This window comes from Rana temporaria, chromosome 11 (assembly GCF_905171775.1).
Source record: "Rana temporaria chromosome 11, aRanTem1.1, whole genome shotgun sequence".
Classification (NCBI taxonomy): Eukaryota; Metazoa; Chordata; class Amphibia; order Anura; family Ranidae; genus Rana; species Rana temporaria.
In genome coordinates this window covers 12,179,452-12,323,630 of record NC_053499.1, presented here as the reverse complement: position 1 = coordinate 12,323,630, position 144,179 = coordinate 12,179,452, and the positions used below count along the sequence as shown (strand labels likewise).

Sequence of the window (144,179 nt, the reverse complement as noted above, 5' to 3'; positions counted from 1 at the left end):
AGTTCCGACGGCGTATCTACTGATACGCCGGCGTAACTCTACCTGAATCTGGCTAATTGTTTTCATTGTTTTCTTTGAGTCATCCAAGTTTTATTCTGTGCTGAGCCTGATGAAGGTGGAGCGGTGTAGCCCCAAAATGCGTTGGGTGTTTTATGACTTTTTTTTATCAACAATTAAAATTATTTTGGACTCTTTTATCCGATCTTGGTCTGGCACTCCTTTCTCCATTTCTATGGTTTGAGCTACTGTTGGGTAGCCATCGAGAGAAGCCATTGATGTGTGGGAGCCGCCTCGCCAGAGTTATTGAGCTTGTTTAAAGTCTTCCTTCATGATCTGACTACATCTGCAAGTCTAAATATCGCCATACTAACAGGAGCGTGTTGTGCTCCTGATCCTTGATAGATGCTGGTCTCCTTCCAGCATCCTGGTTTTGGCTATGATGCATTCTCCTTGTCTGTCTGTCCACCTACAAGGTGATTGATGTGGCCAGTCTCTGGGTGGAGACCAAACATGATTTAATCCAGCCAAGCCTGCATTCTCAGACTTGTGATATTGTGTTTGTAACACGTGCTCCAAGCTCCCTGTTTGTCTGCTCTGCTGATTGGATTTCCTTGCTCATGACCTCGGATCGAATATTGACTACTCTCTGAACTCTGCCTGACTTTTGATGGCTGTTTTGATCCTGAAATTAACCACTTGCCGCCCGCCAATGACATATTGACATCGGCAAAGTGGTTGTAGAATCCTGACTGGACGTCATATGATGTCCTCAGGATTCTGAGCCGCTGCGCGCCCCCGGGGGCGCGCATCGCGGCGATCGTTGTTGCAGGGTGTCAGTCTGACACCCCGCAACACCGATCAAGGTAAAGAGTCTCTCACGGTGGCTTTTTACCGCGTGATCAGCCGGGAATCACGTTGAATATACTCCCTAAGATACGACAGCTCAATGCCTACGACGTGAACGTAACCGACGCCCAGCCCCATTCACGTACGACTTACGTAAACGACGTAAAATACGACGGCTGTTCCGACGTCCATACCTTTGCATGGGATGCGCCTCCTATTTGGTGGTTTATCTTTACGCCGGACGTACGCCTTACGTAAACAGCGTCGATTACAGCGACGGGCGTAAGTACGTTTGTGAATCGGCGGATCTCGCTCATTTACATATTCGACGCGGAAATCAATGGAAGCGCCCCTTGCGGCCAGCGTAAATATGCGCCCAAGATACGACGACGTAGGAGACTTACGTCGGTCGGATGGAGCCAAAATTCAGGCGTATCTCATTTCAAGAATCAGGCGCAGGCATACGACGGCACATCCGTGAACTTACGAGGCCTATCAGAAGATACGTCAGCGTAAGTCTTTATGAATCCGGCTATATGTCTCTAATTAGGTGCTTAAAAAAACACCCCCTCTGCTGGAATTCATGCGCCCGGCATCCTGAATAAGGCCAGATGCATGGATAGGGGGTGGCCGGGGATAGTTTGGAGGTATGCTCTATGAACCATTGCTAATTGGATGCGAGTTTCACTGCATCCAATTCGCATAGCAGGAGACTGTGACCGGCTCGCTATGGAGCCAGGTTCACACGTCTCCGCAGCGGCTCTGGTGCGAATTGGACAGGAGTCCTGGGCATCTTTTGGTCTGTTTCAGGTCTGAATTCAGCCCAAAATGATGGCTGAAATCGGACATGAAACGGTGAATGGAGATGGACTCCTGCTGTGAGCCGCTCCGTATTCCAGTGTGAATCCAGCCTTAAAGGGGTTTTCCACCTTTTTTTTTAAGTTTATTAAAAGTCAGCAGCTACAAAAAGTGTAGCTGCTGGCTTTTAATAAACAGACACTTACCTGCTACACGGCTCCAGCGACGCGCCGGCCGGGGCTCCGCTCCTCGCCCCCCAGTGTCTTCATTCTTAGTGTGGGCACCCGGCAGTGACAGCTTTCGGCTTCACGGCCGGGCACCCACTGCGCATGCGCGAGCGGCAGTGCTCATGCGTGAGCGGCGTGGCACCGTCCGATTGGACAGGCGCTCGCCTACAGGGAGGGGCTGTGAAAAGGCGATTAAGCTAATCGCCTTTCCAGCCCCTCGGCGGAAGGAGGAAGTGGGACAGGAAGTCCCCTTCTCCTGAAGCCCCCACTCCCCCCCCCCCCAAAAAAAATTACATGCCAAATGTGACATGTAAGGGGGCGAGGAGTGGGTTAAGTGGAAGTTCCATTTTTAGGTGGAACTCCGCTTTAAGGTTGCTATGGGCTGCACTCTGCATGGCTGGCAGTCAAAGTAGAACTATAGGCAAAACTTTTCATTTTGGATAGAGCAAGGGAGGTTTATAATCCCTATCAGATTTTTTTTCACCATCTGTGCCCCATTGGGGAGATTTCCCTTCACTTCCTGTCCCATAGCCAAAACAGGAAGTGAGAGGAAATCTCTGTAAATCAAGGGAATTCCTTGGGGACTCCCTAGGTCACCAGAACTAGTGTCCTCGTTGGAAGATTTCCCCTCTATTACTTTTCTGGGGATAACTCTAAATTTGGGTAATTTCTTTTACTTTCTATCCAAAACCCCCAAAAATGTTTTGCCTTTAGTTATACTTTAAAGTAATTTTGGGCAGATTTAGTTCTGGAAAAATGAGAAAAATGATGACGAAACATCAACGTCTTTACTGACTTCTCTTCGTTCTGTGCATGCTGTATTCCCCCCTCCCCCATTCCCCCTCTCCCCCCCCCCCCCATGTAGACCATGGGGGGTTGCATTGCGGAAGGCCGCAGGAAATTAAAGATGTAATGAAAACAAGCAGAAGTTATCTCAGCCTGGGATGTTTTCCCAGGATAGGGTTCTGTCGGTGAGCTCTGAGCCTGGACTGGGGTGTCATCTGGAATATTAGCATTAGATAAATATCACAGTTTAAATCCTGTGATTATCAGCCTATGATTGCTCCAAGGACAGGGTGTACACACGGGACCCTGGCCCTGATCAACCGGGGTGCAAGACTCCTGATGGGGACTGGGGTACTCTTATGCTACCCAACCGAAACCAGACGGACCTCATTCTTCATATTACCTGCCGAAGCAAGCTCCACTCAAGTATTTGGTGGGGCTCCCCCAAAGGGAGACCCATGGGAGGGGGAGAACCCAACCATAAAGCCTCATTCACACAAGGTGGATCCGTCGGTACGGAGTCCGTCAGCTCCAGCCGGCAGACGCCGGACCTTGCCGGAAAGAAGTCTCCCGAGCGCATGATGACGACATCGTGGCTCCAGCCACTCACAGCGCTGGAGCCGCGATCGCCGGAAAACACGCCGAGGGAAAATGTCATCTCCCTCGGCGTGGACCAGCAGAGATACAGACGCCTCGTTCTAAGGTAAGTATTTCCTTACAGGTGGCACAAAAAAAAGTTCTTTTTGACTATACAACCACTTTAACTTCTTGCCGACCAGTCGCGGCAGTTATACGGCGGCAGGTCGGCTCCCCTGCGCGAGAGCCCGTAGCTATACATCGGGCTCTCGAAGCGGCCACTAGGGGCGCGTGCGCACCCCCGGCTCGTCCCTGACTCCCGTGCGTGTGCCCGGAGGGCGTGATGGCCGCCGGGCACCCGCGATTGCTCGTTACAGAGCGAGGATCGGGAGCTGTGTGTGTAAACACACAGCTCCCGGTCCTGTCAGGGGAGAAATGCCTGACCGTCTGTCCATACAATGTATGAACAGCGATCTGTCATTTCCCCTAGTGAGGCCACCCCCCCTACAGTTAAAACACACCCAGGGAACATACTTAACCCCTTCCCCGCCCCCTAGTGTTAAACCCCTTCCCTGCCAGTGGCATTTTTGTAGTAATCCAATGCATTTTTATAGCACTGATCGCTATAAAAATGCCAATGGTCCCAAAAATTTGTCAAAAGTGTCCGAAGTGTCCGCCATAATGTCGCAGTACCGAAAAAAAAATCGCTGATCGCCGCCATTACTAGTAAAAAAATATATTAATAAAAATGCCATAAAACGACCCCCTATTTTGTAGACGCTATAACTTTTGCACAAACCAATCAATAAACGTTTATTGCGATTTTTCTTTTTTGCGAAAAATATGTAGAAGAATACGTATCAGTCTAAACTGAGGAAAAAAATGTTTTTTTTTGTATTTTTGTGGGATATTTATTATGGTAAAAAATAAATTCATTTTTTTCAAAATTGTCGCTCTATTTTTGTTTAGGTGATCAAATACCACCAAAAGAAAGCTCTATTTGTGGGGAAAAAAGACGCCAATTTTGTTTGGGAGCCACGTCGCACGACCGCGCAATTGTCAGTTAAAGCGACGCAGTGCCGAATCGCAAAAAGTGCTCTGGTCTTTGGTCCGGGGGTTAAGTGGTTAAGCAAGAAGTGTTGATACTACTGTGTGCCTGGCTGCCATTTCATTGGTGGTAAAAAGAAACTGGGACAAGATAGCGGGACCAGCCAGAGGGTCTGCGCTACATTTGATACAAATATTCTGAAGACAGCTAAAGACTTACATTCCCTCGTTGACTTCTCAAGCGTGGATTGGAATTTGGTGTCAGGCATGTCTTCCTCCGTGATGCAGAAAATTAATTAGCAACAGGGATTTGGTGGCTGATGGATTCAGCGAGGGTCCCTCAGAACCCACCAATGCTCTCCATCACCTGTTAAGCTGTGGGTGTGATGGTGGTCACTGAGCTGACATTGGTGGCCTCTGCTAATCACCATTCATCCTCCATGTCAAATGGAAAGCAGAGACTGTGGGGGCCTCTTTGTCTACCTGGCATGGAGGGCTCCCTCGTGCACAGGGTGTGATGGATGGCTTTCCCTGTGATATGGTGAATGGGTCATACAAGTGCCCTCTCACCTCCTACAGATTTCTCCATGAACGTGCTTCTGCACTGGAATCCTGAAGACTGCAATAGGTGATAAATGAACCACTGCAGCGCCTGAAAATACTCTCCACATCCGAGGTCTTTCACTGTTTTTGTTGGGTCTGAAATATCAGTAGACTTTTTTTTTCCAAGACTGTGATATGGCATGTTTGCTATTTCATTTAGGTTTAAGATCTAAGATCTAAGCTGCCAGCTTTATTTCTACCCATACAGTATCAATCCAAACATGTAATTGCAGCTTGATGGTACCATCTACATCAGGGGTGGGTAACCTCGGCACTCCAGCTGTGGTGAAACTACAAATCCCATCATGCCTCTGCCTCGAGGAGTCATGCCTGTGATTGTCAGGGTCTTGCAATGTCTCATGGGAACAGAACAACAAACAAGGCGCCTCTAAGTGCAGAAATATAAAACTTTTAATATCCCCTAAAGGGGTTAAAAACACTTACAAGATAGTGGATGAAGCAGTCCCAGTCTGATGATAAAGCTTCCAGGGAAGTCCACAGGATAACAGCTAATTTGTGCTGTGAGTGTTTAGAGAACACAATGGTGATGGAGCCTGGGGATGATGTCAGAGGAAGCGAGACAAAAACCAGCAAGCTTTATCACCATTGTGTTCTCTAAACACTCACAGCACAAATTGGCTGTTATCCTGTGGACTTCCCTGGAAGATTTATCATCAGACTGGGACTGCCCTGCCACTGGAACATCTTCTGGACACACTTACCTGCTACATGCCTGCTTCATCCACCATCTTGTAAGTGTTTTTAACCCCTTTAGGGGATATTAAAAGTTTTATATTTCTGCACTTAGAGGCGCCTTGTTTGTTTTTCTGTTCCCATTAGAGATCTCTTGTCTCCCTGAGTGCTGCCTAAAGTGTGCGAAGATCTGCTACCCTCTCCAACACAGACTTTATCTGTCAGGATTCAAATTCTTGGAGCGCCCTGGATATACACATTTTTCTCAATGTCTCATGGGACTTGTAGTTTCAAAACAGCAGGAGGGCCGAGGTTGCCTACCCCTGATCTACATTAACCATTCTCAACCAGAATTTCTTCAGATCCTGCTAGGGTTTCTTTGATCTGGGGTTGATTGACCTCCAATTTCATGGTGCCTGCAATAGTTGCAGAGCCAAAGTCACCTGGCAAAGCCAGCAACATGGCACCAATTATCCTTTTAGCTGTCTGTAAGGTTAGCATTTTGACCACCTTTGTAGGGGCATTTTTACCCATGAGCCCTAATAAATTGTTGTTATTAAGTTTCCCCCAAGATCTGAAAATTATTTTAGCAGGTTGAGAAAGGCTGGTCTACAAAACCTGTGTCAACTTTGCCTACTGAAGCCATCCCTTAAACCAGCCTTTCTCAACCTTTTTTCTCTCCAAAGGAAACCTTGACTATTTTCAGATGTCTGGGGAACCCCTGTTAACACCAGTTTATTGGGGGTTAGTGGGAAAATGCCCTCACCATCCCACCTTACAATGATGGGCAGATTCCACTCTAACAGACAGCTAAAAAGATCATTGGTGCCATGCTACTGGCTCTGCCAAGTGGTCTTGGCCTTGGAACTTTGCAAAGACCATCAAATGGTAGGTCACTCAGTCACTGCTCAGGAAACCCTTTAGCAACCCATGTAGCAACTAATGGCTGCCTTAAACGAAAAGTTCACCATAAACAAAGTTTACTTTTCTTTTTTGCCCCTTCTCTGAACTAACCTAACCCACCCCTCCCATTCCAGAGATGCATACTTACCTCCATCTAATGACCCTTCAGTCTCTTCTGTTTTTTTATATTAAGTGGTGTAAGTCTTCACTGTCTTGCATGTGACTGGGCATTACAGCTCCGTAGAGTTCTTTGGGATAGTCACCGGGCTCGGGATACATCTTCATAGGCATCAATGGGATCATCTTCAGCCTTGGGTCCCACAAATTCTCATTTATATCCAGCCCCAAGACCCAGCCTTATAAAAGTCTATGGTGCTTTAAGATTTTAAAGTCTCAACATCCGTGCCCACACAAAACCTAAGTTCTTGGTGGAAGGCATCTGCAACAGTCATAGAACTGACCTATGTGTCGTCGTTGTGTCTCCTAGGTGTGGTTCCAGAATCGAAGGGCAAAGTGGAGGAAAAGAGAGAGGTTTGGGCAAATGCAACAAGTACGAACTCACTTCTCTTCTGCCTACGAGCTGCCACTACTGACCCGAGCTGAAAACTATGCCCAGGTAATTCATGTTTCCTTCTATTCTTCCGTGTGTTGTTCATGAAAACAACATTTACCAACAGAGGTAGTCAACGCCTAGATCAGGGTTTCTCAACCATGGTTCCATGGGACCTTAGGGTTCTTCCACAAATTAATAGAGGTTCCAGAGCAATGAGCAATTTCCGATTTTAAGATAAGTTTCCACTGACACCATTGATCTTTTTAGCTATCTGTAATGTCTTGTACACACGATCGGAATTTCCGATGGATAAAGTCAGACAGACTTTTTTCATCAGATATTCCGATTGTGTGTAGCCCCATCTGAGTTTTTTCATCGAAAATTCAGATGAATTCCATCGGAGTTTAGATATAGAACGTGTTCTATTTTACGCCGATGGAATTCCGTCGGAATTCCGATGTGATTTGGCCGGGCAAAAGCCTGATCGTGTGTAGGGGGCATAAGGGGTAATTCTTCCCAAATTCCAGAGTAAGGACCATCCTTCACAATGACCATCACACTAACATATCATGAGTTGTAGATTATTAGCAGGGGTTCCCTGGGATTGAAAAGTTATTTTAAGGGTTATTCTGTGTTGAGAAAGGTTGACCTAGGTAGTAAGCTGGAAAAAGGTGTAACTTCTAACCAGTACTTAGCTACTAAGCCAGATAAAGAGGCAGCATGTAAATAACTCCCATGTTGTAACCAGCTCCTGTCTCCCGAACAAGGTATGAAGGCAACATGTATCCAACAGGAAACAGCGGGTAATTAGGTCCTATCTAGTGAGCCATGTAGGAATGCAACAAGAAAGTGGCACCCATCTACTGGGCCCAGTACCAGGGCTGGACTGGGACAGAAATTTGGCCCTGGACTTCATCCAGACTGGCCCACTTTGACAGGTCTCTCCCATGGTGGCCGGACAACTCCCGCACCCCCCCCCCCTCAGCCACCCACACCCCCTCTCCCCCTTCACTACTTTATTAGAGTAGAACGGTTGGTACTGGTACTCTTATAGGCAGTACCAGTGGGGAAGCTAGACATTATTTCACCCAGGGCAAAGAATCAGTTCAGTGCCCTCCCTTATGGGACAAGATTAGGCAGAAGGGAGAAACTCCCAGGTCATAGGTGTTGAGTGAGCTGTCTGACCCCTCCCCTATGCTCCTCTGTCGACATCCCTGCTCCTCTAGTCCTCCCCATGCTTCTTTGTTCCCCACCAGGTGAGCGCTGTGGGAAGGGAGAGACAGAGGAGCGGAGGGGGGGTGGCGGTCCACTGTCACTGAAGCCGGCCCACTGAGCCATCGGCCCACCGGGAAACTCACTGTAGTCCCAATGGCCAGTCCATCCCTGCCCAGTACCAGTACCCGTAACCTGGACCAACATACTGATCCAGATACATAGACAGCATGTAACTAAGATGTGTCTAATGAGCAACATACCAGACAGAGAGTCAGCAGGTATGTCTAATGAGCCAGACAGAGATGCAACGAGTAACTGGCACCCATATACTGAGTCAGATCTAGAGGCAGCATTTATCTAGTGCGCCAGATAGAGAGGTGGCATGTATCAGGACCAGGAGCGGACTGACCATTCGGGCACTCGGCACTGCCCGAGGGCCCCATGCCACTAGGGGGCCCCATCAGGGTTGCCAGCCTCAGTAAAACCAGGGACAGTATGTAAAAATCTGTGTTTTTTTACATCTGTCCCTGAAATGTTCCTTATCGACATCCTTTTGGTCTAAAAATCCCAAGATTATAGCTGCCCCGCCTCTCCGGTACCTTCTCAGTGTGTGTATGTATACTGTGTGTGTGTGTATGTATACTGTGTGTGTATACTGTAAGTGTGTGTGTATATACAGTACTGTGTTGCCCCATAATCTCCTGTTGCCCGGGGGCCCCATAATCTCCTATTGCCCCGGGTGCCCCATAATCTCCTACTTCCCGGGGGCCCCATAATCTCCTATTGCCCGAGGGCCCCTATGAGTTGTCAGTCTGCCCCTGATCAGGACCTATTCTACTGAGCCAGATAGACAAGCAACATGTCAGATAGAGAGTCAGCATGTGACCAGAACCACTCTACCGAGGTAGATACAGGGACAGCAGGCAACCAGGATCTTGTGAGCCATATAGGGATTCAAAAAGAAAGTTTCACCTATCTACTGGGCCACCTAGAGAGACAACTTGAACCCATGGCCAATCTATTGAGCCAGATTCAGAGACAGAGAGCCAAATAGAGATACAAGAAACTGGCATCCATCTACTGGGTCAGATGTAGAGGCGGCATGTAACCAGTACCCACTGATAATCTCACTCCCACCAACCTGTAACATAGGAAAGTTAATGCCAAACTTTAGGAAATGTCACAAAGTCTAACTTGGCACAACCGACATGTGACCTATGCCAAAACCCCAGTCATGTGATTGTAGGCAGATCCATAAAATAAATAATATATTGACATAATACAAGAAAAAGCTGTAAATAAATCACAAATAACTGTATGTAACAGATGGCCGGATTAGGAAACAAATGATGGAAGCCTCCACTTTGATGTAGGTGTGCTTTATGAAGGGCTGGCATCACCGAGAGCGGCTGGTGAGTCAGGATGACATTTCCCCAACTCCTGACATCCCGACCATTTCTTCATTTCATCACCAGGCAGTCAGAGAGGAGTCAGGGGAGAAGAATGAGCTGGAGCAGCGGGAGGAGGAGGAGGAGAGGTCAGATGCTTGATGAGCAGGAGAGCTCTGTTCTTCCATCCACATCTGGAGCCTGGTCCTCCTGCATTCCGCAAACTCCCCTCCACTCCCTCCTCCAGGATGGGGGGGCCATCTGTGAAATATGAACCCCAGACAGACAGACGGGGAGATGGTGGGCAAAGACAGGACCCACCAGGGGAAGGGGGCACACCTACCTTCCAGAGAGGATCACATACACATTCATCTCATCTATTAATTACACATTTATCTCTTAGTTCTATTGGTCTATTGTATCTATCTATCTATCTATCTATCTATCTATCTATCTATCTGTCTATCTATCTATCTATCTATCTATTCATCCACCCATCCTTTACTCCCTCCATTATCTATCTATCTATCTATCTATCTATCTATCTATCTATCTATCTATCTATCTATCTATCTATCTATCCCTCCATCATCTATCTATTTATCTTGTTCTATGTCTATCCATCTATCTATTCTTCCCTCTATCTATTTATCTATTAATCTATCTATTTATCTATTGATCCACCGATACTTTACTGCCTCCATTATCTATCTATCTATCTATCTATCTATCTATCTATCTATCTATCTATCTATCTATCTATCTATGATCTATCTATCTATATATCTATCTATCTATCTATCTATCTATCTATCTATCTATCTATCTATCTATCTATCTATCTATCTATCTATCTATCTATCTATCTATCTATCTATCTATCTATCTATCTATCAGTATTAGATGTGTCTCTTTTTGGTAGTCCCCGTTCCCCCCACTAGACTTGTTGTTTCTCTTGGGAACATTGGCCCAGATTCAAAGATATTTGCTCTTTTTTTGCGGAGGCACAGGGCAACGATTTTGCCCTGCGCCCCCGCAAATTTGCGCCGCTGCCCTCGATTCACGGAGCAGTAGCTCCGTAAATTGCGAGGGCGCGCTGGCAAAATTGCCCGGCGTAAGCGCACGCAATGTAAATGATCCCGCCGGGGGCGGGAATCATTTAAATTAGGCGCGTTCCCGCGGCGATCGTAAAGCGCATGCTCCATCAGGAAACTTTCCCGACGTGCATTGCGGCAAATGACGTCGCAAGGACGTCATTTGCTTCAAAGTGAACGTGAATGGTGTCCAGCGCCATTCACGATTCACTTACGCAAACGACGTAAAATTCGAACGTCGCGACGCGGGAACGACGGGTATCCATAGCATTGGCTGCGCCTGCTATTAGCAGGAGCAGCCTTACGCTAAGCACGACGTACGGAAACGACGTAACTTGCGTACGCAGGGCCCGCGCAACAATTGTGAATCGGTGTTAGTATGCAATTTGCATACTATACGCTGATCACAATGGGAGCGCCCCCTAGCGGTCATCGCAAGAATGCAGCCTAAAATCTGCGTGGCATAAGAGCCTTATGCCACGCAGATTTTAGGCTGCAGTCGGCGTTACGATGTTCCTGAATCAGGAGCATTCGTAACGCCGGAGCAAGTAAGCAATTGCGCTGCGTAACCTATGGTTACACAGGCGCAATTGCTTCTTGAATCTGGGCCATTGATAATTGGATCTTTACATCCCAATATTCGGGGATACCCCTCCGTCATTGTCAGTAGGTTGGGGGCTCCCATTATGTAGAATGTAATAACTGGATGGGAAGGTGAGCATCAGCCCCCCCCCCCCCCCAAAGTGAAAAAAGAGAGGTGAGCACTATGGAGCCAATAAAATTGGCTCCATAGTGCTCACCTCACTCAAAGTCCCAAGGGCGAATTTTTATTTTTTGACGCTATAGGCAGGGACGGAGGTGTGTCTCTGGTGACACCAGACCTATATTTATTTTATTTTCCCCCAAAGTGAAAAATCACTTTTTGGTAGACCGGCCCTTTTTATTGTCCTTTCCCTGGCTTTGTTATATTATAAAGTAAAACGTTTTTCTTTTGTATTGTTTCCCTGCAACCCCCACAAAGTGCATTAAACGTTTTCTGTGGTCTCGCTGTCCGCGAGGTGCCTTGGGGGTCATTCCAGGCCGTATTATTATAATGGAGCGGATTTCAGGGAAATTCATGGTTTCCAGTTACACTCCTTAATGTATTCTACCAATCAGACGAAGATGTGAATTCCGGGGACACTGAGTGGCAGAGAACGCCGAGAAGAAAGGCCAACGCGGACTTAATAGGCTCTCATTAATTTACATCGCCAGTCGCTCGGATCCTGTAAATATTAAAGAAGAAATCCTGAGTACAAAGAGGAGGTTGTTCTGTAATGAGGAGGGGACGTTATCATAAAAGTCAACCAGTTAAAGTGGAACTCCGGACACATTTTCTTTTTAGATTTGGAGAGATGAGGAAAGATTAGACTCGCTGGCCCGGATTCAGAAAGATGAGCGCATCTTTCTGCGGGCGTAACGTATCTCCGATACGTTACGCCGCTGTAACTTTGGGCGCAAGTTCCGTATGCAGAAAGAAATTTCGCCCTTAGTTACGGCGGCGTAACGTATGTGTTGCGGCGTAAGCCCGCCAAATTAAAATGGGGATGTTGGGGGCGTGTTTTATTTCAATTTTACTTGACCCCGCGTTTTTGAAGTTTTTTTTTTGAACGGCGCATGCGCCGTCCGTAAAAAACATCCCAGTGTGCATTGCTCCAAAGTACGCCGCAAGGACGTATTGGATTCGACGTGAACGTAAATGACGTTCAGCCCCATTCGCGAACGACTTACGTAAACGGCGTAAAATTTTCAAAACTCGGCGCGGGAACGACGGCCATACTTAACATTAGCTACGCCTCATATAGCAGGGGTAACTATACGCCGAAAAAAGCCTAACGTAAACGACGTAAAAAAATGCGCGGGCGGGCCGTACGTTTCTGAATCGGCGTAAATACCTCAATTGCATATTCCTCGCGTAACTATAGGGAAGCGCCACCTAGCGGCCAGCGTAAATATGCAGCCTGAGATACGACGGTGTAAGACACTTACACCAGTCGGATCTTAGGGATATCTATGCGTAACTGATTCTCTGAATCAGGCGCATAGATACGACGGCCCGCACTCAGAGATATGACGGCGTATCAGGAGATACGTCGTCGTATCTTGTTTGTGAATCCGGGCCGCTGTTTTTCTTGTCTCTGTCTCTGTTCAGAAGATTTCCTGTATTTCCTGTCCTGGTGACACCAAAATAGCCCGTCCAGCAACTGAGAAGATTAAATAGTAGGTGCAAAAATAGAGGAAAACTTGGACAGCCGCACTCCAAAAAACGTTCCTTTTATTAAAACTGGTCACAAAAAATATATGCCACAGCAAAAATTAGAACAGAAGCTGACGCGTTTCACAATGTCTCACAGTGCTTAATCTGACCTCTGCAAATCTTGGGAACAAAGTCTTTCTGAGGTTTGCCGAGGTCAGCCGAGGTGTCCTCGGGCCTTTTCGGACGTTTCCAAGGCTCTCCGGCGCCTCCCCCGCCTCTGGCCGTATGCGGTATTGCATCTCATTGAAGTAATTATTTTCGTTTCCATTGACTTCAATGGGGAAACTCGCTTTGATATGCGAGTGCTTTGGATTACGAGCATTCTCCTGGAACGGATTATACTCGTAATCCGAGGTTCCACTGTACCTTGTTTTGCCTGCATGGGCCACCCATCCGAAGTCCTTGAGGGGAATCATTTTGATACACTTTTTTCACTCTGGAAAGGCGTATTTTTTAGCGCACCAGTGTGAAAGGGCCCCTAAATCTGACCACCTCCTTGTATCGGCTCCTCCCCCGGACTGAAATGGCTTACTCTGATTTCATTGCACACTGTGAGCTTCTCACATTAGAAGTCATTGAGAGCCTTCCTCATTTCCTAGATGGAGGGCGTCCAGCATCATTTAGCTGCTTTCCTCCATATCTGGGTGGAGTTCCTCCTTACGGAGATGAGCAGAAGAGGAGGGGCTAGATTCAGCAAAGAATTATGCCGGCGTATCCATAGATACGCCGCGTAAATTCAAAGCTGCACCGGCGTTTCTACTTTCTGTATTCAGAAAGCTAGATATGCCGACATTAGCATAAGATCCGACTGGCGTAATTCTATTACGCTGTCGTATCTTAGGGTGCATTCTCACGCTGGCCGCTAGTTGGCGCTTCCGTTGTTTTCGGCTTAGAATATGCAAATCACCTAGTTACGTCGATTCACAAACGTACGTGCGCCCGGCGTTCGTTTCTTACGTAGTTTGCGTAAGGCTTTTTCGGCGTAACGTTGTGCCTGCTTCTATGAGGCGCACTCAATGTTCAGTATGGACGTCGTTCCCGCTTCGATTTTTGAATTTTTTACGTTGTTTGCGTAAGTCGTTCGCGAATAGGGCTGGACGTAATTTACGTTCAAGTTGAAACCAATGACGTCCTTGCAACGTCATTTGGAGCAATGCACACTGGGATATGTACACGGACGGCGCATGCGCCGTTCGTACAAAACGTCAATCACGTCAGGTCAACACACATTAACATAAAACACCCTTACACATTTGAATTTCGCGCGCTTACGCCGGCCCCATTTACGCTACGCCGCCGCAACTTACGGAGCAAGTGCTTTGTGAATACTGCACTTGCTCCTGTAAGTTGCGGCGGCGTAGCGTAAATACGATACGCTGCGCCGCCGTAAGATCAGGCGCAGATACCTGAATCTAGCCCATGGTGTTTTGTAGTGCTAATCAGGAGCAAGCAGCCTAGGACAAGAAGTGTGTTACTGGCAGGATCAAAAAAAGCCTGAAAAAAGAAAACGAATGCGGCCACCACATCTAAGGACTGGTTCTTGGGTTTAGATACACTTGAAGTTCTTTAGATTCATAAATGAAAAAAATATACATTTTTTTTCTGCTTTCACAGCACATGATAAAAGATGAAGGATCCCCAGTAGAGAAGGGGAATATTAATGATGGCTGCCTAGACGCACTCCCTGTGGAATGCCGGGACTGCGCTAAGTAATCCGTCAGTGACATGGGAAATCAGGAGGTGGTGTGCTCTGCCTTAGCCGCGCGCTTCGCCGCTACGCCTATTATGGATGAAAAATTCACCTTTGGGCTTATAACAGGAGCCTCCAAATCGTCTGACTCGGAATTATTCGTACAGGGGCTCGGAGGAAAGGGATATTTGACAGCCGGGAGTAGTCAGGAAACATTCATCATAACTTTAAAATCTGAATCCTCTTGAAGGGGAAGTACGGCGCTGGTGTTTTCGCTGAAAACGCATATTCAGTTATTGTTGAACGTTTTTTTGAAATTCATTCTGCGGCTAGGGGGAGTGTACTATTTAAATCAGGCGCGTCCCCGCGCCGATTTAACTGCGCATGCGCCGCCGGCTAAATTTCCCAGCGTGCATTGCTCCAAATGACGTCGCTAGGACGTCATTGGTTTCGGCGTGAGCGTAACTTGCGTCCGGCCGTATTCTGAATCGACTTACGCAATTGACGTAAAAATTCAAAACTCGGCGCGGGAACGACGGCCATACTTAACATAGGATACGCCGCATATAGCAGGGGTAACTATCCGCCGGAAAAAGCCGAACGCAAACGGCGTAAAAAAAAAAAGCGACGGGCGGACGTTCGTTTCTGAATCGGCGGATCTCCTCATTTGCATATTCGTCGCGTATACAAACGGAAGCGCCACCTATCGGCCAGCGGGAGATTGCAGCCTAAGATTGATTGAAAGAATTGAAATAAATAGGGGCAGATCCACAAAGAAATTACGCCGGCGTATCTACTGATACGCCGGCGTAATTTCAAAATTCCCGCGTCGTATCTTTGTTTTGAATCCTCAAAACAAGATACGACGGCATCTCGGCTAGATCCGACAGGCGTACGTCTTCGTACGCCGTCGGATCTAAGATGCAATTTTTCGGCGTCTGCTGGGTGGCGTTCCCATCGTAATCCGCGTTGGGTATGCAAATGAGCTATTTCCGATGATCCACGAACGTACGAGCAGCCGTCGCATTCTTTTACGTTGTTTCCGTTCGGCTTTTTCCGGCGTATAGTTAAAGCTGCTATCTGGTGGCGTACTCAATGTTAAGTATGGCCGTCGTTCCCGCGTATAATTTTGAAAATTTTACGTCGTTTGTGTAAGTCGTCTGTGAATGGGGCTGGACACCATTTACGTTCACGTCGAAACCAACGTCATTTGGAGCAATGCACCCTGGGAGTTTTTACGGATGGCGCATGCGCAGTTCGTTCGGCGCAGGGACGCGCTTCATTTAAATGAAACACGCCCCTTACCCGCCGAATTTGAAATCCGCGCCCTTACGCCGCGAGAGATACGCTACGCCGCCGTAACTTATGGCGCGGATTCGTTGAGGATTCAAACCAACTCAAAGTAAGTTACAGCGGCGTAGCGTATCTTAGTTACGCTGCGCCCAGCGCAGATGTATGTGGATCTGCCCCATAGTTTTTTTTGTCTGCCCAGTGGAGATTGCTATGGTGCTCTGTTCGATGTAAGCACAAAATGAACAGGGTGCATATCATGTGACCTTGCTGCTGACCTTTGTGCACTCCCTGGAATGCAGATCCTTCTGCTTCCTTTCTCTGCCGTGGAAGCTCAGCAATTGCGAAGGGTGCACTATTTCCAGGTTTAAAGAGCTGTCTGTCCCCTCCCCCAAGGAACTCCTTTGCTTGGTAAGCATAGTCTAATTCCAGGATAAAAGCTTTTCCTGCCCCCCCCCCCCCCAAAGAACTCCATCACTTGGTAGGGTGTGGCCCAATTCCAGGATTAAAGCACTTCTTGCCCCCTCTCCCAAGGAGTTCCCTCACGTGGTAAGCGTAGCCTAATACCAGGATGAAAGCTCTTCCTGCTCCTTCCCCCAAGGAACTCCCTCACATGGTAGGTGGGGCCTAATTCCAGGGTTAAAGCACTTCCTGCCCACCTATCCCAGGAAGTTCCCTCACTTGGTAGGTGGGGCCTAATTCCAAGGTTAAAGCACTTCTTGCTCCCTTATCCCAGGAAGTTCCCTCACTTGTTAGGTGTGGCCCAGTTCCAGGGTTAAAGCACTTCCTTCCCCCTCGCCCAAAGGGTTCCCTCACTTGGTAGGCGTGGCTTAATTCCAGGGTTAAAATGCTGCCTGTCCTCTCCCCTGAGGAACTTTTTCACATGGTAGGTGTGGTCCAATTCCAAATTTTAAAGCGCTGCATGCCCCCCTCCCCAAGGAACTCCTTCACTTGGTAGGTGTGGTCCAATTCCAAGTGTAAAGCTCTGCCTGCCCCCTCCCCCAAAGACCTCCTTAACTTGGTATGTGTGATCAAATTCCAGGATTAAAGCACTTCTTGCCCCCTCTCTTCTGCCAAGGAGTTCCCTCACTTGGTAAGCGTAGCCTACTTCCAGGACAAAAGCTCTTCCTGCCCCCTCCCCAAAGGAGCTCCATCACTTAGTAGGTGTGGACCAATTTCAGGGTTAAAGCACTCCCTGCCCACTTATCCCAGGAAGTTCCCTCACTTGTTAGGTGTTGTCCAATTCCAAGTTTAAAGCTCTGTCTGCCCCCCTCCCCGTGGAACTCCTTCACTTGGTAGGTGTGGTCCAATTCCAAGTGTAAAGCTCTGCCTGCCCCCTCCCCATAGGAACTTTTTCGCTTGGTAGGTGTGGTCTAATTCCAAGTTTAAAGCTCTGCCTGCCCCCTCCCCTGAGGAACTCTTTCACTCGGTAGGTTTGGTCCAAAAGCACTGTTGACCATGCTGATCACACCCCTTCATGGAGATCCCTCACCTACATTATGTTTCCAAAAAAAATGTGACACCAAGGGTCCCCTTTCTCCTCGTCTTCCTCGGGCGGGTCCTGAACACTTCAGAGAATGGCAAATTGTAATAACATGGTACTGTTCTCTACAGCATGCTCCTGTGAGTAAAGGGCCTTGATGACTCACCCAAGGGGGCTTCTCCTTGATGCCCTAGGCTCCCAGGAAGCGGGTTGCACTGAAACATGTTGGGTAGTACTGGAGCGTGTAGTGGTAAAGTGCTGCTAGGCTTTTTTTTTTTTTACAGAAGGGGGTATTTAAAAAAAATGAAAATATTTTTTTCTTTTCATTGTTTTCTTACACATTTTTTTATCTCTCCTTTTCCTGCAGATTCAGAACCCGTCCTGGATTGGAAACAACGGCGGCGGCTCCCCAGTCCCAGCCTGCGTGGTACCGTGCGACACCGTCTCCTCCTGCATGTCCCCGCACACCCACCCGCACTCCGCCGGGGGAGTCTCGGAGTTCCTCAGCGTCCCGGGCCCCGGATCTCACGTCAGCCAGACGCACATGAGCGGCCTCTTCAGCGCCGCCGCCATGGCGCCCGGCATAAACGGGTACGACTTGAACACTGAGCCCGACCGCAAGAGCTCCAGCATCGCGGCGCTCAGGATGAAGGCCAAGGAACACAGCGCCGCCATGTCTTGGGCCACATGACAGCGCTGCCCGCCAAACACTGACACTACTCCGGCCCTCATGCCGCACACTGGCGGAATATCATGGGGGCGCCCGCTACTTAGTTTCCCAAGGACTAGAAGCTAACCCTGCAACGTTTGAGATGTCCGCTTCCAAGAAAAATAAATAAAAAAATAAACGCTGGGATTGCTACAAAAATGGTTTTCACCAGATAGAGACTGAGCGTGGCTCAAATTCACTGAGAATCCGGGTGAAAAAAATAAGTTAACGATCAGGGATCTCTTACCGTTATGGCATGGCGGTAAACCATTCAGAAACCCGTCATCTCCTTCGAGGCATCAGACGACTCCTGTTTCGGCCATTGCAGGCGTCGCACAACCGAACCAAACAGCACTGGCGGGCTGAGATGCTGCCCGGATTGGTGTTCAGGCCAGGCTGGAAAGTGCCTTAGGGGGGTTACATATTTTTTTAAAGAGGCTTCAGGCTGGGTGGGATGTCGCTGCCAAAGTCACGCAGACCCTAAAGAAGTGTGTTTTGCTTTCTTGTTTGTAACAGTTGGGGTATTGGATTGCTTTGCGGTTTTTGTTGTTGTGTCTCAGCAGTGGGAGGGGGTGCAGTTCATTTGATCTCCGTTTCGCTCATCCCAATTCCACTCTCATAAAGTGTGAAAAATCACTCAGCCTACCTATAGACATAAGACGGCAGTTGTAATAAATGTATCAGTTTAAGTCAACTAAGTTTCTCCTGTAAAATTGTGCTTTTGTTTTTTTTTGTCTTTTAAAAATTGTGCAGTGGAACCTCGGTTTACGAGTAACGCGGTTAACGAGCATTTTGAATGACGGGCAACTTTTAAAAAAAAAATCTGACTCGGTTTGCGAGTGTTGTCTCAGAATTAAAGCTAATGGGTCCTGCAGTTCCGCATTTTGCCTGAGGTGCGGGGGCGCCGGAGCCGAGCTGAACCCGAGCCGAGCCGTTCGGAAATACTCAGGTAGATTCAGGTACGAAGGCTAAAACTTGCGGCGGCGTAGCTTAGCCTGTTTAGGCTACGCCGCCGTAAGTTAGCTAGGCAAGTACATGATTCTCAATGTACTTGCCTGCTAATATACGGCGGCGTAGCCTAAAGCGGGCGGGCGTAAGGGCGCCGAATTCAAATGTCTTGGAGGGGGGCGTGTTTGATGGTAATGAGGCTTGACCTCACGTTTTTTACGTTTTTATTCAACTGCGCATGCGCCGGGCGCCTACATTTCCCAGGGTGCATTGCGGCTAAGTACGCCGCACGGGCCTATTGATTTAGACGTGGACGTAAACGACGTAAATCCCGATTCGCGGACGACTTACGCAAACGACGTAAAAAAAAACGAATCTCGCGGCGGGAACGGCGGCCATACTTTAACATTGTTATTCCACCTAATAGATAGAATAACTTTAGGCCTGTAATGCGTTACGGAAACTGCGTAAAACTACTGCGGCGGCCGGGCGTACGTTCGTGAATCGGCGTATCTCCTCATTTACATATTCTACGCCGACCGCAGTGGAAGCGCCACCTAGCGGCCATCCGAAATATTGCAATCTAAGATAGGACGGCGCAAGCCGTCCTATCTTAGATATGTTTAAGCGTATCTCTGTTTGAGCATACGCTTAAACATAGGTCGGCGCAGATTCTGAGTTAGGTTGACTTATCTACTGATAAGTCGGCCTAACTCTTACTGAATCTACCTAAGTGTTTCTGAGCCTTTCCAAGGGTTTCTGAGGTCAGCCGAGCTGTCCTCGGGTCTTTCCGAGGCTCTCCGGCGCCCCCCTCACCTCTGGCCACATGCGGTATTGCATGCCACTGAAGTCAACGCGGAACAAATTATTTTCGTTCCCATTGACTTCTATGGGGAAACTCGCTTTGATATTACGAGAATTCTCGAATTGCGAGTGCTTTGGATTACGAGAATTCTCCTGGAATGGATTATGCTCGTAATCCGAGGTTCCACTGTATAGCCAAAACTTTATTTTTTTCGTTTTGGATGAAGTAGGAGGTGAATCAGAACCAAGATTTTGCTTGCTTTGCTGTCGGTGTCTCAACAACGTAGATTCACCTGCTTTGTCCCGGTCCACAATAGGTGTAAACGAGGCACTAGATTCAGGTTATATCAGGAGGACAATCAGATTGAGACAATACCTCCTTCAACCAAAAACGGGATACCCCTTGGGGAGGGATCTAAGAGCTGAAGATGTGTACAAAGTCTACACATGGATCTTGAAAGTTCGGTGATGGCCCTTGATCTTGAAGTTCTTAAAGCGGAGGTTCACCCTAAAAACAATTTTCTAACATTACATTGTGCTCACTCTCGACTGACAGTACGCTGATGTTTTTTTTTTTTGCCGTACATACCGGCGTATCGCTATTTTCCCCGCCGGCTTCCGGGTAGTGGCTCCCGCGGGAGTGGGCGTTCCTATGCACAGGCTAAGTGATTGACGTGATGACAAAAGCTTCCCCCCAGCGCATAAGGCTAGTCACGAGTTGCCGAAAGAAGCCGTACATCAGTGCTCAGGCGCCGTATAGCGCCGACTCGCAGTTCGGCTTCTGGCAGGCGGATCTGAACGGTCCGCCCATGTGAAAGAGCCGTAAGAAGGAAGGTCTCCTCACTTCTAGTTGCATCTCTGGTACAAGAAGTAAAGAAAATCTTTTGATCGGGACACAGACAGCAAAAACATAAAATTAATGGTGTTATGTTACCTACCCCTACTCAATGAGCCTAACAATAGACAAACATTGCCAGAGACATGTAGAGCTGGAATATGTTATTATTTTGGGAGGTTTCGGACAAATAAACAATCTCATTGCAGATCTAAGTGGGCTTCTGTGGGCCTCAAGCCAAAAAAAATTTGGGGGGTTTTGCAACTCCTAAATGCTCACCACTAAGTGTAAGCAGGGGGAAGAAATCATTCCAATGCCGCACAACCAACAAAACCCAGAGATAGCAGTGGTAAAAGTAGCCTCAATCCAGGCCATGCACTGACGCGTTTCTCCATGTCTAAAACTCGTGGGTGGGGCAAAACACATCAGGGGTGAGGGCTGCATGGGGTCTGAGGCTACTTTTACTATCTCTGGTTTTATCGTATGTGTGGCATTGGAACTATTTCTTCCCCTGTTTACACTTATTGGGCTGAGACAAGCATTTTACTAGCCTGCACTCCCAGCAGCTGTTACCAGACTTGGACTGAACAGGAGCTTGGAGTGGCACCCCATGTCTTTCATGTGGGTTCTTAAATATTCACCTCACTGCTGTTCCCACCTCTAAGCTGCAACCGGGGATGAGTTCCTTATGAGACAGAGGTTCTGTTTGGTTGCCTTCATCTGTGCAGCCAATGACTGCCTCTGCCTCCCACCCTCTTCTGAGGCCTATAAGAAGAAGAAGTCAGGCAGGAACGTTCAAACTCTGAGACCACTTTTTGAATTCACAGTAGGTCCGTTTTAAGATAATACAAAGTTTTGTGCACATCATGCATGTACCTTTCCTATACCTGGAAACATGGTCCCTATATTATCTGGCATGGTTGTGTTTGTTTGTTTTTTTGAATATAAGATCTTTTTCCAGCACAAAATGTTTTCTACTGTTTATGGTCCGATCTTTCGCAACACAGTTCTGTACGATCAAGGAGTCAGCCACAAGTATGTCAAGTGTCTTATTATTGGAGGAAATGAAATGGAAGCACTGGGACCATAGGGTTATCCTATTAAATATAAGGGTTATAATGGTATTTGGATTGGGTATCTGGATTAAGGCCTGGCAGCTTCTCAATGCCAAAGAATGTGCATTGTTTCCTTAGTTTGTAACTGACAGTGTCTGAGATTAAAGTGCCAATCTAGAAATATAAACATCCATGTATAGGTGTATTCCAAAATTAGATAACAGAATCTGTCATAGAGGCGTTGGGCTGTTCCAAAAAAAAAAATCTTTTAAAAGTGTGTACAAGCTGGTGTGGCGCTCCCATCTTGCCAAAACTTCAACGAGGCAACGCGTTTCAGGGGTCAGAAAACACCCCCTTCCTTAGTTCAGCAGCTATTTATCTACATTTGTCACCTATACATTAGCATTCAGTGATACATAGTTTTCTCAACCCCAACCCCCCAAACATGTTGGCCTTATGACTCCTTTATAACTCATTTTGGAATAAAACGATATCAGGACATTGAAATTTCCGATTTGGCCTTTCCATTACAGATTCTGTCAAATGTCTTATTATTGGCAGTCATGGATCAGAAAATGCTGATTGGCTTTGGGAACCGTGACAGGAGAATTGCTGGATGTGGTTTATCATTAAAGACTTCCATTACTTTGTACTGAGGTTTTTTTTTTATTCTTACTAAAACAATGGGATATCCAACAGGGTTTCTCAACTTAGGGTTCCTCTAATGGTTGCTAGGGGTTCATTGAGCGAATTTCTTCCTCTCAGATAAGTTCCCACTGACACCACTGATCGTTTTAGCTATCTGTAAGTAGGTAATTCTTCCCAATGACCACAAGCAGGGGCGGACTGACAACTCATGGGGCCCCCGGGCAATAGAAGATTATGGGGCCCCTCTGGCTTACAGATGGCCACCACGCCAGGAGGCAGTGCAGAGGCAGGGCAGCTAAAATCTTGGGATATTCACATTAAAAGCATGTCAGTTTCGGACATATCAGGGACAGATCTAAAAAATAGGGTAGAACTCTCCTGACCATTAAAAATGTAATACAGGTCATGCATGTCTAAATGCCTGTATTAGCCTCTTCAATTGACTGCTATTAAACTGTGAGGAAAAGCCCTTAATTATTCCATTGTTTTCCAGCTTCTCTGCTCCTCCCCTGATACAAGCCCGATTTATGGGGGGCGACTAATGTTAAGCTCAGTTGCCACAATTCCCTGATCAGTGAGCATGCCCATTGAAAGTGTTATCAGTTACCTTGTTCTGCCCCTTCTGTCTTTTCAAGCAGGCCCATGATGGTGTGCCGTTCGGTCACCTACGTCCCAGCAACCAATGATGCCATGCTTCTAGGCAGCCTGCATTCTAAAAACGAATGAAGCTGGATCGCTTTGTAACTTTGTTAATCACTTTTGTCACTTTATCAAGCACCCCTAATTAAATATTGTTCTTTTTGCTAGATTCATTAAAAAATGTATGGGTAAACAGCTTTGGGGGATAGGTGGTGTGCTGTTGACTACATATCCCAGGAACAACTCCACTTCTGAGGATACCTGGCCATGTAAGTTAGTGGGCTGGGCGACGTCATTGCTTGTTAAAACGGAGTTTCGCCATTTTTTTTTTTAAGTCAGCAGCTACAAATACTGCCGCTGCTGAGTTTTAAACTAAGGACACCTACCTGTCCAGGGCACCCAAAGCGGATCTGTTCCTAGGCTCTTGGGTGCTGCCACCTCCATCTTCGGTAAGGGAATCAGGAAGTGAAGCCTTGCAGCTTCACAGCCTTGTTCCCTACTGCACATGCGTGACTCCACTGGTCCCTTCTGTCTTTTGGGACCCGTGTGTTTCCCAGAAGACAACGTGGCGACTGAGGAGGCGCCGGACGTGGCTTAGATCAGTGTTTCCCAACTCCAGTCCTCAAGGCACACCAACAGGTCATGTTTTCAGGATTTCCCTCAGATGAAGCGGCTGTGGTAATTACTAAGGCAGTGAAACTGATCAAATCACCTGTGCAAAATAATGGAAAGCCTGAAAACATGACCTGTTGGTGTGCCTTGAGGACTGGAGTTGGGAAACACTGACTTAGATAGCCGCGGGTGGCTCGGCTACCTATGCACGGAAATGGGAGCAAAATACCTGTATTAGACAGATATCTGCTCCCCCCCCCCCCCCTAAAAGGTGCCAAATGTGACACCGGAGGGGGGGGGGGAACAGAAGTTACATTTTTGGGTGGAACTCCGCTTTAAATATTCAAGCAGCTGCTGCTTCCTTGGCAACCATTAATAGCCAGAAGCAGGGCCGTCTTAATAGCATCATGGGCCCCTGGACAAAAATGCTCTGGGGCCCCTACAACGATGACAGTGCAGGTAAAACAGACATCAAGTAGGTAGGAGGCAGACTGCCTCCCCTGTGTATCTATCACTCTCAGTGACATCATGGGGCCCCCAATTTCGGGGCAGCGTGGGCTCAAAGACCAGATGCTTTGGGGAAAGTGCAGGGCCCCCCCATGCAGCTGGGGTCTCTGGGCAGTGCCCAGGTGTGCCCTCTCATTAAGACAGCCCTGGCCAGAAGCTTTCACGTTCATCTGCGGCAAAAGCCCTAAACGCCCTAAATGTTTGGGATCATCCCTAGTCCAGATAGAGCTGTGCTGCATTTTGCAGTTAAAATAATTCCCAACTCGTAGATTGGAATCGGAGAGAGGGCATTGGGTGGAATCTTGAGTGAGATGAGACATTTCGGCCGTCTTCAAACCCCTGAATGGAGAGTAAATGGAATCCCCGATGGCACTCATTGATGCTATTATAGCATGAGTGATGTACGTGTTGCTAACTGTTGAATGAGGCACATAACTCACGATAATCCAGTCGATTTAGAAAGGCGCGCAAGAAAGGTTCCCTCTCTTTCACCGGATTAAGTGTTCGCGTTGACTTCTGCATTAAAGCTTTTTTTTGTGTTTTTAAGGTGCTTGGAAGACTTCCAAGCAAACCATATTTGCTCTCCATGTTTCAGTGCAATAAGACAGAACCCAGCTTGTAAATTGCCCTCTCGGGCTAGCGCGGTGACACCGCTCGTCTCCGGGGTCAGCTGAGGATTTTCGAGAAACTAAAAAGGAAAACTTTTGCGTTTCAGCGGAGCAGAAGTTAAAGGCTAATGCTGCATCCTGGGATTTATAGAAGTGGCGTCAACACAGGGGGAAAAAAATAAATAAAAAAAAAAAAAAAGCTTTTTGGTTCTCCCGGCCAAAAAAGACGAAGATCAGCCTGTTTCATGTTTCAGCGGAATAATGCAATGCTGGGTACTGTTGAAATAAACAGACCTTGACATTTAAAGAGCATTTCATAAACTGGAAGGAAAACAAATACCCAGCGTTGTACACAGCTGTATTCCTTCCAAAAAGCTTTAAAACAAATGAATTTTTGGGAGAGTGACTTGATGGATCAAACTATAATCAGGGCCTTGTTTTGGAGAGCGCTGCTCGCGGCTGTGGCTGGGACACGGGGCCAAATTTTCAGGGCTGTGTGTTTTAAGGACCATTAAAGCTAAAACACTATTTGATCACCGGCCAGGGTCATTTGCCCTCCTGGCCCTGAAAAGCGGCTCTGTCTACGAATAAAAAGAAAGAGCTATCTTGGCTCGGGTTGTTGGTGGCTGCATTTGTCACACTCCAAAAGCCCATTTCAGTGACATGAGTGCTGGTAAAGTGACAAACATTTGGAGGTCTAAAATTGGCCATAAAATATTACTGTCCATTAGGAGCCAGTAACTGTGGGCCAGATTCACAGTGAGAGTACGCCGGCGTATCTACTGATACGCCGGTGTACTTTCAAATTTGCCGCGTCGTATCTTTAAGTTTGAATCCTCAAACCAAGATACGACGGCTTTTGGCTTCGATCCGACAGGCGTACGGCTTCGTACGCCTTCGGATCGTAGGTGCAATACTTTGGCGCCCGCTGGGTGGAGTTTGCGTCGTTTTCCGCGTCGGGTATGCTAATTAGCTTTTTCCGTTGATCCACGAAGGTACGCGCGGCCGTCGCATTCTCTTACGTCGTCGCTAGTCGGCTTTTCCCGGCCTAAAGATAAAGCTGCTATTTTGCGGCGTATAGATAGACATGCCATGTTAAAGTATGGCCGTCGTTCCCGCGTCGAATTAAAATTATTATTTTTTTTGCGTAAGTCGTCCGTGAATAGGAAAGGACGTAACTCACGTCTACGTTCAAAAAATGACGTCGGTGCGACGTCATTTCGCGCAAAGCACGGCGGGAAATTTAGAAACGGAGCATGCGCATTTCAATCGGCGCGGGGACGCGCTTCATTTAAATGGATCATGCCCCCTACCCGCCGATTTGAATTACGCGCAGAGAGATACACTACGCCGCCGTTACTTACGGCGCAAAATCTCCCTGGAATCTACTTAGAGCCAGGTAAGATACGGCGACGTAGTGTATCTCTGATACGCTGCGCCTGGGCAATTCTTTGTGAATCTAGCCCTGTATTTCTGCAAAATGCCCAAAGCAGGCGACAGTGAGCAATTGTTGGAAAACTTCTCTGTTGAAGACTGGATTGTGGTTGGGTCAAGTCAACTTTTTTTTCAAAGCCAATGGAAATCCTTTCAGATGTTGGTTGACTAAGATGAAGGAAGCCATCATATGGAGGCCACATTGGGGTTCCATACAGGCTCATCCCACATGTTTCATTATTTTCTGCCCAGGCCGGGGGGTCCCTTCAAGTGGTCTTGTGACAGACATTCGGACCCCATGAACACTGTGATCACACACATTCTTGGAAATGGCAAGAAGTGAGGGGGCGTCCTAGCAGCTACCAGCTGGAGATTGGTAACATTATAAGTTGAAGCCCGGTTGATTGGCTGTCACAGTGGCCACATAATCATGAGCTCGTCTTGACGGCTCCTGATCATGACTAGACCTCAAGAGGTGTCTACGACAGCTTGGTCACTGTGCTGGGAGCTCATAGTGAGTACGTTCTCAGCTTATAAACCTTAGCCATCCATGAACACATATGTGCAGCGTGTGAGAGTAAAGCCTCAGGCCCCGTACACACGACCGAGAAACTCGAAGGGCGAAACACATCGTTTTCCCCATCGAGTTCCTCGTTCGGCTGTCAAAAAACTAGTCGAGCCAAATTTTCCCATTGCCCAACGAGGAAATAGAGAACATGCTCTCTTTTTGGCTCGACGAGTTTCCCGACGGGTTTCTCGGCGAAAAGTGTACACACGACCGGTTTTCTCGGCAGAATACGTCTCCCATCGAGTTTCTTGCTGGATTCTGTCGAGAAAACCGGTCCTGTGTACGGGGCCTAATACACTCGATCAGACTTCCAACTGACTTTTCCGTGGATTTTGCTGCGAACGGGCGTTGGCCGTGAACATGGTATGCATTCCACTGTAATTATTGAAAATCTTTGGCGCGGAGAAGGTCCCAGCTCAAAAACCAGATACCACAACTCCTATATTATTTGGATATTCGTAGGGTTCCAGCACTACCCTTCCATTTTCCTCAACACTTTGGCAATCTCACAAGCATGGTCCTGTGTTGTCCTCCTATCACCATGTCTTCCACTGAAGACCATAATGCATACATGGGTCGAATTTTGAAAGAATTTTCTAATCAATGATTGGAGAATCGTGCAAGAAATGTCATTGAAAAAGAAATACGCATGTGCAAGAAAAGAAAATTCACGGAAAGAAAAGAAAATTCCCAGCCACAAAAAAAAAAAAAATCTGTATCAACATGAAGTGAAATTGAAGGCTTGGTTGGTCAAATTTCGAAATCAATGGTGGCGCCATCGCATCACAAAACACACAAAATTTCAGATTTTTTCAAAGAAAATTATTTTCGAAATTCGACCCGTGTATGGCCAGCCTTAAAGTGTCTCTTTCAACCCACCCAACACACAGAGAACTGATCCTGATTAATACAATGCAGCCAGGGCTGCTGCTAGAAATCACGGGGCCCCGTACAGCCTACCCCACCAATATATCAAAACAAGATTTTCTCAAAAAATACACAAAAATCATTATTAGCGGACACAGACATAGCAGAGAATCTGTGAATTAACCCTTTTTTAAATTTACAATACATTTTTTAACAGTACAGGGAAGCCAACAGTGCCATGGGGGGGGGGGGGTGCAGCACAGTGACAGTGCACATGGGGGGGATCAGAAGTAGGCAGAACAAGGAGGGGGATCGGTGCGGGGGAAGCGATTACAGGAATGATGCCCCGTGTCTCTCCCTGCAGCAGCTGAAAGCCAGCGAGTGGGAGAGTAACCAACTTTCAGCAGCTGCAGAGAGCAGCACATGGCATATTTCTGTAATTGCACCTCCGGCCGACTACACCCATTCTTCCTGCTGTTTGCCCCCCCCCCCCCCCCCGTGTGCGCCCAGGCCCCTTACAGGAGGACTGGTGGTTCCCCCCCCCCTATCAGCGGCTCTGCATGCATCCACTAAGCTTTTTACATCTTCTTTAGTACCCTGTTTCTCCGAAAATAAGCCCTACCTAATAAGACCTAGCGTGAGTTTCTGGGATGGCTGCAATGTAAGCCCTACCCCAAAAATAAGCCCTGGTTAAAATCCTTGTAAAAACATGTAATCCGTTCTGTAAAAAGATTATATAATGTGCAGTGTCTCTCTTTTGTAACTTTATTGTGGAAAATACCTTATTTACAGCACTGCTGGGCGCTCACCTGACCCCGCCGGAGCTCTTCTCCTCTCCTCCCGGCTGATGTCAGCTGTTTTTTGTTTTTTTTTCAATAAAACTTTATTAAGCCCCTACCCACTGCAGTCCTCAGAGTGGGGCTGACGTCATTGGGGATCTTGGCCCCTCCCTCTGCAGTATTTGGAGTAGGGAAGAAGAGCTCCAGCGGGTCACGTGAGCGGCACTGTAAATAAGGTATTTTCCACAATAATGTTACACAAGGAGACACACTCACTGCACGTGATATCATCTTTTTACAGAACGGATTACATCATTTTATAAGGTCTTTAAAAAAAGGTTTATTTTTGGGATTACAGAATTTCACAATGCTGACCCCAGAGCTGACAGGGGGAGAAACTTTTTTTGTACATATCATAAATCAGAGGTCTCCAAACTGCGGCCCGAGGGCCGAATGTGGCCCTTTGCTAGCTTCTATCCGGCCCTTGGGGAACTATTCCTTCCACTGATGTGAGGCACTATTCCTCCAACTGACAGCAACAATGGGGCACTCTTTCTTCCACTGATACCAATGATGGGATACTATTCCTCCTATTAATAGGGGCACTACCCCTCCTATTGACCACCAATCCTGAGGCCATATTCTCAATGATGCCAACATTTTTTTGCCCCTGCAGGCCACAATCCGGCCCTCCTAATGTCTAAAGGACAATAAACTGGCCCTTTGTTTAAAAAGTTTGGAGACCCCTGCCATAAATAAATAAGACATCCCCTGAAAATAAGCCCTAGTGTGTTTTTTGTTGCCATAATTAATATAAGACCCGGTCTTATTTTCGGGGGAAACACAGGTAGCTGTTTGTACAATCAAATTGTAATGTGTGAGGTCAGCTTCAGGTCCGAGTGGTTTGATTGGCTGTATTATTATATAATGGCTAAAAGAAATGTTATTAAAAATCAGTGTTATCACCGTCTGTAGTAGGTCTCTACCAAATGTCTGTATCTCGCTGGAATTATAATTTAGTACAGAAAGGGGGTGGAGCTATACATCTTTTTTTTTTTGCCTATAGTTGTCAAGGTACTTTTTTTTTTTTCATGCTAGAATTCCGCAGCTAGGACATCCCCCTTTACATACTACTGATTCTAAAGAGCCGTTCTCATTTTAGGCGCGAACCCCGCTTTTTTTTTTTTTTTTGGAAGCAAAAAATCGAGACGTTGAGCGAAGGGAGAGCCGAGTGAGTGAAGGAGGCGCGATCCTCCGCGTGATCCCTCTTCCTCTTCCTAGAAGTTTGGCTTGTATAAAGTTATTTGCTTTGCTTAACATGACTGGGTTGTTGAAGACGTTTTAACATTAAAGAATTAATTGAATAAGTTGTACATAGCCTTGTTGCCATTTCTGTATGTATTACGCCAATAAACTATTAAAATTGTGGTTCTCCAAAAAAAAATGAACGTGATTTTTTTTTTCTTAACCACTTAAAGTGGATGTAAACCCACTCTCATCCTTTCTAAACTCCTGCCATAGTGCTGATCTATAAGGATATAGACGCCTCCTGCATGTATCCTTACCTGTCACATGTCTCCCCTCTGTCTGTTATGAGACATGAAAAACTGCAGATTCTGTGGGCGGGTTTGTTGTCTGGAGCTCGGTGGGTGGAGTCGTGATGTCAGTAGACTCCCCGCCCACGTCTACACTCCCCTTGTCAACATGCATTTTCTCCTGTGTATTCCTTACACTAAATTCTGCTTTAATCACTAACATCCAGTCAAAATCCAGAAAAGTAACCACATGACTTCAGAAAAGGAGTGGGGGGGGGGGATTTAAAAGTAATGCCTGTCTCCAGGCCTGTGCATGAGATATGTAAATCACCTGTCACTCACAGCAAGGGGGGCGGAACAGACTAAGGTTTTTCTCTGTAAGTCCGTTTTATTTCACTGAACAATAAAAGAGGATTGCTCAGAGCTGGATTAACTCTGTGTGGCAAGACTGGGCACAGATGATAGGAAATCTTATACTCTACATTGTGACATCAAAAAATAAAAATAAAACATTTGGGGTTTACATCCACTTTAACCACTTAAGGACCGCCGCCTGCACATATACGTCGGCAGAATGGCACGGCTGGGCACAGGCACGTACAGGTACGTCCTGTGCTATTGTCCAGCCCTGGGTCGCGGGCCCGCGACCGGGTCCAAAGCTCCGTGACCCGGACCCGCTCGCCGCTGGAGTCCCGCGATCGGTCCCCGGGGCTGAACAACGGGGAGAGCTGTGTGTAAACACAGCTTCCCCGTTCTCCACTGTGGCGCCGTCATCGATCGTGTGTTCCCTTATATAGGGAATCACAATCGATGATGTCACACCTACAGCCACACCCCCCTACAGTTAGAAACACATATGAGGTCACACTTAACCCCATCAGCGCCCCCTTGTGGTTAACTCCCAAACTGCAATTGTCATTTTCACAGTAAACAATGCATTTTAAATGCATTTTTTGCTGTGAAAATGACAATGGCCCCAAAAATGTGTCAAAATTGTTCAATGTGTCCGCCATAATGTCGCAGTCACGAAAAAAATCACTGATCGCCGCCATTAGTAGTAAAAAAAAAAAAAATGAATAAAAATGCAATAAAACTATCCCCTATTTTGTAAACGCTATACATTTTGCGCAAACCAACCGATAAACGCTTATTGCGATTTTGTTTACCAAATATAGGTAGAAGTATACGTATCGGCCTAAACTGAGAAAAAAATATTTTTTATATGTTTTTGGGGATTTTGTTTGGGAGCCACGTCGCACGACCGCGCAATTGTCAGTTAAAGCGACGCAGTGCCGAATCGCAAAAACTGTCCGGGTCCTTTAGCTGCCTAAAGGTCCGAGTCTTAAGTGGTTAAAGCGACGCAGTGCTCCTCTTCCAGAACAATCTCCCTGGAAGCAGGGGAGGTGCCCAAGTACTGAAGAACAGGTGGTCACACCCACTGCTATACAGGCATACCCCGCTTTAAGTACACTCACTTTACATGCACTCGCGAGTAAGGACATACCCGTGAGTATATGTAAAGTGCCTTACAAGCACTGTACAGACATTTTGCAGCCGCAGTAGAAGGAGCTGAAGCTCAGAGAGCATAGCCCGCCTTGTTCCAGTGTGCCCCTGACACCCCCACTACAGCCCCTGAGACCTTAACTACAGCTCCTAACACCCCCTGACCCCCCACTACACCATATAAGTGAAAAAGGGTATTGTTTCACTTTAAGTACATTTTCGTTTTACATACATGCTCTGGTCCCATTGTGTACTTAAAAGTGGGGTATGCCTGTACTAACCACTCCCTGCCCCCAGGTCAAAAAAAAGCAGGCCTAGCATGCAGCATAAGCCTGCCTAAATTTACCTGCACCGACAGTCCTACCTCACAAAAAAATCCTACCTATGGTAGAGGGTGTTACATGTCGATCCTCTGGTTTACTAAATCATGCTACAAATTTTCTATAACGACTGAGTTGACCACATTTTTCTATGACGCAAAGTGACTCAGGAAACCGCAGGCTGAGCGCCATGTTTGGTTCCAGTTAGATTTCCCGGATGTGGATCCAGCAGAGAGTCTAAAGAGCTGTGATGAATCGATTCTGGAGGAAGGGGATAGCCGCCTCACCCCCGCCAAACTTGTGACAGGCTCAGGTAATGGATGATATGAGAGGTCGACACCAAGTCCAGGCGTCTTGGCAAAAACCTTCAAGAGTGTCCCACGGAGCTTCTGATGAGCAGCACAATGGATGGGAGCGGCTCCAGATGAGAGCGGAGGCTGCAGAACAAAGGAGGAGGAGGAGAGGGGACCCTGTTGCTTGACAAATGAAGCCTCAGAACCCATATACATTTTTCTCGAACGTCAGACAGAACACATTTGTTAATAAATATGCCACGCAAAAAAAAAGTGCCCCCTCCCTGGCGACGCTTCGTGTTTTTGGATGCACATTTTGTACCACAAAATTCCCCATAAACATCACTCAAACAACAGGACTACATTTTCCATATGTGATTCAGCACAGCAAATAAATAATAAGGGGCAGGTACAGGGGCCTGACAACTCATGGGGCCCCCGGGTGATAGGAGATTATGGGGCCCCCCGGCGATAGGAGATTATGGGGCTCCCGGGCGATAGGAGATTATGGGGCCCCCGGGCGATAGGAGATTACGGGGCCCCCGGGCGATAGGAGATTACGGGGCTTCCGGGCGATAGGAGATTATGGGGCCCCCCAGGCGATAGGAGATTATGGGGCCCCCCGGGCGATAGGAGATTATGGGACCACCCGGGCGATAGATTATGGGGCCCCCAGGCCATAGGAGATTATGGGTACACACACATATACAGTATGCATACACAGTATACAGACACACAATATACACACACATCCCTGAGCTATGTTTCAGGGTCTATACACCCGATGTGCCCATTATGAGGGGTTCACAGCATCTCTGAGCTACATTACTGGGCTATACATCCGCTGTGCCCATTATGATGGGTTCTCACCCTCCCTGAGCTACGTTCCTGGGTCTATACACCTGCTGTGCCCATTATGATGGGTTCTCACCCTCCCTGAGCTACGTTCCTGGGTCTATACACCTGCTGTGCCCATTATGATGGGTTCTCACCCTCCCTGAGCTACATTTCAGGGTCTATACACCTGCTGTGCCCATTATAATGGGTTCTCAGCATCCCTGAGCTACATTCCTGGGCTATACACCTGCTGTGCCCATTATGATGGGTTCTCACCCTCCCTGAGCTACGTTCCTGGATCTATACACCTGCTGTGCCCATTATGATGGGTTCTCACCCTCCCTGAGCTACGTTCCTGGGTTTATACACCCGATGTGCCCATTATGAGGGGTTCTCACCCTCCCTGAGCTACGTTCCTGGGTCTATACGCCTGCTGTGCCCATTATGATAGGTTCTCACCATCCCTAAGCTACATTTCAGGGTCTATACACCTGCTGTGCCCATTATGAGGGGTTCTCAGCATCCCTGAGCTACATTCCTGGGCTATACACCTGCTGTGCCCATTATGAGGGGTTCTCACCCTCCCTGAGCTACATTCCTGGGTCTATACGCCCGCTGTGCCCATTATGAGGGGTTGTCACCCTCCCTGAGCTACGTTCCTGGGTCTATACACCCGCTGTGCCCATTATGATGGGTTCTCACCCTCCCTGAGCTACATTCCTGGGTCTTTACGCCCGCTGTGCCCATTATGAGGGGTTGTCACCCTCCCTGAGCTACGTTCCTGGGTCTATCCACCTGCTGTGCTCATTATGAGGGGTTGTCACCCTCCCTGAGCTATGTTCCTGGGTCTATCCACCTGCTGTGCCCATTTTGATGGGTTGTCACCCTGCCTGAGCTATGTTCCTGGGTCTATCCACCTGCTGTGCCCATTTTGATGGGTTGTCACCCTGCCTGAGCTACGTTCCTGGGTCTGTACACCTCTTTATTTTACAATAGAGAATGTTACGGAGGAGTAAGACAACACAAAGGTTGCTGGGAACATTCAAAACTCCTAGGTGGGCAGGAACAGAGCTGGGAATTATGGCAGAGATATTTCGCAGTTGGGAGCATCAAGGCCCGGGTCCATCCAACTCAAAATATCACTTGAGATGGACTGATCCTTTAAGTGGTTACAGCTGTGTGTGTTTTCCAATATTCTCAATAAAAATCTTTAATACTCCAAAAAAAAAAAAAAAAGATGACATAACACTGGAATTGGAGTGAAAAAAATACTGGTGCTTCATTTGAAGAACTGGACAGTTATTAATAACTTTCCTGGGAAAATGAATTGTTAGCTCTGGGAATCTCTACAACTTATCAGACATGAAAAAATAGCATTCAAACATGAGCCGTATTCTTGTAGGAACAAGGGGTCAGATTCACAGAAGAGATACGACGGCGTATCTCCTAATACGCCGTCGTATCTCTGTGTTCCGGCCGTCCTAACTATGCGGCTGATTCTTAGAATCAGTTACGCATAGATAGCCAGAAGATCCGACAGGTGTAATTGAATTACACTGTCGGATCTTAAGGATGCAATTCTAGGCCGGCCACTAGGTGGCGAGGCCATTGCGGTCGGCGTAGAATATGCAAATGACTAGTCACGGCGATTCCCGAACGTCCGCGCTGCCCGTCGATCTAACTTTACATTGTTTCCGTCAAGTTACGCCGTGTAAAATTAGGGCTGAGCCCCAGTTGTTCTAAGCCATGTTAAGTATGGCCGTTGTTCCCGCGTCGAAATTTAAAAAACGTCGTTTGCGTAAGTCGTCCGTGAATGGCGCTGGCCGCCATTTACGTTAACGTCTAAACAAATGACGTCCGTGCGACGTCATTTAGCGCAATGCACGTCGGGTAATTTACCCGACGGAGCATGCGCAGTACGTTCGGCGCGGGAACGTGCCTAATTTAAATGGTGCCCGCCCCATTTGAATTGGGCGGACTTGCGCCGATCGGAATTACGTTACACCGCCGCAAGTTTACAGGTAAGATTTTTGAGAATCAGGCACTTACGCTGTAAACCTGCGGCGGTGTAACGTAAATGGGATACGTTACACCGCCGTGGAGTAACGTATTTCTATGTGAATCTGGCCCAAGTTTACTATTTGGTGTAGACCAGTGGTCTCTAAACTGTGGCCCTTTGCTTGCCTTTATCCAGCCCTTGGGGGAATATTCCTCCCACTATGGGGATACCGGGCATGAGGAACACTTCATTGACACCAACAGTGGGGCATAATTACGTCCACTGACACCAATAATGGGGCACTATTCCTACCTATAACACCAATAATAAGGCACTTTCACAAACATCAATTATGAGGCACTCTTTCTCCTCCTTACTAACCACAGAAACAGGGCCGTCTTTAAGGCAGGGCAAAAAGGAAAAGATGCCCTGGGCCCTGTCATTGTTGTGGGGCCCAAAGCAGCTGCCTCATACTTGACAACTATCCCAGCTTAAAATCCCTTGCCCCTTGAAGTTTTGGTCCTGTGCTGTGTCCTGATATCTCAGTGTGAAGTGCTCCCCAGCTCTGCCCTATTGTGTACAGATGACTCACCTGCAGACCCTGTGTTTACGTGTAAATAACCGTCATTCATATGAAAATAATGGGAGCATTGATATGTAAATAGTGGTGGCCGGCGGCATTGATAAGTAAATAAGGTGGCATCCATATGTATATCATGCCCCTCTGCAGTGGGGAGATGATGTGCTGTAACCTCTAGCAACCAATCAGTGAGCAGTATTACTGTACAGTAATCTCTAGCAACCAATCAGCAACAAGAAATCATGTGCTGTATCCTCTAACAAGAAAAGATTCGACATAGAGAGAAAAGATTCGACATAGAGAGAAAAGATTCGACATTAGAGAGAAAAGATTCGACATTAGAGAGAAAAGATTCGACATTAGAGAGAAAAGATTCGACATTAGAGAGAAAAGATTCGACATTAGAGAGAAAAGATTCGACATATGAAGATTCGACATAGAGAGACATAAAATGTTTTATTTTTTTTTAAAGATTGTCGAATTTTCTTTTTTTTTTTTTTTTTCGTAGAACATTCGACAGACACCATAAGCCTTCAATGACAGATTCGACCTTAATTTGGATTTTCGTCCGAATTTCAGGTATTTTCGTTATGGTTTTAACAAACGATAACGAAAGCACAGAAAATGAAAACCGAAAGATCCGACATAAACAAATGCTTTATTTTAGTTTTCGTTGCGGTCGAATGTGCCTAACCATAACTCTATTAGTCCAATATGATTCGACATAGAGAGAAAAGATTCGACATAAAGAGAAAAGATTCGATATTAGAGAGAAAAGATTCGACATAGAGAGAAAAGATTCGACCTAGAGAGACATGAAGAGTCAATTTTCTTTTTTTTTTAAAGATTCTGTCAAATCTTCTTTTTTTTTTTTTTTCTTAGAACACTCAGACACCATAAGTCTTCAATGACAGATTCGACCTCAATTTGGATTTTCGGACAAACGCATTTTTTAACGAAAAACGAAATAAATAAAAACAAATGTATTGCCAACTAAAGTAACTAAATAAATGTATTTTTCGGACGAAAACAAAACAAAATATTTCAGTGTGCACGTCTATTAAAAAGGACCCTGACCACTAGAGAGAGAGAAAAGATTTGACATTAGAGAGAAAAGATTCGACATTAGAGAGAAAAGATTCGACATAAAGAGAAAAGATTCGACATAAAGAGAAAAGATTCGACATAAAGAGAAAAGATTCGACATAAAGAGAAAAGATTCGACATTAGAGAGAAAAGATTCGACATATGAAGATTCGACATAGAGAGACATAAAATGTTTTATTTTTTTTTAAAGATTGTCGAATTTTCTTTTTCGTAGAACATTCGACAGACACCATAAGCCTTCAATGACAGATTCGACCTTAATTTGGATTTTCGTCCGAATTTCAGGTATTTTCGTTATGGTTTTAACAAACGATAACGAAAGCACAGAGAATGAAAACCGAAAGATCCGACATAAACAAATGCTTTATTTTCGTTTTCGTTGCGGTCGAATGTGCCTAACCATAACTCTATTAGTCCAATATGATTCGACATAGAGAGAAAAGATTCGACATAGAGAGAAAAGATTCGACATAGAGAGAAAAGATTCGACATAAAGAGAAAAGATTCGATATTAGAGAGAAAAGATTCGATATTAGAGAGAAAAGATTCGACATAGAGAGAAAAGATTCGACATAAAGAGAAAAGATTCGATATTAGAGAAAATATTCGACATAGAGAGAAAAGATTCGACATTAAAGAGACATGAAGAGTCAAATTTTTTTTTTGTTTTTAAGATTCTGTCAAATCTGCTTTTTTTTTTTTTGTTAGAACATTCGACAGACACCATAAGCCTTCAATGACAGATTCGACCTTAATTTGGATTTTCGGACAAACGCATTTAACGAAAAACGAAATAAATAAAAACAAATGTATTGCCAACTAAAGTAACTAAATAAATGTATTTTTCGGACGAAAACAAAACAAAATATTTCAGTGTGCACGTCTATTAAAAACGACCCTGGCCACTAGAGAGAGAGAAAAGATTCGACATTAGAGAGAAAAGATTCCACATAGAGAGAAAAGATTCGACATAAAGAGAAAAGATTCGACATTAGAGAGAAAAGATTCGACATATGAAGATTCGACATAGAGAGACATAAAATGTTTTATTTTTTTTTAAAGATTGTCGAATTTTCTTTTTTTTTTTTTTCGTAGAACATTCGACAGACACCATAAGCCTTCAATGACAGATTTGACCTTAATTTGGATTTTCGTCCGAATTTCAGGTATTTTCGTTATGGTTTTAACAAACGATAACGAAAGCACAGAGGATGAAAACCGAAAGATCCGACATAAACAAATGCTTTATTTTCGTTTTCGTTGCGGTCGAATGTGCCTAACCTTAACTCTATTAGTCCAATATGATTCGACATAGAGAGAAAAGATTCGACATAGAGAGAAAAGATTCGACATAGAGAGAAAAGATTCGACCTAGAGAGACATGAAGAGTCAAATTTTTTTTTTTTTAAAGATTCTGTCGAATCTTCTTTTTTTTTTTTTTTCTTAGAACACTCAGACACCATAAGCCTTCAATGACAGATTCGAGCTTAATTTGGATTTTCGGACGAATGCATTTTTTAACGAAAAACGAAATAAATAAAAACAAATTTATTGCCAACTAAAGTAACTAAATAAATTTATTTTTTGGACGAAAACGAAACAAAATATTTCAGTGTGCGCGTCTATTAAAAACGACCCTGACCACTAGAGAGAGAGAGAAAAGATTCGACATTAGAGAGAAAAGATTCGACATTAGAGAGAAAAGATTCGACATAAAGAGAAAAGATTCGGCATAAAGAGAAAAGATTCGACATAAAGAGAAAAGATTTGACATAAAGAGAAAAGATTCGACATAAAGAGAAAAGATTCGACATAGAGAAAAGATTCGACATAGAGAGAAAAGATTCGACATTAGAGAGAAAAGATTCGACAGAGAAAAAATATTCGACATAGAGAGAAAAGATTCGACATTAGAGAGAAAAGATTCGACATAGAGAGAAAAGATTCGACATAGAGAGAAAAGATTCGACATAGAGAGAAAAGATTCGACATTAGAGAGAAAAGATTCGACATTAGAGAGACATGAAGATTCGACATTAGAGAGAAAAGATTCGACATAGAGAGAAAAGATTCGACATTAGAGAGAAAAGATTCGACATAAAGAGAAAAGATTCGACATAGAGAGAAAAGATTCGACATAGAGAGAAAAGATTCGACATAGAGAGAAAAGATTCGACATAGAGAGACATGAAGAGTCAAAATTTTTTTTTTTTTAAAGATTCTGTCGAATCTTCTTTTTTTTTTTTTCTTAGAACACTCAGACACCATAAGCCTTCAATGACAGATTCGACCTTAATTTGGATTTTCAGACGAATGCATTTTTTAACGAAAAACAAAATAAATAAAAACAAAATTTATTGCCAACTAAAGTAACTAAATACATTTATTTTTCGGACGAAAAGGAAACAAAATATTTCAGTGTGCGCGTCTATTAAAAACGGCCCTGACCACAGGTGTTATGTTAGTGAGTCCCGTGGTGTAGACTGTGTCCAGAGAGTCTCAGGTATTAGTGCCAAAAGAGGTGTTCAATTCTTAAAAAAAAAGGGGGGGGGGGTGAAACGCGTTCGTGAGAGGCTCTGGAGTCCCTCCCACAGCTTTCTCTCTGCACAGGCCATGTAGAGGACAGGGATGATGTCGCTGCTACACTGATGGCTATTGAGGAATCTTTTTAAAATAAATGGTTTTGTGACCAGAATACCACTGAGTCCCAGGAGGGGGCGAAACGCGTTAGGGAAGGATCTCGGGTCCCTCCCACAGCTCTGCTCAGGCTATGACATCACTGCCACTTTCCAAAGGTGAAGTCTTAGGTTTGCTTCACACAAAGTGGATTTGGATCCTTTGTTGCGATTGAGAAATGGATGTACAAAAAGGCAAAAAAAACACAACTGAAATGAATGGAGAAGAAAACGATACAATGTTACATGAAATAGAAACATTAATACCCAAAGCTTTTCTTTTTTTATTGTCAGAATCTGATGTCAGATTTGTGAAGGCAAATTGGGCAATACAGTGGAACCTCGGATTACGAGTATGATCCGTTCCAGGAGAATGCTTGTTATCCAAACACTTGCATATCAACACGAGGTTCCCCATAGAAGTCCATGGAAACAAAGATTTATATGACATGCAATACCACATGTGGCCAGAGGTGGGGGGGGGGCGCCGGAGAGCCTTGGAAATATTCGGGGGACAGCTCGGGTGATCTCGGAAATACTCGGGGACAGAGCTTGGCTGATCTCAAAAGCCCTCGGAAAGGCTCAGAGACAGCTCGACTGATCTCGGAAACCTTCGGAAAGACTCGGAGACTGCTCGACTGATCTCGGAAGCCCTCGGAAAGGCTCGGAGACAGCTCGACTGATCTCGGAAACCTTCAGAAAGGCTCAGAGACAGCTTGGCTGATCTTGGAAACCTTCAGAAAGGCTCATAAATACTCGGAAACAGCTCGCTGATCTCGGAAACCTTCGGAAAGGCTCAGAGACAGCTCGGCTGATCTCGGAAACCTTTGAAAAGGCTCGGAGACAGCTCGACTGATCTCGGAAAGGCTCAGAGACAGCTCGACTGATCTCGGAAACCTTCAGAAAGGCTCAGAGAGAGTTGGAAACAGCTTGGCTGATTGTGGAAACCTTCAGAAAGGCTTGGAAATACTCGGAAACAGCCCGGCTGATCTCGGAAACCTTCGAAAAGGCTCGGAGACAGCTCGACTGATCTCGGAAGCCCTCGGAAAGGCTCAGAGACAGCTCGACTGATCTCGGAAGCCCTCGGAAAGGCTCGGAAATACTCAGAAACAGCTCGACTGATCTCAGAAGCCCTTGGAAAGGCTCGGAGATTGCTCGGCTGATCTCAGAAACCTTCAGAAAGGCTTGGAGATAGTTGGAAACGGCTCGGCTGATTGCGGAAACCTTCAGAAAGGCTCGGAAACAGCTCGGCTGATCTCAGAAACCTTCGAAAAGGCTTGAAGACAGTTCGACTGATCTCGGAAGCCCTCGGAAATACTCAGAAACAGCTCGGCTGATCTCGGAAACATTTGAAAAGGCTTGGAGACCGCTCGACTGATCTCGGAAACCTTCAGCAAGGCTCAGAGATAGTTGGAAACAGCTTGGCTGATTGCGGAAACCTTCAGAAAGGCTCGGAAACTGAGTATTTCCAAGTGATTCCGAGCGGCTCCGAACCTTTCCGAGTGTCACCGGCGCCCCCGCACCTCTGGCCAAATGCAGTACTGCACACCCCATTAGATTGAATTCTGCTTGTTTCGGGAGACAACACTCGCAAAACCGAGTCAGGATTTTTTTTTTTTAAAGTTGCTGGTTAAGCGCGTTACTCGTTATCCAAGGTTCCGCTGTACTGCCAATTCCAAAAGGCAAATAACCGCACTACGCAGTAACTCCTCCCCCTCGGCTCGGTGCCACGTGAGCGCAACTTTGACGGGGAAAACCGTTACTGAGAGTTCTTCGGATGAGAAGACGACAGATGTGCTCCGGATACTATAAAAGCTCGTTGATGTAACGGCGGCGTCCATAAATAATGTCCGAAAACGTCTCTGGAGGAAGTCCTTGAGATGGAAGGAAAACGAAGGGTGAAGATCGATAGCCGTGCGGAGGGATGAAGCTCTGCCTGCAAGGTGCACTGTGATGTCATCAGAGAGGAGGAGGGGCAGACCGCTCCCTCCCCCCAATCACAAGCTGCCGATGTTGGGGAAACTCTTCAGCTTCTCGGGGAAGTCGTCTTTGTACAGGACGGGGTCTGCCCGGTGCTCCACCACCTTCAGGGGCATGGTGCCAAAGACGCTGGCGAATTTATTAATGCATTCTGACCTGGAGGGGGGGAGGGGAGAAGAGAGCGAAGACAACGTGATTTATGAAACTTCTAATAAACATTTATAGAGATTTCAGAAAATCTACCAAACTGCACACTTCTACTTTCAGCGCTTTGATTCTACAGCTAGGATTTGTTTTTTTATAGATAACTTTACTGTTGCTCATCAAAAGCGTGAAAGAAGAACAAACAATAAAAGAATGGCGGCCGCCGGCAACGCAAAGCTACAGAGCCTTGAAAAAGTATTCATACCCCTTGAAATTTTACACATTTTGTCACGTTACACCCAAAAAACGTAAATGTATTTTATTTGGATCTGATGTGATAACTCAGGGATATGCAATTAGCGCACCTCCAGCTGTTGCAGAACTACAAGTCCCATGATGCACAACAACACACTGACAGCCACAAGCCCGACACCCAGAGGCATGATGGGACTTGTAGTTTTGCAACAGCTGGTGGTCTGCTAATTGCCTATCCCTGTGATAGAACCAAACACATAGGGCCAGATTCACGTACTTGCGCTGCGGCGCAACGTATCCCCTTTACGTTACACCGCCGCAAGTTTTCATCGTAAGTGCTTGATTCACAAAGCACTTGCGTGTAAACTTGCGGCGGCGTAGCGTAAAGCCGTCCGGCGCAAGACCGCCTGATTCGAATGGGGCGTGTACCATTTAAATTAGGCGCGCTCCCGCGCCGAACGTTCTGCGTATGCTCCGTTAGGAAATTTCCCGCCGTGCTTTGCGCAAAATTACGGCGCCCCGACGTATTTTTTGAACGGCGACGTGCGTAACATACTTTCGTATTCCCGGACATCTTACGCAAAAAAAAAAAATAATAATTTTATTTGACGCGGGAACGACGGCCATACTTTAACAAGGATGGTGTAATTTTACACCATCTAAATAGCACTCTTAACTTTACGACGGGAAAAACCGACGTAAGAGAATGCGACGAACGCGCGTACCTTCGTGGAACCACTTAAAGACCCCTTCACGCCGATATACGTCGGCAGAATGGCACGGCTGGGCACATCCACGTACCTGTACGTGGCTCTTTAAGCATGCGACCCGGTCCGAAGCTCCGTGACTGCAGGACTCGCGGACCCGATCGCTGCTGGAGTCCCGCGATCGGTCCCCGGAGCTGAAGAACGGGGAGAGCTGTGTGTAAACACACCTTCCCCGTTCTTCACTGTGGCGCCGTCATCGATCGTGTGTTCCCTTTTATAGGGAAACACAATCAATGACGTCACACCTACAGCCCCGCCCCCTACAGTTAGAAACACATATGAGGTCACACTTAACAACCCCTTCAGCACCCCCTTGTGGTTAACTCCCAAACGGCAATTGTCATTTTCACAGTAAACAATTCATTTTAAATGCATTTTTTGCTGTGACAATGGTCCCAAAAATGTGTCAAAATTGTCCGATGTGTCCGCCATCATGTCGCAGTCACGAAAAAAATCGCTGATCGCCGCCATTAGTAGTAAAAAATAAAATACTATCTCCTATTCTGTAAACGCTATAAATTTTGCACAAACCAATCGATAAACGCTTATTGCGATTTTTTTACCAAAAATAGGTAGAAGAATACGTATCGGCCTAAACTGAGGAAAAAACGTTTTTTTTTATATATTTTTGGGGGATATTTATTATAGCAAAAAGGAAAAAATATTGAATTTTTTTCAAAATTGTCGCTCTATTTTTGTTTATAGCGCAAAAAAGGAAAAACCGCAGAGGTGATCAAATACCACCAAAAGAAAGCTCTATTTGTGGGGAAAAAAAGGACATCAATTTTGTTTGGGAGCCACGTCGCACGACCGCGCAATTGTCAGTTAAAGCGTCGCAGTCCCGATTTGCAAAAAGGGGCCTGGTCCTTTAGCTGCATTTTGGTCCGGGTCTAAAGTGGTTAAAAAATTCTCTAGCAAAGCGCGGTGACGTACAACACGTACGACGGCACTCTAAAGGGAAAGTTCCATGCGGATGACGCCACCCTTGGGGCTGCTTTTAGCCGATTCCGTGTTAGTAAAAGACGATTCGCGCTTTTCTGTCTGTTACAGCGTGATGAGTGTGCCGACTCCATTACGAACGGTAGTTTTCCCAGAACGAGCGCTCCCGTCTCATAACTTGCTTCTGAGCATGCGCAGGGTTTTTCACGTCGTTTTAGCCCACACACGACCATTTTTTACAACCCGAAAAACGACACCGTTTAAAACGTCGTTAAAAAATGCAGCATGTTCGGAAAAAAAAAATTGTCATTTTTCAGAACCCGAAAAATGATGTGAAGCCCACACACCATCGTTTTAAATGACATTTTTTTAAAACGTCGTTTTTTTAATGCCGAAAAATGATCGTGTGTATGCGGCATAAGAGAGAGATGACTATCTGAGTTCTTTATGACTTATTTTTCAAAAACTAAATTTAATGGATTTTTTAATGCTTTTTTTTTTTATTTGTACAAATTCTTTATTTTTATGAGTGTCTCTGTGTTTTTTAGTGCAGGTTTTGCGTTCTTGAAGTGGGCGAAACAGAAGCAAACAGCGCAATGCTAAATGCACAGAGCAGCGACCAATCACAATCAATCAGATTCCACGTAGAAGAAGTCAGACTAGAACAAGATGGATGCCGTCTGGCTTCCCATATCAATCAGATTCTCCCCGTCTTCCCAATGCCGTATAGGAGACACATCCATAGTGGAGATCTAGGGGGAAGCATAGGAGTCGGCTTGCTAGGTGGCGAAGGGGTTAATCCCGACAGGCAACAAGAGACCTGCACAGGGGAGACGTACAGCTCTATTCCCTCCTGTGGGTCTTCCAATCCCCCCTCACATTCCTGCCATTCCTGCAGCCGATTGCCTGACAGGAGAGCAATCAGCCCTCAGCCCCAGCTACAGATAAGGCCTGAATAGTGAAGTTCCGACATATGGACAGAGATGACGGCTTACATAACTCAGAGAACCTGTTAACCCCTCACAGCTGGCGCCGTTCTATAGCCTCAGCAGGACGGCCATCTTTCTCTGGAAGGTCCTCCATAGGGACCACTAAGGGCCCTTTCACATTAGCGGACCGCTCGTCCGCTTATTACAAGTCCGTTTACGGACTTGTAATGGTTCCCTATGGGATCGCGTCCGTTAGAGGATGGAGCATCCGCTACCGTCCGCAACCATTCGCGTCCGTCAGGATCCGCTTTTGCGGACGGAAAAAACACTATTTTTCTTCCGTCCGGCGGAACGGATCGGATGAAGACGGACAGACGGTCCGTCTGCATCCGATTCCCCATAGGGGAGAGCGGAGGAGAGACAGGGCGGTCTCTGCACTGTGTGCGGGGACCGCCCTATCCGCCGACAGCTCAGCGGGGATGATGGATGATCCCCGCTGAGCTTTTGCGGACACACGGAGCGGACACAGAAACAGTCCGCTCCGTGTGAAAGAGGCGTAAGAATAGTAGGTCTCCAGTTCTCCTCTCTTGGCTGACAGACCTTGCCACATAATATATAAGAACAAGGAAAAAAAAAGATTTGATTCTCTTTTGTGACCTTCTTATTTTGTATGGTGGGAGATCAACAGAGCGGATCATGGGCATTATATAGTATGTGGGTGGGGTGTGAGTGGGTGGGTGAGTGAGTGAGTGGGTGGGTGAGTGAGTGAGTGGGTGAGTGGGTGGGTGGGTGGGTGGGTGGGTGGGTGAGTGGGTGGGTGGGTGAGTGGGTGGGTGAGTGAGTGGGTGGGTGAGTGGGTGGGTGAGTGAGTGGGTGAGTGAGTGAGCGGGTTTACATCTACTTTAACCTCTTAAGGACCGCCTCCTGCACATTTACATCGGCAGAATGGCACGGCTGAGCACAAGCACGTACAGGTACGTCCTCTGCTAGTGCCCAGCTGTGGGTCGCGGGCGCGCGCCCCGGTCCGAAGCTCCGGGACCGCGGGGCCCGCAGAACCGATCGCCGCTGGAGTCCCGCGATCAGTCCCCGGAGCTGAAGAACGGGGAGAGCTGTGTGTAAAACACAGTTTCCCCGTATTTCACTGTGGCGCCGTCATCGATCGTGTGATCCCTTTTATAGGAAAACACAATCGATGATGTCACACCTACAGCCAAACCCCCCTACAGTTAGAAAAACATATGAGGTCACACATAACCTCTTCAGCGCCCCCTAGTGGTTAACTCCCAAACTGCAATTGTCATTTTCACAGTAAACAGTGCATTTTAAATGCATTTTTTTGCTGTGAAAATGACAATGGTCCCAAAAATGTGTCAAAATTGTCCGATGTGTCCGCCATTATGTCGCAGTCACGAAAAAAATCGATGTTCGCCGCCATTAGTAGTAAAAAAAATGTTTTGAATAAAAATGCAATAAAACTATCCCCTATTTTGTAAACGCTATAAATTTTGCGCAAACCAACTGATAAACACTTATTGTGATTTTTTTTTTACCAAAAATAGGTAGAAGAATACGTATCGGCCTAAACTGAGGAAAAAAAATGTTTTTTATATATTTTTGGGGGATATTTATTATAGCAAAAAGTAAAAAATATTGCATTTTTTTCAAAATTGTCGCTCTATTTTTGTTTATAGCGCAAAAACTAAAAACCGCAGAGGTGATCAAATACCACCAAAAGAAAGCTCTATTTGTGGGGGAAAAAAGGACGCCAATTTTGTTTGGGAGCCACGTCGCACGACCGCGCAATTGTCAGTTAAAGCGACGCAGTGCCGAATTGCAAAAACTGGCCGGGTCCTTTAGCTGCCTAAAGGCCTGGGTCTTAAGTGGTTAAGGTGAAAAAACAGGAGGGTTTATAACCCCTTTCAATGCAGAGAGTGCATTAAAGCAAAAAGCTTCAACCTTTAGAAGCACTGTATAGGCGGCTTACCTTTCCACCATGTGCGTCTGGTCCAGGGATAGGCCGTCGATCGCAGTGCATTCTGGACATTTAAACTTCTTCCTTGGCGTGACCTGTGGGAATAAAGAAGAAGAAATCTTGTTGAGGGTGACAACCGACAGATGAAATATTGTTTACCCAGCACAGGACATTGCTCTGTTCTGATATGCCGCTTGTCATCCTCTGGCTAGAGGGGCTACGCGGCTCGAGTGGCTCGGGGCTAAGCCTGAAATCCAAGGAAAACAGACGGCAGGATTTGCATGCTCTCCTCCTCTCCCATATCTATGCGAGGTGGAAAAAAAAAAACTGGCGATGACAAGCCCTTTAATTCCCTTTTAATGACTTCTCACACCGCTAAGGTCCCTGTGTAAACATCATCTGGTGTGGTGGAGTTTTCAAGCTGCTTTGCGGCTCCTCTGTACCCTTCACCCACCGCGGCAGAGGAGCCGCGTGGTGCCTTAGCGCTGGAGTAATCCCTGCCAGAAAAGAGATGGGGGGGGGGGGGCAAAGATTTGGTCCTTAAACCGTCCGTGGAGATGGCGAGGGGCCACCAACCTACAGCGGCGATCACAGGGCGGAGAGGTGTCACCGTGGCATCCGATAGGGGGGCTGGCGGTGACAGCACAGGAAATGAATGCGCTAAGGGCCAGCGATCAAAGCAAAAGGCGCTACAGGCCAAGATACCCCGGTAATGCGGGGGGATTGGGGAAGTTGATTGCGAGATCACTTTTAAATTAAAATTCGCGAGGAGTGAAATTTGTAATTAACATTCCTCGGGTCAGCTGTCCCGGGGCGGACAGATGGTCGTCTATATAGGGCTTCCAGTGATTCCTCTCCCAAAATCTAACAACGCTTGGTTTTGGCGACTGAGGAAACACAGCGATTCGATACACAAGGCGGTTCCCGCATAGAGAAGCGTCAACAGATTTTAATTATCAAAGGTCAGATCTGAAAAAGGTTAAAAGACACCCAACCAATCCCCATGGAGCAGGCTTTCCTTTTTATTTACATTTGCTGTATATGTAGCTTTTTCCGAGATTTCTTCAGTCTATCTGTAACGTCCTTGGGGGGTGTCCAAACTCTGGCCTTCCAGTTGTTTCGAGACTACAATTCCCATCATGCCTAGTCGTGTCTGTGAATGACAGAGTTTTACAATGCCTCATGGGAAGTGTAGTTCCGCAACAGCTGGAGGGCCGTAGTTTAGACACCCCTACGTGCCTTCATAGGCGATGGTTTGTATTAAATGATGTTGAGAACAGCAAAACATATAGATGTGGGTACTGCTCTCTATATCATTCTCCTGTGAGCCTAGGCTGGCTTGATGACACACCCCCAGGAGGTGTGCCCTTGTCACCCTGGGCTCAAAGGAAGTGGGTTGAATGTTCAACCAAGAGGAGGAGCAGCAACTGGCACCCCCCTGATGCTATAAGAGGGCAGGCAACCCTTCTACAAACAATACCCCATAAAGACAACGTGAAAGAAGTTTGTTTGAAATCTTTGCAAATTTATTAAAAATTAAAAGAAAATAAAAAATCCCATGTACATAAGTATCACAGGCTCCTCCCACGTACAGAAGTATCACAGGCTCCTCCCATGTACATAAGTATCACAGGCTCCCCCCATGTACATAAGTATCACAGGCTCCCCCCATGTACATTAGTATCACAGGCTCCCCCCATGTACACAAGTATCACAGGCTCCTCCCATGTACATAAGTATCACAGGCTCCTCCCATGTACAGAAGTATCACAGGCTCCTCCCATGTACAGAAGTATCACAGGCTCCTCCCATGTACAGAAGTATCACAGGCTCCTCCCATGTACAGAAGTATCACAGGCTCCTCCCATGTACAGAAGTATCACAGGCTCCTGCCATGTACATAAGTATCACAGACTCCTCCCATGTACATAGGTATCACAGGGTCCTCCCATGTACAGAAGTATCACAGGCTCCTCCCATGTACATAAGTATCACAGGCTCCTCCCATGTACATAAGTATCACAGGCTCCTCCCACGTACAGAAGTATCACAGGCTCCTCCCACGTACAGAAGTATCACAGGCTCCTCCCATGTACAGAAGTATCACAGGCTCCTCCCACGTACAGAAGTATGACAAGCTCCTCCCATGTACATAAGTATCACAGGCTCCTCCCATGTACATAAGTATCACAGGCTCCTCCCATGTACATAAGTATCACAGGCTCCTCCCATGTACATAAGTATCACAGGCTCCTCCCATGTACATAAGTATCACAGGCTCCTCCCATGTACAGAAGTATTCACAGCCTTTTGCCATGGCACTCAAAATTGAACAGTCCGCCTTGAAAAGGCACCTGATGGACTCTCAGACCACGAGAAACAAAATTCTCTGGTCTGATGAAACAAAGATTAAACTCTTTGGCCTGAATGGCAAGCGTCATGTCTGGAGGAAACCAGGCACCGCCCATCACCTGGCCAATACCATCCCTACTGTGAAGCATGGTGGTGGCAGCGTCATGCTGTGGGGATGTTTTTAAGCGGCAGGAACTGGGAGACTAGTCAGGATGGAGGGAAAGATGAATGCAGCAGAGTACAGAGACATCCTTAATGAAAACACATTTTTCCACGTGGGTTTCTTTACTACACCGTTACTCGAGAATAATAATAATATGGCCTTACCTTAATAGGAGCTTTCCCTGTTACATTGGCAACAAGGAAGTTCATAGCGATGTCTTCGCAGTTCATGTGTGCGTCCACCCAGCTCTTAATATCTCCCGGCATTTTGTAGGTGTACATGTAGTTGAAATACTGCCCATTGGAACATGAAAGGATCAGAAGATAAAACCTCCATTAGTCTAGCAATATAATGACATTAGAATTAGGCTTTAGCTATTGAGCTCTGTGGGCTAACAAAACACTCATTCAAACCTGATGATTGTGGTCGGAAAACAGGAAATGTTCATTTGCAAAGTTTAAATAAAAAAAGTTGCAAAAACGCAAGGCCAACCCCCGGCACAGAATTCTGGAATGCTTGCGCGGGCTAAGTTCACATTTGCACTTGTGTGGATTAGTAGCTACTGTCAGGTGTTCAGGAGGTGCGACTACCGACCTCCTGAATGTATTATGGAGTAAAGCTTAGTAAAGTTGGATTATTTGATTGTGTTCTTATCCTTCCCTCGTGTCTCCCTTTCCTATCATGGAAAACGTAATTACTCTGTGATCACTATTACCTAAATTATCTCTCTCTTTTTTTTTTTTAACAACCTAAATCAGGGCTCGACAAATCCCGGGGCGCCAGGTCACCATGGCGACTAGAATTTTTTTTTGTGAGCTGGCGCCATCTGGTGGGGAGCCGTTGGTATTACAAGTTATTACCACCAGATGTGTGAGCTGGCGCCATCTGGTGGTGGCCGTTGGTATTACAAGTTAAGCATTACAAGTTAAACAGCAATTCTAATGTAATTTTTCACTATTTTTCACTGCCATCTTCTTCCCTCTAATTAGAACCCCCAAACATTATATATATTTTTTATCCCAACACCCTAGAGAACAAAATGGCGATCGTTGCAATACTTTCTGTCACACCGTATTTGCGCAGCGGTCTTACAAGCGCACTTTTTTGGGAAAAAATTACACTTTTTTTAATTAAAACATAAGACAACAGTAAAGTTATCCCCATTTTTTTTTAATATTATGAAAGATAATGTTATGCCGAGTAAATTCATACCCAACATGTCACGCTTCAAAATTGCGTCCGCTCGTGGAATGCCGACAAACTTTTACCCTTTAAAAATCTTCATAGGCGACGTTTAAAAAAATCTACAGGTTGCATGTTTTGAGTTACAGAGGAGGTCTAGAGCTAGAATTATTGCTCTCGCTCTACCAATCGCGGCGATACCTCACATGTGTGGTTTGAACACCGTTTACATATGCGGGCGCTGCTCCCCCAATCTCCTTCCCACCTCACATGATACCACAGTGCCCAGGGCATCCACCCCCTCTTGCCCACACCCCTTAGTCTTGCCCCTGCATGAACCTGCCCAATTACAAAGCCATGATAAATTCCCTGATATATCCGGGAAATGCTTAAAACCAAAAACACGACTAGTCATTACATACTGTAAATATGTTTATTTTTTCACAGGGAAAACAAACAATCTAAAAAATTGCAAATATGCATTTAATTAAAATTCTTATATAGGCATCGCCAACATGTTACTTTTAAACATAGGAACATCTGAACATTTTAAAGACCCTCCTGGGAACCGTACAGTCAGCGAGGAATGCACTAAAGAGTGTGCTACAGAATGAGCCTTAAAAGCAGCTTTTACTGTAACAGAGGCCAGTGAATCACCCGGCGTCTGACAGATGATCCATACAAGTTACTAAGGGTGCAACGAGGAGGTACTGCCAGCTTCAAAGCAATAAGCAAAAAAGTTTCCAAACAGACGTAATGACCTGCGGGGCAACAAAATCTATGGCCCAGATTCAAGTAGAATCGCGCAATATTTGCGTGGGCAAAGAGCAAATTTTTTTCTCTGCGCCCACGCAAATATTGCGCTTTGCCCGCGATTCACGGAGCAGTTGCTCCGTAAATTGCGCGGGCAATATGCTAAGCAGCCGGGCGCAAGTCTGCCTAATGTAAATGATCCCGCCGGGGGCGGGAATCATTTAAATTAGGCGCGCTCCCGCGCCGAGCAAACAGCGCATGCTCCGTCGGGAAACTTTCCCGACGTGCATTGCGGCAAATGACGTCGCAAGGACGTCATTTGCTTGTAAGTGAACGTGAATGGCGTCCAGCGCCATTCACGGTTCACTTACGTAAACGACGTGAAATTTGAACGTCGCGAGCGGGAGGCGCAGCTATACTTTAGCATTGGCTGCGCCTGCTATTAGCAGGAGCAGCCTTATGCTAAAGGCGCCGTACGGAAACTCCGTACCTTGCGTGAGAAGGGCCCGCGCAACTTTTGTGAATCGGTGGTAGTATGCAATTTGCATACTATACGCCGATCACAATGGCCGCGCCCCCTAGCGGCCAACGCAAGAATGCAGCCTGGGATGTGAAGGCATAAGGAGGCTTATGTCTGTCATATCCTAGGCTGCATTCGGTGTAACGAGGTTCCTGAATCAGGAGCACTCGTTACACCCTATGGTTGCGCGGGCGCAAGTGCTTCTTGAATCTGGGCCTATATTCTTTTCTTGTATAAAGCCAATTGTAGGTCTTATCAATGTCCATCGGTCAATGATATGGTTTTAACCACTTAAGACCCTTTAGGCAGCTAAAGGACCTGGCCAGTTTTGGCGATTCGGCACTGCGTCGCTTTAACTGACAATTGCGCGGTCGTGCGACGTGGCTCCCAAACAAAATTGGCGTCCTTTTTTTCCCACAAATAGAGCTTTCTTTTGGTGGTATTTGATCTGTTTTTATTTTTTGCGCTATAAACAAAAATAGAGCGACGACAATTTTGAAAAAAAAAATGCAATATTTTTTACTTTTTGCTATAATAAATATCCCCCAAAAATATATAAAAAAAAAAAAAATTTTCCCTCAGTTTAGGCCAATACGTATTCTACATATTTTTGGTAAAAAAAAAAAAAAAATCGCAATAAGCGTTTATCGGTTGGTTTGCGCAAAATTTATAGCGTTTACAAAATAGGGGATAGTTTTATTGCATTTTTCTAACAAAACATTTTTTACTACTACTGGCGGTGATCAGCGATTCTTTTCGTGACTGCGACGATCTGGCGGACACTTCGGACAATTTTGACACATTTTTGGGACCATTGTCATTTTCACAGCAAAAAATGCATTGTTTACTGTGAAAATGACAATTGCAGTTTGGGAGTTAACCACTAGGGGGCGCTGAAGGGGTTAAGTGTGACCTCATCTGTGTTTCTAACTGTAGGGGGGCGGGGCTGGACGTGTGACGTCATTGATCGTGTTTCCCTATATTAGGGAACACACGATCAATGAAGCTGCCACTGTGAAGAACGGGGAAGGATTACACACAGCTCTCCCCGTTCTTCAGCTCCGGGGACCGATCGCGGGACTCCGGCGGCGATCAGGTCCGCGGGTCCCGCGGCCGCGGAGCTTCGGACCGGGTCGCGGGTGCGCGTGACGCACGGCTTAAGTAAAGAGGACGTACAGGTACGTGCTTGTGCCCAGCCGTGCCATTCTGCGGAAGTATATCTGCAGGAGGTGGTCCTTAAGTGGTTAATGAATACTGACCTGCATTTATGTGTCTAAAAGTGAAAAAGTCTCTTGAAAGCCCAACCCACGTTAAATAAGAGTCGGGAAACTAAACACTTTGTAAGCTCTGTGTCCAATGGTTTTGAGGCTTACACAGGGTAAATTAGTCTTGGTCAGGGGTTGACAAATTTGCTTGGAATCTAGGAGCCAGGTAAAAAAGTTAGGAGCCAGAAAACGCGCCCCGTCCCGACGAGCTTGCGCGCAGAAGCGAACACATACGTGAGCAGCGCCCGCATATGTAAACGGTGTTCAAACCACACGTGAGGTATCGCCGCGATTGGTAGAGCGAGAGCAATAATTCTAGCCCTAGACCTCCTCTGTAACTCAAAACATGCAACCTGTAGATTTTTTTTAAACGTCGCCTATGAAGATTTTAAAGGGTAAAAGTTTGTCGGCATTCCACGAGCGGACGCAATTTTGAAGCGTGACATGTTGGGTATGAATTTACTCGGCGTAACATTATCTTTCATAATATAAAAAAAAAAAGGGGGATAACTTTACTGTTGTCTTATTTTTTATTTTAAAAAAGTGTCATTTTTTCACAAAAAAAGTGCGCTTGTAAGACCGCTGCGCAAATACGGCGTGACAGAAAGTATTGCAACGATCGCCATTTAATTCTCTAGGATGTTAGGATAAAAAATATATATATATAATGTTTGGGGGTTCTAATTAGAGGGAAGAAGATGGCAGGGAAAATAGTGAAAAACAACATTAGAATTGCTGTTTAACTTGTAATGCTTAACTTGTAATACCAACGGCCACCACCAGATGGCGCCAGCTCACATCTGGTGGTAATAACTTGTAATACCAACGGCTCACCACCAGATGGCCCCAGCTCACAAAAAAAAAAAAATTCAAGTCGCCAGGACCCTATTTCTAGTCGCCATGGCGACCTGGCGCCCGGGATTTGTCGAGCCATGGTCTTGGTCCTACTCATGTCACAGCGGTCAGGCCTGGTGACTGGTCAGTTAGGCCTGAGCATTGCCTCCTAGAAGGAGCTCACTACTCCTACAAATCCAGAAGTACCAATCGACTTCATTGCGGTTAAAGCTGATTCATGGAGCAGCCTGTTGTGTAAGCAAAATCAGCTAGTTCTTGTTAAACGAAATTTGGCAGTTATAATCATGATAAGAAAACACAGAGTTTGTATAACTTTTAAAGACATATGCATTAAAACACAGCTCCTCCCTTCTTTCTTTTGCATATAAGCCACTGTAGTATTCAGTAAAGGTCAGAGATCTTATGAACACACTCAAATCTGTTTCCGTGTCTCATTTGATTTCTCACTGAAAGTTATCCTGCATTACCTGAAGAACACCTGGGTGGTGGTATTACCTGCTTCAGATGTGTCCTTATACACCAAAAGGGCCAGATTCACCAAAGAGATACGACAGCGTATCTCCTGATACGCCGTCGTATCTCTGTGATCCGCCCGTCCTAACTATGCGACTGATTCATAGAATCAGTTACGCATAGCTAGCCATAAGATCTGACAGGTGTAATTGACTTACACTGTCGGATCTTAAGGATGCAATTCTAGGCCGGCCGCTAGGTGGCGAGGCCATTGCGGTCGGCGTAGAATATGCAAATGACTAGTTACGGCGATTCCCGAACGTCCGCGCTGCCTGTCGATCCTACTCTACGTCGTTTCCGTCGAGTTACGCCGCGTAAAATTAGGGCTGAGCCCTAGGTGTTCTAAGCCATGTTAAGTATGGCCGTCGTTCCCGCGTCGAAATTTAAAAATTCATGTCGTTTGCGTAAGTCGTCCGTGAATGGCGCTGGACGCCATTTACGTTAACGTCTAAACAAATGACGTCCGTGCGACGTCATTTAGTGCAATGCACGTCGGGTAATTTTCCAGACGGAGCATGCGCAGTACGTTCGACGCGGGAACGTGCCTAATTTAAATGGTGCCCGCCCAATTTGAATTAGGCGGGCTTACGCCGATCGGATTTACGTTACACCGCCGCAAGTTTACAGGTAAGAGTTTTGAGAATCAGGCACTTACGCTGTAAACCTGCGGCGGTGTAACGTAAATGGGATACGTTACGCCGCCGTGGAGAAACGTAATTCTATGTGAATCTGGCCCCAAGTACCGGGGTTATTGAAGATGCCGATTGAGCGGAGAATCAGGGGTAAGATGACCATGAAGTAAAATAGGACACGGTCACCTTATCTTGGAACGGCCGCTAACACAAGAGGAGTATTTCCACGCAATACATTAAAATTTCTATGTAAGGAACCTACCTTGTGATAGAAAGCGGCGCCAGTTAGCACCATAGACACCTCATTGGTCCACTCCGACTCATATTTCCACTTGTTCATCTCGTGGTCCCACAGATGGAGACGACCCGGGTAGCCCACCAGCCGGTCAGGAAACTCCCGCCAAACCTGCAATGACATGAAAAAAAAATTTGAATTCCAGGAGGAATGGGTAATGCTCCCCAATGACCACATGTATAAGGAGCATTCTTCCCACTGACCATCACACTACGGTATCACGAGTCATAGATATAGGGCCAGATTCACGATCGAGTTACGCTGGCGTATCTATTGATACGCCACGTAATTTAAAAGTTGCGCCGTCGTATCTAGGGTGCATATTTACGCTGGCCGCTAGGGGCGCTTCCATAGATTTACGCGTTGAATATGTAAATGAGCTAGATACGCCGATTCACGAACGTACTTGCGCCCGCTACGCCGTTTACGTTAGGCGTACGTCCGGCATAAAGTTACCCCTGCTATATGAGGCGCAGCCAATGCAAAGTGGACGTTGGCACAAGCGTATCTTCTTACGTTGTTTACGTAAGTCGTACGTGAATGGGGCTGTGCGTAGGTTACGTTCACGTCACAGGCATTGAGCCGGCGTAACTTAGGGAAAACATTTGACGAGATACTGAGCATGCGCGCGCATGCGTCGTTCTTTAAGCGCGTCATTTACGTGGGGTCACGATTGATTTACATACAACACGCCCACCTCTTCCACATTTGAATTACGCAGGCTTACGCCGGCCCATTTACGCTACGCCACCGCAACTTACGGAGCAAGTGCTTTGTGAATACTGCACTTGCCCGTCCAAGTTGCGGAGGCGTAGCGTAAATAGGATACGCTACGCCGGCACAAAGTTACACCCATATACGTGAATCTGGCCCTTAGTATTTTTTTTTTAGCAGGGGCTTCCTGAGACCAGAAACTTATTTCAAGAGTTCCTCTGTATTGAAAAGGTTGAAAAAGGCTGAAGTAGCGCAACAGTGTCTTCCTACAGATAGGTTCTGTCATATAATATGAACTCTTTCCCATAACTGAATTGCCAATATTACCTGTCACCTGTACATCATAGGCACCACATTCCTTAATTATTAGAAAAACATAGATAGATTGAAATGGGACTTTTTAGGTGCATAAAAAACACAAGGAATATATCAAAAATAAATTGTATTTATATAAAATGTAATAAATAGAGTGTAAAATCCATCATACAGCAAATTATGGTTTCAGATATGCATACAGACAAATTTCTCTACATGTTTCGCCATTCGATTTGGCTTCCTCCTTTTTGTCAAGCACTACTGAAACACAAGATAAACAATATGAACAATAAATACAAAATATATACAAATGAGAAACACAATTTCACATAGAGAAATATATATAAATGACTGGACAAAAATCTATACCGTATTCAAAAGGTATGATATTATAGTGATTATCGTATTTATCTTCATATAACGCGCCCCGGCGTATAGCGCGCACCCCCAACCTGGAAGGAAAATTCCTGGAAAAAAAATAAATACTTACAGTTTGGATGCCCCTCGTCGGTGTCTTGCCCGGTGTCCATCGGCGGCCTTGTCCGGTCCGGCCGATCCCCGCTTCCCGCACTGTGTTTGAACCACTCCGCCGACATATACCGAGCGCAGTACACTCGGGTATACTCTGGTCCTCTTGCGTAAAAGGACGTACAGGACGCACAGGACGTGACCGCGAGCGGAGCCGAGCCTGCCGAGTATACTGCGCTCGGTATATGTCGCGGAGTGGTTCAAACACAGCGCGGGAAGCGAGTATCGGCGTATATCGTGCACCCACGATTTTGCCCTGTTTTTAAGGGCAAAAAAGTGCGCGGTATCCGCCGATAAATACCGTAGATAGAGTCTAGGGCAGGGATATTCAATTAGCAGACCTCCAGCTGTTGAAAAACTACAAGTCCCATCATGCCTCTGCTTCTGGGTGTCATGCTTGAGGCTGTCAGAGTCTTGCTATGCCTCATGGGACTTGTAGTTCTGCAACAGCTGGAGGTCCGATAATTGCATATCCCTGGTCTAGAAGATTACCTGTAGATATAGATGGAAACGCCTAAAAATGCAATTTAAAGGCTGCATCGGGAGTGAAACCTCAAGGATAGAGAGTCATATGAGTTCTATTGTTCGTTTTTGTTTATCTTGTGTTTCAGTAGTGCTTGACAAAAAAAACTCCTGAGGAAGCCAAATCGAATGGCAAAACATGTAGAGAAATTTGTCTGTATGCATATCTGAAACCATATTTTACTGTATGATGGATTTTACACTGTATTTATTTAATTTTGTATAAATAACATTTAATTTTGATATATTCCTTGTGTTGTTTATGCACCTAAAAAGTCCCATTTCAATCTTTCTATATCTTTTCCCATAACTGGTTTATGTGAAGCAATATGGACTACCTTCCCACAAAACGGGTCCTGTGGTGTAATGTGTATTGTCTGTAAAAAAAAAAAACTTCTGCTATACAGGTTCTTGTGGAGCAAAGCAGGCTGTCATTCTACAAACAAGTCCTGTGTTGCAATATGGACTGTCTGAGAACTCTTCTGATATGCCGGTGACTTGTCCTTAATGTTCCTTTAATGACTGCGCAGGCGCAAATATATGGTCCACATATGGTCCAAATGGGCCCATTACCTAAGTCACTGTGTAGAGATGACCTCCGGTTACGTTTTTGGCTCGTTGAACACTTGTAGTCTAAACGTGTTGTGCGATTCCAGTGACCAATCTCTCCACTTTCATCTGAGCGTCCTGCCAGACCCCCCCCCCCCCAATGCTTGTAAATCAGGCCTATTAATGTGGCCAGTAGCGTGTTTAACATTTCGGGGTGCTGCTAATGATGGCGCGGCCTGCTCTGACTTTCCTGTAGTTTTGATCCTGTTGTCAGCGGTCAGGTTATGAATGAAGTGACAAGAGACCCGGGCCTGATTGTATCCAGCTGCACATTCGGGGTGGGGGGGGTGACATGTCTGTATGCGGCACCGTTACAAAGCCTTCACACCGCCATCACCTCCCTTATATGCGCGCTATATCCCTGCTGGTCTCATTGGCGTATACAAGGTTCTGTCACTCTTTCTCCAGTAACAGGTCCTCGCTTATCGAAGCTGAATGTTTCAGATGGGTCTGTATTTCCATTGACCAATCTAGGGAAAGTATTTTCTCAGTCTGTAGTGCACTACAGGACCTGGAAAGTCTGGATTACTCCACATGAACCGGTGATCTGCCGAGCTGGTTCCAGCTATCGTGGAAGTTCCAGCGCAGGCGCAATCTGATGTGCCGAGATGGTTCTGGCTAACGGGAAAGTTCCTTCAAGGACTGCGCAGGCGCAAACTTGCTGACGGAAATCTCCGAACCTCGGCCGGCAGTCTGACACCCCACAACACCGATCTCGGTAAAGAGTCTCTCACGGAGACTCTTTACCACGTGATCAGCCGTGTCCAACCACGGCTGATCACAATGTAAACAGGAAGAGCCGTTGATGGCTCTTCCTCAATCGCGTCTGACAGACGCGAGTAGAGGAGAGCCGATCGGCGGCTCTCCTGACAGAGGGGGTTCGCGCCGATTGTTTATCAGCGCAGCCCCCCCTCGGATCACCACCCTGGACCACCAGGGAAGGGCAAAAAGAAAAAAAGTCTGGAAAAAAAACAAAAAAAAAAAAGCATAAAAAAAAAGATGCAAATCAGTGCCCACAAATGGGCACTGACTGGCAACATAGGTAAATCAGTGCCGCCCCACAGTGTCCATCAGTGCCGCCCCACAGTGTCCATCAGTGCCACCCCACAGTGCCCATCCATGCCCAGTGCCCACCTATCAGTGCCCATCTGTGCCACCCATAAGTATCCATCAGTGCCACCCATGAGTGCCCATCTGTGCCGCCTATGAGTGCCCAGTGCCGCCCATGAGTGCCCATCAGTGCCGCCCATGTGTGCCCATCAGTGCCGCCCATGTGTGCCCATCAGTGCCGCCCATGTGTGCCCATCAGTGCCGCATACCAGCGCCGCCAATCAGTGCCACCTTATCTGTGCCCGTCAGTACTACCTCATCGATGTCCATCAGTGCCATCTCATCAGTGCCGCCATGTCAGTGCCCGTAATTGAAAGAGAAAACGTACTTATTTACAAAAAAAAATAACAGAAAAAAATAAAAACGTAATTTTTTTCAAAATTTTCAGTCTTTTTTTAGATGTTGCGCAAAAAAAAAAATTGCAGAGGTGATCAAATACCACCAAAAGAAAGCTCTATTTGTGGGGAAAAAAGGACGCCGATTCTGTTTGGGTACAGTGTAGCATGACCGCGCAATTGCCATTCAAAGTGCGACAGTGCTGAAAGCTGAAAATTGGCTTGGGCGGGAAGCTGCGTAAGTGCCCGGTATGGAAGTGGTTAACAAACAAACATGCCCTTGAGACAAAGACATATCAGCGCAGGACCCACAAATAATACTAGCGTTTAAAAATAAATTGTGAATAACGTAATCCCCCCCCCCCCATCAGATGCCACCGAGAGGAACCGAGCCAATAAATTTGCAATGGTAGGTCTCAGCATGAAGCCCCATGTGGAAGAGGGCATGGGCTGCATTTCCCACAGAACCCAGTAGTCTGGCAGCTGGCACCGACCGCCACCATTGCCCAACTCTCCGGAGACGCGGCGGAACCGTTGTGAAGAACCAGACCCTCAGGCCTGAATGTTTTCAGAAAATCCTCCGTACCTGCCAACGCATATTTTGGATCGGAGATCACAGATGGAGAACATTTGAGGGCACCGTCTGGTCTTGTCCCACAGACAAAATAAAAAACATATTTACTACTTTTCCTCTCCTTCCAAAAAAATAAAATGATAAATGACGGCTTTTTAAAAAGGCAAACTACTGTCTATTTCCAGGAGAATTAGGATTATGAAGCGTCTCTGAAATTTATTTGACATTTTTCTCCGGTTGCTCGGCCATATTTTCACAATGGCATTTCATAGGTTTGGTTCACACGGGCGCTAAAAGGAGGCTGCTGGCACGTTTTCAACACCTCCCAAGAACTTGGCCAACCGCTGTGCCTGGCAGGGCGTAATGAAGCCTCTCTAGATTTTTTTTTCACTACTGAGAAACTCATGAAATAATATTGAGGTCTCAGGGATCCTCTGCTAAAAAATATTCTAACACCCATCACACAGTATTAGCCTGATCATTAACCACTTAACCCCCCGGACCATATTGCTGGTCAAAGACCAGAGCACTTTTTGCGATTCGGCACTGCGTCGCTTTAACTGACAATTGCGCGGTCGTGCGACGTGGCTCCCAAACAAAAGTGGCGTCCTTTTTTCCCCACAAATAGAGCTTTCTTTTGGTGGTATTTGATCACCTCTGTGGTTTTTAGTTTTTGCGCTATAAACAAAAATAGGAGCAACAATTTTGAAAAAAATGAATATTTTTTACTTTTTTCTATAATAAATATTCCCCAAAAATATATAAAAAAAATATTTTTTTCCTCAGTTTAGGCCGATACGTATTCTTCTACATATTTTTCGTAAAAAAAAAAATTGCAATAAGCGTTTATTGATTGGTTTGCGCAAAAGTTATAGCGTTTACAAAATAGGGGGTAGTTTTATGGCATTTTTATTTATATTGCCAATGGCGGCGATCAGCGTTTTTTTTTTTCGGTACTGCGACATTATGGCGGACACTTTTGACACATTTTTGGGACCATTGGCATTTTTATAGTGATCAGTGCTATAAAAATGCATTGGATTACTATAAAAATGCCACTGGCAGGGAAGGGGTTAACACTAGGCGGGGAAGGGGTTAAGTATGTTCCCTGGGTGTGTTCTAACTGTAGGGGGGGTGGCCTCACTAGGGGAAATGATTGATCGCTGTTCATACATTGTTTGAAAATAAGATCACTATTTCTCCCCCTGACAGGACCGGGAGCTGTGTGTTTACACACACAGCTCCCGGTCCTCGCTCTGTAACGAGCGATAACGTGTGCCCTGCGACGTTCGCGCCCGGGAGTCGCGGGCGAGCGCGCGCACCCCTATTGGCTGCTGGGCGAGGTGACGTTTAGCTACGTGCTCTCGCCCAGCAGAGCCGACCTGTCGTCTGTCGGCGGCTGGTCGGCAAGCAGTTAAAGTGGATGTAAACCCCTCTCATCCTTTCTAAACTGCTGCCATAGTGCTGATCTATAAGGATATAGATGTCTCCTGCATGTATACTTACCTGTCAGATGTCTCCCCTCTGTCTGTTATGAGACCTGAAAAACTGCAGATTCTGTGGGTGGGTCGGTTGTCTGGAGCTCGGTGGGTGGAGTCGTGATGTCTGTAGACTCCCCGCCCACCTCTACACTCCCCTTGTCAACATGCATTTTCTCCTGTGTATTCCTTACACTAAATTCTGCTATGATCACTAACATCCAGTCAAAATCCAGAAAAGTAACCACATGACTTCAGAAAAGGAGTGGGGGTGGGAATTAAAAAATAATGCCTGTCTCCAGGCCTGTGCATGAGATATGCAAATCACCTGTCACTCACAGCAAGGGGGCGGAACGGACTAAGGTTTTTCTCTGTAAGTCCGTTTTATTTCACTGAACAATAAAAGAGGATTGCTCAGAGCTGGATTCACTCTGTGTGGCAAGACTGGGAACAGATGATAGGAAATGTTATACTGTACATTGTTTACATCCACTTTAAATTAAAAGAAAAAGGGGAAAAATTGATTATTTACTGCATTTTATATCCAGCGTGGACCATATTTTACACCCTCCATATGGACAAAAAAAAATGTTTTCAGCAAATAAAAAAATGAAATGAAATTCATAATAATTAAGAAACAGACAGTGCAGAGTGTAGTGTGGAGGAGTGCTCTTTAACATTAGTGGTCAATGAAAAAATACCCCCTAAATTGATGGTCATTAGAGAAGTGCCCATTTACAATGACAGTCAGGGAAGAAGCCCCCCCCCCCAGATTAGTGGTCAGTGGAGATGTGCCCCTTACACTGAGCGGAGAAGTTCCCTTACAATGGTGGTCAATGGAGAAGTTCCCTTACATTGGTGGCCGGTGGAGAAGTTCCCTTACATTGGTGATCAGTGGGAAGAATGTCCCTTACATTGGTGGCCAGTGGAGAAGTTCCCTTACATTGGTGGCCAATGGAGAAGTTCCCTTACATTGGTGGCCAATGGAGAAGTTCCCTTACATTGGTGGTCAATGAAGAAGTCCCCCTTACATCGGTGGCCAGTGGAGAAGTTCCCTTACATCGGTGGCCAGTGGAGAAGTTCCCTTACATTGGTGGCCAGTGGAGAAGTTCCCTTACATTGGTGGCCAGTGGAGAAGTTCCCTTACATTGGTGGCCGGTGGAGAAGTTCCCTTACATTGGTGGCCGGTGGAGAAGTTCCCTTACATCGGTGGTCAATGGAGAAGTCCCCCTTACATTGGTGGCCAGTGGAGAAGTTCCCTTACATTGGTGGCCAGTGGAGAAGTTCCCTTACATTGGTGGCCAGTGGAGAAGTTCCCTTACATTGGTGGCCGGTGGAGAAGTTCCCTTACATCGGTGGTCAATGGAGAAGTCCCCCTTACATTGGTGGCCAGTGGAGAAGTTCCCTTACATTGGTGGCCAGTGGAGAAGTTCCCTTACATTGGTGGCCAGTGGAGAAGTTCCCTTACATTGGTGGCCGGTGGAAAAGTCCCCCTTACATCGGTGGCCGGTGGAGAAGTCCCCCTTACATTGGTGGCCGGTGGAGAAGTATCCCATTACATTGGTGGTCATCGGAGAAGTATCTTTTACATTGGTCAGCAGAGACATCCTCCTTACTTTGGTGGTCAGCCGAGAAGTTCCCTTACATCGGTGCACAATGGAGAAGCCTCCTTACATTGGTGGTCAGAGAGACAACCCCCCTCTACACAGCTCATAGGAAAACATGAATGGCTGAGGCTGTCAATCACCTGTTGTTTGCTGGAGCTCCCCTCCACCATCATATTTACACAAATAAAGCTACTACATAGATGTCACATAAAGGCCACATACCTCATATCCAAACTGTAGCTCATCAGATGTCAGCATGATGATGTCATCATCGATGGCCAAGACGGCTTCGGTTTCAATCTCATCGTAAGGAAAAAAGCGATTGCTCAACTTGTTCTCTTGTGTCCGGACCACCTTCAGGGGCACCCGGATCTTGGGCCAGAGGGATTCTGGAAGATAAAAGGTCAACACGATAGAGGTGAACAATCAGGGGAAAAATAAAAGAAAAACTAGCGCGTTGTGCTTTGCATTCATTGAGAAAGAAAAAGCGACCTCTGAATGGCGCCGGTGCAAAGCGGCCAATGCAGCAGGGCAGCCGCTCGGCATGGGACTCAGAAGCTAGTGGAGATCAATGGAGCAGCAGTGACTACCTTCCAGGGGCATTGGCCAGGTATTGTACTCTATATACATAGTTACATTGATCAAAGTTGGCCCAACGTAACTATGTACAGTGCCTTGAAAAAGTATTCATACCCCTTGAGATTTTCCACATTTTCTCGTGTTACAACCAAAAATGTAAATGTATTTTATTGGGATTTTATGTGATAGACCAACACAAAGTGTCACATAAATTGTGAAGTGGAAAGGAAAATGATAAATAGTTTGCAATTTTTTTTTTTTTACAAATAAATATGTGAAAAGTGGGGGGGGGTACATTTGTATTCAGCCCCCTTTACTCCGATACCCCCCAACTAAAATCTAGTGGATCCAATTGCCTTCAGAAGTCACCTAATTAGTAAATAGTAGATCTGTAATTTAATCTCAGTATAAATATGTATTCTTCTACATATTTTTGAAAAAAAAAAAAAAAAAATCACAATAAGTGAAAATTGATTGGTTTGCGCAAAAGTTATAGAGATTACAAAAGAGGATGTCGTTTTATGGCATTTTTCTTTTTCTTTTTTTTTACTCGTCGATCTGTGATTTTTTTTCGTGACTGCGACATTATGGTGGACACTTTTGACACTCTTTTGGGACCATTCACATTTATACAGCGATCAGTGCTATAAAAATGCACTGATTACTGTGTAAATGTGACTGGCAGCGAAGGGGTTAACCACTAGGGGGGGGGGGGGGCGAGAAGGGGTTAAGTGTATCCTAGGGAGTGATTCTAACTGTAAGGGGGTGTGGCTTACTGTGACACGTCACTGATCGCTGCTTCCGATGAGAGGAAGCAGACGATCAGTGACATGTCACCAGGCAGAACAGGGAGATGCCTCGTTTACAAAGGCATCCCCCTGTTCTGCCGTTCTGTGAGCCGATCGCAGGACGCCTTCGGACACGGTCACGGAGACCGAGGCGGGAGCGTGTGCCCGCTAGGGGGCAGGTTTAAAGCAACGTATATATATATATATATATATATACACACACACATATACACACACACACGCTGCTTTTTTTTTTTTTCTACTAGTCGATCTGTGATTTTTTTCGCGACTGCGACATTATGGTGGACACTTTTGACACTCTTTTGGGACCATTCACATTTATACAGCAATCAGTGCTATAAAAATGCACTGATTACTGTGTAAATGTGACTGGCAGTGAAGGGGTTAACCACTAGGGGGGGGGGGCGAGAAGGGGGTTAAGTGTGTCCTAGGGAGTGATTCTAACTGTAAGGGGGTGTGGCTTACTGTGACACGTCACTGATCGCTGCTTCCGATGAGAGGAAGCAGACGACCAGTGACATGTCACAAGGCAGAACAGGGAGATGCCTTGTTTACAAAGGCATCCCCCAGTTCTGCCGTTCTGTGAGCCGATCCCACGGGCACGGTCACGGAGACCGAGACGGGCGCGTGTGCCCGCTAGGGCGCAGGTCTAAAGCAACGAAATATATATACCGTATTTATCGGGGTATTGCACGCTCCGGCGTATAGCGAGCACCCCTAAAGTGGACCCGACATTCCTGTAAAAAAAGATTTTAGTACTTACAGTTTTGGTGTCTAGCGCGGCGTCCATCGGCGGCCTCGTCGGGTCCGGCGTCCGTCTGCGGCTTCGGGTGTCCTCTTCGTCGGGTCCGGCGTCCTTCTGCGGCGTCCTCCTCGCTTGTTTCCCGCGCCGAGTTTGAATACTGCGCCGGCATATACCGGGCGCTGTACACTCGGGCAGGCTCGGCTACTGTCACGCTCACGTCCTGTACATCCAGGACGTGAGCGCGGGAGGAGCCGAGACTGCCCGACTATACACGAGTGTACTGCGCTCGGTATATGCCGGCGCAGTATTCAAACTCGGCACGGGAAAGCGGGTATTGGCGTATATCGCGCACCCACGATTTTGCCCTGATTTTCAGGGCAAAAAAGTGCACGGTATACGCCGATAAATACGGTACACACACACTGCTTTGCCTGCCCGTGCCATTCTGCCGACTTATATCTACGCGAGACGGGCGTGTGTGCCCGCTAGGGGGCAGGTTTAAAGCAACGTATATATATATATATATATATATATATATATATATATATACATACACATACATACACACACACACACACACACACACATACACTGCTTTGCCTGCCCGTGCCATTCTGCCGACTTATATCTACGCGAAGGCAGTCGGCAAGCGGTTAAGCCTAATCGTGACTGGTCCTCTTTAAGAGCTTGGCCTCTCTGGATGAAAGGCAGCTCGGTGCTCACAAATCCCCGGCTTGGAGACATTAAACGTGGAAGAATTCCCTTTCCTTCGTTTAATTTGACCTTAGGAAAAGAAATAAGTAAAATAAATGACTGTACTAGACAGAGACACCAAAGAGAGAAAATTAAGATAAATACTCTTAAAACATCACTCCGCCGTAGCCCGTGTGTATATTCCCTGCAGTTTTCAAGTGCCTGACCGCAGTATTTATTTAAATGAAATTAAAACGAAATGTTAGAGGGCGGGGGGGGGGGGGGGGCGCTGGGGGGGTAGACTTTGACGTCTCAGCAGACATATCCAAGCCGCGGCCAAATGCGGCCTTGTTAATTATCACCCTTGTCGACTACTGTAAGGAGGCAGCGGACCCCGCAGTAGTGTGCGCGCTCTGATGTTCCCCTCCATGATAACTTATTATTTCGATATAATTATCCTGCCCTTCGCAAACATTCCCAGCCTGCTGAGCAGGAAGATCACTTTACACGGCCTCACCGCCCATGTGTTTGGCTGTTATGGTAATGGGGGGGGGTGAGCGCTGGAACAGCCCAGACAATGCTCGCTTAGTGCTGCGACGCAGCTGCAGCTGTTGGTATCGCACGGTTGTGAAGGTTGTGCGTCACTGATGGACGCATCGAAATTTTGTCAGAATCAACATGCATGTTGATGTGTTCAGATGCCCAAAAACCTGCATATGAAGGGGCTTTAAAGTAGTAATCCAGGGTGAGACTTTCCCTCTGTAATAAAGACCGCTCACTGCTGCTCCCTTTCCTTGCGCAGGGTGACTGGTCTGGTCTCCGCCCCCTCCTGTATTTCTCTTCAGGCAGCCTGTAGTGGGTGGAGCCTTATGGGCCCCTCCCACAGCTCTTCTCTCTCTCTCTCTCTCCTTGTGCAGTGTGACTGGTCTCGTCTCCGCTCCCCCTCCTGTAGTTCTCTGTAGTGAGTGGAGCCTGATAAGTGCCTCCCACAGCTCTGCTCTCTCTCCCCTTGTGCAGGGTGACTGGTCTGGTCTCCGCCCCCCTCCTGTAGTTCTCTGTAGTGGGTGGAGCCTGATAAGTGCCTCCCACAGCTCTTCTCTCTCCTTGTGGAGGGTGACTGGTCTAGTCTCCGCCCCCTCCTGTAGTTCTCTGTAGTGGGTGGAGCCCGATAAGTGCCTCCCACAGCTTTTCTCTCTCTCCCCTTGTGCAGGGTGACTGGTCTTGTCTCCGCCCCCTCCTGTAATTCTCTGTAGTGGGTGGAGCCCGATAAGTGCCTCCCACAGCTCTTCTCTCTCCTTGTGGAGGGTGACTGGTCTAGTCTCTGCCCCCTCCTGTAATTCTCTGTAGTGGGTGGAGGCCGATAAGTGCCTCCCACAGCTATTCTCTCTCTCCCCTTGTGCAGGGTGACTGGTCTTGTCTCCGCCCCCTCCTGTAGTTCTCTGTAGTGGGTGGAGCCTGATAAGTGCCTCCCACAGCTCTTCTCTCTCCTTGTGGAGGGTGACTGGTCTAGTCTCCGCCCCCTCCTGTAGTTCTCTGTAGTGGGTGGAGCCCGATAAGTGCCTCCCACAGCTATTCTCTCTCTCCCCTTGTGCAGGGTGACTGGTCTGGTCTCCGCCCCCCTCCTGTAGTTTTCTGCAGGCAGCCTGGTGTGGGTGGGGCCTGCTGGGTCCCTCCCACACTCTGCTGTCTGCACAGGCTATGTACAGCACAGTGATGATGTCACTGCTTCTTTTACAACAGAATACCTATGTTTGCAAAGGCATGTGGTGCGCACAAAGTGGATTTTATATCCTCTGTGACTACCAAGGAATATATTTAACCACTTCCCAACCGTGCTATAGCCAAAAGATGGCTACAGCAAAGTTGTCCAGTTCCGGGAGGGCGTCCACGGACGTCGTGCCAAAACCCCACCCCCTGCGTGACCCCATGGGGCGTGCACATCGGGAAAGCTCTGTGGAAGCTTTGACCATTGGACACAGCTGATCATAGATCGCGGTAAAGGTTCAATCATAGACTTACCGGGTTATCGGCAGTCCTTTCAGACACGCTGTCTCTGTGTTATCAGTGCAGCCTCATCAGTGCCCATCAGTACAGCCTCATGAGTGCCCATCAGTACAGCCTCATCAGTGCCCATCAGTACAGCCTCATCAGTGCCCATCAGTGCAGCCTCATCAGTGCCCATCAGTGCAGCCTCATCAGTGTCCATGCATTCACGTTTAACATGGTAACGTCTAGGGTTGTCCCGATACCACTTTTTTAGGAACGAGTAAAAGTACCCCTCCTTTTTTTCATGTACTCGCCGATACCGATTACCGATCCTTTTTTTTTAAATGCAGCCTTGTGTCCCCAAATGCAGCCTTGTCCCTAAATGCAGCCATGTCCCTAAATGCAGCCTTGTCCCTAAATGCAGCCATGTCCCTAAATGCAGCCTTGTCCCTAAATGCAGCCATGTCCCTAAATGTAGCCTTTTGTCCCTAAAGAGAAAGCCAAGCCCCCCCGCTGCTGCCGTCTAGTTGATTAGCGTTCGGGGAACATAACAGCTTTCATTTGAATAGCTGTGTGTTCCCCGTCGCGCCTCGTCATGTATAGACACTCCCCCTTGCTCGGGCACTTTGATAGACAGACCACCCGTCCAATCTTGGGACGGGTGATCTGTCTATCAAGGTGCCCGAGCAAGGGGGAGGGGCTAAACACGCCGAGGCGCGACGGGGAACACACAGCTATTCAAATGAAAGCGGTTATGTTCCCCCAGCGCTGATCAACTAGACGGCAGAGGCGGGGGGCTTGGCTTTCACTTTGGGGACTAGGCGGCAGCAGCTCTCCTCTCCTCCATACCCGAGGACTGCTCTGCTCAGCCCGCTCTCCGTCCCCTCTACACCTGCTCTCCGCCCCCTCTCCACCCACTTTCGGGGGGGGGGGGGGGAAGTATCGGGGGGAGCATCGGGAGCATTTGCGCGAGTACAAGTACTCGCGCAAATGCTCGGTATCGGTATCAAGACAACCCTAGTAACGTCACTTCAAAAATTATTTAATCGTTTTCTAATCTGCAGCTTTCATTTTAAAGGGCGTGTGCGGTGACTGACACTTTTTCTGCACTGACGCAAGCAGTAGGCGGGCTTTTGGGGAGGAGTTACGCAAAGATCAATATCTGGACACTGTACAACTGTGTAAGCCTGAAGAGAGGGACGGCGTTCATCTGTAACTAATATACTGTATAAGTATTCATTTATTTTTATTTTTTAATACAAAGGTGATTAAATCGTTGCTCCTACTTGTGTACATCCCTCCATTAGTTCTAAAAAAGTGCTAAAAAATATTTTATTGCCCCGTCCGCTCACACATGGCTCCCTCAGATGTAGAAGGGAGGTCGGGAAATTCTTGTTGTCATAGGCTGGAAGGTGGAATACTATTAAAGTCATCTATTTTCCCAGTGCAATTACAGGGATGGGGGGGAGGCGGTCATAAAAAGGTGATCTCAGAAGAGTCATGGGGGGGGGGTCTTATCTGCCACTGTCAAGAGTAATACCGACTTCAAACTCATTCCTCAGGCTTAACTTCTCAGAAACATCCTGCGTTTAATGGTCATTAAATGACAGCAGCCTTTAAATGATGAGGGCCATAAGAGAGCGATAGGAGCCGGAGCGAAACCTGTGACTGCCTTGTAAAGGGCAATTTCGGCACACATGGGAAGCAAATACAGGAATAGTTTTACCTGGTGGAGGACTTGCACATACTCTTTTGATCCCCCCCCCCCCGCTACTATTGTGCCATAGCAATAGGAGGGTGACAATAGGAGGTTCTGCAATCACTACCTCAACTGCTTTAGACTATGTAGCAAACTGGCAACACTAATTTGTTGACCGTTATCAAGCAAAGCAGAGACACTTCCATTTAAAAAGGCTTATTTCAACTTTCAGCATGTGTGGCGACACCCAATAACAAAGTGCTTACATTACAGGACTGAGGCCTGCCAACTTACAGGTCTTGAACTCAGTGGCGTCTCCAGCTTTCATATTTAGGGGGGGCACATGGGGGGACAGGGACAAAAGTAGGGGGGCCAACTATAAAATGCAATTATATATATATATATATATATATATATATATATATATATATCCTGGGGCCCTTTACTACGATCCCACTATGGGCCCTTTCACATGTTCTGCAGTGAGCTCCCTTCCTACTATCCTGGGCCCCCCCCAGGGTGGCAGAAAACAAGAGATATATGTCACCAGCACACCAAGAAAATATATGATGCTGTGATGCTCCCAGACAGATGTAATAAACACAGTATTTATTAGCATCAAGAGTACAACCACATGAATATAATCAACCGTATGATCAGCAGCCATGTGGGCTCTATGCCTGTAAAGTGTGGGCTTTGATCAATAAAATCACTGATATATATTTAACACTAGGAATTGACTAGGAGCATCACCTGGATTGCATCCCGATCAGCATGTCAGAGAAGGGTCCACTGCTGCTAAGCAACCTGCAGGGAGCTCAACAGTCTACAACCAATAGAGATGGGCTTGGGTGTGTTTGAAATCCCACATGCCCGATCCCGCCAGGAAGCCGACACTCCACAGTGCTAATCAATGTATGGGCTGCCTAAGAGCTAAGACCAGCCATAGACAGTTTAAATCTCAGCTGGTTCAGCAGAAACTGGCTGAGATTTGAACCATTAATGAGCAGATTCTCTTATAATTATCAATAGTGGTTGCTGTATAGTCACTAGTGATAATCACTGTTTGTCGGGAGAATATAATTGCTGGGCAGGAGGGATATTCCCCTGTCACCACTGTCTGTTGATGGGGGAATCATGCAAGTTTCTTTCCTGCAATCTGTGGATGCAGGAAAGGAATTTGCATCGTATATTATACGAATTTGCATCGTATAACTGAAAGTGAAAGTAAATTGTGAATGTTTTAGAAAGAACAGGAGAGGGGGAGGGAGACAAATGGGGGGGGGGAGAAGGGATGGAGATAATGTAGTTCAGTGATTACAGTTACATAGTTATATATAGTTAGTCAGGTTGCAAAAAGACACAAGTCCATCCAGTTCAACCACAAAAATAAAAAAACAAAATAAACAAACAAAATAAAAAACACAGTACTATCCCATACACCCAACTCCATACCCACAGTTGATCCAGAGGAAGGCAAAAAACCCCAGCAGAGCATGATCCAATTTGCTACAGCAGGGAAAAAAAATCCTTCCTGATCCCCGAGAGGCAATCGGATTTACCCTGGATCAACAATACCTATAAATGTTAGTACTCAGTTATATTCTGTACATTCAGGAAAGAATCCAGGCCTTTCTTAAAGCAGTCTACTGAGCTGGCCAGAACCACGTCTGGAGGGAGTCTGTTCCACATTTTCACAGCTCTTACTGTGAAGAAACCTTTCCGTATTTGGAGGTGAAATCTCTTTTCCTCTAGACGTAAAGACTGCCCCCTTGTCCTCAGTATTGACCGTAAAGTGAATAACTCAACACCAAGTTCACTGTATGGACCTCTTATATATTTGTACATGTTGATCATATCCCCCCTTATTCTCCTCTTCTCAAGAGTGAATAAATTTAGTTCCTCTAATCTTTCCTCATAGCTGAGCTCCTCCATTCCTCTTATCAGTTTGGTTGCCCTTCTCTGCACTTTCTCCAGTTCTCCGATGTCCTTTTTGAGAACTGGGGCCCAAAACTGAACTGCATATTCCAGATGAGGTCTTACTAATGATTTGTACAGGGGCAAAATTATATCTCTGTCTCTGGAGTCCACACCTCTCCTAATACAAGAAAGGACTTTGCTCGCTTTGGAAATCGCAGCTTGGCATTGCATGTTATTATTGAGCTTATGATCTACCAAGACCCCCAGATCCTTCTCCACTACAGATCCCCCCAGTTGTACTCCCCCTAGCATGTATGATGCATGCATATTCTTAGCCCCCAAGTGCATAACTTTACATTTATCAACATTAAACCATTAAACATTAAACCAATCATCTGCCACTTAGTCGCCCAATTAGACAGAGCATTGAGGTTGGCTTGTAAATTGGAGACATCCTGTAAGGATGTTATTCCACTGCATAGCTTGGTGTCATCTGCAAAGACAGAAATTTTACTTTTGATCTCAGACCCAATATCATTTATAAATATATTAAATATATGCAGTGCACACACTTAAACACGGCCCAGGCTAGAATATCTGGTTGTGTGAGCGCTCGCATTATGCAGTGTCGGCGAGCACAGGGAGGGGGAGGAATCCCCTGCAGAGCTGACTGGGGATGCTCTCCCTCTCGGGGAGCAAAATACAAAAATTGCAAAAAAAAAAAAAATTTTTTTTTTTTTTTGGGGGGGGGCACATGGTGGGGCACAGCAGGATGTTGGGGGGGTCAGGGCCCCCTCTGGCCCCCCCCTAGGGACGCCTCTGCTTGAACTCCAGTAAGATTTGTTCATGGGTACAGCTAGGTGCAGGTACCTTGGGGTGGACTAACATTAGTTTAATGTGCAAATAGAATGCACATACAGTGGAACCTCGGATTGCGTGTAACGCGGTCAACGAGCGTTTCGCAATACGAGTACTGGGGTAGATTCAGATAGATCAGCGGATCTTTAGATCCGCGTAATCTATCTTATTTACGATCCGCCAGCGCAAGTTTTTTGAGGCAAGTGCTGTATTCAGAAAGCACTTGCCTCTAAAGTTGCGCCGGCGGATCGTAAATCCCCCGGCGGAATTCAAATTCCACGGCTAGGGGGAGTTTACTATTTAAATCAGGCCCGTCCCCGCGTCAAATCGTACTGCGTATGCGCCGCCGGCTAAATTTCCCAGCGTGCATTGCTCCAAATGACGTCGCTAGGACGTCATTGGTTTTGACGTGTACTTAAATTACGTCCATCCGTATTCGCAAACGGCGTAAAAAAATCAAAACTCGGCGCGGGAACGACGGCCATACTAAACATAGGATACGCCGCATATAGCAGGGGTAACTATCCGCCGGAAAAAGCCGAACGCAAACGATATAAAAAAAAAGCGACGGGCGGGCGTTCGTTTCTGAATCGGCGGATCTCCTCATTTGCATGTTCGATCTCCTAATTTGCATAACGGAAGCGCCACCTAGCGGCCAGCGGGAGATTGCAGCCTAAGATCCGACGGTGTAAGTCACTTACACCTGTCGGATCTTAGGGAGATCTATGCGGAACCTGATTCTATGAATCAGCCGCATAGACTTGACCGTCGCAACTCAGAGATACAACGGCGTATCAGGATATACGCCGTTGTATCTCTATCTGAATCTACCCCACTGTATTTAAAAAACTCCTAACTCGGTTTGCGAGTGGTGTCTCACAAAACAAGCAGGATTCAAGCCAAAGCGGTACAAACCGTTTTATAGATATATGTTCACTGCGGCTTCCGGGTATAATATGCGGCACTGGGCGTTCCCAATTGATTGACATGCTTCCGACCGGCACACACAGTGCGTCACGAGTTGCCGAAAGAAGCCGAACGTTGGTGCGCAGGCGCCGTAAAGAGCCGACTCGCAGTCCGGCTTCTTTCGGCAACTCGTGACGCGCTGTATGCGCCGGTCGGAAGCATGTCAATCAATTAGGAACGCCCAGTCCCGCAGATTATACCCGGAAGCCGCGGTGAACATATATATATATAGAACGATAAGTACGGCAAGGACATTAAAAAAAACAGCCTAATGTCATTCGAACAACTCGGCTGAATGTAATGTTAAAAATTTTTTGGGGGTGAACCTCCGCTTTAAGAAAGTGAAGTGACTTACTCTATATAAAAGGAGCATGCGACTTACTCCTCTTGGGGTATGGCTGCTCAGGCATTACAAGAGGACGGGGGAAATGTCCTTGGCGACTTGGAGCTTACACAGGGCTTACTCTCTAAGCTTTTGGTGGCCGAACAAAACCGGGTGAGGAGAGATGGGAAGGCACGCATAAGCAGCTGACGGGTTTCCCGCATGACCAAAGCACAAGTTCACTTTGAATAAGTCTTGCTCTGGAAGAACTTACCTTCAGGTGGGTCCTTATTCTGATTATTCCACACGACCAGTAGTTTGGAAAGACTGGGGACTTTGGACACCTCGGTAATGACCCGGAAGAGGCTCTCGATGCGGTCGTACGTCAGGACCACGGCCGTAAAGCCTTGGGACTGGGGTGGGATCAGCGGCAGGAAGAGAGGGTTGTTCACGCTGCTCCACTTCTACAAGAGATATAAATAAAAAATAACAATTGCTAGAGATGGCAGAAAACACAATACAAACACAAAACCAATTATGGAGGACCCAGAGAACATGAACCATGCTTTACCTTTTTCTATAGACTATTAATGAACACCAGGATTTCTCCAGGGCCTCTCCCATCCTCTGGAACTCGCTACCTCAACCTGTCCAGCTATCCCCTAACTCTTGCTACCTTCAGGCGATCCCTGAAAACTCATCTCTTCAGGAAAGCCTATCACGTCTCCAACCAATCTTTTACCACTTCCATCAGCTCATTCCCCACAGTTACAACCTTTTGTACCACCTGCCCCACCCTATTAGATTGTAAGCTCTTCTGAGCAGGGCCCTCTTAATCCTCTTGTATTTTATTCTATTATAATTGTATTGTCTCCCTTTTATATTGTAAAGCGCTATATAAATCCTGTATAATAATAACACCAACGCACTGTTGATGCCCACCTCAAGTCCTCACCTCCCTTCTGTGAGTACTAGGTACTCCCACTTAAAGCCTGATTTCACAGCTGGTATGTGACAACTCAACATGGAGACAAATAGTTGTCAACCTATGAGTAGATATGAGCTTGGGTAGGTAGCGTCCTGGTCAGGAATCAAACCAGTGACCCTAGTCCTGCAAGGCAGAAGTGCTAACCACTAAGCCACTTTTGGGTATTCCATTGTATGAAATAAACAATGCTTTGTCCCGCAATGAGCAGAAGAGATTTTCTTTGCACTCACCATAAAATCCCCATCTCTGATGGTCACCGAGGGACACATCATCTTCCCGTCTTGTTAAAGGGGTTGTAATGGTTCATGTTTTTTCACCTTAACCACTTGCCGACCGCCGCATGTATATGTACGTCCACAGAATGGCACGTACAGGCATATGGGTGTACATGTACGTCCCTGCCTTTCCGCGGGTCGGGGTACAATCGGGACCCCCGCTACATGCGGCGGTCGGATACCCGCGGGGAGTGATCCGTGACGACGGCGCGGCTATTCGTTTATAGCCGCTCCGTCGCAATCGCTCCCCGGAGCTGAAGAACGGGGAGAGCCGTATGTAAACATGGCTTCCCCGTGCTTCACTGCATCGGTCGAGTGATCCCTTTTATAGGGAGACTCGATCGATGACGTCAGTCTTACAGCCACACCCCCCTACAGTTGTAAACACACACTAGGTGAACACTAACTCCTACAGCGCCCCCTGTGGTTAACTCCCAAACTGCAACTGTCATTTTCACAATAAACAATGCAATTTAAAAATGCATTTTTTGCTGTGAAAATGACAGTGGTCCCAAAAATGTGTCAAAATTGTCCGAAGTGTCCGCCATAATGTCGCAGTCACGAAAAAAAAAAATCGCTAATCGCCGCCATTAGTAGTAAAAAAAAAAAAATTATGAAAATGCAATAAAACTATCCCCTATTTTGTAAACGCTATAAATTTTGCGCAAACCAACCGATAAACGCTTATTGCGTTTTTTTTTTTACCAGAAATAGGTAGAATACGTATCGGCCTAAACTGAGGAAAAAAAAGTTTTTTTTTATATATTTTTGGGGGATATTTATTATAGCAAAAAGTAAAAAATATAGATTTTTTTTTCAAAATTGTCGCTCTATTTTTGTTTATATCAAAAAAAAACAAAAACCGCAGAGGTGATCAAATACCACCAAAAGAAAGCTCTATCTGTGGGAAAAAAAGAATGCCAATTTTGTTTGGGAGCCACGTCGCAGGACGGCGCAATTGTCTGTTAAAGCGACGCAGTGCCAAATCGCAAAACCTGGCCGGGTTCTTTAGCTGCATTTTGGTCCGGGTCTTAAGATGTTAATGTCCTTATTTCTTCTGAGAAAACCTCACTTCCTGTTCTTCTGTCTGTAACTCCACACAGTAATGCGAGGCTTTCTCCCTGGTGTGGAGTGTCGTGCTCGCCCCCTCTCTTGGACTACAGGAGAGTCAGGATGCTCTCTACATTGCAGATAGAGAAAGAAGCTGTGTGTTAGTGGGCGTCCTGACTCTCCTGTAGTCCTAGGGAGGGGGCGAGCACGACACTCCACACCAGGGAGAAAGCCTCTCATTACTGTGTGGAGTTACAGACAGAAGAACAGGAAGTGAGGATTTCTCAGAAGAAATAAGGACATTTAAAAGCAAAATGGAAGGATGAGGTAAGTGAAGGAGGACGGCACTAAGGTAAAGGAAGCTATTTAGGGGGGGGGGTTGTACCTTTACAACCCCTTTAACCACTTAAGCCCCGGACCATTTTGTTGCTAAATGCCCAGGCCAAGTTTTGCGATTTGGCACTGCGTCGCTTTCAACAGACAATTGCGCGGTCGTGCGACGTGGCTCCCAAACAAAATTGGCGTCCTTTTTTCCCCACATATAGAGCTTTCTTTTGGTGGTATTTGATCACCTCTGCGGTTTTTATTTTTTGCGCTATAAACAAAAATAGAGCGACAATTTTGAAAAAAATGCAATATTTTTTACTTTTGCTATAATATAAAAGTTGATATAGAAAGATACTTAAAAAAAAAAAAAAAGTACAATTTTGACCATTTGTAAGGAGATCCCTGTATGTGACAATGACAATACTGCGCCAATGTACACGGCAGAGCGAAGTTCTGGAAGCCGAATAAACAAAAGCACAGCTCGTTGCAGCCAATGGGGGGGCACCCACACTTTCCGCGTCCAGTGGAAATCGCGCCCTCCTTCGTCCCGCGTCTCCGGAGCCGGACAGAATTCCCTGGGAAAGGAAACGCGACGCAGTGTAGCAAAGACGGGACGCTGACACAAAGTGGGCATGCGGGAGCACAAAGTAAATAAAAAGCGCCCACGGTACAGACAGATTAAATGACTCAAACAAAACGACAGTTGTGCTTTTCGGAAAGGAAAAAATAGCCAAGGAACCCATTAAAGATTTTTTTCTTTTTTTTTACTTCTCTAAGATTGATTTTTTACAGAGTTTACAAGATTTGAATTTTAATTAGGCAGACCAAAACGGTAAAGCCTTCGTCCCTGGATGCTGCCAATGACATGGAACCCAGAGGGGTTGGCAAGCAAAGGGCATACACAGTCTGTTCCTAATACAGCGCCAGCATGGATCAAGCAGACAAGTGGGGGGGGGGGGGGGGGGGGGTGATCGTGGGTAATGGTCACCATTGGATAGAAATCAACAAACACATAGGTATGTTGACTTAAAAATAAAAAAAAAATAGAAAAATAACTTGCAAATTATTGAATAAATTAAAAACGAGCCACAAAAGCAAACTCTGTACAATGCTATAGCCTAGGGGAGCGAATACGGAGAGTCAGGGAATCGCAGAGTAGAGATGTTTACAGGCATGTACAGGCCATCGGGACTACCGGGACTTTCCCGGAGGGCCGATGCCTCAGTAGGCCAGTTTCAGTGATAGCTGAGGTAGAGTGGGCGGAGACTCCCAAACCCTGTCCACCAATAAGCTAATCTCCCGCTGTGCAGCTGCTGTCTCACCTCGCCGCCGCCACCCCCCCCCCCCCCCACCAGCCCTAGTTGGCTCTGTGGTGCCTAGGAGGAAGGGAGAGGACCAGATGTACCAGCAGTGCACAGCTGCAGAGGAACCACCTGCAGGACAAACACTGCACCCAGGATGTAGAAGAAGCTGTGCAGACCAGGTGCTGGGGGGGGGACCAACATTGATGGGCACTGATTAGGCTGCTTTAATAGGCACTGGTGTGGCTGCATTAATGGGCATTGATCAGGCTGCCTTAATGGGCACTGGCGTGGCTGCCTTAACCACTTGACACCCGCCCGCCGTCAAATGACGACGGGCGGAATGCTCTATTGTTCTGACAGGACGTCATATGACGTCCTGTCATTTAAAGCCTCTAGAGCGCGCGCACCCGTCGCGTCACTGGGAACACAGTGCGCCCGCGATTGCCCAGTAACTGAGCAGGGACGTGGATCTGTGTGTGTAAACACAGAGCTCCACGTCCTGTCAGGGAGAGAGGAGACCGATCTGTGTCCCTTGTACATAGGGACACAGATCGGTCACCCCCCCCAGTCACCCCCCTTCCCCCACAGTTAGAACACACCCAGGATACACATTTAACCCCTTCACCGCCCCCTAGTGGTTAACCCCTTCCCTGCCAGTCACATTTATACAGTAATCAATGCATATTTATAGCACTGTTCGCTGTATAAATGTGAATGGTCCCAAAAATGTGTCAAAAGTGTCCGCTATAATGTCGCAGTCCCGAAAAAAAACGCAGATCGCCGCCATTCCTAGTAAAAAAAAAAAAAAAAAAAATATATCATTATGTCCCCTATTTTGTAGGCAATATAACTTTTGCGCAAACCAGGTTATTGCAAAAAAATTTTTTTTACCAAAAATAGGTAGAATAATACGTATCGGCCTAAACTGAGAAAAAAAAAAGATTTTTTTTTCAAAAAATGGGATATTTATTATAGCAAAAAGTAAAAAATATTGTGTTTTTTTTTCAAAATTGTTGCTCTTTTTTTGTTTATAGCCCAAAAAATAAAAACCGCAGAGGCGATCAAATATCACCAAAAGAAAGCTCTATTTGTGGGGAAAAAAGGACGTCAATTTTGTTTGGTAGCCACGTCGCACGACCACGCAATTGTCAGTTAAAGCGACGCAGTGCGGGAAGCTAAAATCTCGTCTGGGCAGGAAGGGGGTGTATGTGCACAGTAGGCAAGCGGTTAATGGGCACTGCTGTGGCTGCCCTAATGGGCACTGGCGTGGCTGCCTTACTGGGCACTGGCGTGGCTGCCTTACTGGGCACTGGCGTGGATGACTTACTAGGCACTGATCAGGCTGCATTAATGGACTGGTGTGGCTGCGCTGATGGGCACTGATCAAGCTGTATTAATGGGCACATGTGAGGCTGCATTAATGGGCACTGGTGTGGCTATGCCCTGCAGAGCTGCTAAATTACTGCCAAGAAAGAAGGTGCTGAGCTGCCGAGAGATGGACTTAAACAATTTCAAGGCTTCTTCTTAAACTTTGAGGATGAATTACTCCACAGTGCTTTCAGTTACAGATGTCACAAGCACATTTTTCTAAAGCTCATTTACCGCTTAAGAACGCATAAATCCTGGAACGTCCATAGATTGCAACTGGCTCACTTTAAGGTTTTGGTGACACCAGGCAGCGTGACCAAAGGCGCACCTATATCCAGTTTCTGTCTTTAGGGTCGCTGTAACTCAGACACAGTGCAAAATAAGGAGGACAGATTTGTGCAGCCAATAGGTGTACATCTTCCCTCCATTCCCTGTACACAAGGCCTCTATTGTCCGCTCCTTCTGATACATATTCACAAGCATCGCTGTTCATATGGAAGCAGTCAGGAGTCCCCGCCGCTACCAATTACCCCGCTGAGGACCGCGGTATAAACAAGCCCGACTTCTGAGCACCTAGCTTCATGATGTGACCCGGGCCAGCCGCTAACAACACGTGAACTATGCCAAAACACTTTTCTAGGGGCAACTCCACGCCATCAGTCAAGATTTTAGTTAAAAAATAAAAAAAAAGTGCAGATGGGTATAACTGTACCAGTCACAAAGCTGTTCAAAGGCTATAACGCCATGAAATATACACCACAATAAAAGTACAAGATATACACTTCACCGGCCACTTTATTAGGTACACCTGTTCAACTGCTTGGTAACACAAATTGCTAAATCAGCCAATCACATGGCAGCGACTCAATGCATTTAGGCCTCTAGACGTGGTGAAGACGACTTCGAAGTTCAAACCGAGGATCAGAATGGGGAAGAAAAGGGAATTTAAAGTGGAGTTCCACCCATAAATATAACATTACATCAGTAGTTTTAAAAAAAATGTCATTAGTCCTTTACGAAATTTTTTTTTTTTTTTAGATGCCTTCAAAGTGTTGTTGCTAGGCAGAATAGTTAATCTTCCCACTTCCTGCACCTAGGTGCTTAATGCTTCCTAACCTACACCGCACAGACTCCTGGGAATGTAGTGGGTGTAACTTTCCAGGAGTCTGTGCACTCCCCAGTCTCAAAGAATCATGTGACTTGGACAGTACAGGTGCTGAAACCTGATCTGAAACCTATTACGCTGCTTGTGCAGCACTGAGCATATGCGAGATCTGCAAGGCTGAAATCCAGGAAGTCATACAGTCTGGCTTCATGATGCCCACACTTAAGATGGCCCCAGTCAATTTCTATTTTATAAAGTGTCTAAATGCTGTAACAACCTAACAAAACGGACCTTAGTTTACAGACTAACTTTACTAGAATACATTAAGCTTGTGTATTACAGGGGTATTTATATTTAAAAAGTGAAATTGTGGCCGGAACTCCGCTTTAAGTGGTTAAGTCAATCTCAGCTGTAGTATACATTTATTTATTAATTATTTTTTGTAAATGCGAGGTTAAAGTCCTGGCTCACATTGATGCCACTTTGAAATTGCGCTACTTCACTTGAAGTCGCGCGATTTCAAAGTAGCAAGGTCAGCGCGACTTCAGGTGCTACTTGATAGACATCGGTGGGGCTTCATGAGTAGATGTCTATTGAAGTCGCACCTGAAATCGGCAAAAGTAGTGCAGGGAATACTTTCGCAAATCAGTGGGGCGCTGCAAAAGTCGCACCGATTGGAACAGTTCCATCGCCTCCAATAGGCTGCGACTCTCAAATCGCATGACAAATGAGTGAGCGAGGAACTGATATAGCGCAAGACATGCAAACTGAATCGCCTCTGGGTTCACTCCAATGTGAACCTAGGCTAAGTCCCCATTCACATCTAGGCGTTTTGTCGCCTGTAGTGCGACGCCGCTGCCGCCAGAGTGATGAAAAGACATTGCCCTCTATGGAGATGGTTCACATCTCCACGCCGACCGCCTGCCGCCTGGAAAAAGGTCCCGGACCTTTTTTTCCAGGCGGCTTTCGGGAACCATCTCCATAGAGGGGCACATCTAGGCGGACAATCGCTGCGTTTTGTCGCCGCAAATCGCGGTACAAAACGCCGCTATTTGCCGCCGCAATACGCGAGACAAAACGCCACGAATTTGTCTGCCTAGATGTGAATGGAGCCTAAGACTTCAAAATGCTGTACCTCCACTTTATGGGTTCCCAAATAGTCGGCAGCCACAGAACGACTATATAAAAACGTACCCACAGCGCACGTCTCAGTAACTTGATCCAAATCCGGCTAATTAACAGGTGCTGGCGAAATCCCAGCCATCCCAATCCCCATAGATAGAGGCAGCTGTCTGCTTCCACCTGCTGACCCCGAGAGGACACCGAGGACACAGCGTGAGCTGGAAGAGAAGCATCCATGTGCCCCCCCCCCCCCCCCCGATACTGTCCAAGCCGGGGGGGCTTCAGGGCAGAACAATGGCGTGTACAAGAACCCGCCCGGGGGCCCGGGAATTCCAGAGCTAACTGAAAACAAGTGAACAGAGGTCCCCGTCCCACTCCGCAGAACCATTAACACCCTGACAGTCCGGGCGCGCAGGTCATTAACCACTTCCACTTAACAAGTGGCCTACAAGAGAAAAACACTTGCAAATAGGCCTTTTAAGGCTTACACTCCAAGTGCAATCGGGAGCCGGCCGCCTGCCTGCCTGCGACGTCTGCTGTCTGAGACCTTATGACCTCTTCTGCATCAAAAGGTAAAATTAGGCACCGGCGACAGCCAATAATTTAGTTGGGTCAGAAGGGAGGGGACTTGGTGACTGCTCGCCGACAGGAAGAAAAGGGACACTTTAGATGTTAAAGCCCAGCTCCAGGGGGAAAAACAAAAAACATACCCTTTGCATGGGCTCCTTCTCACATTAAATGCTCATTAACCACTTAAGACCTGGACCTTAAAGTGGAGGTTCCCCCTAAAAAAAAATTCTAACAATACATTGAGAAGACTGCGGGTATGCTGTTTTTTTTTTCGTACATACCTCGATATCGCCGTTTCATCCCTCGGCTTCCGGGTATGATTCTTGCGGGTCTGGGCGTTCCTAGTTGATTGACGTTCCTCTGACCGACGCATACTTGACGTCACGACTTTCCGAAAGAAGCCGAACGTCGCTGTGCAGGCGCCGTATAGAGCCGACTCTATACGGCGCCTGCGCAATGACGTTCGGCTTCTGTCGGAAAGTCGTGACGCGCAGTATGCGCCGGTCGGAGGAACGTCAATCAACTAGGTCCAGCAAGAATCATACCCGGAAGCCCAGGGATGAAACGGCGATAACGAGGTATGTACGAAAAAAAAAAAAAACCCAGCATACCCGCAGTGTAATCAGTCTTCTCAATGTATTGTTCGAAAATAAATTTATGGGGAACCTCCACTTTAAGGCAACTAAAAGGACCCGGCCAGGTTTTGCGATTCGGCACTGCGTCGCGTTAACTGACAATTGCGCGGTCGTGCGACGTGGCTCCCAAAAAAAATTAGCGTCCTTTTTTTCCCACAAACAGAGCTTTCTTTTGGTGGGATTTGATCACCTCTGCGGTTTTTATTTTTTGCGCTATAAACAAAAATAGAGCGAAAATTTTGAAAAAAAATATGTTTTACTTTTGCTATAATAAATATCCCCCAAAAATATATTAAAAAAAAATATTTTTCCCTCAGTTTAGGCCGATACGTATTCTTCTACCTATTTTTGGTAAAAAAAAAAAAAAAATCGCAATAAGCGTTTATCGGTTGGTTTGCGCAAAATTTATAGCGTTTACAAAATAGGGGATAGTTTTATTGCATTTTTATAAAAAAAAATTTTTTTTACTACTAATGGCGGCGATCAGCGATTTTTTTCGTGACTGCGACATTATGGCGGACACTTCGGACAATTTTGACAAATTTTTGGGACCATTGTCATTTTCACAGCAAAAAATGCATTGTTTACTGTGAAAATGACAATTGCAGTTTGGGAGTTAACCACAAGGGGGCGTTGAAGGGGTTATGTATGACCTAATATGTGTTTCTAACTGTAGGGGGGTGTGGCTGTAGGTGTGACGTCATCGATTGTGTATCCCTGTAAAAGGGAACACACGATCGATGACGCCGCCACAGTGAAGAACAAGGAAGCTGTGTTTACACACAGCTCTCCCCGTTCTTCAGCTCCGGGAACCGATCGCGGGACTCCAGCGGCGATCGGGTCCGCGGGTCCCGCAGCTTCGGACCGGGTCGCGGGCACGCGCCCGCGACCCACAGCTGGGCATTAGCACAGGACGTACCTGTACGTACATGTGCCCAGCCGTGCCATTCTGCCGACGTAAATGTGCAGGAGGCGGTCCTTAAGTGGTTAAAGGGGTCGAAAAGCTTCTTTTTTTAAAAAAAATAACAAACATGTGATACTTACCTCCACTGTGCAGTTCGTTTTGCACAGAGTGGCCTCGATCCTCATCTTCTGGGGTCCCCCGGCGGCTCTTTTGGATCCTTCCCGCATCAGCTAGCCCCCTCTCTGGGAAGCTCTCTCCCAAGGGGCTTAGCTTGCGGGCGCACTTCCGTGATACAGTCGGTAGCTATAGACATGCACAGGTCTGCATCCAGGGAACACAAGCCGGCGTATATTGTGCGTTGGACGTGGGTCTGGCTGGGCGTACGTTATGTTCACGGCGTACGTAGTGATCCGGCGTAGCTTAGGAAGTTGTGCCGGCGTGGTTGTGAGCAGGTGCAGGGGGGTGCTGTGCATGCGTCCACGTCACGCGCATGCGCAGTTCATGATACGTACCTGTCTGGCGCTCGGCCCATCTTTTGCATGGGTTCACAAACCACTTCCACCTACGCCGGCGTGCGCCTTCGAAACCCATGCCACGCTGGCGCAGCGTAGAGAGCACTGGCTTGCTGAATGCAATGCTTGCCTCTCCACGCTATGTTGGCATGCCGTACAGTGTGTGCGCTACGGCGGCGTAATGTGCGCCATGCTCTCTGTGAATCTGGGTATATATATATATATATATATATATATATTTTTTTTTATTGAAGAATATATTTAATTTAAAGTTTGGGGGCCAAAGTTCAGCTTCAATGGTAATGGCAGCTATTATAATCTATTTCATAGTCCCACCTAGCAGCGGTTTAGCCCGGCGTTAACGATCCACCCGCCAAGATGAACATCGTGTCATGACAGATGAAGAATTCAACTCTTTTTAGCTTCTCCTGGTATTTTTAAGTTTTCTTCTTTTTTTTTTTCCTTTCTCCTTAAATACCAACCCTCAACCGCCAATGTGGTTTCAATTACGAATAACCAGACCTTAGAAAAAGGAAAAGCCTTGATTTATTCTGTGTTTTGGTCCAATTATGCGCAATGTATTTCCACGGCATACTCTGAGAAAGAATGTCAGCGTGATTCTCATCCTGCGATGGTTAAAGGGCAGGAGGGGATCCTGATTAACCCCTCGCTGACGGGAAGGCCTTTTTTTTCCCCGCTCTGGCGCGGCACGCGATTTCTCCCGGGCCTGCCTGCGTTCTCGCGAAATCAGGCGTATAATGAGCAAGGCGGCAATTTAAAGAAGCGATAGACGGGCTGATCTGCTATCAATTTTCCAAAAAGAGATAAGCCAACCCTAGTGAGATTTGGAAAGAAATTATATTTTTTTTTCTTTGTGAAGGGGCCGGAAGGATATTTACTATCTGGAGGTTCATCGGTATTTTTCATGCTTTGGCTTCTTACGTCGAATGGAAAAAAAAAGTGTATTGTCAGAGATAAGCAAATCGGAGGAGCCCAAAAAAAAAAAAAAAAAGGAAGCGCTGGATCCAAAAGAAGACTGAACTCACATTAACAGTGAAAACTATATTAAAAGATACAAGGACTCTGTGCTGGGAGATCAAAGGCACGTCCTCTAGGGGGCGCTTTGGATAGATTTCAAGGATTACAGAAAAAAAACAAAACAGGAGCGCCGGACCGATTGTTGAGAGATCGCGCAAAATTTATTGCATTGTGAAACATCAAATAGATACGCCAATGTGTCTCGGGAGCTCTAATAGGGCCCCTTAAAAGCTTAAAGCGATATTATTAAAGCCTTGCATCCTGATGATGCAACGCGGCTCATCATTAGTCCATCTGCAAGAACCCTGAGAAGACAGTCTGCTCCCGATGACATCACAGAAGAAGATAGAGAAGGACACGGTGTGCAGGAGCAGGGCGCGGCGTGCAGCAGCAGGGCGCGGCGTGCAGCAGCAGGGCGCGGCGTGCAGCAGCAGGGCGCGGCGTGCAGCAGCAGGGCGCGGCGTGCAGCAGCAGGGCGCGGCGTGCAGCAGCAGGGCGCGGCGTGCAGCAGCAGGACGCGGTGTGCAGCAGCAGGACGCGGTATGATGCAACGCGGCTCATCATTAGAAGTCCATCTGCAAGAACCCTGAGAAGACAGTCCGCTCCCGATGACATCACAGAAGAAGATAGAGGAGTAGGACACGGCGTGGTAGCAGCAGGACGCGGCGTGCAGGAGCAGGACGCGGCGTGCAGCAGCAGGACGCGGCCTGCAGCAGCAGGACACGGTATGATGCAACGCGGCTCATCATTAGAATTCAATCTATAAGAACCCTGAGAAGACAGTCTGCTCCCGATGACATGACAGAAGAAGATAGAGAAGGACACGATGTGCAGGAGCAGGGCGCGGTGTGCAGCAGCAGGGCGCGGTGTGCAGCAGCAGGGCGCGGTGTGCAGCAGCAGGGCGCGGTGTGCAGCAGCAGGACGCGGTGTGCAGCAGCAAGACGCGGTATGATGCAACGCGGCTCATCATTAGAAGTCCATTTGCAAGAACCCTGAGAAGACAGTCCGCCCCCGATGACATCACAGAAGAAGATAGAGGAGCAGGACACGGCGTGCAGCAGCAGGACGCGGCGTGCAGCAGCAGGGCGCGGCGTGCAGCAGCAGGACGCGGCGTGCAGCAGCAGGACGCGGCGTGCAGCAGCAGGACGCGGCGTGCAGGAGTAAGACGCAGCGTGCAGCAGCAGGACGCGGCGTGCAGCAGCAGGACGCGGCGTGCAGCAGCAGGACGCGGCGTGCAGGAGTAAGACGCGGCGTGCAGCAGCAGGACACGGCGTGCAGGAGTAAGACGCGGCGTGCAGGAGCAGGACAGTGTGCAGGAGCAGCGCAGTGGATTGTTACAGAACACTTCTAAATTACTTGGGAATGTGAGTATGATGGATTACTCAGTGGGAAGGGGTGGGGGGGAAGAGTTCCTCTTTAAGGAGGTCCAAAACATACAAAACAAGAGAAATAAAAGGATCTGTGTTGTCTAGGATAACCAATCATTTCATGTTCCAACCTGATGCAGAAAAACAGCAGCTGGAATCTGATTGGCTTGTATGGAGATTCTCTTTGCCTCCATATTGTTATCCATAAGGAAAGTACAGGGATGTGACCTACCACAGAAGGGGGGTCATTCCATTCTTCATAGGATCTTGAAGCATACGGATAGATCCGGTCATTGATGATTTGAAGTGTGGTCAAGGCGATGGTCTTCATTGACCTAAAGTAACCTTCCCAGAACCAGCGAGCCTGAGAACAAGAAGAAAAAAGGTATATTATCATCCGGACAACCATTTCACTTTAATAAATGGTAATAACAATTATGATAATAATAAAAATGATAATAATAATAAGAAGAAAAATAATGATGATAAAAATAATGATGATAATAATAAGAATAATCATAATAATAATAATGATGATAATAATAAGAATAATCATAATAATAATAAAAATAATGATGATAATAATAATAAGAATAATCATAATAAGTTGCCACCACAGCTGCAAAATCCCCAGCTGTATTGGTTTGGGGACATGGACATACTTAACATTGACTAGGCCATCTAGGGGCAGCTTTATCTTTACGCCGGCGTACCTCTTAAGGAAACGGCGTGTCCTTACTGTGACGGGTGCACGTACGTTCGTGAATCGGCGTATCGAGTCATTTACATATTCTACGCCGAACTCAACGGAAGCGCCACCTAGCGGCCAGCGGAAAAATTGCACCCTAAGATACGACGGCGTAGGAGACTTACGCCGCTCGTATTTTAGCCCAATTTAAGCGTATCTAGTTTCCGGGTAGCGGGTGCAAATGCACGCCGCTAAAGCTTATATGAGATTTTTAGCGATCGGGTTTACATCTACTTTAACCACTTCCCGCCCGGCCTATGGCCGATTTACGTCCGGGAAGTGGTTGTGAAATCCTGACAGAACGTCCATGGACGTCCTGCAAGATTTCGTGGGGGCGCGCAGCGCGGCGATCGGTGATGCGGGGTGTCAGTCTGACACCCCGCATCACCGATCTCGGTAAAGAGCCTCCGGCGGAGACTCTTTACCACATGATCAGCCGTGTCCAATCACGGCTGATCACGATGTAAACAGGAAGAGCCGTTGATGGCTCTTCCTCACTCACGTCTGACAGAGGCGAGTAGAGGAGAGCCTATCGGCGGCTCTCCTGACAGGGGGGGTTCGCGCTGATTGTTTATCAGCGCAGCCCCCCCTCGGATCGCCACATGGACCATCAGGGAAGCCCACCCTGGACCACCAGGGTGGGCAAAAAAAAAAGTCTTGAAAAAAAAAAAAAGTCTTAAAAAAAAAAAGAAGCTTCTTTTAAAAAAAAAAAAGATGCCAATCAGTGCCCACAAATGGGCACTGACTGGCAACATTGGTAGATCAGTGCTGCCCCACAATGTCCATCAGTGCCACCCCAAGTGTCCATCAGTGCCACCCCACAGTGTCCATCAGTGCCACCCCACAGTGCCCATCCATGCCCAGTGCCCATCTGTGCCACCCATAAGTATCCATCAGTGCCACCCATAAGTGCCGCCCATGAGTGCCCGTGTGTGCCGCCTATGAGTGCCCATCAGTGCCGCCCATGAGTGCCGCCTATGTGTGCCCATCAGTGCCGCCTATGTGTGCCCATCAGTGCCGCCTATGTGTGCCCATCAGTGCCGCCAATCAGTGCCACCTCATCGATGTCCATCAGTGCCATCTCATCGTGCTCATCAGTGCCGCCATATCAGTGCCCGTAATTGAAAGAGAAAACTTACTTATTTACAAAAAAATTAACAGAAAAAAATAAAAACGTAATTTTTTTTCAAAATTTTCAGTCTTTTTTTAGTTGTTGCGCAAAAAAAAAAAAAAAAATCGCAGAGGTGATCAAATACCACCAAAAGAAAGCTCTATTTGTGGGGGAAAAAAGGACGCCAATTTTGTTTGGGAGCCACGTCGCAGGACCGCGCAATTGTCATTCAAAGTGCGACAGTGCTGAAAGCTGAAAATTGGCTTGGGCGGGAAGGTGCGTAAGTGCCCGGTATGGAAGTGGTTAAACAAATAATAAAATGATAAAATTCCATTGTTTATTCAGTCGCGTGGCCCTTAGGCCGCCATCATCATTCTGTCCGTGTTACAGCCGAGGTCACGGAGGCCACAAGACTGACACATCCAGAGAAGGTTCCATGACATCATGTTCTGAGATCTCTCCTATCAAATCCTCCCCAAAACCGCACAGAAAAAAAAAAGGGGGGGGGTGTTTGTCTTTTGGATCTGAGCGTTTGAATCGCGACCCCCCCCCCCTGTAACCGGAGTTCCAAAAAAATCATCCTTCCTTTCCCAGAATTCCTCGGCTCCAAATCCCAGTTTGCCAAGAATTATACCTTGAGGGATGCTGACCTCATGCTTAAAGCCTCTTGAGTTACAAAAGTTTCAAGGAGAGGGGGGCCCTCTGACGGGCTGACTATCAAATAAAGTGGTTTTAATTTACAGCCCCCTGGGTTTACCAATGGGCCGGTGGAAATTGCATGTGAAGGAGAGAGAGAGGAGGCTGGGTGGGGGGATGGGGGGGCTCCGACTTTTACTGGCAGGGATCAGACTCGCTGCTGCGACTTGGATGTGTGTATCCAGATCTGTTTAGTCTGAAAACAGTGACTGGGAGAAGCCGTGGCTAACCTGATACAAAGACTATTAGCCCCATTAAAAAAAAAAAAAAAAAAAAAAAAAAAGAAGGTAAAATTTTGCCTTCCCAACTCCGGGCAAAATTTTTTTTTTCCCATGTAGTGAGGCTGTGCCCCCACCACACGGGTCAACTGATCATTATTATCTAGGGCTGTGGTCTCTAAACCAGGATGTGGCCCTTTGCTTGTTTTCATCTGGCCCTCGGGGCACTATTCCTCCCACTGACACCAATGATGGGTCACTATTCCTCCCACTGACACCAATGATGGGTCACTATTCCTCCCACTGACACCAATGATGGGTCACTATTCCTCCCACTGACACCAATGATGGGTCACTATTCCTCCCACTGACACCAATGACGGGTCACTATTCCTCCCACTGACACCAATGATGGGACACTATTCCTCCCACTGACACCAACGATGGATCACTATTCCTCCCACTGACACCAATGATGGGACACTATTCCTCCCACTGACACCAATGACGGGTCACTATTCCTCCCACTGACACCAATGATGGGTCACTATTCCTCCCACTGACACCAACGATGGATCACTATTCCTCCCACTGACACCAACGACGGGTCACTATTCCTCCCACTGACACCAATGATGGGTCACTATTCCTCCCACTGACACCAACGATGGGTCACTATTCCTCCCACTGACACCAATGATGGGACACTATTCCTCCCACTGACACCAATGATGAGGCACTATTCTTCCCACTGACACCAATGATGGGTCACTATTCCTCCCACTGACACCAATGATGGGTCACTATTCCTCCCACTGACACCAATGATGGGTCACTATTCCTCCCACTGACACCAATGCTGGGGCACTATTCCTCCCACTGACACCAATGATGGTTCACTATTCCTCCAACTGACACCAATGATGGGTCACTATTCCTCCCACTGACACCAATGATGGGTCACTATTCCTCCCACTGACACCAATGATGAGTCACTATTCCTCCCACAGATATCAACAATGAGGCACTTTATCTCCCACTAACATTAACAATGAGACATAATTCCTCCCACTGACACCAATGATGGGGCAGTATTTTCCAGCACTGCCTTAACCCTCTTGGGCATGGAGTTCACAGGTCACCAATGGAGTCATCTTTCACTCCTCCATTACGACATCACAGAGCTGGTGGATGTTAGAGACCTTGCGCTCCTCCACCTTCCGCCATCAATAGACATCCTCCCCTTTGCACGCTCCCCGCGCGCCCCCTGCAGGGCGCGTGCGGCGTGATCACCGAGTCACTGAGACTCTGTGATCATAGATCAGAATAAGGGGCCGACCTCGGCGCCTTACATGTGATCAGCTGTCAGCCAATGAAAGGCGTGGCGTCTGCGTGCGATCGCGGCGGGCCCGTGACGGCCAGTAATTAAGGCCGCGGCTTTGCGGCCTTGTGAAGTCCCAAGCTCTTCCTTCTGTCAGCTGGCCCCATCTGGTGGTGGTCGTTGTCATTACAAGTTAAACAGCAATTCTAATATGTAATTTTTCACTATTTTCACTGCCATCTCCTTCCCTCTAATTAGAACCCCCAAACAATATATATATTTTTTATTCCAACACTCTAGAGAATAAAATGGCGATCGTTGCAATACTTTGTCACGCCGTATTTGCGCAGCGGTCTTGCAAGCGCACTTCTTTGGGAAAAAAAACTACACTTTTTTAAATTAAAAAATAAGACAACAGTAAAGTTATCCCCATTTTTTTTTAATATTGTGAAAGATAATGTTACGCTGAGTAAATTGATACCCAACATGTCACGCTTCAAAATTGCGTCCGCTCGCGGAATGCCGACAAACTTTTACCCTTTAAAATCTCCAAAGGCGACGTTTAAAAAAAATCTACAAGTTGCATGTTTTGAGTTACAGAGGAGGTTTTCGGGCTAGAATTATTGCTCTCGCTCCAACGATCGCGGCGATACCTCACATGTGTGGTTTGAATACCGTTTACATATGCGGGCGCTACTCACGTATGCGTTCGCTTCTGCGCGCGAGCTCATCGGGACGGGGCGCGTTTTCTGGCTCCTAACTTTTTTAGCTGGCTCCTAGATTCCAAGCAAATTTGTCAAACCCTGTTTTAAGTGGTATCATTCACACTGTGGCCCAGATTCAAGAAGCACTTGCGCCCGCGCAACCATAGGTTGCGCGGCGCAAGTGCTTACTTGCTCCGGTGTAACGAGTGCTCCTGATTCAGGAACCTTGTTACACCGACTGCAGCCTAGGATCTGACAGACATAAGCCTCCTTATGCCTTCATATCTCAGGCTGCATTCTTGCGTTGGCCGCTAGGGGGCGCGGCCATTGTGATCGGCGTATAGTATGCAAATTGCATACTAACACCGATTCACAAAAGTTGCGCGGGCCCTAGGCACGCAAGGTACGGAGTTTCCATACGGCAACTTTAGCGCAAGGTTGCTCCTGCTAATAGCAGGGGCAGCCAATGCTAAAGTATAGCTGCGCTTCCCGCTCGTGAAATTTAAATTTCACGTCGTTTACGTAAGTGATTCGTGAATGGCGCTGGACGCCATTCACGTTCACTTAGAAGCAAATGACGTCCTTGCGACGTCATTTGCCGCAATGCACGTTGGGAAAGTTTCTCGACGGAGCATGCGCTGTTCGCTCGGCGCGGGAGCGCGCCTAATTTAAATGATTCCCGCCCCCGGCGGGATCATTTACATTAGGCGCCCTTACGCAGGGCTAATTAGCATAGCGCCCACGCAATTTACGGAGCTACTGCTCCGTGAATCGCGGGCAAATCAAAATATTTGCGTGGGCGCAGAGAAAAATCTTTGCTCTTTGCCCACGCAAATATTGCCCGGATCTACCTGAATCTGGGCCAGTGCGTTCAATTTAATTGCATTTACATAAAAAATAAATCTGTGCGTCCAAGAGACGCATTGAACGCACCAAAATGCAACTGTTTTTGCATATAAACCTAAAAAGCAAACATACTTCCCAGATCAATTTTCTCCTGCACTAATAAAACAAATGCAGAGGGCCCGTGTGAGTAAAGCCCAAGCCGGATAGAGGAAAAAAAATAAAAAATTGAGATCTATTTGTTTAGCCCCAAAAAGAGCGGCAGCGACACAATGATTGCGCAGTTTACAGGCCAATAAACATAGTGGGAGAAGTACAATAAGGAAAGGACATCGTGTAACACTTCTTAATGGCATGTTGAGCAAAGCACGAGAACCGCTTGTAAAGTCTCCGAAAAATTCACTTGAAAAGAAACTCCCAAGGGAACGTTTTCACTTAAATGCACAAGGAAAGCAGAAGATAGGCCGGGGATCGGTTATAAAGATTAATAGCCTGTTAAGGGGGCCATCCGTCTGTCTAAAACCCGAGATGATGGTTTCGTCTGGTGGCGTTACAGGGTTCCGCTCGCCTAAGCGTTATAGGCTCACAAAAGGCCGACGCAAGAGGGATTTTTTTTTTTTTTTTTGACAAAAAAAAAGTGTCAGTTACAGTAAATCTTTGTCCAAAATATTCTTTAGATGTGTAGGTGAATGCGACCGAAATAAAGTCGCAGGAACGAATCCGCTAAGGGCAAGTTTATTTAGGATGAGCGTAAACCTGTCACAAACTAAGCAGATGATAAAAAAAAAGCATAGTAGAGGTTACCTTAAATCAATACAATATGTCAAAAATATTTTGGAGATCCAAAAGACACAGGTGATGTTATATGCAAATCTTGACTTCCTAAAAAAGTCAAGCTTGGCTTTGCCCCCCAGTCGCCCTATTGATACTTAAGGCTCCTTTCACACTGGGGCGGGAGGTGCATCGGTGGTAAAGCGTCGCTATTTTTAGCAGTGCTTTACCGTCGCTATTCGGCCGTTATCAGGGCAGTTTTACCCCTGCTAGCGGCCAAGAAAGGGTTAAAAACCACTGCAAAACGCCACTGCAGAGGCGCTTTGCCGGCGGTATAGCCGCGGTGCCCCATTGATTTCAATGAGCAGGAGCGGTATACACACCGCTTCAAAGATGCGGCTAGTAGAGCTGAACGATTAATCGTATATTAATCGCGATCTCGATACACCCCCGCGCGCGTTCTCCAACCTGTATTGGCTCGATTTTCCAGGATGTAGCCTGGCCCAGAGGAGAAGCCGCGTAACCACCCTGGAACGCAAATGGCGCCGATATCGGAACTGACGTCAGTCAGCAGAGAAGATGCCTGTTCGTGGGCGGTACCACATTTCTCGGCCGGTAAACACTCTCCGACCGGGAAACACTGTCCTGCCGAGAATGTTCCCCCAGCGGATTAGGACCCCCCCCTTATTAGGTAGAACACCGGGAAACACCGCCGTCACTGTGAGTGTGCAGTGCACTGAATATCAGCATTCATCCGATGCCAGCTGCCTAGCATTACACCGCCGGTGATCTGCCAATATGGTTCCGGCTATCAGGATGGTTCCTGTAAGGACTGCGCAGGCGCAATCCTTGCCGACATAAATCCATCCAGGGCGACGTGGAATTTCAGGAAAGTGGCTAGTCGGCCTCACATCCTCGCTTCTCCGCTCGCTCGGCCTCCTGGCTCTTTTTTTTAACATCCTCCAATCCACAGGGATGTTAAGGAATGAGCCTGGATGCCGGCCGAGGTTCGGAGATTTCCGTCGGCAAGGATTGCGCCTGCGCAGTCCTTACAGGAACCATCTGGATAGGGGAACAATACCGACAAGTCACTGGGAAACACCGCTGTGAGTGTGCACTGTGCACCAGCATTGATCCGATGCCAGCTGCCAGGCATTACACCGCAGGTAGTGTGCACTGTGCACCAGCATCGATCCGATGCCAGCTGCCAGGCATTACACTCGACGGGAAACACAGCTGTCACTGTGAGTGTGCAGTGCACTGCGTACCAGCATTGATCCGATGCCAGCTGCCAGGCATTACACCGCAGGGAGTGTGCACTGTGCACCAGCATTGATCCGATGCCAGCTGCCAGGCATTTTTGGAGAATCGCAAAGAGAATCGTGATCTGTACATACTATGGTTTGGCCAATTTTGGTCGAAACATACCAGATTTTGAGTTAAATGGAAGAAAATAGGTATAGTAGAAAAAGGAAAGGAAGAGAGAGAGATTGGATGAGGGGGGACCGGTCACGTGTGTGTGTACATAAAAAGGAGACTTTTGGAGGGTTTTACACTGCTGGGCTCTGATGAAGAAGCCTTGAGCTTTGAAACGCGTCAGCCGGCAGTGACCCTCTTCATTTCCTCCATGACCATTTGGAGTGTGGTTCCAGGTGCTACACGCTGCAGCCTGCTTGGTGCATACTTTTTACTGAGATTTCTTCTACCACAATTGTGAGTACGTTTCTTTTGTTGTATTTAATAAATTCATTTTAGCGGTAACACACTAGGCCGGTGCGCCTTTGACGTTTTTCTCTTTCGTTTGCCATTAGGATATCCCCATCCACGAAGGGCAGCAAGGCCAGTGGTACCGCTATCCTCGTTGTTATGGACTATTTATCCTCGTTGTTATGGACTATTTATCCTCGTTGTTATGGACTATTTATCATCGTTGTTATGGACTATTTATCATCGTTGTTATGGACTATTTATCCTCGTTGTTATGGACTATTTATCCTCGTTGTTATGGACTATTTATCCTCGTTGTTATGGACTATTTATCATCGTTGTTATGGACTATTTATCATCGTCGTTATGGACTATTTATCATCGTCGTTATGGACTATTTATCATCGTTGTTATGGACTATTTATCATTGTTGTTATGGACTATTTATCATCGTTGTTATGGACTATTTATCATCGTTGTTATGGACTATTTATCATCGTTGTTATGGACTATTTATCATCGTTGCTATGGACTATTTATCATCGTTGTTATGGACTATTGATTGTTGGTTAATCCACTCATGCACAGGAATATTTGTTTTCTGGTTCAAAAGTTCCCTAGTGTTACGCCTGTGCAGCCGCGCCATTTTGAGTTTGGGCGCGCGCCAGAACAGGCTCTTGGAAAGCAGAAGGGTGCCCAGTAAAAGGTCCACCAAAATCCTCAGCACCAAGCACATGATGCTCTTAAAGGGGTGTTCCAGTCATTTTTAATGTTTATTAAAAGTCAGCAGCGACAAAAAGTGTAGCTGCTGGCTTTTAATAAATATACACTCACCTGCTCCACGTTCCAGCGACGTGCCGGCCGGGGCTCCGCTCCTCTCCTCTCCGGCCGGCGCCTTCATTCCAAGTGTGGGCACCCGGCCGTGACAGCTTTCGGCTTCACGGCCGGGCACCCACTGCATATGCGTGAGCGGCGCTGCGCCGCGCCATCTGATTGGACAGACGATCGCCTGGGACCTGTCACGTGTCCCAGGCGATCGCCTACAGGAAGAGGGGCTGCCAAAAGGCGATTAGACTATTCGCCTTAGCAGCCCCTCGGCAGAAGGAGGAAGTGGGACAGGAAGCCCCCACTCCCCCCCCCCAAAAAAAAATTACATGCCAAATGTGGCATGTAAGGGGGGGCGAGGAGTGGATGAAGCGCAAGTTCCACTTTTGGGTGGAACTCCGCTTTAACTCAGCCCTGCTTAGTTGTAGGACTGATGAAAAGGGGTATCACTTACACAGGTCAATCTCGTGGATTGCCTATAGACACTGGGGTAGATTCAGAAAGCAATTGCGTCTGCGTATCCATAGATACGCAGCGTAATTTCTTAGTTGCGCCGGCGTATCGACTTCTCCCGATTTAGAAAGCTCGATACGCCGACTGCAGCCTAAGATATGACTGGCATAAGGCTCTTATGCCGTTGTATCGTAGGCTGCATTCTTACGCTGGCCGCTAGGTGGCGTTCCCGTAGTGGTCAGCGTAGAGTATGCAAATTGCATACTAACGCCGATTCACAACCGCACGCGCGCCCGGCGTTCGCATTTTACGTCGTTTGCGTTCGTCGGTTTCTGCGTAAGGCTGCTCATGCTATTAGCAGGAGCAGCCAATGCTAAGTATACCCGTCGTTCCCGCGTCGCGATTTTTGAAAATTACGTCGTTTGCGTAATTAAAAACCGTGAATGGCACTGGACGCCATTTACGTTCACGTTGAAGCAAATGACGTCCTTGGGACGTCATTTACCGCAATGCACGTCGGGAAAGTTTCCCGACGGAGCATGCGCACTACGTTCGGCGCGGGAACGCGCCTAATTTAAATGATCCACGCCCCCTACGGGATCATTTAAATTACGCGCGCTTACGCCGGCCAGTTTTACAGAGCGCCCGCGCAAATTACGGAGCTACTGCTTCGTGAATGAAGCGTAGCGCAAGTAATTTACGGAGGCGTATCGTTAAAACGGTACGCTGCGCCTCCGTAAGAGTGCGCAGCCCTACCTGAATCTACCCCATTGGAAACAGTCTGAAGGACCGGCTCATGTTCTCCTTCAAATCAGGTCACCGCGTCCCGTTTGTCCGAACCCATTTCTGCAAAACAAACAGCTTCCAAGCTTTGTAGCCCTTTAAAACCGCTCTGCGGTTTTGGCGCCGCGCCAAGAGTCATCCATCACTCCTCCAACCTGCCTTGTTAGTAGGCAGGCTCCTAATTTGGCTCGGCCGCTCGTCGAGCCTGCGAGGTTTTGGATTTTAAAATTAAAAGGCTGCACACTTTAAATATTCGGTGGCAAATCATAGCTGACGTTTTACATACGGCGCGGCCGTAACTCAGGCGGATTATTTATCGCTCCTTGAACTTCGCTCCGCTTTCACTTGGGGCCCCGTGATTAACTCCCCTGGTGTCGCGGTGGGACGCGGCGCCCCCCGAAGTGACGCGGGGTGCGCTCTTTTCTTTTTTTTTTTTTTTTACTCCCGTTACATAAACCCCGTTTTCATTCTTAATTCTTATTTTGCGGGGCTTGCCGAGCCCATCAGTCAGCCCTTCTCTCCGCCGGGGCTCAAAGGAGCACGGGTCAAGGAGTCGCACAGGCATACAATAAATACTGGAAAAGATCTAAGGCGAAGTCAGGGCTTCTTTCCTACTTATTAAATTCAATCCCCTGGTGAAAGTCTCGCTAACAACTGCGGGGACTCGCCGGTAATCAGTGGCAGGACTTTTCAAGCTGCAGCTCTTTCTCCCTTGCTATTAAGGGGGGGGGAAAATAAAAAATAAAAATCGGCACGCAAGACATAATTTATTGCTGTTCCCGGGGCGCAGAATTCTCTGTACATAAGAGCGAATAGACGTCCGTACATCTGGTGCGAAGGACTGGAGGCGGCAATGTCCCTCCGACTATTCAAAACACCAACTTACCGTAATGCTTAAAAAAAAAAAAAAAAAAAAAAAATTGGCAACTTAAAGCAAACCTGCCAACAGTTTTAAATGTAACCCCAATAAATCAAATCCCACAAAAGCTTTAATATGTTAACATCATTTCAAAACTCATTTTCAATATTTTTTAGATGAGCAGCTTATATTAAAATAATCCCCGGTGATCCTACCATCAAGGCCAAAAAGGTGACAACGCACGGTCCTCTCTCCCCAATTGTGCTCCTGCGTTGTCACCTTGTCATGCAGGCTTCCGATAAAGACTTCAAGGGGGTTGATTTACTAGGGTGTTGGCGCAGCTGTGCATGGCAGCCAATCAGCTTCTAACTTCAGCTTGTTCAATTACCCGCTTAAGGACCGCCGCACAATCATTTACGTTGACAGAATGGCACGGCTGGGCAAATGGTCGTACAGGTACGTCCCCTTGAATTTGCCAACGTGGTCACTAGGCCCGCGCCGCCGTCGGCACGCGCGCGACAGACTGAGCCCGTTGGACCCGCAGACTTGATGTTTGCCAGTGTCCCGTGATCGGGTCGCAGAGCTGCAGAATGAAGAGATGTCAGTGTAAACACCCCCCTTATTTTCTAGGCGCTATAACTTTTGCGCAAACCAATCTATATACGCTTATTGCTATTTTTTTTACCAAAAATATGTAGAAGAAGAATACATATCGGCCTAAACTGAGGAAGAAATTATCATTTTTTTTTTAAAATGGGATATTTAGGGCCAGGGACCTAGGGCACGCCGACACTCAGGGCTCGGGACCTAGAGCACGCCGACACTAAGCGTCCGGGACCTAGGGCACGCCGACACTCAGGGCTCGGGACCTAGAGCACGCCGACACTAAGCGTCCGGGACCTAGGGCACGCCGACACTAAGGGTCCGGGACCTAGGACACTAAGTATCCAGGACCTAGGGGACGCCGACACAATACAGCCATCTTTACAGGAATGTGTTATTTTTTTTTTTTTTACCAAAAATATGTAGAAGAATACGTATCGGCCTAAACTGAGGAAGAAATTATATATATTTTTTAAATGGGATATTTAGGGCCAGGGACCTAGGGGACGCCGACACTCAGGGTCCGGGACCTAGGGGACGCCGACACTCAGGGTCCGGGACCTAGGGGACGCCGACACTCAGGGTCCGGGACCTAGGGGACGCCGACACTCAGGGCCCCGGACCTAGGGCATGCCGACACTAAGGCCCCATGCACACGAGACGCTGGTAAACTCGAGTTCAGAGGCGTTTGGGCATTTTTTTCAACTGCCCCTGAACACATTTAATGTTATCCTATGTGTCCATGTACACAATCAGGTTTTTTGGCGTTTTAAAGCAGTTGGGTTTAGGCTCGTTTTTTCGGACGCAAAATTTTGGGTTCTGCCGCAAACGTTTTTGCGTTTCAAAGCTTTGGGAGGGTCTACAATGTCTTTGTTATGAAGGCTTATAGCCGCAAACGCGGTAAAATGCCGCTAAACGCAGCGAAATTCGCGGCAAAAACGGGCGTTTTAAACGCTGGTTTTTGCCTTAAAAACTTGAGTTTACATTTGCTTCTCGTGTGTATGGGGCCTAAGGGTGCGGGACCTAGGGGACGCCGACACTCAGGGTCCGGGACCTAGGGCACGCCGACACTAAGGGTCCTGGACCACGCTGACACTCAGGGCCCGGGACCTATGGCACGCCCACACAATACAGCCATCTTTACAGGAATGTGTTTTTTTTTTACCAAAAACATGTAGAAGAATACGTATCGGCCTAAACTGAGGAAGAAATTATATATATATTTTTTAAATGGAATATTTAGGACCTAGGGCACGCCGACACTAAGGGTCCTGGACCAAGGGGACGCCGACACTAAGGGTCCGGGACCAAGGGGACGCCGACACTAAGGCCAAGGACCTAGGGGACGCCGACAATAAGGGTCCGGGACCAAGGGGATGCCGACACTAAGGCCAAGGACCTAGGGGACGCCGACACTAAGGCCAGGGACCTAGGGGACGCCGACACTAAGGGTCCGGGACCAAGGGGACGCCGACACTAAGGCCAAGGACCTAGGGGACGCCGACACTAAGGCCAGGGACCTAGGGCACGCCGACACTAGGAGTCCGGGACCAAGGGCACGCCGACACCAAGGGTCCGGGACCAAGGGGACGCCGACACTAAGGCCAGGGACCTAGGGAACGCCGACACTAAGGCCAGGGACCTAGGGAACGCCGACACTAAGGGTCCGGGACCAAGGGGACGCCGACACTAAGGCCAGGGACCTAGGAGACGCCGACACTAAGGCCAGGGACCTGGGGCACGCCAACACTAAGGGCATGGGACCTGGGGCATGCCGACACTCAGGGTCCGGGACACAGGGCAGTGAGGGCACGCCGACACAATACAGCCATCTTTACAGGAATGTGTGCGTTGGGAATATTGTATTGAAACCAAAAAGTGCCAGAAAAGGCCTGGTCTTCGAGTGGGTAAGCTCTGGTAATCAAAGCGACATTCGGAAATGTTTGTGCCCCTAGACAGGTACACATGGGCAATACCTTACCCAATGTGGCAACCACCGAAGACACAAGGTACGTTATTATACAGTTTTAGTGTAAGGCCCCATGGGTTGGGTGTGTCTCCGTGACCAGGCTCTTATTCCTGGAGGGTCAAGCAAAAGGGAATGATCACCCAACATACCAAAATATAACAAGAATTTGGAAACTATGCAGCTGACAGACACCCCACACCCCAAACGTCCTTTTTGTTGTGCCTGGAGCCCAGAAGTGCCATGCGGGGAGTTAGGAATGAGATTCTTCTGTTGCAGGTACCCTGCTGTGCAGAAACATATACCTAAAACACACAGTGAGGCCCGGGCGGGATGGTTGAAAGGGGAGCTGGGCCGTCAGCCGCGGCACTTCAGAGGTCTGCGGGGTCAGAGGTTACTCAAGCAAAATCCACTGGCCAAATAAAAGCTTGTTTGCAGAAGCCGCCGTGTAGATAAATCACAGATCTGTTTGCACCTCTCCAGGCCTCCTGACCCACACATGCTGCTCTGCTCCTCACCGACCCACAGATACTATTTCACTTGTCAGACGCTCATTCCCCGCGTACCTGGTGGGGGAGGGGGGTTGGTTGCCCAAGTAGACATTGCTCTATGACACCCATTAAAAATACCGGAACTCTTTGTTAATTCTATTTTTAATAGTTTTCTTAAATAAAGGAAGACAACATAGCATTTTGCCAATTTAAGAAGCCTGGGACATCAAAATGACGGCACTTTGGGGTTTGTAGAATGATGGACACCGAGGTCAGGGGCACGGCGATGGTGACATGATCATGGCTGCAAACCCGGGGTGTGGAGTCAAAGCATGGCAGAATGCAGGGTGCCAGGGCTATGCAACATGCCATGTGTTGGGGGCTATGGGTTATGTGTGGGGGTTTTGGGTTGGCAACATTCAAGGCCTACTGGACTATGGCATGTTGAGATTTGGGAACACAGGACTTTTTCATGCTGATACGTGGCATCCCAGAGCTGTGGGACACAGACACTCAGGGTTCTGAAACTCTAGTACACCGACACTTTGGATACCGGAGCAATGGCACGACAGGGTCCTGAAGCTGGGGCACGCCGACACTCAGGGTCCGCGACCTGGGGGGAACGCCGACACTCAGGGTCCGCGACCTGGGGGGAACGCCGACACTCAGGGTCCGCGACCTGGGGGGAACGCCGACACTCAGGGCCCGCGACCTGGGGGGAACGCCGACACTCAGGGGCCGCGACCTGGGGGGAACGCCGACACTCAGGGTCCGCGACCTGGGGGGAACGCCGACACTCAGGGTCCGCGACCTGGGGGAACGCCGACACTCAGGGTCCGCGACCTGGGGGCACGCCGACACTCAGGGTCCGCGACCTGGGGGCACGCCGACACTCAGGGCCCGGGACCCGGGGCACGCCGACACTCAGGGTCCGGGGCCTGGGGCGCGCATCCGGACCCATGGCACGCCGACACTCAGGGTCCGCGACCTGGGCCACGCCGACACTCAGGGTCCGCGACATGGGCCACGCCGACACTCAGGGTCCGCGACCTGGGCCACGCCGACACTCAGGGTCCGCGACCTAGGGGCACGACGACACTCGGGGCCCGGGACCTAGGGGCACGACGACACTCGGGGCCCGGGACCTAGGGGCACGACGACACTCGGGGTCCGCGACCCAGGGCACGCCGACACTCGGGGTCCGCGACCCAGGGCACGCCGACACTCGGGGTCCGCGACCCAGGGCACGCCGACACTCGGGGTCCGCGACCCAGGGCACGCCGACACTCGGGGTCCGCGACCCAGGGCACGCCGACACTCGGGGTCCGCGACCCAGGGCACGCCGACACTCGGGGTCCGCGACCCAGGGCACGCCGACACTCGGGGTCCGCGACCCAGGGCACGCCGACACTCGGGGTCCGCGACCCAGGGCACTGAAACTCGCGATCTTAGACAATGACACACTGATATTTATAGTCCAGCCACCAAGATAAAATTCCAGGCATCGCACATAATAAATCAGATCCGTTCATTTAAGAACACATCAGAAAATATCAAAGGAATACATTGAAATATTAAAGAGAAAAATAAAACGGATTGCTGTCTCTGGTTGGAAGTCGTCCATTCACAGACATCCGTGTCCTCCGTGTAGAACCTGAGATCCGGGAGACATGTGCAGGCAGCCGAGCGAACTGCAAGCCGCCAACCAACTCCAACAACAATATTTTCACATGAAGCCGAGGAAATGAACTCTCCTGTATTACTTCTCACCGAACGTCAGACAGCTCTGTACTCACCAGCACATCAAGACCTTGCTGTACTTACACTGCCATCATACCAAGAAAAAATCTAACCACTCAAACAGGAGCGTCATTTAAAAGAAGAACCAACTCAATCTAAAAATAGCAGCAAAAAAAAACAAACACTTTTGTCATCTAGAAAAATTAGAACCCCGTGTATAAAGTAGTTATGAAGTTACAAGCTGATTGGTTACTATGTACCGCTGCGCCAGATTCTGTGCTCCAGATTTAGTAAATCTCCCCCAATTGCATTTTCACACTTTAACCACTTAAGCCCCGGACCTTTAGGCAGCTAAATGCCCAGGCCAGGTTTTGCGATTCGGCACTGCGTCGCTTTAACAGACAATTGCGCGGTCGTGCGTCGTGGCTCCCAAACAAAATTGGCGTCCTTTTTTCCCCACAAATAGAGCTTTTTGATCACCTCTGCGGTTTTTATTTTTTGCGCTATAAACAAAAATAGAGCGACAATTTTGAAAAAAATGCAATATTTTTTACTTTTTGCTATAATAAATATCCCCCAAAAACATATATAAAAAAAAAAATTTCCCTCAGTTTAGGCCGATACGTATTCTTCTACCTATTTTTGGTAAAAAAAATCGCAATAAGCGTTTATCGATTGGTTTGCGCAAAATTTATAGCGTTTACAAAATAGGGGATAGTTTTATTGCATTTTTATTAATTATTTTTTTTTTTACTACTAATGGCGGCGATCAGTGATTTTTTTCGTGACTGCGACATTATGGCGGACACTTCGGACAATTTTGACACATTTTTGGGACCATTGTCATTTTCACAGCAAAAAATGCATTTAAATTGCATTCTTTATTGTGAAAATGACAGTTGCAGTTTGGGAGTTAACCACAGGGGGCGCTGTAGGATTTGGTGTACACTTAGTGTGTGTTTACAACTGTAGGGGGGTGTGGCTGTAGGAATGACGTCATCGATCGAGTCTCCCTATATAAGGGATCACTCGATCGATGCAGCGCCATAGTGAAGCACGGGCTCTCCCCGTTCTTCAGCTCCGGGGAGCGATCGCGACGGAGCGGCTATAAACAAATAGCCGCGCCGTCGTCCCGGATCGCTCCCCGAGGGGACCCGACCGCCGCGTGTAGCGGGGGTGGGTCCCGATCGGACCCCCCACCCGCTAGAAGGCAGGGACATACAGGTACGCCAATGTGCCTGTACGTGCCATTCTGCCGACGTATATGTACATGCGGCGGTCGGGAAGGGGTTAAAGTGAATGTCCCAGAATTACACCAAATGTACTCCTAAACCCCTCTTTTCCCCCCTCTAAAGGATGTCCCAGTATTATTTATTCTGCTTTGTTCCTGTAGTGAGAGTCAGCTTTTATTACTCACTGTGACATCATGGCCAGACTTTCGTTTTTTTTTTTTTCAGGGGCAGCTGCAGTGAGCTCAGTTCCTATTGATGTAGGCACACATCCAGAACTACATCTCCCAAGAGCCTCTTCCTCATACACAATGCGTGGACCGGCCCATTAAGGCAGCATCACTGTTTTGCTGGGTAAAAAATGAATGCATACATGCGGAGAGGGGAAGAGAGGGGCAGGGAGAGGCCAAAGAGGAAGAAAACAAAGGCGCACTAACCTAGTGTATAGAGGTTAAAAAAATGTAATACAATTTTAAAATATATACAGGGCCTACTCACAAGTGTAGCAGAAAGAATTGCAGTAAAGCTTAATCGACATAAGCTGCAAAGAGATGACCTCGAACGATGCTCCGATCAGTCGTGGGAAAAGGGAAGGGGGTTATCCACCGGCTGACGCGTTCCGAAGCTCTACGCCCAGCAGTGACAAAGAGGGGCAGGGAGAGGCCAAAGAGGGGCAGGGAGAGGCCAATGAGGGGCAGGGAGAGGCCAAAGAAGGGCAGGGAGAGGCCAATGAGGGGCAGGGAGAGGCCAATGAGGGGCAGGGAGAGGCCAATGAGGGGCAGGGAGAGGCCAATGAGGGGCAGGGAGAGGCCAAAGGGGGGCAGGGAGAGGCCAAAGGGGGGCAGGGAGAGGCCAAAGGGGGGCAGGGAGAGGCCAAAGAGGGGCAGGGAGAGGCCAAAGAGGGGCAGGGAGAGACCAAGAGGGGCAGGGAGAGGCCAATGAGAAGCAGGGAGAGGCCAATGAGGGGCAGGGAGGGAGGCCAAAGAGGGGCAGGGAGAGGCCAAAGAAGGGCAGGAAGAGGCCAAAGAAGGGCAGGAAGAGGCCAAAGAAGGGCAGGGAGAGGCCAAACGGGGCAGGGAGAGGCCAAAGAGGGGCAGGGAGAGGCCAAACGGGGCAGGGAGAGGCCAAAAGGGGCCGGGAGAGGCAAAGAGGGGCCAGGAGAGGCAAAGAGGGGTGGGGAAAGGAGGAATTCTTAAGTCCAGCGGGCAGGGCTGACAACCCTGGTTGGTATATCAGTGCACCAGAAGCGCTGTGTTGTCAGCCCAAACAGCAAGTCAGGATCTCACTGGATTCACTCACTCTGGTGTTTTTCTGTACTTGCAACATATTTAAAAGAGATAAACACTGGAAATCTGCATGTGTTGCAGAGTACTAATTATATTATATATATATTTTTTGTGAAATTTTGCACTGACATATACATTAAAGAAGTTTCTATGGTCACAGTCGGGGCCGGGTCAAGGGGGTGGGCAGGAGGGACGGCTGCCCTAGGCACTGTGGTACCATGTGAGGTGGGAGGGCATCACAAGGAGATTGCGGGCAGGGGATTTGTGTTGGGAGGGGAAAATTGGGGGGCGTCAGGAGGTAAGAATTGTTCTAGGATGGGAAATTTGGGGAGGTGCGCTAGGAGTGATGATTTGGGGGCAGTGCCGGCCCAAGACATTGTGCTGCCTGGTACCAAGAATGAAATGCTGCCCCCCCCCCCCAAAAAAAAAATTAAGCCCACCAAAATGCCCAAACATCCATTATTTTATATCATGATAACTAAAGTGGACCTATCCTGGCTCTATACATGTATATAGGAGTATAAAAAGGACCTGTTATGGCTCTATTCATGCAATTAGCCCCACAGTGGAGCGGAGAGCGGAACAGGAGGAGCGGTCGGGCGGCAATTAGCCCCACAGTGGAGTGGAGAGCGAAGCTGGCGGAATGGGATGGCGTGCAGGCAGGAAATTTGCTGCCCCCCTGAAAGTGCTGCCTGGTACAATGGTACCATCGGGTCCCATGGTAGGGCCGGCCCTGTTTGGGGGGGGGGGGGGGGGTGAATGAGTTGAGAGGGGATATGGAGGAAGAGGATTTGGATCCTCCTCCTGGCCAATCGGGAAGCGGGTGTGATACCTGTCACCCGATTGGCTGAAAGGACAGGTGATCCTATTGGGCGCCTAGGAGGAGGGGAGACGCAAAGCGGAAGCGAGGAGAAGAGCCTTGATGCCTGATCCCCGACACCGCCTAGATGAGGTAAGTGCCGGCGGTTTGAGTTGCCAGGGGGTTGGGGGTTCGGTTGTTTGCCGCCCCCCAAACAAAAAAACCTCCAGCCGCCACTGACACATAGATCACCCAGAGGGGAATGTTTTTTCCTCAACAAAAATGGAGTTACACTTTAAAACTATACATACATTTATGTCAACATAAGACCCATCCTTACCTGTCTCTGCATTTCCTCCACTTGTCTCTGAGAAACTCCCTGCAGAATGCTGATCATCTCCAAGATCTTCTCTTCTGGAATCACCACCGACGCCCTGGAATCAGAGGAATGGACAACGTCTTATAGGTTTGGTTCATACCTACAGGTGCAACCCAGCACAGGCGCATACCCGTGACGCAACGCATAGGGGCGACCGATTGATTTCATTTTATTTCCGCAAGAAACGGAGAACAGAAGTGTCAAAAAAATAAATAAAATAACTTGCCGCACCGTGCAGTTTGGCGAGCACAACATGGCACATTGTTTGCAGATGCATGGGGTGCCATTAATAATTAAGGGCTAGATCCACGTAGCCTGGCGCATTGTTGCGTCCGGCGTAGCGTATCTCTGATACACTACGCCGCCGTAACTTTCAGCGTATTTTCCTTATCCTCAAAGAATATGCGCCGTAAGTTACGGCGGCGTAGTGTAACTTTGGCGGCGTAAGGGCGTGCAATTCAAATGGATGAGATGGGGGCGTGTTTTATGTAAATAAATCTTGACCCGACGTAAATTACATTTTTTTGGGGGTATCCCAGTGCGCATGCTCGAAATGAACCCGCAACAAGCCAATGTTTACGACGTGAACGTCATTCTACTCAAAGCCCTATTCGCAAACGACTTATGCAAACGACGTAAAAAATTTAAATTTCGATGCGGGAACGACGGCCATACTTAACATAGGTTACGCCTCATATAGCAGGGGTAACTATACGCCGGAAAAAGCCGAACGCAAACGACGTAAAAAAATGCGCCGGCCAAACGTACGTTTGTGGATTCGCGTATCTAGCTAATTTGCATACTCGACTGGGAAATCGACGGAAACGCCACCTAGCGGCCAGCGTAAATATGCACCTTAGATCCGACGGCGTACTAAGACGTACGCCAGTCGGATATAGCCCAGCTTCAGGCGTATCTTGTTTTGTGGATACAAAACAAAAGATACGCCGGAGCAAACTAGAAGTTATGCGGCGTATCAATAGATACGCCAGCGTAACTTCTTTGAGGATCTGGCCCTAAAAGTACCGCGCTGCATGCCTGCTCAAATATTTGTTCCCTCTGTTTTCACCCGGTGATCTGGCCAGTAACACACCTCCTGTATTAGATTGCCCGCACTCTGGATTAAGGAGCACAGGGGGGCACCCATTGGACAGCAGCATTGTCAGTCTGCGGGAAGGGGAGTGTTAGAAGGACTATTAGATTTAAATACAAATTTAATACAAATTTTTAAATATAAACTTCTGCTAATACATTATAATCAGTTATAGCAAAGAGTGTTTTTCCTTTTGGGGTAAAGGTTTTACATAAATAAATAAAAGCTGATCATTTTAAGCACCCCTGCCAGTGTTAAAGGGGTTGTAAAGGTACAATTGTTTTTCCTAAATAGCTTCCTTTACCTCAGTGCAGTCCTCCTTCACTTACCTCATCCTTCCATTTTGCTTTTAAATGTCCTTATTTCTTCTGAGAAATCCTCACTTCCTGTTCTTCTGTCTGTAACTCCACACAGTAATGCAAGGCTTTCTCCCTGGTGTGGAGTGTCCTGCTCGCCCCCTCCCTTGGACTACAGGAGAGTCAGGAGGCCCACTAACACACAGCTCCTTTCTCTATCTGCAATGTAGAGAGCGTCCTGACTCTCCTGTAGTCCAAGGGAGAGGGCGAGCACGACACTCCACACCAGGGAGAAAGCTTCGCATTACTGTGTGGAGTTACAGACAGTTACTACAGGAGAGTCAGGACGTTCTGTACGTCGCAGATAGAGAAAGGAGCTGTGTGTTAGTTGGCGTCCTGACTCTTCTGTAGTCCAAGGGAGGGGGCGAGCACGACACTCCACACCAGGGAGAAAGCCTTGCATTACTGTGTGGAGTTACAGACAGAAGAACAGGAAGTGAGTATTTCTCAGAAGAAATAAGGACATTTAAAAGCAAAATGGAAGGATGAGGTAAGTGAAGGAGGACTGCACTAAGGGAAAGGAAGCTATTTTATGGACTGGTGTGGAGGGACACTCCACACCAGGGAAAAAGCCTTGCATTACTGTGTGGAGTTACAGTATGAGGAAGTGGGGCGGTGGACCCAAGTCCTGCTGTGCAAGTCTATGGAGCACTGGGATTACCTCTCCCCATAGCCAGCGGCTGGCTATGGTAGTCCCGCAGAAGAAAAGGATAAGATACGCCGAAATTAGGCTAAGATCCGACTGGCGTAAGTCTCTTATGCCGTCGTATCTTAGTTGCATATTTACGCTGGCCGCTAGGTAGCGCTTCCGTCGATTTATGCAAGGAATATGCTAATTAGGTAGATACGCCGATTCAGAAACGTACGTCCGCCCGGTGCATTTTTTTACGTCGTTTACGTTAGGCTTTTTCCCTGCTATATGAGGGGTATCCTATGTTAAGTATGGACGTCGTTCCCGCGTCGAATTTTGAACATTTTACGTTGTTTGCGTAAGTTGTTCGCGAATAGGGCTGTACGTAAGTTACGTTCACGTCTAAAGCATTGACGATTTGCGGCGTAATTTCGAGCATGCGCACTGGGATTCTTTCACGAACGGCGCATGCGCCGTTCGTAAAAAACGTCAAATACGTGGGCTCACAATTAATTTAAATAAAACACGCCCACATCACCCACATTTGAATTAGGCGGGCTTACGCCGGACCACATACGCTACGCCGCCGTAACTTAGGGCGCAAGTTCTTTATGAATACGGAACTTGCGTCCTAAGTTACGGCGGCAGAAAATTACGCCGGGCTATCTGAATCTAGCCCTGGGAGCGGTTACTCGGCTCGTGGTGCCCCCATTGCAATCTGCGGGAGGGAGGGGCCAGGATTACAGAAGAGGGACCCCGAGAAGAGGAGGATCTGGGCTGCTCTGTGCAAATCCACTGCGACAGAGCAGGTAAGTATGACATGTTTATTATTTGTATAGGGAAAAAAAATAGACTTTACAAAATTATTGGCTAAAGAAACCTAATAATGGGGAACGTTACCTCTTCCAGTCCAGCACCTCAGAGAAGGGCAGTACGTAGGAGTCGGCCAGGATAACGGGGACACAACCAGCCTGAAGGACGTCACTGAGAACCGTTTGTCCCAAGCGGGCGCCGCGGAAGACGAGGCAGAATTTGGCCTCCTACGAATGGAAACAGAGGACAGGTCAAAGCATTATTAGATTTTATATCACGTCCCAGAAACCAAACAGCAAAAACAGCTGGGGTGACCCGCCAGTGTAAAGCAGTCACCCCAGAATTTCATCTATCAAGAAATGTGGTTGGACACAATAGGTAACTTCTGGGGGGGGGAGGGGGACATGATGAGGAAGGTGTCAGGGGATGCAAAAGAATGGAGTCTTTGCCCTGGGTGAAAGAAAGTCCACTGGCCAGCAGGGGACCATAGAAGAGGAGGAATGGTCTGCTCTCTGCAATACGACACAATGCACAAATCAGGAAGTAATCTTTTTTTATTTTAAGGAAAATAAGAAACAAAGGTTTACAATCACTTTAACCATTTGCCGACCAGCCGCCGTCGTTTTACGGCGGCAGGTCGGCTCCCCTGCGCGAAAGCCGTACAATAACGTTGGCTCTCTCGCAGGCCACTAGGGAGGCGCTCTCCCCCGACTTCCGTGCGTGTGCCCGGCGGGCGCGATCGCCGCAGGGCACAAGCGATCGCTCGTTACAGAGCGAGGACTGGGAGCTGTGTATGTAAACACACCGCTCCCGATCCTGTCAGGGGGAGAAATGCTGATCTTCTGTTCATACAATGTATGAACAGCGATCAATCATTTCCCCTAGTGAGGCCACCCCCCCTACAGTTAGAACACACCCAGGGAACATACTTAACCCCTTCCCCGCCCCCCGCCCCCTAGTGTTAACCCCTTCCCTGCCAGTGGCATTTTTATAGTAATCCAATGCATTTTTATAGCACTGATCGCTATAAAAATGACAATGGTCCCAAAAAATGTGTCAGAAGTGTCTGAAGTGTCCGCCATAATGTCGCAGTACCAAAAAATAAAAATAAAAACCGCTGATCGCCGCCATTACTAATAAAAAAAAAAATATTAATGCCATAAAAATACCCCCTATTTTGTAAACGCTATAACTTTTACAAAAAAATATGTAGAAGAATACGTATCGGCCTAAATTGAGGAAAAAAACTTTTTTTTTATATATTTTTGGGGATATTTATTATAGCAAAAAGTTAAAAAATATTAATTTTTTTCAAATTTGTCGCTCTATTTTTGTTTATAGTTTTATATAAACTAAAAACCGCAGAGGTGATCAAATACCACCAAAAGAAAGCTCTATTTGTGGGAAAAAAAGGACGCCAATTTTGTTTGGGAGCCACGTCGCACGATCGCGCAATTGTCAGTTAAAGCGAGGCAGTGCCGAATCGCAAAAAGGGCTCTGGTCTTTGACCAGCAATATGGTCCGGGGGTTAAGTGGTTAAATATTCACTGGACCCCTGCACCCATCACCCCTCACCCTCTCTGACAACATCTACCTGAAGAACTTGCGGGTAGTCGTAGACAATATTCTTATTGCAGCGTTTCCGATGTGGCGACGCGTCATCAGACAGGTTACTGCACTTATCCAGGATCACCACCGACTCAACGTTTTCCGCTCGGATCGCCTCCAGATCGGCACGGAACTCAGGGTGCAGAGCCGTCTGTGAGGAGAGGAGGAAGAAGGTCCGGGGGCTGCAGAGAGAGGAAAGGACGGTCAGACTCTCGGCCGGTATGAAGAACTCACCCGTCACACAATTCTCTATAATGTCATCTAATTCCTCAGACCTCGTTATAAAGAATATACACCACCGATGACCTCATTGTGGAAACGCATGACTGTTATTTAGACTAGCTTGGTGCAATACATCACTGACCCGTCACAATAACAGCCAGGCAGCAAGCATTTTCAGATTTGCATGACGCCAAAGTTGCGCCAACTTTGGTGAAACTTTGGATGGGTGCAACTGGGATACGACTTTGGCTTGGTTTGTGCTCTGACATGCACTGATAACTGTGAGAACTTCTATAGACAGGTGTGTGCCTTTCCAAATCATGTCCAATCAACTGAATTTACCCCAGGTGGACTCCAATCAAGTTGTAGAATTGATGATCAGTGGAAACAGGAGGCACCTGAACTCAATGTTAAGTGTCATGGCAAAAGCTGTGATACTTGTGCACATGGGAGGAGCCTGCGATACTTGTGCACATGGGAGGAGCCTGCGATACTTGTGCACATGGGAGGAGCCTGCGATACTTGTGCACATGGGAGGAGCCTGCGATACTTGTGCACATGGGAGGAGCCTGCGATACTTGTGCACATGGGAGGAGCCTGCGATACTTGTGCACATGGGAGGAGCCTGCGATACTTCTGTACATGGGAGGAGCCTGCGATACTTCTGTACATGGGAGGAGCCTGCGATACTTCTGTACATGGGAGGAGCCTGCGATACTTCTGTACATGGGAGGAGCCTGCGATACTTCTGTACATGGGAGGAGCCTGCGATACTTCTGTGCATGGGAGGAGCCTGTGATACTTCTGTACATGGGAGGAGCCTGCGATACTTCTGTACATGGGAGGAGCCTTGCGATACTTCTGTACATGGGAGGAGCCTGCGATACTTCTGTACATGGGAAGAGCATGCGATACTTCTGTACATGGGATTTCTGTTTTTTATTTTAAATAAATTTGCAAAGATTTCAAACAACCTTCTCTCACGTTGTCATTATGGGGGATTGTCTATCGAATTTGGAGGAAAATAATGAATTTAATCCATTTTGGAATAAGGCTGTAACATACCAAAATGTGGAAAAAGTGAAGCGCTGTGAATACTTTCCGGATGCACTGTACAGTATACAGACTGAATGAAATTTCACCTTATACTTTTGTTAACTCCTGAGTCATCAGCTCCACCTAGTGGCCAAAATGCGATATCTCTCATGGAGATTTTTTTGGTCCGGTAAACATACCATTGAAAGAGTTTGATTGATTGCTACCTGTTGATCCTGCAGGAATAGAAAGTGAAAGTCTCGCCACACACCTCACCCGGCCCAAATAGATAGCAGGTAAAAGCCGCCTCGGCTCCATTCATCCAGGGAACGTACCCAACATGTTTTGCCCCATCCTCCATGAATAAGCCCCGGCGATGGGGCGAAACATGTTGGGGACGGGGAGCTTATCCCGGGCACCATTACCAGATCACCGGACCTCCACTTCATACACAACACCAAGCCAGAAACGGAGACACACTGACCCTGGGGCCCGCTCAGGTAGGTTCACTTCAGACAGAGGACTGTAGACGGGAATGCTGACGTCATATCCCTGGCGGTAAGTCCACATTGAGAATCCTCCGCCGGCCAACACCGCTCTGCAAGAGAGATCAATGACAGACGCTTTAAAATAATAAGCTTCATAGTCCATGTGTATATTTCTCTGTACATAATATATATTTAATATAAATAATAATATAGATGGCAGAGATCTCATTTACATATAATATTACTCTAGTAAGTAAAGCTAAAGATTAATCTGCTTCTATTTCCCCGTCTCATCCACATGCTCATTACATTTGTTAACAACACCTTTGTATTTTCATTACATGTCTTATTACAGACCCAGTGATGTCATCACCGAGTCTCTGTGCTTCTCTCTGGGTTAAGTAACACTTTAAAATGTAAGCAGTGGGCTGGCTCTTGGGAGGAGTTATGCAAATAATAATATGCAAGCAGTGGGTTGGCTCTTGGGAGGAGTTATGCAAATAATAATATGCAAGCAGTGGGTTGGCTCTTGGGAGGAGTTATGCAAATAATAATATGCAAGCAGTGGGTTGGCTCTTGGGAGGAGTTATGCAAATAATAATATGCAAGCAGTGGGTTGGCTCTTGGTAGGAGTTATGCAAATAATAATATGCAAGTGGTGGACTGACTACTGGGAGGAGTTATGCAAATATTAAAATGCAAGCAGTGGGCTGGCTCTTGGGAGGAGTTATGCAAATAATATGAAAGCAGTGGGTTGGCTCTTGGGAGGAGTTATGCAAATAATATGCAAGCAGTGGGTTGGCTCTTGGGAGGAGTTATGCAAATAATAAAAAGGAAGCAGTGGGTTGGCTCTTGGGAGGAGTTATGCAAATAATAAAAAGGAAGCAGTGGGTTGGCTCTTGGAAGGAGTTATGCAAATAATAAAAAGGAAGCAGTGGGTTGGCTCTTGGGAGGAGTTATGCAAATAATAAAAAGGAAGCAGTGGGTTGGCTCTTGGGAGGAGTTATGCAAATAATATGCAAGCAGTAGGCTGGCTCTTGGGAGGAGTTATGCAAATATGAAAGCAGTGGGTTGGCTCTTGGGGGGAGTTATGCAAATAATATGCAAGCAGTGGGCTGGCTCTTGGGAGGAGTTATGCAAATATGAAAGCAGTGGGTAGGCTCTTGGGAGGAGTTATGCAAATAATATGCAAGCAGTGGGTTGGCTCTTGGGAGGAGTTATGCAAATATGAAAGCAGAGGGTTGGCTCTTGGGAGGAGTTATGTAAATAATAAAAAGGAAGCAGTGGGCTGGCTCTTGGGAGGAGTTATGCAAATATGAAAGCAGAGGGTTGGCTCTTGGGAGGAGTTATGTAAATAATAAAAAGGAAGCAGTGGGCTGGCTCTTGGGAGGAATAATACAAATAATATGCAAGCAGTGGGTTGGCTCTTGGGAGGAGTTATGCAATTTTTTAAATAAAAAGCAGTGGGTTGGCTCTTGGGAGGAGTTATGCAAATAATATGCAAGTGGTGGACTGACTACTGGGAGGAGTTATGCAAATATTAAAATGTAAGCAGTGGGCTGGCTCTTGGGAGGAGTTATGCACATAATATGAAAGCAGTGGGTTGGCTCTTGGTAAGAGTTATGCAAATATTAAAATGCAAGCAGTGGGTTGGCTCTTGGGAGGAGTTATGCAAATATTAAAATGCAAGCAGTGGGTTGGCTTTCAGTCTGAATGAGTGGGTGTTCCAAGACAAGCTTCATTTGCATAGGGGATAACGAGCCTCCTGGATGTTGGGTGGGCTAGGGACAGGCAGGCTGGGTTGGAAAGCGCTAGATGATGCTGGATGTCCTCCAGCCAGGAAAAGGAAGGCTCTATCGGACTTGCTGCAACTTCTTATGCGCATTGCAAAAAGCTCACAGTGTGCAGTGAAATCAGAGAAAGACATTTCAGTCCAGGAGAGGAGTCTGTACAACTGTGCGAGGCCGAAGGCAGATTTAATGGTGAGCTCTGCAGGCAACAGCGCCCCCTAATGCAGAACGACACAATGTACAGGTGATGTGAATACACAATATAGAAGATATTCGCACATTACACAGATAAGATCCACACAGGTTATTCCCGGGACAAGCAATATTGCCATGATCTCTATAGAAGAGGTAATATACAGAGTGACACATGGCGGTGATGACCCCCGTCCCCGTACACGGCGATACCATCTGATGATCAGTGTGAGGAGCTGTCAGCGCAGAGACGCCAGCCGTCCCATCAACTATAATTACAATCATTACAGAGCAAAAACAATGGACAGAAGAGGTCCTGAGGGGAGGGGGGGGGGGGTGTACACCCCACAGACATCTATGTCACCATCAGGTCAGGCTGGAGACGTCCTCTGATACGACAAGGCTCTTCTCTGTAATAATCAAAGAATATTACCCATACTTATAAATATATCATACCTCTACCTGGAGGGGAAAAAATCTCTTAAAGAGGACCTGTCATGCTTTTTTTCTATTACAAGGGACGTTTACATTCATTGCAATAGGAATAAAAGTGACCCAACATTTTTAAAAGGACAGCGTAAAAAGAAAAAATTCAAAGTAAAATAAAAAATAAAACCGGTTCTTATATTAATTTTGGCTACAAAAAATACACTAGGGCTTATTTTCGGGATAGGGCTTATTTATTTACTGTATTAATATTGTATACGCATAAAGTGTGCAATAAGTCTCAAGTCTGTCTGGCTCAGTGTTTCTCAACTCCAGTCCTCAAGGCGCCCCAACAGGTTATGTTTTCAGGATTTCCCTCAGATAAAACGGCTGTGGTAATTACTAAGGCAGTGAAACGGATCAAATCACTTGTGCAAAATAACGGAGAGCCTGAAAACATGACCCGTTGGGGTGCCTTGAGGACTGGAGTTGAGAAACACTGGTCTGGCTGAGTCTTAAAGTGGTTGTAACCCTTAAAAAAAAATCCTGTTCCTTTTAAATCATGAAATAAATCAATAAATACATTTTTATAAAAATGTCCTCTGTCTTCTCCTCCCCTGCCCCCCCCCCCCTCATTGTCAGGTCAGGAGAAAGTATCTAAAGTACCTTTTATTACAGCTCCCTTCTCTGGGAAGCGCTCTCCCAAGGGGGTTACCTTGCGGGCACACTCCTGTGTTATACACTCGGTGGCCATAGCCGCCAAGTGTATGACTCGGAGCCACTCCACCCCGGCACGCTGAGTCATTGATTTGATTGACAGCAGCAGGAGCCAATGGTTGAGATGCCATCAATCTAACCAATGAAGAGCCGACAAGCCGTTTGGAAAGCGATGCGGGAACGAGCCCACGGAAGATCGGGGCTCAGGAAAGTAAAAGGGGGGCACAGGGGGGGGATGCGGAGAGTGCAAGGTGCTTTTTCACCTTAATGCAGGGATCCTCAAACTACGGCCTTCCAGCTGTTGCGGAACTACACATCCCATGAGGCATTGTAATACACTGACATTCACAGACATGACTTGGCATGATGGGAATTGTAGTTCCTGAACAACTGGAGGGCCGTAGTTTGAAGACCCATGCCTTAATGCATAGGATGTATTAAGGTGAAAAAACACAAAAGGTTTACACCCACTTTACCAGGCTGCACTCATAGAACAGAACTGATCCATTTTGTTGGAACATGACTGCCACCTTGTGGACGTCAGAGAGAACACCACAGCCTTTTTTTAAAACTACAAACATATAATTAAGATCTTAAAAAAGAAGAACGGAAAAAACAATATTTTTTTCTGTCTCCTTTTATTCCTTCCAAAACTTTCCACCCACACTGGAAAAATCCTCTTTATAATAATGAAGAGTCTGTGATCAATAATTGGGCAGCACAGTGGCCAAGTGGTTAGCACTTCCGCCGGGCAGATCCCGAACATTATACTAGCTTACACGTTCTCCCTGTGTGGGTTTCCTCCAACATTCCAAAGACATGCTGGTAGGCTAACTGCTTGCCGACCAGCCGCCGCACTTTTACGGCGGCAGGTCGGCTCCCCTGCGCGAGAGCCCGTAGCTATACGTCGGCTCTCGCGCAGGCCACTAGGGGCGCGTGCGCTCTCCCCCGACTCCCGTGCACGTGCCCGGTGGGCGCGATCGCCGCCGGGCACACGCGATCGCTCGTTACAGAGCGGGGACCGGGAGCTGTGTGAGTAAACACACAGCTCCCGGTCCTGTCAGGGGGAGAAATGCTGATCTTCTGTTCATACAATGTATGAACAGAAGATCAGTCTTTCCCCGAGTGAGTCTCACCCCCCCCCCCTACAGTTAGAACACACCCAGGGAACATACTTAACCCCTTCCCCGACCCCTAGTGTTAACCCCTTCACTGCCAGTGGTATTTTTATAGTAATCCAATGCATTTTTATAACACTGATCGCTAGAAAAATGACAATGGTCCAAAAAATGTGTCTGAAGTGTCCGAAGTGTCCGCCATAATGTCGCAGTACTGAGAAAAAAAAAAAATCGCAGATCGCCGCCATTACTAGTAAAAAAAAAAATATTAATAAAAATGCCATAAAAATACCCCCTATTTTGTAAACGCTATAACTTTTGCGCAAACCAATCAATAAACGCTTATTGCGATTTTTTTTTTACGAAAAATAGGTAGAAGAATACGTATCGGCCTAAACGGAGGAAAAAAAATGTTTTTTTATATATTTTTGGGAGATATTTATTATAGCAAAAAATATTAATTTTTTTCAAAATTGTCGCTCTAGTTTTGTTTATAGCGCAAAAACCGCAGAGGTGATCAAATACCACCAAAAGAAAGCTCTATTTGTGGGGAAAAAAAGGACACCAATTTTAAAGCGACGCAGTGCCGAATCGCAAAAAGTGCTCTGGTCTTTGACCAGCAATATGGTCCGGGGTTAAGTGGTTAATTGGCTCCTGTCTAAATTGGCCCCTGGTATGTGAGTTAGGGACCTTAGATTGTAAGCTCATAGGGGGGGCAGGGACTGATGTGAATGTATAATACAGTAAAACCTTGGTTTGAGAGTAACTTGGTTTGAGAGCGTTTTGCAAGCCACGCAAATTGTTTTAATAAATGTTGCGTACTATTTTCAGTTGTAGCTTCCTGTGTTCTATTTTTCATAAAATAAAATAAAAGATATGTAAGAAAAAAAAAAATGTTGCCTTGATATACAAGCGATGTCTTGATATAAGAGTAGCGTCATGTCACAACTGAGTATAAAAGAGAAGAGAGGAGCCTCCAAGTGTAGCAATATGGTCACATTTAATGAAGGTACAATATTTAGCATCTTATTGCTACACTTACATGCTTTGATATACAAGTGCTTTGGATTACAAGCATGTTTCTGGAAGGAATTATCCTCGCAATCCAAGGTTGTACTATAGATGTAAAGTGCTGTGTACATTGACGGCGCTATATATGTACCAGTAATGAATAAATATGACGCCTTTACCTGTCTCTAGGTACGTCCAGGGCAGTGTTATAATCGGGGGGACCTCCGGGTAACATGTTAAACAGTAAGTGATTGGTCCCTCGATCCCACCTAAAAGAGAAAAGACAATTCAGAGGTTCTAGAACTGACAGCGACCGTTACAGAGAAATACAAACAAGATTATTTAATCAACTATTAAAAAAATGACAATATTAAAAATCAACTACCAATCAGTACAGCGGAACCTCGGATTACGAGTATAATCCGTTCCAGGAGAATGCTTGTAATCCAAAGCACTCGCATATCAAAGCGAGTTTCCCCATAGAAGTCAATGGAAACTAAAATAATTTGTTCCGCATTGCCTTCAATGGCATGCAATACCGCATATGGCCAGAGGTGGGGGGGGCGCCGGAGAGCCTCGGAAACACACGAAAAGGCCCGAGGACAGCTCGGCTGACCTCGGCAAACCTCGAAAAGGCTCGGGAACTGAGTATTTCCAAGCATTTTCGAACTGGGAAGTTTGGCGCCGCTCATCTTCGGCGCCCCCCCACCGCAGGCCAAACGTGGTACTGCACACTGCTTTGGCTTGAATCGTGCTTGTTTTGCGAGACAACACTCACAAAGCGAGTTAGGATTTTTAAAAATACAGCGCTTGTATTGCGAATCGCTCGTTAACCGCGTGACTCGCAATCCGAGGTTCCACTGTAATCCTGTACGGCATTTAACCGCTTGCCACACAGTACATTTACTGAGAGCGGGCTGCACAGCCAGGCATGGCAACGTACTGGCACGCCGCCACGTACTTCTTGGTTTTCAGGCACGCATGTGCGCACCCCCTGCTGACCCTGTGCTGGGATTGGACAAATCATGAGTTTGTCAGCAGGTTACAGACAATGATTAGGGCTGCACACCTGCTGATCGGCTGAGGCCAATCGCAGCACAGAGTTCTGTGTTTACAAACACAAAGACATCGATCTGGCTGCTTCTTCTCCCTGAAACCAACATGAAGTTCAGGGGAAAAAAACAGCCAGACCTGCGGATCAGAGCAGCACACATTACACGTGTTAGGCACACAGTTAACCCCTTCCCAGCCAGTGTCATTATCACAGTGTACAGTATTATTAATGATGGGATTGGGCGTGTTCCGATCGGACCCGTCAGGAAGCAGTCACTGCACACCGCCAATCACACCTAATGGCATGGTCAGGTGACCACATACTGTTGGCCATATAGTAGGTGTGACGGTCAGGTGCCCACATGTTGGGTATATAGTAGGTGTGACGGTCAGGTGCCCACATGTTGGTCACATAGTAGGTGTGACAGTCAGGTGTCCACATGTTGGTCACATAGTAGGTGTGACAGTCAGGTGCCCACATGTTGGTCGCATAGTAGGTGTGACGGTCAGGTGTCCACATGTTGGTCGCATAGTAGGTGTGACGGTCAGGTGTCCACATGTTGGTCGCATAGTAGGTGTGACAGTCAGGTGTCCACATGTTGGTCACATAGTAGGTGTGACGGTCAGGTGCCCACATGTTGGTCGCATAGTAAGTGTGACAGTCAGGTGTCCACATGTTGGTCACATTCGGTGTGATGACGGTCAGGTGCCCACATATTGGTCACATTAGGTGTAACGGTCAGGTGCCCACGTGTTGGTCACATAGTATGTGTGATGGTCAGGTGTCCACATGTTGGTCACATAGTAGGTATGACGGTCAGGTGTCCACATGTTGGTCACATAGTAGGTGTGACAGTCAGGTGCCCACATGTTGGTCACATAGTAGGTGTGACAGTCAGGTGTCCACATGTTGGTCACATAGTAGGTGTGACAGTCAGGTGCCCACATGTTGGTCACATTAGGTGTGATGACGGTCAGGTGCCCACATGTTGGTCACATAGTAGGTGTGACGGTCAGGTGCCCACATGTTGGTCACATAGTAGGTGTGACGGTCAGGTGCCCACATGTTGGTCACATAGTAGGTGTGATTATGGTCAGGTGTCCACATGTTGGTCACATAGTAGGTGTGACAGTCAGGTGCCCACGTGTTGGTCGCATAGTAGGTGTGACAGTCAGGTGCCCACATGTTGGTCACATTAGGTGCGACGGTCAGGTGCCCACATGTTGGTCACATAGTAGGTGTGACGGTCAGGTGCCCACATGTTGGTCACATAGTAGGTGTGACAGTCAGGTGCCCACATGTTGGTCACATAGTAGATGTGATTATGGTCAGGTGTCCACATGTTGGTCACATTAGGTGTGATGACAGTCAGGTGCCCACATGTTGGTCACATAGTAGGTGTGATTACGGTCAGGTGCCCACATGTTGGTCGCATAGTAGGTGTGACAGTCAGGTGTCCACATGTTGGTCACATTAGGTGTGACAGTCAGGTGCCCACATATTGGTCACATAGTAGGTGTTACAGTAGGTGTGATTATGGTCAGGTGCCCACATGTTGGTCACATAGTAGGTGTGACAGTCAGGTGCCCACATGTTGGTCACATAGTAGGTGTGATTACGGTCAGGTGCCCACACGGTTGGGTATATGGCAGGTATGATGAAGTTCGGGTGTCAAACCTTTCTTCAGAGAAGATTCACAGAATTTTACCCCCCACCCTTTTACCTTAGGAGTTGTGCCAAGGCCTGTGCCGTCTCCTTAATGCGCAGATTATTCTGATTGAGGACGTCGATGGAAGGGAGGTAGAGGCAGGCTCGGCTCACATCCTCCGTGTAGAACTCACTCTGCGACACGGCGGTGAGCAGCTGGTTGTACTCCCGGGAGATGGTACTGCCCACCGAGCCCCCGTACTCGTCCGTGTACTTCTTCAGGGGGTAGATGTAAACCTTCACCTTGTTCTTGGGGTTGTACCCGCAGCGGTAGACGTCGAAGCAGGTGTGCATGCGGCAGCTCAGGTCCCCGCGCTCCGGCAGCGGGCTGTCCTCGGGGAGCCTGACGGCGGGGACGTCCTGGACGCTCTGCTCCTCGGGGCTCCAGTCGCTGGACGGCTCGATGGTGTGAGGCCAAAACTGGAACATGCCGGTGGCGATGAGGCCCAGGAGCACCACCGAGAAGAGGGCGATGTAGTACACTCTGTGCTTGGACTTCATTCTGGGGATCAGGACGGGACCCCGGCTGTTGTACTTAACCGAGGAGCACATACTGGACCCTCCTTCCCCGATCTACTGCACTACTGAGGGAGAGAGAGAGGGGGCGTTAGAGGATAGAAAACCACCAACCACGTCCCTACCTACCTAGTGTAACACTACAGAGTACACACAAGAAGGCAACCGAAACTGGAGGCCCTACCTAGTGTAACACTACAGAGAACACACAAGAAACTGGAGGCCCTACCTAGTGTAACACTACAGAGAACACACAAGAAACTGCAAAAAAAGAGATAAAAAGAGAAAAAGAGAGAAAAGGAGAGAAAAAGAGAGAAAAGGAGATAAAAGGAGAGAAAAAGAGAGAAAAGGAGATAAAAGGAGAGAAAAAGAGAGAAAAGGAGAGAAAAAGAGAGAAAAATAAAAAGAGATAAAAAGAGAAAAAAATAAAAAGAGAGAAAAAGAGATAAAAAGAGAGAAAAGGAGATAAAAAGAGAGAAAAGGAGATAAAAAGAGAGAAAAAGAGAGAGAAAAAGAGAAAAAAAGAAAAAGATAAAAAGTGAGAAAAGGAGAGAAAAAGATAAAAAGATGTAAAAAGAGAAAAAAAAAGATATAAAGAGAGAAAAAGATAAAAAGAGAAAAAGAGCCGTTAAAAAATAAATAAAAGATCACTCGAATGTCAGCACATGACAGACCATGAGGCCTGAGAACATTATCAAGCAAATGACCAGCAGATTGCACGGCTAAAGTCTGCAGCATCCAATGGTGAGCAGGCAGGAGTATGCACATCTAAAGGGATGCTGGGGGTGTGTTCTTTCACACATTTGAGGACAGTAAACCGACACCGGTCCAGGAGACCACGCCCACAAATGGTGAAAAGCACATGTGACTGGTGGGAGGCGAGGGGAGAGGAGGGACCAAGTCACTCAAATACAGCAGATCTTCCACCCAAGGACAGATGTTTTACTCCAACGCTGATCTTCCACCTTGACACTTAACTTCCACCCCAGGACAGATCTGCTACACCAACCCCGATCTTCCACCCCGGGACAGATCTGCTACACCAACCCCGATCTTCCACCCCGGGACAGATCTGCTACACCAACCCTGATCTTCCACCCCAGGACAGATCTGCTACACCAACCCCGATCTTCCACCCCGGGACAGATCTGCTACACCAACCTCGATCTTCCACCCCGGGACAGATCTGCTACACCAACCTCGATCTTCCACCCCGGGACAGATCTGCTACACCAACCCCGATCTTCCACCCCGGGACAGATCTGCTACACCAACCCTGATCTTCCACCCCAGGACAGATCTTCTACACCAACCCTGATCTTCCACCCCAGGACAGATCTAACACCCCGGGAAAGATCTTCTACACCAACCCCGATCTTCCACCCCAGGATAGAACTTCTACACCAACCCTGATCTTCCATGCCAGGACAGATCTGGGTGGACAGATCATTTACACCAACCCTGATCTTCCACCCCGGGACAAAATTTTACATCTACACCAACCCTGATCTTCCACCCCAGGACAAACCTACACCAACCCTGATCTTCTACACCAACCCCGATCTTCCACCTCAGGACAGACCTTTTACGCCAACCCCGATCTTCCACCCCAGATCAGATCTTCCACCCTGACACTGATTTTTCCACCCCAGGACATCTTCCACACCAACTGTGCTCTGCCCTGCATCAGATCTTACACACCAGGACAGATCTTCCATCCCAGGACAGATGTTTCACTCCAACAACGATCTTCCACACCCAGGAACAGATCTTCCACTCTCAATTAGATCTTCCACCCCAGGACAGATCTACGCCAACCCTGATCTTCCATCCAAGGACAGATCTTCTACACCAACCGTGATCTTCCACCCCAGGACAGATCTTCTACACCCAACGTGATCTTCCATCCCGGGACAGATCTTCTACACCAGGGATAGGCAATTAGCGGACCTCCAGCTGTTGCAAAACTACAAGTCCCATCATGCTTCTGCCTCTGAGTGTCATGTTTGTGGCTGTCAGAGTCTTGCTATGCCTCATGGGACTTGTAGTTCTGCAACAGCTGGAGGTCCGCTAATTGCATATCAGTGTTCTACACCAACCCTGATCTTCCACCCCGGGACAGATCTTCTACTACACCAACCCTGATCTTCCACCCCGGGACAGATCTTCTACTACACCAACCCTGATCTTCTACCCCAGGACAAACCTTTTACGCCAACCCCGATCTTCCATCCCAGATCAGATCTTCCACCCCGACACTGATTTTCCACCCCAGGACATCTTCCACACCAACTGTGCTCTGCCCTGCATCAGATCTTACACACCAGGACAGATCTTCCATCCCAGGACAGATGTTTCACTCCAACAACGATCTTCCACACCCAGGAACAGATCTTCCACTCTCAATTAGATCTTTCACCCCAGGACAGATCTACGCCAACCCCGATCTTCCATCCAAGGACAGATGTTTGCTCCAACACTGTTTTTCCACCCCAGATCAGATCTTCCACCCTGACACTGAATTTCCACCCCAGGACACTCCAACAACGATCTTCCACACCCAGGCACATCTTCTACACCAACCCTGATCTTCCCCCCAGGACAGATCTTCACCAACCCTGATCTTCCACCCCAGGACAGATCTTCTACACCAACCCCGATCTTCCACCCCAGGACAGATCGTCTATACCAACCATCATCTTCCACCACGAGACAGATCTTCCACAACAACCCTGATCTTCTACACCAACCGTGATCTTCCACCCCAGGACAGATCTTCTACACCAACCGTGATCTTCCACCCCAGGACAGATCTTCTACACCAACCGTGATCTTCCACCCCAGGACAGATCTGCTACACCAACCGTGATCTTCCATCCCAGGACAGATCTTCTACACCAACCGTGATCTTCCACCCCAGGACAGATCTTCTACACCAACCATGATCTTCCACCCCGGGACAGATCTTCTACACCAACCCCGATCTTCCACCCCAGGACAGATCTTCTACACCAACCCCGATCTTCCACCCCAGGACAGATCTTCAACACCAACCCTTATCTTCCACCCCAGGACAGATCTTCTACACCAACCCTGATCTTCTACACCAACCCCGATCTTCCATCCCATGACAGATCTTCTACACCAACCGTGATCTTCCACCCCAGGACAGATCTTCTACACCAACCGTGATCTTCCACCCCAGGACAGATCTTCTATACCAACCATCATCTTCCATCCAAGGACAGATCATCTACGCCAACCTGATCTTCCCCCCGGGACAGATCTTCTACACCAACCCTGATCTTCCACCCCGGGACAGATCTTCTACACCAACCGTGATCTTCCACCCCAGGACAGATCTTCTATACCAACCATCATCTTCCATCCAAGGACAGATCATCTACGCCAACCTGATCTTCCACCCCGGGACAGATCTTCTACACCAACCCTGATCTTCCACCCCGGGACAGATCTTCTACACCAACCCCAATCTTCCATCCAAGCACAGATCATCTACACCAACCCTGATATTCCACCCCGGGACAGATCTTCTACACCAACCGTGATCTTCCACCCCGGGACAGATCTTCTACATCAACAGTGATCTTCCACCCGGGACAGATCTTCTACATCAACAGTGATCTTCCACCCCGGGACAGATCTTTTACACCAACCCTGATCTTCCACCCCGGGACAGATCTTCTACACCAACCGTGATCTTCCACCCCAGGACAGATCTTCTACACCAACCGTGATCTTCCACCCCAGGACAGATCTGCTACACCAACCGTGATCTTCCATCCCAGGACAGATCTTCTACACCAACCGTGATCTTCCACCCCAGGACAGATCTTCTACACCAACCATGATCTTCCACCCCGGGACAGATCTTCTACACCAACCCCGATCTTCCACCCCAGGACAGATCTTCTACACCAACCCCGATCTTCCACCCCAGGACAGATCTTCAACACCAACCCTTATCTTCCACCCCAGGACAGATCTTCTACACCAACCCTGATCTTCTACACCAACCCCGATCTTCCATCCCATGACAGATCTTCTACACCAACCGTGATCTTCCACCCCAGGACAGATCTTCTACACCAACCGTGATCTTCCACCCCAGGACAGATCTTCTATACCAACCATCATCTTCCATCCAAGGACAGATCATCTACGCCAACCTGATCTTCCCCCCGGGACAGATCTTCTACACCAACCCTGATCTTCCACCCCGGGACAGAACTTCTACACCAACCGTGATCTTCCACCCCAGGACAGATCTTCTATACCAACCATCATCTTCCATCCAAGGACAGATCATCTACGCCAACCTGATCTTCCACCCCGGGACAGATCTTCTACACCAACCCTGATCTTCCACCCCGGGACAGATCTTCTACACCAACCCCAATCTTCCATCCAAGCACAGATCATCTACACCAACCCTGATATTCCACCCCGGGACAGATCTTCTACACCAACCGTGATCTTCCACCCCGGGACAGATCTTCTACATCAACAGTGATCTTCCACCCGGGACAGATCTTCTACATCAACAGTGATCTTCCACCCCGGGACAGATCTTTTACACCAACCCTGATCTTCCACCCCGGGACAGATCTTCTACATCAACGGTGATCTTCCACCCCGGGACAGATCTTTTACACCAACCCTGATCTTCCACCCCAGGACAGATCTTCTACACCAACCCAGACCTCCCACCCCAGGACAGATCTTCTACACCAACCCTGATCTTCCACCCCAGGACAGATCTTCTACACCAACCCTGATCTTCCACCCCAGGACAGATCTTCTACACCAACCCCGATCTTCCACCCCAGGACAGATCTTCCACCCCAGGACAGATCTTCTACACCAACCCTGATCTTCCACCCCAGGACAGATCTTCTACACCAACCCTGATCTTCCACCCCAGGACAGATCTTCTACATCAACCCTGATATTCCACCCCAGGACAGATCTTCTAAACCAACCTTGATCCCCCACCCCAGGACAGATCTTCCACACCAACCGTGATCTTCCACCCCGGGACAGATCTTCTACACCAACCTTGATCTTCCACCCCATAACAGATCTTATACACCAACCCTGATCTTCTGCGCCAACTCCAATCTTCCATCCCAGGACAGATCTTCTACACCAACCCTGATCTTCTACATCAACTGTGATCTTCCACCCCGGGACAGATCTTTTACACCAACCCCAATCTTCCACCCCAGGACAGATCATCTACACCAACCCCAATCTTCCACCCCAGGACAGAACTTCTACACCAACCCCAATCTTCCACCCCAGGACAGATCATCTACACCAACCTTGATCTTCCACCCCAGGACAGAACTTCTACACCAACCCCAATCTTCCATCCCAGGACAGATCTTATTTACAAACCTCGATCTCCCACCCCAGGACAGATCTTCTACACCAACCCTGATCTTCCACCCCAGGACAGATCTTCTACACCAACCCTGATCTTCCACCCCAGGACAGATCTTCTACACCAACCCTGATCTTCCACCCCCAAGACTGATCTTTTACACCGACCCTGATCTTCCACTTCTACCACTGATATTTCACCACGGGGGCAAATCTTCCACCCCCAGACACAGATTTCTCTCACTCCCGAGCACTGATTTCCCACCCTGGGACGTCTCTCTCACCCCTCCCCCCTCACTCTATGTCTCCGGTCCCCTCCTCTGATATGCCCGGTCTGGGAGAGGGTGGAGAGGGCGGAGAGGGGGGTCTTACCTCCGGCCTCGGGCCGCCCCGCTCAGCTCACATCTCCCCCCAGACACACTCTGTAGATGCGGAAACAACGTCACTGTCAGCTGATCACCTCCAACATCCCGGAACATGTCCGCAACACAGAGGGGCGCCGCCATCTTCCCGGAGACCAGACCAGCCTGTACAAGTCTATGGAATGTCAATCTCATACAATGGCAGGCAATAGAGCGCCGATGTATCGTCCCATTCCCCATACATTGTGTGCTACATACTTGCCTGGACCCCGAACCTGTCATCACAGAGCTTTACAGGGGGACGTTTTATATTCTGTTATTTATTCATATTTACATTTTATATTTAATTTTATATCTGTATTTTATTTTATTTTTTCATTTATTTTATTTTATTTCATTAACCACTTCCATACCGGGCCTATTTTGGCACTTCTCTGCTACATGCATAAATCATATTTTTTTTTTGTTAGAAAATTACTCAGAACCCCCAAACACTATATATGTTTTTTTAGCAGACACCCTAGGGAATAAAATGCCGGCCATTGCAACTTTTTATCTCGCACAGTATTTGTGCAATAATTTTTTAAACGCCTTTTTTTGGGGAAAAAAAAGAGGTTTTGTGAATTAAAAAATAACAAAACAGTAAAGTTAGCCCAATTTTTTTGTATAATGTGAAAGATGAAGTTACGCCGAGTAAATAGATACTTAACATGTCACGCTTTAAAATTGCGCACACTCATGGAATGGCGCCAAACGTCAGTACTTAAAAATCACTATAGGCGTTGCTTATTTTTTTTTTACAAGTTACAAATTTAGAGTTACAGAGAAGGTCTAGTGCTAGAATTGTTGCTGGCGCTCTAACGCACGCAGCGATACCTCACATGTGTTGTTTGAACGGCGTTTACATATGTGGGCGGGACTTACGTGTGTGTTCGCTTCTGAGCGGGAGCTACTGGGGATAGGGGCGTTTAAAAAAAACATTTTTATTATTTTTTTATTATTATTTTACTCAATTTCTTTTATTTTTACACTTTTTTTGTCATTGTTTTTTTTTTATTATTTTATTTTATTTTTTTACTTAATTTTTTTATTTTTACACTTTTTTTTTGAATTTTTTTTTTTTGATCACTTTTATTCCTATTACAAGGAATGTAAACATCCCTTGTAAAAGGAATGGTTTGTGACAGGTACTCTTTATGGAGAGATGCGGGGTCAATAAGACCCCACATCTCTCCTCCAGGCTGGAAAGCATTAGATCGTGAAAAAAAATTCACCGATCTCATGCTTTCAGCCGCGATTGCGGCTGTTTACATTCCAGGACCCGGGCGCGACGTCATAACATCGCGCCCGGGCCTCCGACGATCATAGAGATGACTGGTGACCATCTGGTCACCAGTCTACTCTATGGTTTCCATCGGACGCCGGCGGATCGTTTCTCCGGGTCTCCGATGGCAAAGGAGAGCCCGGAGAAGCACTGGATGGCGGCGGGAGGGGGGTGCGTCCCCTCCCGCCGCCTATAAGAACGATCAAGCGGCGGATTTGGTGCACAGAATTGCCGGCTGAAGAGATGGATATCTGAATGATGGCAGGCATCATTCAGATATCCCCACTGAAAGTCCAGGAAGTCATATGACGTCCTTGGGCTGGAAGTGGTTAAAGAAGGGGGTTCATCCTAAAAACTATTTTCTAACATTACATTGAGCTCACTCTCGACATTGACAGGATGCCGATTTTTTTTAATTTTTTTTTGCTGTACATACCTCGTATAGCTATTTTCTTACCCGGCTTCCGGGTAGTGAATCCCGCGGGAGTGGGCGTTCCTATGCAGCAGTTAGTGATTGATGTGATGACAAAAACTGCCCCCCGTCGCATAAGGAGCGTCACGAGTTGCCGGAAAAAGCCGAACGTCGTTGCGCAGGCGCCGTATAGCGCCGACTCGACGTTCAGCTTCTTTTGGCAACTCGTGCCGCTCCTTATGCGACGGGGGGCAGGGGGGAATTTTTGTCATCACGTCAATCACTAACTGCTGCATAGGATAAGGTGACCAGATTTTTTTTATGAAATCCGGGGACATATTTTTTTAGTAATGGCGGCAATCAGCGACTCTCTGTCCATTGCCACCGCTGCCCGCCTCACAGCCTCTCAAGTCTCACTCTCTGGGCCCCCGGCTACTACTGGGTGGGGAGCGGAGGAAGATCACTCCGCCAGAGAAGGCAAGAAGATAAGGAGGCAGGCCGCTGCCCGGGACTTGAGCCAAGGCAGAAGAACATGTGAGCGCAGCTGAATGGGCATGCGCCCGAAACTGAGGAAATATTCCCTCCACTCTGAACCACACATGATCATCAGAAAGGGGCACAGATAATGGAAAAAAACACACCCCCTAAGCTAGTAGGAGCGGCTGAGCGGAGGGTGTAATTCAGATATTTTTTTTTTTTATTCTGCACCGACAGTCTTTGAAATTGCCCCAGCCAATGTTCAAATCCGATCCCGGGACAAAACTGGGGACAGACTTGGTCCAGGGACAGTGTCCTCCATCCGGGGACTGTCCCCTGAAACCGGGGGTGTCTGGTCACCCTAGCATAGGAACGCCCACCCGGAAGCCGGGTGAGAAAATAGCTATACGAGCAAAAAACAAAAATCGTCATACTGTCAATTTCGAGAGTGAGCTCAATGTAATGTTAGAAAATTGTTTTTACACTTTAAATATTTGCACTTTTTTTTTATTATGTATTTATACTTTTTTATATATATTTTTTTTATTTTGCATTTATATTATTTTACTTAATTATATTTAATTAAATTTTATATGTATATTGTCTCATTTATATTTTAATATATATATATATATATATATATATATATATATATATATATATATATATATATATATATATATAACATTTATTTATTTATTGTATATTTATATTGTTTTATTTTTTTTATATGATTACATTATGCATTATATTTATTTTTCTTATTTTGATTTTATTGTATATTTACATTTATTTTTTGTATTTTGTTTTTTTTTTATGTACGTAGATGTGTGTGTATTTATATTATTTCAATTATTTATTTATTTAAGTATTTTTATATAGTATTCTTTAAATGTATTTATTTATATTTTATTTTCTCATATATTTGTATTCCTCTACTTCCATTGCTGTATTTATATTGTTTTATTAATTTATGTTTTATTCATTTAGATATATAATCCGCCATTGTGCATTTGCCTATATATGCACACGGGCCCATTTTTTATCCCTGATTTGTGTGCGGTGACAACCATTGGATAATATATATATATATATATATATATATATATATATATATATATATATATATATATATATATATATATATATATACACACACACACACATACTGTATACATTCCTATATATATTTATATATATATATATATATATATATATATATATATATATATATATATATATATATATATATATATTATCCAATGGTTGTCACCGCACACAAATCAGGGATGAAAAAATGGGTCTGGGTGCACAGTAAAAGACTGTATTGCATATAAATCAAAAAAGAGATTTAAATAAAATAATAAAATAAAATGATATGATTTTATATATATATATATACATATATATATATATATATATATATATATATATTTATATTTACTTATGTATATTTACTTATATCATTTAATTGTATTTGTTTATTTATATTTTGTTATGTATATTTTTTATTTTATTTATTTATGTTTAATTTTATTATGAATTTTTTCGTTTTACAAATTGTCACAAAGTCATTTTGTTATGCTGGGAAGATGATATGCAGAGAATAGAAAAGTATTATGCTTGAAATAAAAGTACAGCTTATTCGGTAAATAAACTAAACTTGTTTTTTTGTTTTGTTTTTGTTTTCAGTTTGGGAAGCAGCAAAACCGCATTTGGCCATTATGGCGTTGTCCCAGGAAGCCAGTAGGCGGCGCTGTATGCTAATCTGTATTTACTAACATTGTAAACGGCTCTTCTGGTTCCTCTGAGTATTTCCCGGTTTGTCTGGAATGTAAAGCAAGCGGAGAGACCTCCAGGTTAGAGCTGTATTTAGAAATGTAACCCCAAGCACTGCGAGCAAGCATGACCTTTTTTTATTTTTTTTACCAGAATACCTAAAATGTCATTATTTTAACCACTTCAGCCCCAGAAGGATTTACCCCCCTTAATGACCAGGCCATTTTTTGCGTTACGGCACTGTGTTTAACCTTAACTGACAACTGCGCGGTCGTGCGACGTTATACACAAACAAAATTGACGTTCTTTTTTCCCCACAAATAAATCTGGTGGAATTTGATTACCCCTGCGGTTTTAATTTATTTTTATATATATATATTTTTTTACTTTTTACTGTAGGCAAAGTACTCCTGCGCTATCAAACCCACAAAAGTGAATAAAATAAAATAAATAAGACTGCCGCAAACACTGAAAAAAGCAATATCCGTGACTCCAAATACAAAAAAAAAAAATTATTCTGCGCTGTCCCCAATGACGTACAAATTATACAATAAGGCTGCATTCACACCTCCGCGACAAGATACAAGGTATTTTGCCGCGAGTGTGTAACTTTTTTTTTTTTTTTTAACAAAGTCTTCCCATTGCTGTCTATGGCCGAACGCCAATGCCGCCTGAAAAAAAGGGTCCGGGACTTTTTTTCAGGCGGCAGGCGTACGGCGTCTATGAGATGTGAACCATCTCCATAGACAGCAATGGGAATACTCCCCTCCAGCGGCACGAGCGTCCGGCGTCGGACGTTTTGTCGCGGAGGTGTGAATGGGGTGTAAATAGCATAATGCATGCACAATAAACAAAAAAAAAGAGTGACCATTTTGAAAAAAAAACAACAATACTTTTTACTTTTTACTATATGCTATATGCTATACTATTTACTAAGTACTCCTGCACTATCAAACCCACAAAAGTGAATAAAATAAAATAAATAAAACTGCCTCAAATGCTGAAAAGCAATACAAAAAAAGTACAAAAAAAAATTAAAATGATGCTGCCCTGTCCCCAATGAAGTGAAAATGATACAATAAATAGCATAATGAATGCGCTATAAACAAAAAAAAGAGTGACAATTTTGAAAAAAAAAATATTTTTTACTTTTTACTATAGGCAAAGTACTCCTGCGCTATCAAACCCACAAAAGTGAATACAATAAAATAAATAAGACTGCCGCAAACACTGAAAAAAGGAATATCCGGGACTCCAAGTACAAAAATAAATAAATTATTCTGCGCTGTCCCCATGACGTGAAAATTATACAATAAATAGCATAATGAATGCGCAATAAACAAACAAAAAAAAAAGAGTGACAATTTTGAAAAAACAACAACAATAGTTTTTACTTTTTAATATATGCAAAGTACTCCTGCGCTATCAAACCCACAAAAGTGAATAAAATAAAATGAATAAAACTGCCACAAATGCTGAAAAGCAATACAAAAAAGTACCAAAACAAAATAAAAATGATGCTGATCTGTCCCCAATGAAGTGAAAATTATACAATAAATAACATAATGACAATAAATGGCATAATGAATGCGCTATAAATAAAAAAACGAGTGACAATTTAGAAAAAAAAAAAACAATATTTTTTACTTTTTACTATATGCGCTATCAAACCCACAAAAGTAATTACAATAAAATAAATAAGACTGCCGCAAACACTGAAAAAAGCAATATCCGTGACTCCAAATACAAAAAAAATAAATTATTCTGCGCTGTCCCCAATGACGTACACATTTTACAATAAATAGCATAATGAATGCACAATAAACAAAAAAAAGAGTGACAATTTTGAAAAAAAAAACAACAATAGTTTTTACTTTTTACTATATGCCAAGTACTCCTGTGCTATAAAACCCACACAAGTGAATAAAATAATTTAAATAAAACTGCCACAAATGCTGAAAAGCAATACAAAAAAAGTACAGAAAAAAAATAAAATGATGCTGCCCTGTCCCCAATGACGTGAAAATGATACAATAAATAGCACAATGACAATAAATGGCATAATGAATGCGCAATAAACAAAAAAAAAAGTGACAATTTTGAAAAAAATAACTATTTTTTTTACTTTTTACTGTCTGCAAAGTGCGCTATCAAACCCACAAAAGTGAATACAGTAAAATGAACAAGACTTCCGCAAACACCAAAATGCAAAACAAAAGAAGTACCAACAAAAATGTAAATGATGCTGCGCTGTCCCCAATGACGTGATAATTATACAATAAGTAACATAATGAATATAACCGTAAACAAATAAATAGATGATAATTGCTTCTAAATGTCCATAAATGATCAATGAGTGATGCAGTAGCTGCTAAAGTGAATAGTGATAAGTGAAAAGTCCCAGTGAAGGAGATATAATTCCTTGAAAGGTGTAATGAAGGTGAAAGTAATAATTTATGGACATTTAGAAGCAATTATCATCTATTTATTTTTTCACGGTTATATTTATTATATTCATTATGTTCTTTATTGTATAATGACATATTGGGGACATCGCATTGGGGGGGGGGGGGGCGTTTGCGGCCGTCTTATATATTTTATTTTATTCACTTTTGTGGGTTTGATAGTGAAGCTTTTTTTTTCTATTTATTTGTTCGCGGCTATATTTATTATTGTCATTGGGGACAGCACAGCTTCACTTTTATTTTTTCTATAATAAATATCCCCCCCCCCCCCCCCAAAAAAATAAAAATAAAAGTTCTTCCTCAGCTCCAGGCCAATATGTATTCTTCTACATTATTTTGGTAAAAAAAATAAAATAAATTGCAATAAGTGTAGATAGGGGATAGATTTATGGCTTTTTTATTAGGCATTTTATTTTTTTACTAGTAATGGCAGCGATTAGTGATTTTTTGCAGGACTGCGACATTGCGGCGGACAGATCGGCCACTTTTGACACTTTTTTTTGGGACCAGTGACATTTATACAGCGATCAGAGCTGAAAATAGCCACTGATTACTGTATAAATGACACTGGCAGGGAAGGGGTTAACACTAGGGGGCGATCAAGACCTGGTTCACATCAATTTATTTTTTGATGATACTGAATGATTTGGAATTCTGTCTAATTTATTTTCGTTGATTCAAAATTCATAATTTTGTTAGATAATAATTACCGTTTGCCAACAAACTTCAAAATGAGCGTTTTTCAAAAAAATCGAGGCTATACACTGTCCAATGTGGCACAAAAGAGATCAGCTGATTGGCTAAGATATTAAGTAAGATACATCACTCACTAACTACACTGCCCAGTGCCCATTCAAAAGAACGATACAAGTACACATAGTGCACTGCATTTGATGGCATGGCACAGTGGTGACAATTGATGGCACAGTGGCTGCGTTTGATGGCATGGCACAGTGGTGACAATTGATGGCACAGTGGCTGCGTTTGATGGCATGGCACAGTGGTGACAATTGATGGCACAGTGGCTGCGTTTGATGGCATGGCACAGTGGTGACAATTGATGGCACAGTGGCTGCGTTTGAAGGCATGGCACAGTGACTGCGTTTCATGGCATGGCACAGTGGTGCGAATTGATGGCATGGCAGAGTGACTGCGTTTGATGGCATGGCACAGTGGTGACAATTGATGGCACAGTGACTGCATTTGATGGCATGGCACAGTGGTGCGAATTGATGGCATAGTGACTGCATTTGATGGCATGGCAGAGTGGTGACAATTGATGGCACAGTGGCTGCATTTGATGGGCACAGTGAGGCTGCAATTTTTTTTTTTTTTATTCGTTTGCGCCCCCCCCCCCCAAAAAAATTTTGAGCACCAGCCACCACTGGTGTGTACGCAAAGAAAGCTTGACAAGATTCTCGTCAAGGAAAACAACGTTTCTTTTACGGCGAGATTCTCGGTCGTGTGTACGAGGCCTCAGATTTACGGCCACTGCACTTCCAAGTGCACTTTCAGTGCAATTTCAAGTGCACTTTGCACTTGTAGTTTGCACTTGTAGTTTGCACTTGTAGTGCAAAGTGGATTTGCCTTTAGTAAATAACCCCCCATTGACTAACATTGAGGGGAGTTTCAAGGCAGAAGAAATGAGAGCTCAAATGCCTGGAAGAGCAGCTTCTTTGAGCTCCTTTGAGCAGCATTGTGCGTGAGCCCAAAGATCTCAAACCTTTGTAGGAAACGACAGGTTTACGGAAGTCAGATAAGCGTCACATTCAGAGCACAAGGAAGGATTATAGAAAGCATTCGGCATTTAAGAATAAAAGAAACTCTATTGTTAAAAAATAAAAGAAACATTGGAAACAGTGACAGTCTTGGAGGATCATTATGACGTGGATGGACTTTTATTATGGACGACGGAAAGGTTAAAGGGGTTGTAAAGGTAAATGTTTTTTCACCATCCAACGATAGCCCCCCCCCCCCCCCTGAACCCCCGTTTTACTTACCTCACCCCTCGAAAGTCCCGCGCGCGTCCCCGTCATCCTCTTCGGTTCCCAGCCTGGCCGTTGATTGGCTAGGCTGGACGGATTGATAGCAGCGCAGCCATTGGCTGGCGCTGCTGTCAATCACATCCGATGTCGCGGTGCGCCTGGGGCGGGGCCGAGTGATACAGTCGGCGGCTATGGCCGCAGCTGTATCACAGGAGCGCGCTCGCAAAAGCTTTCCACCAAGCTCGCTCGCTCGCATGAAGGTGGAAAGCTTTTGCGAGGAGGAGCCGAGACAGCCGCTGAGGGACCCCAGAAGACAGGATTCGGGGACACTCTGTGCAAAACGAGCTGCACAGTGGAGGTAAGTATAACATGTTCGTTATTTTACAAAAAAAGATTGTTTTTAACTTTATTGTTCCTTTAACATTTTGTCATGGTGGTTGGACCAGATCAACGAATCCTTTATTTACCGTCAGATCACATTTATGTCATAAGATCTTTATAACGGCATTTCAAGCGATATTAAACCCAAAACCAAAAATCAAATCTATCGCAGCCTACCAATCATTAGATGTGGTGGTTGTATTTGTTTTCTTTTCTTAGGCTTTTCACCTGTGATCTAGCCAGTAACACACCTCCTGAATTAGGGAGACACGACTCTGGGGGAATGAGCACAGGAGGCACAGGAGGCACAGCAAACAACTGCACTGGCATTCTGAGGGGAGGGAAGTGTTAAATGTATTAGCAGATTTAGATACACTAGTAAATTGAATCGAAATTCCAGCCCACACTTTATAATCAGTTACAGCAAACAGTTTTTATTTATTTTTTCCTTTTAGGATAAGAGCCGGTTCACACCGGGGCGGCACAACTTGCTGCGTGACTCGGCAAGGCGACTTGCAAAATGACTTTTGTATTGAAGTCAATGCAAGTCGCCCTGAAGTCGCCCTAAAGTCGTACCGGAGCCTGACAAGTCGCCCCTGTGTGAACCGGCACTTAGGCCCCTTTCACACTGGGGCGTTTTTCGAGCGTTTTTCAAGCATTATTTGAGCGTTTTTCGAGCGTTATTCAAGCGTTTTTCGAGCGTTATTCAAGTGTTTTTGCAAGCTTTATTCGATCGTTTTTCGAGCGTTATTCAAGCATTTTTTGAGCATTATTCAAGCGTTTTTCGAGCGTTATTCAAGTGTTTTTCAAGCATTATTTGAGCGTTTTTCGAGCATTTTTTTAGCGTTATTCAAGCGTTTTTCGAGCGTTATTCAAGCGTTGTTCAAGCGTTGTTCAAGCGTTTTTCGAGCGTTTTTCGAGCGTTATTCAAGCGTTTTTCGAGCGTTTTTTGAGCATTTTTCAAGCGTTATTCGAGCGTTATTCAAGTGGTTTTCGATCGTTGTTCAAGCCTTTTTCAAGCGTTATATGAGCGTTATATGAGCGTTATTCGAGCGTTTTTCAAGCGTTTTTCGGGCATTTTTCAAGCATTTTTCGAGCATTTTTCGAGTGTTTTTCTGCTGATGGGGCCCCCTAGTGGCATGGGGCCCTCGGGCAGATTCCCAGAGAGTCCCAATGGTCTGTCTGCCCCTGGGTGTGCGCAGCCTATTGCATTAGGGTGTTCACCATATATATATATAGAAGTAGGGCAGAGGACGGCGTCAGTAGAGCAAAGATTGTTTTTAGTAGTTTATTTTTATTATTTTTTTATTATTACTTTTTGTTGCAGTAAATTTTTTTAATTGTTTCAATATTTTTTTTACAATAATGTATTATTATAATTTTTTTTACAATTTTGTTGGGAGCTTTCTCAGCGGTTTAAACAGACCCCCTGATGTTTCATTTTTGGGACTGAGGACTGAGATTCCCCAGTCCCTTTCTCTGCAGCCGAGCAGCAGGGGAAATCTGCGCCGCGCAGGGTGATCAGGGTGTGCCCAGGCACACCTGGCACACCCTGTGCGCACACCTATGCTTTTGGCAATATAGTGTATATGCATTCTTGGAGCTCCGCTGTTGTGTGTCAAGAGGGTTCCTAGGGGGGCGTCCCCAGCAAAGTGACTGAGCTGTCACTGACAGCTTCCGGTCACCTCTTACAATCAGGAGCTGGTGGGATGGGCTTGCTGGAATAGCCATTCACAGTGGTCACATCATCAGGAGCTCCGCCCCCCAGGATCTACTTAAAGGGCAAGTGATTCAATGAAAAGGACAGGGGATTTATTCATAGATTGGTTTGCAGTATCTTTCGGGTGTGGTTATATCTTCGCAACGATACGAGAAAAACAAACTAATAATAATTGGTTGCTATGGGCTCCTAAGGCTCGGTCACCAGCGGGGCCCCGTATGTATTGAGGACACGCAGCGTGAGCACAGAACACGTCATGTAGGTGAAGAGGCGCACAGAACAGGTTTCATTGGGCAGGCGCATTCCTCTCCCCGGGTTTGGAACGGACGTACTTTGCTCTACTGTGACGGCAGAAGGCGAGAAATGAAACCAGGAAATTCTCCGATTAAATTCTCTGCACCTATTTCCTGGTTCACGTTGGAAAAGGTCAAAGAAAAAAAAAACAACCTGCCATGCCGGGCGTGAGATCACACATTACATCCGAGGTGTAATATAAACCCTGAATGGGTGACCTTTAGTCTGCTGAAGCTTTGAGTGTCAGGAAAAAAGTAAAAATGTTTCCATAAAATCACTCACACTCACTTTTGTTTGCATCTCAGTGCTGCTGATCACCTGCAGCCTCTTTCAGACACTTCCTGTCCATAGGCATCAGCTGCCCATTATTGCTGTGGACCGGCTTCCTACCTGCGCAATGTCCCCTTTAAGGCGTCAGCATACCAAGACATTTTGGACAATTTCATGCTCCCAACTTTGTGGGAACAGTTTGGGGACGGACCCTTCCTGTTCCAACATGACTGCGCACCAATGTACAAAGCAAGGTCCATAAAGACCTGGAGGAGCGAGTTTGGGGGGGAGGAACTTGACTGGCCTGCAAAGAGCACAGCTCCCAACTGTCCCTGATTTCGAGGGACTGTCCCTGATTTGGAGCAATGTCCCTCTGTCCCTCAAAAGAGAAAGAACCCCCTCAGGTGGGACTTTAAGGGCAACAACAGAGTATATATAAATAAAGGGCCAGATTCACAAAGAGATACGACGGTGTATTATCTACAGATACACCATCGTATCTCTGACTTACACTGGTCCTATCTTTGCGCCTGATTCATAGAATCAGATACGCATAGATAGGGCTAAGATCTGACAGTGTTACAATGTGTTACACTGTCGGATCTTTTTTTCAATTTAAAAATGGCGCCGGGGGCGTTCCCGCTGATTTACGATAAATAATATGTAAATCAGCGAGATACGCAAATTCACGAACGTACGCGGACCCGTCGCAGTGTTCTTACGTCGTTTCCGTAGCGGTTTTCCATCGTATACTTACCCCTTCTTTTATCAGGCGCAGCCAATGTTAAGTATAGCCGGCGTTCCCGCGTTGAATTCGAATTTTCCTACGTCGTTTGCGTACGCCGATTCACGAACGCGCGCGTCGCAAGTCCCGCTCACATCGCAACCACTGATGTCCTAGTGACGTCAGTGGGAGCAATGCACGCCGGGAAATTCCACGGACGACGCATGCGCATTTAAATCGGCGCGGGAACGTGCCTGATTTAAATATGACACTCCCCTAGCCGCGGAATTTGAATTCCGCCGGGGGATTTAGGATCCGCCGTCGCAAGTTTGGAGGTAAGTGGTTTGTGAATTAGCCACTTGCCTCCTAAACTTGCGGGAGCGGAGCTTAATTCACGTAGATCGAGCGGATCTATAGATCCGCTGAGCTACGTGAATCTGGCCCAAAGGTTTTATTAACAAAATTCCCTCTTCCCCCCTCATTTTGGTCTGATCTATATAGTTTTATATAAAATGCACTTTTTATCTTTCAAAAAGTGTTTCCCAGCACTAAACCTTTCATCTGATTTCTAAATTGCTGCATTTGTAAATTCCAAAAGTCAATTGGTTTAACCAAACTTGATTTTTTTGTACAATTCCCCTTTAAGGGGCGTGCCAAGGGGTGTGCCCTATGCCTGCATACTTTTGCTGATAGGAGTCCCTCATTCAGGGCCGATCCTAGGCAGGGTGCATTGCACCCAGGCACCTGCAGAGGTGGGGGCGCTGAACATCTAGCAGACTCTCTAACAGAAGCCCCCTCTGTGTCCATCAGAGAGGCCCCCCTCCAGGTCCCCAATAAAGTACTCTGCTTCTCTTCCTGTATTTTGTTTATTGTTAAGAGATCACGTAAGGATCCCAGGGTAATGAAGACTTCATGGGGGAGCATCTCTGTGGTTGAGTCATTACCATAGAAACATTTGTAATGGGGAGGAGTTAGTAAAATGACGACGCCCATGTGGGTTCGCCAGAAATATTTCTGCACCCAGGCGCCTGAGACCCTAGGAATCGGCCCTGCCCTCATTCCCATCTCAAAAAGTTGGGAAGTACTGTATGCAGAGTCCTGACCTCAACCCAATAGAACACCTTTGGGATGAATTAGAGCGTAGACTGTGAGCCACGCCTTCTCGTCCAACATCAGTGCCTGACCTCACAAATGCTCTTCTGGAAGAACGGTCAAACGTTCCCATAGACACACTCCTAAACCTTGTGGACGGCCTTCCCAGAAGAGTTGAAGCTGTTATAGCGGCAAAGGGCGGGGCCAACTCAATATTGAAACCCTACGGACTTAGGCTGCATTCACACCTAATCGCGTTTTGTACCGCGATTTGCAGCGACAAAACGCAGCGTTTTTTACTGCGGTTTTCGCTGGAGGGGTGATTTACACCCCTCCGAAGCCGCCTGAAAAAAAGGGTCAGGGACTTGTTTTGAGCTTCAGGCGTACGGCGTTTCGGCGTGGAGATGTGAACCATCTCCATTGAGGACAATGTTAAATCACCCCTCAGGCTGCAATAGCGTCTGGCTTCAGGCGTTAAAATGCCTAGGTGTGAATGGAGCCTAAGACTGGGATGCCATTAAAGTTCATGTGAGTGTAAAGGCAGGTGTCCCAATACTTTTCAAAATATAGTGTAGGTAGATTACATTACATAGGCCAGGAGGATGATCCAGGCTCCATTCATGTGGTTGGAGGTGGGTGGATCCAGCGGCACGTCACCGGGGACCTGAGCCGGAAAGAAGCCCTTCGCCACCTGGTGATGTCAGCAACCAAGATGGCGGCGTGGGACTCAGTGTGGGACAGCAGGCAGAACGCTGGATTCACTGGCTGGAGGAATATGTGAATTCTGTATTATATCAGGATAAAAATGTAAGAGGGCAAAAAAAAATAATCATTTTTGGTGAGGTTCTTATTTAAAGGGTTTGTAAATTTATTTATTTTTTTTTATCTTAACCACTTGAGATCCGCGCTATAGACAAAAGACGTCTACAGCGCGGCTCTCAAGTGCCGAGTGGACGTCTTTGGATGTCTTTTTCTGTGCATTACCCGCGCGCGCCACTGGGGGGCGCGCAGCGGGTAAACACTGTGCCAGCGCATCGCTGGGAAGCCGATGCGTGTACCTGGCGGCCGCGATGTGCGCCGGGTACACGCGATCGTCGGTGACAGCAGGGACGTGGATCTGTGTGTGTAAACACAGAGCTCCATGTCCTATCAGGGAGAGAGGAGACCGATGCTGTGTCCCTTGTACATAGGGACCCAGCATCGGTCACCTCCCCCACTCAGTCCCCTCCCCCCACACAGTTAGAACACACCCAGGTAATACATTTAACCCCTTCCTCCCCCCTAGTGGTTAACCCCTTCCCTGCCAGTCACATTTATACAGTAATTAGTGCATTTTTATAGCACTGATTGCTGTATAAATTTGTGTCAAAAGTGTCCGATACGTCCGTCGCAATATCGCAGGCCTGACAAAAAAAAACGCAGATCGCCGCCATTACTAGTAAAAAAAAAAAAAAAAAAATCATAAATCTATCCCCTATTTTGTAGGTGCTATAACTTTTTTGCAAACCGATCAAATCCGCTTATTGCGTTTTTTTTTTTAACAAAAATATGTAGAAGAATACGTATCGGCCTAAACCGAGGAAAAAAATATTTTTTTAAAAAAAAATTGGCATATTATTATAACAAAAAGTAAAAAATATTGTGTTTTTTTTCCAAATTTTCTGTCTTTTTTTGTTTATAGCGCAAAAAATAAAAATCGCAGAGATGATCAAATACCACCAAAAGAAAGCTCTATTTGTGGGGAAAAAATGATAAAAATATAATTTGGGTACAGTGTTGTATGACCGCGCAACTGTCATTCAAAATGCGTCAGCGCTGAAAGCTGAAAATTGGTCTGGGCACGAAGGGGGTTTAAGTGCCCAGTAATGAAGTGGTTAATAGCTTCCTTGACCTTAATGTAGTGCTGTTTTCATGTCCTCATTGTTCGTTTTTGCTCTCACGTTGCTGTAATTCTTCTCTGATCTCCACACTTCCTGGTTGTCTGTTTACTGATGACCACAGTGCTGGGAGCTTTCTCTCTGTGGTCACTAATCAAGGAGGTGTGATTACTGTGTGTCTAGATTCTAGTTTTGTTTTCCAAACCATCACTGCTCTATGGCTCTGTATAGCACAGAGGCGGGAAATAACATGCAAAAACAAAACTAGATGCAAAAAGGTACATTATATGATTGATTTTTATCTATTTTTAATCGTTTTTAAATGGAATCAGTTAACTTTTATGTCTCTATACCCTGTAAACAGTCATTTCAGCAAAAAAAAAATATATTTTCCTTTACAACTCCTTTAATGTGTAATAGAATTGTTGATCTATTTGGCCGATAATAAATAGCTGAAGCAGGAAGTTATGTGACAATTTAGTCTGAGAATTTCCTGATTTCTGTCCCCAGAGGGAACTGATCCTGATTATGGGATGTACTCCATCACTCACTTTTATTATACAATAGTTACATAGTCACATAGTTACATAGTTACATAGTTACATAGTTAGTCAGGTTGAAAAAAGACCATTCAGTTCAACCATAAAAAAATAATAATAGTAATAAATAATAATAATATCATACAATCCCATATACCCAATTCTATACACACTATGGGCCAGATTCATGTAGATCAGCGGATCTTAAGATCCGCTAGATCTACGTGTTTTACGATCCGCCGGTGCAATTTAGCGAGGCTAGTGCATGATTCATAAAGCACTTACCTCGCAAATTGCACCGTCGGATCCTAACTCCCCCCCGGCGGAATGCAAATTCCGCGGCTAGGGGGAGTGTACAATTTAAATCAGGCGCCGGCGAAAAAGCCCAGTGCGCATGCTCCAAATGACGTCACTAGGACGTCATTGTTTTCGGCGGCTAGGTTACTTACGGCCATCCGTATTCCCGACGGACTTACGCAAACGACGTAACAAATTTAAAACTCGGCGCGGGAACGTCGGCCATACTTAACATTAGCTACCCCTCATATAGCAGGGGTAGCTCTCCGCCGGAAAAAGCCGAACGCAAACGACATTGAAAAAGAGCGACGGGCGGGCGTACGGACGTGAATCGGCGGTTCTCCTCATTTGCATATGCGACGTGTAAAAAAAAGCGACGACACCTAGCGGCCGGCGGGAGATTACAGCCTAAGATTCGACTGGTGTAAGTCACTTACACCAGTCGAATCTAAGGGAGATCTATGCGGAACTGATTTTTATGAATCAGTCGCATAGATCCGACCGTGGGATCTCACAGATCCGACCGTCGGCTCTCACAGATACGACGGCGGATCAGGAGATCCGCCGTCGTATCTCTTGATGAATCTGCCCCACTGTTGATCCAGAAGAAGGCGAAAAAACCCCAGCAGAGCGATGATCCAATTTGTTACAGCCGGGGAAAAACTTCCTTCCTGATCCCGAGAGGCAATCGGATTTTCCCCGGATCAACTTTACCTACAAATGTCAGTACCCAGTGATATTCTGTACATTTAGGAAAGTATCCAGGCCTTTCTTAACGCAATATACTGAGTTGGCCAGAACCACCTCTGGAGGGAGTCTGTTCCACATATTTACAGCTCTTACTGTGAAGAAACCTTTCCGTATTTGTAGATGTAAAGATGTAAAGAGTGCCCCCTTGTCCTCTGTGATGACCTTAACCTCTTCCCGCCCGCACGGCGGGTTTTTACGGCCACATTGTGGCTCTGAATTGCCGGGAGGCCGTCTTTATACGGCCTCCAGGCCGCTCGCACGCACGCCCGCCGCGTCAGACAGGTGCCGATGCGCGTGCCTGGTGGCCGCGATGTCCACCAGGCACCTGCGATCGGCGTTCAGGTAGACAGGGACATGGAGCTCTGTGTGTAAACACAGAGCTCCACGTCCTGTCAGGGAGAGGAGACTGATCGTGTGTCCCTTGTACATAGGCACAACTATCGGTCACCTCCCCCAGTCACCCCCCACAGTAAGAATCACTAATTAGGGAATACATTAAACCCTTCCTCGCCCCCTAGTGTTAACCCCTTCCCTGCCAGTCACATTTATACAGTAATCAGTGCATATTTATAGCACTGTTCGCTGTATAAATGTGAATGGTCCCAAAAATGTGTCAAAAGTGTCCGCAATATCGCAGTCCTGACAAAAATCGCAGATCGCCGCCATTAATAGTAAAAAAAAATAATAATAAAAAAAAAAATGTCATGATTCTATCCCTTATTTTGTAGACGCTATAACGTTTGCGCAAACCAATCACTATACGCTTATTGCGTATTTTTTTTTTAACCAAAAATAAGTAGAAGAATACTAGTTTAAATTTTCTGCACTATAAATAAAAAAGGGTGACAATTTAAAAAAAATATATATTTTTTTTTTTACTTTTTGCTATAATAAATATCCCCAAAAATATATAAACAAACAAATTTCTTCCTCAGTTTACACCCATACGTATTCTTCTACATATTTGTGGTATAAAAAAAGACGCAATAAGCGTTTATTGATTGGTTTGTGCAAAAGTTATAGCGTCTACAAAATAGGGGATAGTTTTATGGCATTTTTATTATAATTTTTTTTTTAGTAGTAATGGCGGCGATCAGCGATTTTTATCGTGACTGCGACATTATGGCAGACGCTTTTGACGCTATTTTGGGACCATTGTCATTTATACAGCGATCAGTGCTATAAAAATGCATTGATTACTGTGTAAATGACACTGGCGGTGAAGAGGTTAAACACTAGGGGGCGAGGAAGGGGTTCAGTGTGTCCTAGGGAGTGATTCAAACTGTGGGGGGGGGGGGCTACCAGTGACATGACAGAGCTCACTGCTCCCGATGACAAGGAGCAGTAGATCAGTATCCTGTCACTAGGCAGAACAGGGAAATGCCTTGTTTACACAGGCACCCTCCCGTTCTGCTGCTCCGCGACACACGATCGCGGGACACCGGCAGACATCGAGTCAGCGGTTCCCGCTGGCATGGTCACGGAGCAAACGCCACGCGCCCACTATGCCGCGATTTGAAGGGGACGTACATGTAAGTCCCTTTGCGCAGCCGTGACATTTTGCCGATGTATATAGTCGTGCAGCGGTCGGAAAGTGGTTAAAAATGGAACGGCCACAAAGCAAAGCATTGTGCCCGTGGCATATGACCACTGGAGGGTCACCTTGGCCTTAGGGTCATTGTTGTGCTGGAAAGTCCAAGAGCGTCCCATGTGCAGCTTTCATGCAAAAGAATGCAAATTGTCTGCCAGCATTTTCTGATTACATGCTTACATTCATCTTTCCATCAATTGTAGAAGATTCCCTGTGACTTTAGAGCTCACAGACCCCCAAAACATCAGTGAGACACCACCATGCTTCACAGTGGGGATATTATTCTTGTCACTATGGGCCCGGTTGATCCTTCTCCAAACCTAGC

General features: G+C 46.6%; 2 protein-coding genes across 5 annotated transcripts in view; one reads left to right on the top strand and one right to left on the bottom strand.

Annotated features, from left to right (window-relative positions):
* ALX4 (ALX homeobox 4) overlaps positions 1–18,898 on the top strand; it is a 119,902-nt gene extending 101,004 nt beyond the window's left edge. Inside the window, exons 3-4 of the mRNA XM_040328054.1 lie at positions 6,967–7,095; positions 17,856–18,898. Coding sequence (XP_040183988.1) covers positions 6,967–7,095; positions 17,856–18,179 — 453 coding nt within the window. The 3' untranslated portion in view covers positions 18,180–18,898. The remainder of the gene's footprint in view (positions 1–6,966; positions 7,096–17,855) is intronic.
* A 20,142-nt stretch (positions 18,899–39,040) lies between these two features.
* Positions 39,041–125,987, bottom strand: EXT2 (exostosin glycosyltransferase 2). 4 transcript variants are annotated; one of them, XR_005744161.1, is made up of 15 exons: positions 125,888–125,987; positions 119,610–120,177; positions 117,012–117,101; positions 111,575–111,688; positions 109,820–110,015; positions 108,313–108,452; positions 105,294–105,387; positions 86,033–86,164; positions 73,510–73,699; positions 62,881–63,047; positions 54,834–54,977; positions 49,016–49,144; positions 46,349–46,431; positions 40,350–41,486; positions 39,041–40,175 (listed from the first exon to the last, which is right to left on the bottom strand). XR_005744161.1 is itself a non-coding variant. In XM_040328050.1 (14 exons), exons 2-14 carry the CDS (start codon positions 120,143–120,145, stop codon positions 41,348–41,350), a joined length of 2,154 nt encoding a protein of 717 aa, XP_040183984.1. In that variant the 5' UTR covers positions 120,146–120,177; positions 125,888–125,987; the 3' UTR covers positions 39,041–41,347. The 4 variants fall into 4 exon arrangements, 3 of the variants coding, with proteins under 3 accessions (XP_040183984.1, XP_040183987.1, XP_040183986.1); XM_040328050.1 differs by having other exon boundaries at positions 39,041–41,486; XM_040328053.1 differs by having other exon boundaries at positions 39,041–41,486; positions 119,610–120,174; positions 125,888–125,957.
* Between the last annotated feature and the right edge of the window lie 18,192 nt (positions 125,988–144,179).

What these genes read in the sequence shown, in the direction of transcription:
- EXT2 (XM_040328050.1), bottom strand. Translation starts at nt 120,145, where the DNA reads ATGTGCTCCTCGGTTAAGTACAACAGCCGGGGTCCCGTCCTGATCCCC. An exon ending in CTGGACGTACCTAGAGACAG is followed by an intron (nt 111,689 to 117,011) that starts GTAAAGGCGTCA and finishes TCTCTCTTGCAG; the next exon opens with AGCGGTGTTGGCCGGCGGAG. An exon ending in AGCTACAGTTTGGATATGAG is followed by an intron (nt 54,978 to 62,880) that starts GTATGTGGCCTT and finishes ATGTCATTGCAG; the next exon opens with GTTTGGCGGGAGTTTCCTGA.